Source organism: Thunnus albacares, chromosome 13 (genome assembly GCF_914725855.1).
Source record: "Thunnus albacares chromosome 13, fThuAlb1.1, whole genome shotgun sequence".
Classification (NCBI taxonomy): Eukaryota; Metazoa; Chordata; class Actinopteri; order Scombriformes; family Scombridae; genus Thunnus; species Thunnus albacares.
Window position 1 is genome coordinate 11,673,600 of NC_058118.1, and position 116,011 is coordinate 11,789,610.

A 116,011-nucleotide genomic window follows, 5' to 3' on the forward strand; every position below is an offset into this window, starting at 1 on the left:
ATGTGAATTATGCGAGTCATTTCAAAACATCATCATTCTCCAGCTATGTAATGTCATGTTGGTCCCCCAATTTCCACAGCCTACTGAAGCTGTATTTGACCAACAAAGAAGAAAGTTTAGTTTAGTACCCAGTACCCAGTGGGTTATTCTCCGGTCAGTGTGACCTACTAAAAATATATTTATATCCCCCCACCACTTTTGAGTCATCTCCCAAGGACAGCGATGCTATTTCTGTTATCATTCTTGCTCAGCCTGTATCTCTTTCTCTCCTGTCCCTTTTCTTATCTCTCTGTCTCACTAAACTAGTTGCTGGAGGTCACCCTGCCGTTCTAGTTTGAAATTATATAATACTTCGACAGAATGAAACCAGGACAGTGAGGAGATATGGTGTTACAGCAACGTGACTCGCTGAGCTCACAGGATGAGGACCATCTATACGTCTGGGCCAAATATTTCTTCAGAGGCAGACAGATAACTTTGTGAGTTATGGCAGCCATGTCTTGATGGGCGAATCAGAAGAGGAATTCTTTAATATGCAGTTATCCATTTTTGAATCACATGATAACATTGAGGTTTCAGTTGTATGTCACTTCATAGCATTTCCAAGTGGAAAAAACAGGTGCTGTATCCAAACCAATGCACAGTATTGCACTTCATTTGCACCACTCATGATGTTACATTTAAACTTTTAACTTCTTAAAACTATTGACATGTTGATTATACCAGCTCAGAGCCAGAAACATTTGTGTAAGCCTCTTCCGGTCCTATTTTGCAGATAATTTTACAGAGATAGAAATATCTTAATTTATTTGTAATGTATTTAGTGATATTGAATCTCAAAATTGAGGATATTATGTCCCCCCTGCCCTTTTTTTGTACATTCACAGTGCACTGAGTGATCTTGTTAAAATATGGACTGTGCAAAACAGTGTGGTGATAATGCTCACAGTAATGACTTAATGATAACTGTGTATACCATGACCATATGCTTTAAGACCATATGTCTTTATATGGGAATGTCTGGGAATAATTAAATGGGCGTTGTTAACATGTTGTGTAAATTATCGTCCATAAAGATTTTCTTTCATCATGGTTCTTGCTAGTTTTACAAAAAGGAACTTCAGCAGTGTGCATTCAAGTAACTAATCTGAAAAAAACAGATTAATCCCAAAAGGCTTTTTGTTTTTCATGTATCTAGTAGTTCTCAAAGTAAAAAAAAATGAACATAAATTACGCAATTAGTACTACTGTTGAAGTAGCAGTGAAAATATGTATATCAACCTGTTATCCTTAAGATTTATCCTGTATAATATAATATATAATATATAACCCTTTCCATTTTGACACCAGAGCTGATTACACCACAGAACATGCATGAAGATAATGAAGAACCAAATGGAAAGCATATTCAGAACTGCACATATGTACAACCAGCTCCCTCTAGTGGAAGATCTTGTGAACTATTTTTGTCTTCATTTATGAAAATGGCAATACTTGTTTTTTTTACATGCAAAAACAAAAATTAAGAGTGTAGGAAATTATTAATTAAATTACACTAGAATGAAAGAAGGCATGAAAGAGCTATTGGTTTGGTTAGACATTTGATTGTTAGAAAACATTAATTTAAAGCAATATGGCATTTTAATTTGTCAAGGCAACACTGTCCTTTGACGATTTGAATCTATTACTTCAGGTTGATTTATTAAAACTAACTTGTATCATAGACAGTGGGACAGATTGAGTGACAGGTACAGTAACAGCTAGCGTTGTGTTGAAGACAATGTAATAGAGTGCAGCAGGTGTATAATTGAGAGATGCCTGTCTTTGATAAATTGCCTGTCCTCACATCTCTAATGTTTCCATACAAACAGGCTTGCTGCAAGCAGTCTGTAACATCCTCACTTACAATTTACCTCTTATCTCATTTATAGTCTAAAGGGCTGCAAAAACAGGCAATTCATAGCGTTCAGGCTTGATTTATGAAAGATGCATGCACACTGATGTCTACCTGAAAGGACATTGTAATTGAAAAAGTTCTACTTGTATGTATCTTCAGCTCTGATTGCAACTTAAATTCAAGTTTTTTTCTGTTTATAAAAGATGCAAATCTTAGACTTTTACAGTTACACTTTCTTGAGTGCACCCAATGTTTTTGAAAGGATCTTATTTTTAGGTTTATATAATTTGCCTGCATAAGACATTTAAGAAAAAAACACACTGAGATTATTTCTTATGTGTTTTGACTTTTTATTTGAGGACAGTTTTTGCACTCTTTCATCAAGCTAAATTATTGAGGAAATCTCCCTCTGTGTGAGTGGCATTGCCCCGAGTCTTCTCTGCCATCTCACCCCTAGTATCTTTAAATGGAGTGTTCAGGTCCTCCGTCAGCTGTTTGCAGGTGGCTGAAACAAACAAACAAACAAACAAAAAATACAAAGGTTAAATGGACACATGGAGATGGTGCAGTCTGATATTTATGTATGTGTCAGAATGTCATACCATTTCCCTGAACTTTTGCATGGAAGCATATTTTAGGGCTGTATCTACTACAGTCCATGACATGTACTACAATATTACATGACAGTAGTTTTTTCTGTTTAAAACAATGATAAACACGAACATGGCCTGCACCTACATTTTTATCTTAAATAACTGCATTTTCAGACAACAGTACTCACTTAAATAAACAAAGAGTGCAGTGTAGTATGTGCAGTATAGAGCCATCTGGTGCTGTTTGTCATCTCGTCTCATACTGGGGCTGATTCTCATCTCTACTGTCATCCTTGGTCATGTCCTTTTAGCTCTATCTCGCACTGTGAAATAAAATAAAACACAGATAAACTTATTAGACCCAGACAGCAGTACTATATACAAATTTAGTATCTTGAGGGAGGTTATCCTATAACTATTGCCAACATATTACTAAAATATAAAACAAATATATTACTATTATGCTGTAGCTTGCTTTTCGTCAATATAAAGACATAGCTTCATCTCTCTCTGGTCTGCTCCCTTATCTCTGTTTGCATCTTGAGATTGTTTCTTTGAGCTCCTTCTGGATCTTTTTTATCATTTGGAGTCAAAGAGAATCTTGAATTGAAAAAAAACAACCCACAAATAAACCTTTCATTGATTCTGGGATAAATAATTGCATTTCCTCACAGGACAGTACTATACATTTCTGTGAACATAAAGTATCTTTGGAGCCATTTTACTTGTTCGAGTTACCCAGAGCTGTCCCTCATCTCTTCTCTCTTCATTACGTCCCCCATCTTTGTTTGCATACTTGGGTTCCTCTGGGGTCTTTTTTTGTCATTTGGGGTCTTGGAGTCACCCAAAGGAAGCACTGAAGAGCAACAACAAAAAGACAGTTTCACTTGTCATTATCTGAGATAAATAACTATTTTCTCAGACAGCGGCACTCTACACTTATGTATTCTTCAATGTCTAATAAAAAGACTTTGCTTACCTCATCACTTCCTGGGTTGTTCATCATGTTTTCTCTTCTTGAGCCTGCGTTCATTCATCTCTGCTTTCATCTGCAGAGTTTTCTTTTTCCAAGGGGCAACTTTTCTTCATCTCCTGTCTCATCAAGGTTCTGTTCCCTCATCTTCATTTGACTTGGGGGCTCTCTCTCATCTGTTTGGTCATCCTGGGGCTGTCCGCCATCTTATGTTTCCTACTGAGGCCTTTTCATCCAAAGACAGCACTGAAAAACAATCACAGAGAAAACAAACAACCAGAAAGAATCCTATGCAAAATTTATCTCCTCCTGTTCTAGGTCAACAGCATAAAAGTAAAAAAGTATAAATTCTCTAGCTGTCAAACTCAACTTTTCATATTCTATATTAAACACTGGCCAGTTCTGCTTCTCAGTGAAACAATCAGGTCAAATGCTGCCCTGAGAAGGTGACGCTTTTACATGTTGACTCCAGGTAGATTCCACCATGAGGAGGATTAATCTTACTTAATGCATTTGTACTTTTTGGCCTTTGTTTCTTCCTGGTAGTCAGGAGAGTTACAGGGAGGCCGTAATGCCACTGCTACTTCCATTAGTACTTTTTCTCTTTGTTTTCCCCAAGTTGTACCACTTCACTGGGTTCCTTGTCACTGTCACATCACATCACTTCACGTGTACATCACATCACTTCATGTCATGTCACGTCACTTCACGTCACGTCACTTCACTTCACGTCACGTCACTTCACGTCACATCACTTCACATCACATCACTTCACGTCACGTCACATCACTTCACGTCATGTCACTTCACGTCACATCACATCACTTCACGTCACGTCACTTCACGTCACTTCACGTCACATCACATCAAGTCACTTCATGTCACTTCACGTCACGTCACATCACATCACGTCACGTCACGTCATGTCACTTCACGGCACATCACTTCACATCACATCACTTCACGTCACATCACATCACTTCACGTCACATCACATCACATCACTTCACGTCACATCACATCACTTCACGTCATGTCACTTCACGTCACGTCACATCACTTCACGTCACGTCACTTCACGTCACATCAAGTCACTTCATGTCACTTCACGTCACGTCACTTCACGTCACATCACTTCACGTCACATCACGTCACTTCACGTCATGTCACATCACTTCACGTCACGTCACTTCACGTCACATCACTTCACGTCACATCACTTCACGTCACATCACTTCACATCATGTCACTTCACGTCACATCACATCAAGTCACTTCATGTCACTTCACGTCACGTCACATCACGTCACGTCACGTCATGTCACTTCACGGCACATCACTTCACATCACATCACTTCACGTCACATGACATCACTTCACGTCACATCACATCACGTCACGTCACTTCACATCACATCACTTCACGTCACGTCACGTCACTTCACATCACATCACTTCACATCACATCACATCACTTCACGTCATGTCACTTCACGTCACGTCACATCACTTCACGTCACGTCACTTCACGTCACATCACATCAAGTCACTTCATGTCACGTCACGTCACATCACGTCACGTCACTTCACGTCACATCACATCACTTCACGTCACGTCACTTCACGTCACATCACATCAAGTCACTTCATGTCACGTCACATCACATCACTTCACGTCACGTCATGTCACTTCACGGCACATCACTTCACATCACATCACTTCACGTCACATCACATCACTTCACGTCACATCACGTCACGTCACTTCACATCACATCACTTCACGTCACATCACTTCACGTCACATCACTTCACGTCACATCACGTCACGTCACTTCACATCACATCACTTCACGTCACATCACATCACTTCACGTCACATCACATCACATCACATCACGTCACGTCACGTCATGTCACTTCACGGCACATCACTTCACATCACATCACTTCACGTCACATCACATCACTTCACGTCACATCACGTCACGTCACTTCACGTCACATCACTTCACGTCACATCACTTCACGTCACATCACATCACTTCACGTCACATCACGTCACGTCACTTCACATCACATCACTTCACGTCACGTCACATCACTTCACGTCACGTCACTTCACGTCACGTCACATCACTTCACGTCACGTCACATCACTTCACGTCACGTCACTTCACTTCACGTCACGTCACTTCACGTCACATCACTTCACGTCACATCACTTCACGTCACATCACTTCACATCACGTCACTTCACGTCACATCACATCAAGTCACTTCATGTCACTTCACGTCACGTCACATCACATCACGTCACGTCACGTCACGTCACGTCACGTCATGTAACTTCACGGCACATCACTTCACATCACATCACTTCACGTCACATCACATCACATCACTTCACGTCACATCACATCACGTCACGTCACGTCACTTCACATCACATCACTTCACGTCACATCACATCACTTCACGTCATGTCACTTCACGTCACATCACTTCACGTCACTTCACGTCACATCACATCAAGTCACTTCATGTCACTTCACGTCACGTCACTTCACGGCACATCACTTCACATCACATCACTTCACGTCATGTCACTTCACGTCACATCACATCACTTTACGTCACGTCACTTCACGTCACATCACATCAAGTCACTTCATGTCACTTCACGTCACGTCATTTCACGTCACGTCACTTCACGTCACATCACATCACTTCACGTCATGTCACATCACTTCACGTCATGTCACGTCACGTCACTTCACGTCACATCACTTCACGTCACATCACTTCACTTAATGCATTTGTACTTTTTGGCCTTTGTTTCTTCCTGGTAGTCAGGAGAGTTACAGGGAGGCCGTAATGCCACTGCTACTTCCATTAGTACTTTTTCTCTTTGTTTTCCCCAGGTTGTACCACTTCACTGGGTTCCTTGTCACTGTCACATCACATCACTTCACGTATACATCGCATCACTTCACGTCATGTCACATCACTTCACGTCACGTCACTTCACGTCACATCACTTCACATCACATCACTTCACGTCACATCACATCACTTCACGTCATGTCACTTCACATCACATCACATCACTTCACGTCATGTCACGTCACTTCACGTCACATCAAGTCACTTCATGTCACTTCACGTCACGTCACATCACTTCACTTCACGTCACGTCATGTCACTTCACGGCACATCACTTCATGTCACATCACATCACGTCACGTCACTTCACATCACGTCACATCACTTCACGGCACGTCACATCACTTCACGTCACTTTACTTCACATCACATCAAATCACGTCACTTCACGTTACTTCACATTACGTCACTTCACGTCACATCACATCAAGTCACCTCATGTCACTTCACAGCACTTCACGTCACAACACGTCACAACACGTAAAGTAAAAGAAACTCAAGTTCAAATTCATTTTTAAAATTAACGTTTAAAAGCTCGCTTTCCTGGAGGGGCACCCTCCGGTTGTCCAGCAGCTCTCTTGCGTCCTGTGTTGCCACGCTGCCTGTTTCTCTCCTTAAGAATGGCCTTCAGGTTCTTCACCCACTTTGGCTGGGGGCCAGTGCTGATCAGGCGGGTGTTGGTGCCTGCCGGACGTCTCACAGGGGGACAAGATTTACCAGGCTGACTGGGTGCCTCCGTCCTCAGGGGGGAGTTTGCTGTCGGCAGCTTTCTCAGGATGATCTTATTTGCATCATCAAGCACCACACAAGTCCAGAGTTCACCCTCTGGCACTGGAGGACGCTGGCTAGAGGAAGAGCTGGGGGAGAATCTAGGAGGGCTATGCATACTTGAGTAAAGTAAATGTTGTACAAAGTACAACACTTGAGTAAATGTCCTTTGTTATTCCACCAACGTTTCTGTGTTTCAAGACCGAGGAACAGGTAAAGATTGCTTTAAAACACGAATTCTATTAGTTTATATTTGTTTTATTGTATTTTATTCAAACTTTTCCCCAATCTTGAGAGGAACAAAAACTATATTGTCAAGTCAAATAATGTCTGTACTGATTTGTTGAAAATATTATAAGATTTAGATGGCTAGTCAAAAATGTTCTGCTGAAGAAAAAATCTCCTGTAAAGGAGCCGTATAAATATGCTTATATAGCCTTAAATCATGAAAGGTTATGGATTTTTATTTCTCTTTTGAGTTGGAGATTAACCTTGGTCTAAAATATAAGCGTGAAAAGGGCTGTGTGCTTATTTTTTGCAATAGGTTACTTTATTAAGCCTTTTTAAAAACTTTTTATTATTGGCGTTCAAACCTGCTGTAAACCATGCATGGGATCTGTAGTTAAATTTGGTCAAACGTCAGTCAAATGTGATTAATATACCCAGATATTAACACACTGTATACTCGGGCTAGCAAAGCATCAGTGAATTTTAGGGATTCTGAACGTCTCGACGGTGAAATACACAGCAAAACAATATGGACTTGAAAAATAATAAATCTCACATCCTCCAAGCTGAAACAAGTTTGCTGCTTGTCAGTTGTTAGTCAGTCGATGTCAGAGTGAAAAAAGTCGTCGATAGAGGTCGTCTTTTTCAAGAAATCGTCGAGTGAAAACTTTGAAAATCACAGCGTGTACTCTTGGCTGTCTCCGAGTTTGTTTATGTTCGAATGATGATCAGCTGCAAATGTTCAATATATACACGTCATACTGTATGCACACGTCATCATATCGCTGTCCTAACCTCCATTTCACCACAATTAAAAATTGGCTTCAATCTTCCTAATTAGTCTTTAGTAACAGGTGTTTATTGATGTGTCTGTATGTTCAGGTTTTATAGGCTGCTTGCAACGTACGACATATAACTTATATCAACTAAATTGAAAGTTAATTAACACTGTAACCGTCTCTTACCGCCATTTTATCTACATTTCGGTATCTCTATCTATTTTGAGATAATATATTATTATCATTAATATTCAACTGATTAATGTCCTTAAAATAATTTTTCCACGTATTTTAGCCTTTTGATGCTATGTGCTGTTTATAGCTATTTTCTCTGAAATGGCTTCACAAAGGTATTTCAAAATGTCTATTTGCTCATAGGTGTCATGATGTGGTCACTCACCTGTAATCCTTATAGAGTGTTAATGGATGTATATTTGAAATGCAAAGAGACATTGGAAATTCCACAGAAATGTCAAATTTAGGACTTGGTGATCTATAGACATCTTAGAGAACAGTATCAGACTCGAGAGAATCACAGTTGATGTGTGGGCTCCAAACAGCTCGCACTAACAATTCGGAGGCACTCAGTGGCACATACATCTTGAGGAAATAAGAATTGAAAGAACAGCAAATATCCTCTCATTTTCATACTCAAAACCTTTCTGTTTATGGTGATAACTGAATCCTAAACAAAAACTAAATGCCTCTTTATGCTGCAAGATAGCTAGTTTCATAAAAAAACAAAATACCCATATAATGCAATAGGATGTACGTGAAGTATTTAGAGAACACTCACTTTCAAAAATACAAATATCTTATCAAAATAACATGCTAACAACCAAAATTAAGTTTATAAATGTTACAGATTTGTACAGTGAAGTACAAAGCTCACAGAAGTAAACTTAATGGAAGACCTATGGAAACCTACCATGTGCTGAGTTTATTTGCTCTCCAGGTGTGCTTGAAAGGGAACGCTGCATCTTTGTGTTTCTGTCTTTATATGTAGACATTAATGCATCAGTATTTTCAGTTTTCTCTATTTCCATCAGATGTGTAAAACAAAACACAACACCCACAAACACAAGGAATACAAATGCATGACTGGTTGACATCTTTCTTTTAATTCAATTCTTCTCGTTTCAACAGCGTCTTTGGTTTTCTAAATGCTTTGTTGCAACACTTATGACAACAGATGTCAAACTTTCTTGTTTTTCTCCCAAAATAAGCTACATTTAGCAAATACTCCCACTATATTCATTGCTAAGTGCATGACCTTTATTTCTAGCTTAAAGTCCACTTAGGTGCACATGTCAAATTATACACAAACTTCAGGTTTCTCATATTTTACATCAACAAATAAACAGGGGTAGGACAGGGACCAGTCTTACAAGAAACTGTTCATCCACAAACTGTACAATAACACAAAATCAACAATGTGTGGTTAGAAAACACAATTCAGAGGATGTCAATTTAGAATTAAAAATGTGGACTTACACGGGAATGTGAAGGGGAACACCGTAACATTTCTAAGTTCTTATGGCATCCCTGTAAGATACAAATATTGAATAGGCTGAAGTAGACAACAAGAATACCAGACAGATCTTTATACTTGTGTTGTGCTCTTCGAAACATGTTACGTCATTAAAACAAGGCATCTTGAGATCAGAGATTCAAATTCAAAGATTCAAAGATTGGAAGATCAATGCAACAGGGAGATCAATGAAAAAAATGCACATTATAAACTTAACAAAAAACAGTTTAAAAAAAGAATAATTACAAAAATGTTTAACAAACAAACAAACAAAAACATATTCCTTGTCTGTATAGATTTTTTTTATGTGAAATGGGGAGTGAAAGAGGAGCTGACAATGATATGTTTTGTACATTTCATATGAGAGCATGTTTTTTTTTAGGTTCACTGTGTACACACAGTCCCACATTTTAATTATGAGACTGACATTTCATGTGCAGCATGTGCATGGTGCTTGTGTGTGCTGCACAGATACAGATAAACAGAGTGACACACGGAGGTTACCGAGTTCTGCTGCGACGGACACACATGTTTGTTTGCCTGCGTGCGGCCACATAGCCGTGTTTGCAGTAGCACTTGAACGAGCCGGCGGTGTTCACACAGCGAGCGTTCTTGCATGGACTATTATGATGTCCCGGCTCTGCACACTCATCAATGTCTGAAAAAAAATAACACAAGCACTTATCAATGAGGGTAAAACAGGAAATAATAATGCTATAAGTAACTGACGAAATAAGGATAGTATTTTTGTAAAACTAACAAGTACAAACCTATACAGCGGGTGGGTGAGTGGTCCAGTCTAAAGCCTGGGTTACATTCACACATGGTGCCCAGGTAGGAGCGGACACAGCGGCCATTCGCACAGCTGCATTCATCTGAATCCTCCTCTGAACTGTCACCTTTTACAGTCACACAGACAGGGGAAGAAAAGAGAAAATGTGGGACAGAAGGAGATAAGAAAGTGAGGGTTGGCTGGGAGTAAATAGATCAGTGTGTCTGCCAAATGATTGTATATTGACAAAGATGGGGTTTGGTTTTACCCGGGTTATAATTAGCAAAAGCTGGCAGGAAATCCTGCTCCCCATCGGACTCAGTCTCCAGGTGCATTTCGCACAGACGAGTGAACATCTCTGAATACAAAGAAGAAACATCTTTATAGCTCAAAAGGAAGGACAAATGGCAGTCGGTAGTCATGGAGAACAGCTGGGTGTGCAGTTTGCTCACCCGAGTTTCTCGGTGGACAGGTGTTACACTCGGGTCCCCAGCCTCGACCGTAGTGACAGCAGCACTCTGAGTAGGTCACCACCATACCGTTCCTGGGCTCGCTGCAGATCAAGCCCTCGTCAACCTGCAGGAAGCACACATCCTTGTGGGCTGCAGTGCGATCTAGGTAAAAAAAAGGTGAAAAAACAGATGTGTAATGTTAACGACTGTTTAACACTTAACAGTAGAGGGGGATTTTTAAAAATGATTGAGTCAGTAGCTGTTAAATTCACAGATTTTTTTGTATTTGCATTGTAGTGCAAGTACAGGAAGTCATATTCAGACCTCTGTGATTAATACAAGGTTTACACATACATTATGAAAGCCAGAAGAAAATGTCTGCACAGAAAAATAAGATACACATATACATGCACAAAAATACATAAGATATACATATATTAGGGAAGTCATTACATCATTTCACATTGCTTGTAACACCCACAATCTACTGTAGATGATGGAGTCACTCTCTTGTTGGAGTATGTCAATATTTTATATGTATTACATGTAGTAAGTCATCGAACCCACTTTCATAACTTATAAAAATAGTTATGGATTAGAGTAAAACAGTGAGTATAGTGTAAGTGCAGAAAATGTATCATCCATCCTCTATACATGCTTATTCTTGTTCAGGGTATTGGGGGTTAAGATCCCAGCATGCATTTCATCCCTTCAGTTCTGGTCTATTTAGCCTACAATAGCAAGCCATAATACAGGATTTCTTTTATTTTTCAGCTTGCTATGTACTTACACACAGTATATTCATCCTGTAAGTAGCACACAGAGCAAAAGAAAACCCACTAACCAGATTGTTTATATATGTTTTGAGACTGGGTCATCAATTAATTAATTTACACGTTTAACTATATGAATCTACAGGCTGATGTAAAAGTTACCAACTCATATAAGAACCGATATAACACCTACAAACAAGAGCCAATATTAAGTTGCCATCATACTTTAAATCATTGCCTTATACAAGAGTACTGTTACTGTATACTGTAGTACATGTAGGTACTGTATGTGTATATCTGGCTATAAGTACTTAGCTGCTAATAACAATTATTGTGGTGATTTAAAGTAAACTAAAATATGGGCCAGTTAACTTACCTTTCTACTAGTCTCTCATGCACTGTGCTTAGTAATAAAACATGTGCTCCCCACAGTGTTTTCTGGTTGAATAAAGAATAAAGGTGGCTGCATGTGTTGCACTGATGCTCAAGTTATTCTCACAGTTTTTGGGACAGAGCAAACCGCTTTGTTAATGCTTGATTGCTTGTGGATCAACATGCTTCACTTGTCTTCTTGATTTGTGAGTATGATAGCAGCACAGTGCTGAATGTCATTTTCTGTCTATCTTCTGGCTACAGTGCTGAATATCACCACTGACAAAAGTGTGTTATCTTACCAGCTTAGTGCTGTAGCATTAATTACAGAAATTAAAAAAAATTCTTTTCAAGAAATGGCTGTAAAAATGATCAGCAGAACATAACTGTGCTGTGGATTATATTGTATATCTCACTTGCCAAATTGTCACTAATGAGCTCAAGCCATTGTTTACTGAATGAGCAGTTTTCAAATACTGGGTGTATCCTTTCTCTACCAGCCCAAATCAGTCTCTCACACTGAACATACTCTGATTTGTGTGCACAAATATTGGATATGTATTTTAGTAACTATGCAAAGTGGTATCTCTCCAAGAAAGGGAAAGTGTCTCTATAAAATGGGGAACTGAACATAAAGTCAGTAGAGGCCACAAATTGGGCCTCATACTGGGAGGAATTACAAAGAGCAACATGAGTGGCAGATGTCGAGGTAAGCCAAAACTCATTTTAATCGGTCAGGCTCAGGCGAGCTGACGCTGATTTTACCCACCGTCATAGACGCACTGTTTTAGCGCTGCACTGAAGGTGAGGGGATGGTCGCAAAAACAGTGAAAGGAGCCGGGCGTGTTCTCACACCTCCCATTCTTACAGTACGAGGGATCCTGGCACTCATTCACATCTGCAAAGGGCACCACAGACACTGGTTACAGTATGAACATCTGCTTGGGGCCAGCTCTTCTTGACAAGTGGTGGACACAATAACAAAGAAACTTGTGCAATTTAATGCAATTTGGTACAATAGTCCCGCAATAAATACAACAGCAGTCATTGTAGGAATATTGTGCTGGTTTGGATTATAATGTACAGCAGTTACTGTTATTGTGTACACCCCCTGTATGTCCCATTTGCTTTCTGTTGACGTTTCTATCCTTAAAGTTGCATGCAAGTTATTTCCTTCACCTGTAATGCTAAAAATAAATTGAACTTCAGTCATGCATAGTACTGCAGTTGGTCTCTAGTTAACATGCAACCACACTGCACTATCTGCAATAACGCTGCAGGGTAAAACAGGAAGCTTAGTTGCAGGAACACATCAACTGAGGATTTTTTTTATCTGCCAAGAAGTTTGCAGGCAGTTTGCAGAGACAATGAATGATGCCATGTCGGCCAATGTGTGCTGTGATGTGGAACACAGCATGTATGTTATATGGTTTGGACATTGAGCAGACTTGAGCTTTTTTTGTTGTTTGGCCTGTATTGTTGTTGTGGCTTCAATATGCTGCAGTAAATGGAGAATGATTGCACAGATTAACCAACATTCTCATCCTCCTCAACCTCACAGTTTCTTTTGACACCATCAAACACACCATTCATCTCTCCTGCCTCAAGTCCTCCCTCAACATCACCGATACTGCCCTCTCCTGGCCAAAGTCTTATCTCACAGAAAGAAAACAGTAAAACAGCATGAACAACTGCACCTCCTCCACCGCTCCTCTGTCCCAAAGTGTCCCTCAATGTTCAGTGCTCGGTCCTCTCTTGTTCATCCTCTACATGCTCCCCCTTGTCACTGCAACTCATTTCACCCTAACCAACCGCCTCAGTGAAATTCAATCATGGGTGCAAGCCAGCTTTCTTAAATTAAACTGCAGTACATTTGACATGGTCATCATTGGTCCCAAATCCCTCATCAAAACCACTCACAACTTCTGCCTCACCAGATTACTCCACTCTGTCTCTCTCCCCACACATCCACAACCTTGGAGTCATTTTCGACAGTAACTCTTCTGAACAGCACGCTAATTTCATTACCAATGCTGCCTTTTTCCACCCAAAAAACATAGCTCATCTCCGTCCATCAATCCTTTTCTGCTGCTGAGACTTTGATTAATGGTTTCATCACATCCAGACTCGACTACTGCAACAGCATTCTTTATGGTACACCGTTCAAAGTCCCAAATAAACACCAGTACAGCAGCACTCTACTGCTCGCCTGATAACTGACTCCTGTTATTTTGTCCTGAAGAACCTCCACTGGCTCCCTGTTACTTCTTTTAACTCACAAAGCTCTCCATGACCAGGCCCCACTCATACCTCACCAACCTTTTCCACCGTTCTTCTGTCGCCAACCTCTTTGTCTCCATCATCTAGGACCAAGCACCAAACCTGGGGTGACAGGGCTTTCTCCATATCTCCCTCTGGAACTCTATCGCCAAACACATCCGTGACTGCGCCAATGTGTGTGTGTTCAAGAAGTTACTCTAAACTAACCTTTTTAGAACTGCTTTTAATGTGATTAATGTCCTTTGCTACCTTGTGCTTTTTGTGTTTTTTTAGAGTCTTTTTAACTCATTGTGTAAAGATTCTTGGAGTATCTTGAAGAGTTCTCTATAAATCAAATGTATTATTATTATTATAAACAAAATGTTTCCTCAAATTAACAGATTAATGGCATGTATTCAAGTTAGCTTTAAGCTCATGAGTGTTTATCCACCTATCCAATTTCTAGTCATTTATCCATGTCAGGGTTGTAGTTTACCTTGCAAGGCAGCTGGATTTGCGATATCACAACATCATGACGAGATCATGCAAGAATATGTCTTGTCAGGCTTCAAGTTATGCACTTGTGTCTGAACCACCAGTGGTTTGGACCAATCAGTGTCCTATGAGGATTCTTGCATGATCTTGTGAATCTAGCTGCATTGCAGGGTAGGAGATGGTTCAGCCAATCACCTGCCAAGTATTTTTTGAAAATGCCTCCTTTTCCAAACAGTTTCCAAGGACCACGTCTCAGATGGTTCTGTGTAAACCATCTGGTGCATCAGGTTAGGTTGTAGTGGCAACAGGGAGAATGGAGCCATCCATCCATCCATCCAGAACCACAGTCTCAAACTTGGAATAACAGATTTTCCAACTATACACACTGGCAACTTGGTCATAGCATGGCCATTAACCTTCATAGCCTCTTAATATCCCGCCTCACTGCATTTGTTTCTACTAGTACTGCAGCTGCAGCCTTCCTTTCTTTAAACAGGGTGCAATTTAACTTCATGTCTCCAACGTCTGCCCACAATGAGGAAAAAGTTTGTTCCAGGTTTAAGACAGACTTCTACACCAGATGTTGTCAGCAAACCCTGACCCCATGATTGGGTCAACCTGGGCTGTCTGGTATTCAATGTGGCTCAATACCACATGGTGATCAGTTGACAGCCCGGACTGCTAATCATCCTTACAACCACAACATTGGCTTTAGGTTTTATGAAACAACTACAACAACAACTATAACAAAAACTACTCCTTTTTTACAAAATGGTGTAACCAAATGGCCAACAACACCTCACCACATGGGTTCAGAATGGTACATCTTTCCTCCATATCACACCTGTCAAGGTACCCCAGTATGTGACTGCCAACAACAGTATAAAAGTTTGCACTTATGTAGGCATGCATACATGAATATGTAAAAACTACAGTCAGTTTTCCCCTCTGCAGCATGTAGTGGCATTGAGGCGACTGTCTCATCCACCAGAAGAAACCAAGCTGTGCAGCAGCCATCTCCACTCTCATCCTGTACAATTGGTAAGGAGAGCGACCAGCCCTATCAATAAATGTAACTACAGAGCCAATGTTTTGTGCAGATGTTATATGTCATTGGTGACTTTCAACTCCATGTACCACTCTGTTGTAACAAAGTGAACAAAGAGTTAAACAAAGTGACCACTTCAAAAATCCAGGAGTCATTTGTAGATGTGAATATAGACATCTCCTTGAGAAATAATTTTTTTTTTTTCAGTGTTTGCAACTGATGCACCAGCGACACAGGCAGCAATTACAGTAAAAAACAGTTACAAAGGAAACTACTATTAGCAGAATATGCAAGATTGAAGTTAGGGGTACGAATGGGATATTTAAATGCTATTATTTCATTTCAGTATTTCTACATGTTTATTAAAGCTACAATCTAATTGTGTAACTATTTTTACTATCACATGTGCAAAATATACACGGGTACATTTGGATATGTATTTTATATCTATATTTGCCTGTTGACTATCCATAACCAAGATTCCTTAAAAGGCATGTTCACAATTTGTTTACTTTAGACAGCACAAAATCTTAGAGGAAAAAGTAGGAAATGCAGTACTCATAAGACTATGTTACTGCAATGCACAGACAATTATGCTCACCAGCCAATCAGATCCAGAAAACATGAGCACAGTGAGAAATGTGTGGATTAGCTTAAGATGACTCTAAAATATCATCCAACCATCACTGGGTGTAAAAATACATGGAGTACTTCTAAGGTTGTTCCTCTGTAACGTAGGCATACACCCTTAGTAATGTCAATTACAGACTCAAAGTGATACTGTAAGATCACAAAAACCCTCAACTACTTAAAAAGTGATTAAAAAACATGATTTGTTTGTAATATACAAACTGATTCAGCATGCTCACATATTTTTTCTAAATCTTCAATGATGATTACAGAACATTATGAACATAATGTTTGATATGTCTGCTCAATATAACAATGTCAATGCTTCATGCCTGTCTAATTAAGGTGGTCAATACCTTGAAAGTCTGATGCCTATTCTTGTCTTGGTTTGGAGTGATGACTCCTACAAAAAGGTTAGTAGATTCCTTCACCCTCTTTGTGCAACTTGGCACTGAAACCAGATTTGTCTCCCATATACTGACACCCACAAGTGCAGAAAGCCAATATCGTTGTTTCTTTTTTTAGATTTTTTTTTCCCAGAGTAAACTGCTGTTGTCCACCACTGCCTTGTTGCTCTTCATAATCTTCTCACTGCAGAAGATCTGTACTCACCAGCCTGCTCCTCAGGAGTCACACAACTGTTACGGTCGATAGCTAGGGTCCAGGGTGGGGAGCAGATGCAGTAGTAAGACCCCGGAGTGTCCACACAGTGGCCATTCTTACAGTTGGCTGGGTCCTCACACTCATTCACATCTGCACAACAAAAAGGTGAAGTGACCACTCCAGATAACTCTTCAGGCAACTGGATAAACAGAGTAAGCTCTCAAGGGTCATTGTGAGAAGATACTTGTTTACTTACCTGCTACTGTTGCTATCACACACTTCTTCTTGTTGGAGTCTGAAGTCCAGGGACGGTTACAGTTGCAGTAGAAGGACCCTTCTGTGTTGACGCACTGACCATTAGTGCACAGAGACTCGTCGTGGCATTCGTTCACATCTGAGGGAGAACATCAAACAGAAATCTGTTATGAACCACCAACAAAACTGTTCTGCCTTCAAAAACGAAAATAATGCTTTTGTGAGTATGAGATGATTTTAAGTGGCCACTTTGTGGTGTTTATCTAAGCGCTTACCAATGCACTCGAGAAGGTTGCTATCATAGTAGAAGCCCTGTTGACAGTAGCACTCGTAGCCCGGCAGCGTGTTCTCACAGCGACCCTTCTTACAGATTTCATCAGCAAACAAAGAACACTCGTCAATATCTGCGGACAAGAGAGGAAAATCTCTTCTCAGTCACAGACTCACAGCTAGATGAGGTTAGGAGGGTGGGGGGGGGGGGGTGTAATGAGAATGGTGTTCCAATCTTACAAGTGACTACAGCCACAAGCATTAGGAACTGACAACATATTTGGACAAGGATAAGCAAAAGGTATTAAACTCAGCTACTACGAATATTATCACAGAATGGACATTTTGGTGGAAATGGTAAGAATATTGTAGCTCTGATGTGTGTTACTATGGTGACCCAAGTTGCATAATATCTACCGTGGTAGGCCGGCAGGCTATAAATGAGTCCTTCTTCATAGTAGAGACCTTGCCCGCTTGGACACAGGAAGTGGAACTCGGCTGAGTGGAGAAGACAAGAAAGAGTTTAATAAACAGTACATAAGATGTAGATACAGAATATGACATGACAGTACACAGTATTATCTGGATAACTATTTAATATAGTCCAACCCCTTGTTAGTAAAATACCACCAAAAAACTGTAGATCCTGATTGGATATGAGTTTACTTCCTGTGCTGTGAATGTACCTGATTGGGAGACAGGACAGGGGTAGATCTCACAGTGATCTCCCCAACCAACTCCAATGGAGCAGCAGCACTCCTGCTTGGTGACGTTTGTGGCCAGGACACTGTCGCAGAACACGGTGTCATCCAGGTTCAGGTAGCACTCCTTCTTCTCATCTGTCAGCACTCGAACTGCTGCAGGAGCAAACATGATGAGGATTCAGTGTATGTTCCAATGACAGGACGGGACCTCAAATGAGCTATCCAAGCAGGATTTACATGTCTTTTTAATGCGTTAAAGTGTGTGACTTGGGTTCATATGGAATATAGTTTTTTAATTTATGGCAAATTATTATAATTTCTCAGCTTTCAGGCCCTCGGATTTGGTTTTGGTTTGAACTAAGCTGTTTTGGGCTCGGGACAGGAAGGGATCAAATGTTCAGGCCTGGTTAAAGCTCTGGGATGAATGTGGGTCTAGAGTAAAGCAGAAGGAATCAGCGCAGGCTTACCCTCACAGCTGTGTTTGTCCTCTGAGAGGACATAACCGTGATTGCAGACACACACATATGAGCCCGGTCTGTTCTCACAAGAGCCGTAGGGCTGGCAGAGACTTCTGTCTGCGGCACATTCGTCTATGTCTGAAAGTGAAATCACAGAGGCTGCTCTAAGTATTTGTTTCAATCCAAACACCAGCTGAGTTGCAAACAAATGGTTTTTCTTTTTTCAGCAACTTTCAATGTTTTTCAGCATAAAGTAAGAAAACATTCTGTCATTAATATATCTGTTAGAGTAGTTATAGTGTCCACTTTACGCTTAAATCCCACAAAACAATGCAAAACAATGATGCAAACGAATGATTCATAAGTGTCCAAAATATCAATTAACTGCTTACTAGAGTAAAACTATTGAGGATTTATCATGTAGGAAAGAGTGAATGAGCTAACGAGAGAGTGATTTCAAGCTCAGGTTTTATTAAATTTACTGTAAGACAAGACAACAGTAACATCATCTCTTAAAAGAGATAATACATTAAAGGTACATGTGGTTAACAATAAGGTTAAAGATAAGGGTAGAAATAAAGACACTGTAAATGAAACAAACTAGCTTTACACTCCAATTTAACTGATGGCATATGTGTTAGCATTAGTTACAAATAACTCATTACAAGCAAAATGAAAGACAGCATCCTGTTTTCTGATAAAGGTCTGACCTGAAGGGTTTGAGGAGACTTACCTTGGCATCTCCTGCCTCCGACCAGTGTGTAGCCCTTCGAGCACTCACAGTGGTACGAGCCCATATTGTTAATACAGCGGCCCCTTTGACAGTTTAATGGTCTCTCACACTCATTGATATCTGAGGGGAAGGAAATAAAAACATTGATGAAATGTGAATCATGTGGCTGAGCAAGAAAAGGTGCATAATTTTAGAAATCTATTCCTGAAATGGTCAACACCAAACTGAACTCAGTCACACTTTATTTGATTAGCTTTCCCAGACTACAATGTTCCAAAGGAGTCTGATGACTTTCAGGTGATAAGTAATTTCATATTGATTCCCTATGAACATTTAACACAATTAAAATACATGGTTTTTGTAATGTTGAATAATTCATGCCTTCACAGTGGCTGCCTTCCTGTGTGCGCTGGTATCCCGGGTAGCACTGACACTTGAAGGAGCCTTCTGTATTGATGCAGTGGCCGTAGGCACAGAGCCTGACATCTTCACACTCATCAATGTCTGTTTGGGAGAAGGAAAAACATGCAATCTGTGTGAATCTGCAAACCACCCGCCCTTTAATGATAACAAGTTCCTCATACATATGGCTATTAAATGACTCTACTGCATTATAAAAAATAAAAAATAAAAAATAACTTAATGTAAAGGTGAAATCTGTGTTACTAACCACTGCAGCCTTTGCTGTCTGCAGATGGGAGGAAGCCCTCATTGCACAGGCAGCGGTAAGTACCAGGGAGGTTCTCACAGCGCCCATTAGGACAGATGCCGGGCTTCTGACACTCATTAATGTCTGGTGAAACACAGAGACAGAAAAGAGGTAAGTTAAATTACAATGATGCAATCACATACACTCTTGCTGAAAACTGATGTTCAACTGCACAATTGTTCTTTTTAAATTTTACACAAACATAAAATACATGTACAGTGTTTACACAAAACAAATAACATATATAACTCACATTACCAACACAAACATAACTATACAAATTACAACAGACATACCATATATATATACCTGTACATGTACACCTGTATGTGTCAAGTACTATATGTAATTGTAATACAAACACAAATAACTTACAGCAATACAGCAATTCAAGTTAAATACTTCATTCTATAGCAGGAGCTAAATGAAAAAGCCAGATAATATTAAGTTATGATATCATAGAATTATCATAACTCAGTAGTTTTTGGTATTGTCAGGATCTCAAATTTATTTATGCCTGAGCTTTTTGCTCTACCTTTCATAATTATCTTCCATCTCAATGTTTGAGAAATAATGGGGAGGGTGCTCAGAACAAGCTTTCTTGGAGTATCAAATACGTAAACTTTGCCAAGCAACACAACAGTGCTCAATAACATATTTTGATCATCTTGACAACCCCAAATAATACTGAGAGGGGATAAAGGTAAAATGATTGCTTGTTGAGATAAGCAATTTGCTACCTGCTGCCAAAAGGATGCAACAACTGGACAATACCATGATAAATATCCTCTTCCTCATCACCACAAAATCTACAAATGTTGTCTTCGGTTATTCTTCATATCTTAAGCAGGTAATATCTTACAGAATTTTTCTAACTGTAAATGAATAAATAGGTAGAGCAAGATGACCAGTAAATAAACTTAAAAACTCTAACCAAGGGAGAGGAGTATCAAAGATATTTTTCCAATATGTTTGAAAATGATACAGATGAGAAGTTATATTCTCAAAGGACATGAAGAAATGATACATATCAGAGTTGATTTTACATTTCACCAACAATTTATAATTTCTAATGCAAGGACGACAAACACCCAAATTATCCTGAGACTTTTTGATCATAGTTCCCCATAATGAGGGGATTGTGGATAACAGCTGCATATAACAATGCCTTGTACATATATAGCCCCATATTTTGAAATTCTTAGGTAAGAAAACTGCACAATTGTTTTGAAAGGTTGATTTTAACAGGGCCTTTTTATTATCATTATAGTACAGACGCACAATACCGAAATTTGGCTAATCCCAATACTAACATATGTTACATTATTGCAGTACCACTACGTTACAGTCTGTGTCTTCTTTCCACCAGCGATGTCTACATATTATCATACTGTAACTGTGATGTGTTGTCAAGATACTGTTGACTAAAAACTGCTTTAGTACCTGACTTATGACTTTAAAACTACAATATTTCCAAATATCTTTACCCATTGAAAAAGTAGAGTACAAATTATTCAAAAGTAGTAAACATGTAGCGTGTAATATTTATCTTGACATAACATGTTTGCCTTTGCTTTCCTTCTACGGGAAAGAAGCAAAGCAAAGGTCTACTACTACTACTTTTTAAGAAGTTATACCCAATCATCTTGAATTTTACTAATCAATATATTTACATTTTCTGTAATCTTTTGATGCTAAGTGAATGTAGGTGAATCACTGCTCACTGTGGGAACCACATGACTGCAAATACCCTCAATTGAATGGAAATTTGCTCTCAGGAGCATCTTTTTCTGACTTTTTAGCATGATAATAACGCCCTCCAGTGGGCAGCAGCCCATCAGAACACATTGACAGAAAGAAAAATGTATCAGTGATTTATCAATGAATTAACAAGTGATGACTTTTGCTGTACAGCAGAATTTCACTCACCATAGCAGATGCCAGCACGGGCCTCGTGACCAGGCAAGCAAGGAACACACTCATAGGAGCCTGGTAGGTTCTCACACTGCTCATTGGGGCAAGTGTCGGGATTCAAACACTCGTTTATGTCTGGAATAAGTGAGAGGAAGTTTTATATGCTCATAATATTTAGATTTGGATTCACATGCAGAGCACGGGCGAAAGCATATCATAGTGACACACACATATAATAAGTGTTTTGTCAGAGGAAAGCCTGTTCAATAATATCCATGTTATAATAATCAGTCTCTTTGTACCTTCACAGGCTGGATGACGGTGTGACTTGCTCCTAAAGCCGCTGTGACATTCACATTTATAGGAACCGGGCAAGTTCACACACTGGCCTCCAGAACCACAGATGTCTTGCTTAGCACACTCATTCAAGTCTGCAGAACAGAGAGGTTAAGAGCTGATGCAGAATCTGATTCCTTACAGAATAAAACACTTTAACGTGGGAATACCTCGGTTTAACTTACCTACACACTTGAGTCTACCATGCTGCACCATGTGTTTATAACCTGAGCGACAATGGCATTTGTAGCTTCCTTCTACGTTAACGCAATAGCCTCTGCCATGGCCGCAAGGTTCTGACTCACACTCATTATCGTCTGGACAACAAGAGTGAAGAGAAGGAAAAGTACAACAACTATGTATGTTGAAAACAGAGTTAAATATTACAGACAACAGAGAGCTCAGAGGGCACAGTACTATGATTCCAGGGAGTGGTTTTCATCACCTACACTTAGATGATGTCTTTATTGACAATCATATGTGTCACGTATTAGATCAACTATTACTTACTGTAAGAACAGACCCATTCACATCTATGACAGAAACTATAAAACTACAAAAAACATTTCAATTGCTGTAAGAAAGCAGAATATTTGTGCGTGACTTCAAGAAAACTATGAACCTTAAAAACAATTAAAAATGTTATTAACTGTTATTTTTTGGATGCCGACATGACTTTTCAACATTTTTAACCACTCAAATTAAGGGGGTTAGAGAAACTTATTAGCTAATTGCAATGACTCATGACAATTATCATTTGAGCAACAGCACCTTTTATTATGTATCTACTTTCACATTTTACTTAATGAACCCAAATCTTCCAAATAAAATGCTCTTTAAATAAAATGTGTATCTTTTCAGAGCTAAACATGAATTAAAAAATAGGAAACACTTGCTTTAAAAGCATAATCAAAGCTTTAATATTGCACACAATCACATTTAAGTCATTGTAAAAACCAAAATACTAATTGTAATTATCAATTATCACCAATTAAAATTGCAATTATCCTTCTAGTGACAGTTTAAAAAATTTGAACCAGGTCAAGATCATATAAAAATGAGAAACAGCCAGCTGTGTTCTGGGACTAAGATTAGATGAATTGATAATTTTTTTCATCTATTATTCTTGTCATTCTTCTATTTTTGATTCAGAATGCAACCAACACAATAATGAGAGAATAATTAGATCCAAGCCAACGTTACTATTTTTAATGTCGATCTTAAGGCAGCACCCATACATTAACATTAACTAGCGGACAGGATGAGAGGTAGTGTTTAAAAATTATGGACAGTTACCATTTTGGGGGCCATCATTTGAGCTCTAACTAGTAGCCTCTTTTAAGCCATGTGATGCTACGACTACTCATAAAGTCTTTATCCTTTCTACCAATTCTATGTCTGTGAGGGGGAAAGTTAGCTTGAAACATAGAAATTATAAACAAATAAAACATAATCTCCAAGAACCAGAGTGTCTTGTGTTTTTTGCCAGGGGACATGCATGCATAAAAAACTTGAGAAATTGTCCCATTCCTGCACCGTCTCTACCATTGTCTCTTACCCTCACAGATGTTCCTCTGCGGGTTGAGATGGTAGCCAGGGTGACAGTGACAGATGTGACCGTTCAGGCTGTTCACACACTCTCCGTGACCACAAATGTTCCTGTTTAGCCTACATTCATCTGTCTCTGCTTCAGGGAGGGAACACACAACATTCAGCATCTTATATATACATGCATATATATATATAGATACATAGATGTATGTGTGTGTATATCATTATTATTCTTTCATATATGTATATATATAGCTGATAACATTCATGCTGTACCTCAAATCCTTGGGCTTTGGCCATGTTCACATTATTCTAGTTTTTAAACTCCCTCAGACTTTTTCACATCAAAGCCAATGACAGGTGTCAGGTGTACAGTCAGTAACTGTACTGAATTTCTTAAGGAGGATTTTGTAACTCTTTGTAAGTTCAAAATCATAAACAAAAAACGGGGGACCAGAATCAGAATAAGAAAGCAGTAAAAGCAGAAAAGATTGTAGTAGTGTAATTCTGTTCAGTGCTTATCATTGATTTCTCTGAGGGAATGTTTTTTCTTTTTATGGAAATACAGCGTGTATCACTCTGCACAAATTGCAGTTACAGCAACACTTTATTCCCATAAAACACAAAGAATGTGAACATCACCTGAAGGCTGGTTCATGCTCAATGGTTGAATGCACGCAACATGCAAAGTATCCAAAAGCATCAGTTGAACATTAAAGAAGCATGCGTCTCAATAAGCTCAAAGAAGTCTTATGCATTCTGTCATAAATTAAGTTTATTACATGGAGAAAGTCAACATGTCATTTGTGAGTGATGGACCCAAAGCTCACCACAACATCTTCTCTTACTGGGGAATGTGGAGAGCTGGATTTTTCAGCTTTGAGGTGTATGAAGCATGAACCAGCCTTTGAAGGAGTAACTCTAGAATAGATGTTTTATAGTCAGTTTGAGGTTTGCAAGGAACTCACGCAGCACTTTTGTCTGTGTTTCGAGGCGGGCATTGTCGGTCATTCTGATGATTGGTGGAGGGGTGGGTTTAACAACTGTGGATCCAACAGAGGAGAAATTAAGCGGACAAACTAAAAGAGGGATCATGACATGTTGAACATTAGCTCTGATATTTTTGAGTAAGCTGGTCTGTCAGTCATTGTTGCAGTGAGCAGCAAGAATGAAACTTTCCCCGCTTTATGACAGCTAAGGTACACAATATACAGTACCAGTAGCTAATACATTTTAACTTGTGTTCCAACATGTTCCATCACCGGAGTAATGGAGTATGAATCTGACTGATGAGGTTGGAGGTGAGTTTACCAGGCACACGAGGACTGTGGGTGCTGGTGGGAGACTGCTGCGCAGCGGTTGTTGTCTCTGGTGGCCTCTCCTGGTTGAAAGAGACTGTCAGCACTTCCAACAGCTAAAAATATCACTATTATCAAAGTATAATAACAGAAATAATGTCTTACCGGCCACTTTATTTCTGAAAGCAGAACAGATAGACAGGTATTAAAAGTGTGAATTAACATTATCCATGTGAGGACTAACAAGTAAAAATGTTAGATAGTGGTGTGAACAGTATTTGGGGACTCACCGTCTTTGTCAAGCTTGCGGGGGAAGACATATGAAGGGAAGGACAAGGTCTCTCTTATATTTTGGAGAATGTAGCCTTTCCCAGCAGGACAGATCTTACTGAAGGCAGCTGAGCACCACATGAAGAAAGAGGAGAGCATCCTATTGTTACTTTATTTCACATTTTGAGCACATTCACTATAAAAACCTCGTAATGACTAACAATGAGATGCACACGAACATTGCTAATTATAGCAATACTCAATATCTTTATTTTTCAAAGGTTAAAATATAATACAAACTGTACTGCTATGAAACCATCAACCTGAACATTAACTGAATCTACTACAAAATCATATATCTTTATATTTCCAGTTTCCAAGCTTAACACAGCGTTATCAGACAAGAGGAGTGAGCAACTCTTCTCATGCGCAATATATGCACTTGAGCTGCATAATGACCTCGAATAATCACCATAATATATGAAACTTAAAGAGTATTCTGACCAAAATTAATTAAGATGATCAGTGTGTTAATCTACATAACTTTACATGTTAAAGCAGATAGGGCGGGAAATAAACCTTAAAATATAAATATATGCAGTTAAGTCTGGTCATTTACTCTACAGGGTAAACCTGCGGTGAAATTATGAGGCTTAGATCATAAGTTCTTGAGTACCTGTGTTCATAAAATGTGTTCACATGCAGACAGATGTCAACATGACAACATCTTGTAACATATCATATCATGAACAACTTGTTATTAGGTCATTTTCTCAGCAACTAACTCCTCTCTGCCTCCGTCCACTCACCTGTGCCCACCTGAGGACATTTTTCACAGTTACGGCCCCAGGCTTTGCCCACCGTGCAGCAGCACACCTCCTGAGTGAGGGGGGTGGGCAGCGCGTGCTCACAGCCCCTGGCCTCAGACACCATCAGGAAGCACTGAGCCTGCTCAGCTGGAGACTCTGACAGAGGAGACAACAGGGTTTTATTTGGGATCTCGCTGAGACAGATGAGGGCAGCAAGATTTTTCAAATGGTGAGAATCACATTATGGAAATTTCATGTCATTCAAGTGGGTTTTCAGTGATCTCTTACTCACCGACACATCGATTCCTTTCCAGCACCAAACCGGGCTTGCATGAACATTTGAAGCTGCCCAGTGTGTTCAGACAGTCTCCGTTCTGACAGACACCCTGCATGGAGCACTCATTGATATCTTCAAGGTCAGGAAGCATGGTATAAAAATGAAAAATGTTATGTTGTTGATACACTGTAAGAGATATTATGTATTCACACGCAAGTGATATGCTTCATCACATGGGAACTGTAGTTTTAGTAAGCACATAAAAACTGACAGAAATGACCCTGAAACTGAGCTGTGAGCAATGACTTCTCCAGGCTATCAGCTACGCCTGGCCTGCGTTACCTTGACAGTGAGTGCTGTTGAATCTTTTATAGCCCTGTGGACAGGTGGAGCCATAGTCCTCCACAATGGTCTGCTTGACTGATGCATCTGAGGAAGGAGAGGACACGGCAGTGCACAGAGGGAAAGGTGAGAAAAATGTGAGCGTAAGGAGCGGAGTGAGAAGGGCCGCAGGCAGATGATGAAAACTGATGTAAAACTGTAGGATTTAGTCTCTAAAAAGTGGAGAATCCCCAACACCACCTTTTTCAGGACATTTCTGGAAACGATTAAGATTAAAAACTGTCAAGAATCTTTAGATGTTCATCCATTATCTTTGAGCACTAATATGTGTTTCATGAATCCATTGCACTGGTGATAGCTAATAATAATGCGCTGTTTATGCACAATATGTATGATTCTGTATGGGTACAGAAAATGGATTGATAGCACTGATAGCGCTGCCAGAGGTAAGGCCTCAGTATGCTTTAAACAAGCAACAGCAAGTGAAATCCCCTCTCCAACAGTGGATACAGGGAAAAATTACAATTTTTGTAACTTTACGAAACAGACAATCTCATGCTAATTTTATGCAGCCATTGTCTAAGTGTGCATGAGTGCAAAAGTAAGCAGAGTTTAATTTTGATTCTCTCCCAAGTTGTTTTTTTTCATTCTTCATACAACTACTTCCTTCAATTTTCACATCTACAATGAGTGCAACACTATGAATGCCCCAAAGGACAGAAAGACAAAAGTGTGCGCTGTTTATTGGAATTCCTATTTATTGTGCACAAAATAAAGACAGAATTCTTGGAGAGGGATCATGGAAGCTGTGGGATGCAGCCAGAATGAGGCTATGATGCAAACTTTTGTCCTCAACTTTCAGCGTCACCATTCAGAACAGGCATAAATACTTTATCCTTTAGACATGTGCCTACTGAGGCCCGTAGAGGTTCTTTTATTGCTGGAAAATGACCTTGTTGTAAAGTAGAGGAATATTTTGACATTTTTGGAAAAACACTTATTCGCTTTTCTTGACAAAAGCTAGATGAGAAAAGCACTAATGCATGGATTAGCTTAGTTTAGCATTGAAGACTGGTAGTAGGGGGAAACAGTCAGTTAGCCTGACTCTGTCAAAAGTTAGAAAACACACCTACTAATTAACTAATTAACACATTGTAAAACAACAAGTTGTGGTTTTTGGCAAGAAAGCAAATAAGCATATAAGCCAAAAACTCAAACTATGTCTTTAAAATGTGCATCAGTATTAGTCTAAATTTAAAATAACATGTTAAGCTTCACTCCATGCAGTCACGTTATAGAGTCAGTGCTGTATTTTGGACGATGACGCTGTCAGCTGCTGTTGGAACCAGCAAACATTTTGGCCAGATTTTATGCATAAACTGGACAAACTACTTCAAGATTTTCTTTTCTTCTTTCTCTGCTTTTCTTTTCCTTTTCTAATGACATTTTTTATGAGACCTTTGATGAAGTGTAGCTTGTTAAAGACTGTATTGAACAACTCTTTCATGAGGTTTTAACTCATAACAATGCATTACTCTTGTTCTTATTCTTATCCTAAATGAGCCTTGAACCTCCAAAACAGAAGAATGTTCGACTTTTGATGTAGTTTTATTTGAGAGCTCTTGGAAGACTGCATTAAAATAAACATTTTGAAAGCACAATTAAAAGAAGGGCAAGATCACGTTCACTTACTTTTGCCATTTATATTTTTTTAAAAAAGGGAGAGGGTTATAAATGGATATGAAAGTAACAAAACAGACAGCGCTCCGGGCAAGAGTCCAGTTATCTAAAGACTAACCAGACGTACAGTATCAGGTTTTGTCAAAGACTGCATTGTCTGACTCAGAACTGAGAGCTGGAATAATAGCAGAGTGGAAAAACGTGAGTAGCCAAGATTTTCTTGAAATTCAATCTTCAGCAATGTGATGACAGTCCTGCACTGGGCAGGCCCATAGGAACACGCTTAAGTAGAGGGTTATTTTCCACATTCTCCTCTTCTGTCTCACTGTCTGTGTGTAATTCCCCTAATTTCTTCCGTTTTCTCCTTCCCAACTTTTCACACACTCCCTAACCGACCTTACCACTAACTTTCATTTATACACTCACGTTTTTATAGAGGTATGAAGTGATGGGTTCAATCCAGGGCCTTGATTTCATAAGGTGGAAGGTATAAATTGCTGGGAATGCTTGACATTTTTGGCTCAATAAACAATAATTTATTCCCAGGAACACACAAGATGCAGATTGGATAATAATCTACCATGGATTACTTTAAGAAAACAATTTGTTGCACTTTCACATTTGAATATAAACACTAGAAAAGAGTAAACAAATGATGCTTCTAAAAAAAAGTGAATTAGAGCTGCTTGAAAATGTAGTAAGACAAAATTTTAAAGCAGAAGAGATTTCTTGAAGTGCGCAGTAACTCACTTGGCAGTTTGGGGCACTGATAACATTTGTTTTGCCCCCACGAATTCCCCACACTGCCACAGCAATCCTCCTGATTGGTCAGAACAGGAAGCGGGGTGCTGTTGCACTACAACAGTGACACAGAGAAATGATATCAGAGGAATTTTCAGGCTCAGCGTCCATCATTGCATCATATAATAAAACTCACAGCTTGTTTGGGTGTGGTCTCCTGGAAGCAGCGCCCCTTCGGTTTGTGTCTCGCGGGGGTCGGGCGCGTCCCCATCTTGTGAGGAGGCTTGACATCTGATTGGTCGATAGGTTGAATGACGACAGAGGTGTCTGGCGTGTGGTGAACACGTACATTAATCTGCACTGAAAACAGAGGAAATGGTTGACGTCGGGGGAATGAAATGCATCATAAAATATATTCTCCCCATCACTCAAAACCAAGTGAGACATGCTGAAGTTCTGGCGTGGCGAATGATAGATACCTTCTGATGAGTGGTGCCCTACTTGTGTCAAAGGTAGGGTGAAAACTGAGTGCGTTTGCGTCAGCTGGGTATGCCCTGACTGTTCCGTTAGTTTCAGGCCGTCTGGCTTCAAAGATACGGGGTAGACGGGCTGCTTGTTGCCTCGCGCTGCCTGAGCTTGCTGCGTCTGCTGGAGTGGAAACTGGCAGAGTCGACCAGTGAAGCCGGGTGGGCACAGGCAGTGCTTCCTTGAGCTGCATACTCCTCCATTCATACACGTCAGGGGACACACAACTGCGGGAACAGACAGGAGGAGAGTTGTCATACCGGGAGACGGGCAGAGACTCCGACAGGTCAACAGTTCATAGCTATGAATCACATCAGGAAAAGCAAAACATGCATGCAATAATAAATTTGGGGAGGTTTATTCATAAGTTTGGTGAGACTGGAATTGCTGATTGTGGATCAGTTTACTTCAGAGACAGACTGAGGTTTATATGATGACAGTGTAATGCTGGTGTATGTTAACTATTACTTGATTAAATCTATTTCGGGTCGTGGGTGAGTAACAGCGTGGGGACAACAGGCGGACCACAGAATACTGACTACAAACCTGATACATCACTTCACTGTATCACTCCGCCTAATCTAAACTATCCTAAACACTACAAACAAGCTGTACAGTGTGATATAGTTCCTATTTTACATGAAAATATAAAGAGATTTATTATATTTATTCAAATCATGTAAACTATCCAACCAAAACTGAAATAAGATAAGATTCAAAACAAAAAAAAAGCTTGGCGCATGAGCAGGGCCACGTAAAAAATTCATTTTGAACGCTACCACCATAAAAATCACATCAGCTTGACGGACTAACAGTTGGCTCCAGCCAGTCAGCTGCAGTGTATGAGCAGGGAAGCAGGTAAAGTCATTGATCTGTTTAACAGCTTTATTCTGACACATGGGAAAGATCTTGAAATCTGTGGGAAACCTGCTGGCTGCAGCGGGGTTCATGGTATTCACTGGAGTTTCATTGAGTCTCCCATTGTGTTTATTTTAAGTCCAGTTGTTTTTGAAATTCCCACAATAGGACAATCAGAGGAAAAGAGAGAGAGAATGAGCAGGGCTGTGTTGAAGACTGCAAGCAGATAATGAATCCAGAGAGAGATTTGAGAGAAACCGAACAACGAATACTACCAGTATGACTACGTTGACAGCTGATGAAGTAATAGATACAAGTTCAGCCAGGCCACATGTCTAATATTTTTTGGCCTGGGTATCATTCAGTATAATTATACTTATAATACTTTATATGTATTGTATGATATGTAACTTTGCCCAGTATATTTGGCGCTGAAATCCAGAAATCAACATTTTAAAACCACACAAGAACTTTGCTTACACAAAATAAAGCATAAATTATATCAGTGAATATCTGATTAAAGCTGAAAAGATTAGTCGATTAATTGATTGGGGGAAAATTAATCTGAGACAATTTTGATTTTGATTAATTAATTGTTCAATTTCTTTTTTATGCAAAAATGCCAAAAATTGCACTAGTTCTGGCCTCTTACAATATGTGAATATGTGAAGGTTTTCTTGTTCTATGACAGTAAATTGAATATCTTTGGGTTTTGGACTGCCAGTCAGACAAAACAAGTAATTTGATCAATTTTTTAAACTGTGTGCTATGGTCACATATCAATTTAATACTCAGCTCTGTTGTTTTCCAAATTGCATTATTACTATCAGTTTATTCAATATCCTTCCTTTTTTTACTCTAGTTACAGTCAATTTTAATCCAGTTAATACAATGATCTCTTTCACCATGGTTTCACTCTTCACTTTGTTTCTCTCCTTCTTTGTGGCAGCTTCCAATCTAATCATAACGTTCTTGTCAAACACTTACACTTACGCCTTTTACTCCCAACATTGTATTGCTGCCTTTCAGTGTGTTCATCTTACTCCTACCCAAGGCCTTTGGCTGGAAAAACATTGGTGTGTCTCTTTAAGTCCATCATCTCTCCAACATAAACTCTGTGTCATCCCCCAGTTGTTATAATGTTGAAAGCAGTCTTGAGGTTTAGTCCAAACGTATCATAAAAACACTTTTTATAGTAATGGCAGGTATTTTTTACCACCAGGAAATAACTATTGGCAATTTAACAACAAAATACGTAAGTGTTCTCTAAACAAAAGATGTGTTTTGGAAAGAAATAGCTGAAAATTTTTCTTTTTCATACTGATGCATTTATTATTCTTGAATATAATGCGTCACAGACCAGCCTTGTCGGTAAACACAAGCATGCTCTGTACCGCTAACGGTCATCTGTGACTATAAAAGTTCAAATGGTTACTTTTTGTTGCCATTTGGAGCAGCCAAAAATGTGGCATTGACCAGTTGAGGTGCAACAAAGCCTGAAATCCTTTTAGACCCACAAAAACCTAACCTGAACGTAAAATCCAGGAAGAGAGGAGAGGAGAGGAGAGGAGAGAAGAGGAAAGGAGAGGAGAGGAGAAGAAAGGAGAGGACAGGAGAGGAGAGGAGGGGAGAGGAGAGGAGGGGAGAGGAAAGGAGAGGAGAAGAAAGGAGAGGAGAGGAGAGGAGAGGAGAGGAGAGGAGAGGAGAGGAGAGGAGAGGAGAGGAGAGGAGAGGAGAGGAGAGGAGGCCTCTTTGTGCTGCTGAGCCAAGTGTACACACATGGAAGTAATTAGGTGTGGACTGCCAGGGAGTCTGGGCTGTGGCGTAATTATGGGACTAGATCACTTTAAACACAGCATGGACATCCTCACATAGTGAAAGTCAGGCAGAAAAATTAAAGGACCTCAATGAAACAGCCAACTATTTGGGTAAAAATGTTCAATCTGAAACAAGATAGATACTTCAGAAGCAGCCTTGCACGTCCTAACTCTATGTGACGGAGGTCTTAAACCACTATAACTGGGTGCAGGCAGCAACACGCAGAATCAAGCTGGTAAGCTCAGGCAATGCAGGAAGTAGTAGGTGAGCAGCACTGACTGAAGACAGCCAGCTCTACTCTGTCAGACTTCCTCTAACACAAGAGCTTCAATTTCCATGGTTCAGATTTTGTCTCAGTACTGGATTTAGACTGAGAGGAAACTGGGAAAGATGCGGGGGTTGAAAATTAGGATTGCAGACACAAAAACACAGGAAAAGAACGTCTTTCCAAACAGGATTACACAATCTAAACCCACAGAGACTTCAGAGACGAGTCAGGGAATGTCTGGGCTGAGACCCTGTCTGCCTGGGAAGGTGTCTGAATGAGCCCGGGTAGCACAGTCAGGGTCAATGACACACCAATGACACACAGGGAGGTGGGGGAATCATATTCCAGATTTTGAGTAATATTTTTTGGGTGGGGAAAGGGGTGGGGGTCATGTGAATGAAACCATTTGATGTTGTGAAAGGAGCCCAATTTGGTGTCGTGCAACAGAAAGTAAAATACACATCTGCAACTGGTATTGACAGCGTTATTACTATCTTGTGGGAGGATGTTTTGGCATAAAGTACAACTTGTACTGTGCTGTGCTGTCAAGAATCAAATTATGCTGATTTTAAATGTAGCTTTGTTACTCAAAGGCAGCCCAGACTGGAGTGATGTGAACAGTGAAAGTGGAAGTGCTGTTTCACTGCTTATCATCACAGTGCTGTTTACTATGGTGCACGATAACCTCGCTGGCTTGCAAACAGGAAGTCACACAAAAAAGAAGAGTGTTTATGCAGTCACTGAATTATGTTTGAAATGTTGTCTCTTGATGAAAAAAATAGATACTGAAATGAGGGATGGGGTTCAGTTTGGGGGGGAATTTGATGTTGGAAAGGTGCCTTGTGTGTATATTTTGTTTATAAAAGCCACAGCAGGTCAAACTGCTGAATTCCATAGCTGATATGATGTTGAACAGCCCATTTGTTAAGGAAACTAACCATCATGTTGGGGTTGGCGTATTTCCTTACTTTTCTGGCGAGCCACTGCAAAGACATCCAATAATTCAATTAACTAGGCTCAGTTTTGAGTTAGTCTGACAATGTGTAAATAGAAAAATAGTACAATTTCTCCAACGTGAACTTAAATTTTGATCATAATTGAGACAAAAAAGGGCATTTTTAGCTGCAGTGATGGTTCATCACACCTCCACACAACACCAGATTAGAGCTCTAAACAACAGGTGCTATTACAACTGCACTTCACGCTTATATTATACCAATTACTGGATTCTGTTTAAATTAGCTGTCTTGTGTCTGTTTGTCTTCAGAGCTGCAGGATGTATTTGTATGTTATAACATAACAGTGACTCTTCTCCTTCAAATCTACCTCCTTTAGTTAAATTCGAGTCATTCTGGCGATGCAAGGGCTAATGCTTTCTGCAGATCTTGTATGCGAATGGGTGTGTTCGTCCGTGTGTGCGTGTATGCGCTATTAACTGGAGGGTGTACGTCTCTCCTGGAGAAATGCTGTGGTTTGGCGACTGCACCACGTTACATACTGAAAAGAGCACCAAGCTTTAAAGTTGAGATCATAACAAGGATTTCATTTTCCAGCGGACTTTCCCTTTAAATCATCACCTTGGAGTTCATTAGCAGAATTTATGATCCGCAATCAGTCATTCGACTCTCCTCGCCAGTTAGCTTTGTGTCTCAGAGGCAGCCGCCCTCTGTTTGTACCACGCCTTTGTCTTTATGGATCTAACACATTCCTAAGACTAGAGGTGGTGTGTTATTAAAAATCAAACGCACCTAAGAGTTATTTGGTGGTCTGAATGAATGTGAGGCATGAGGCTGGCTGGCTGAATGGTGAGGGGGCGGGACTTGTGAATATAAAGCAGTTATGCTTTTATGAACCTTATTTTCCACATGGCCTTGTCAAAGAAAATGGAAGCAGTTAAGAACAATCCAAAATCCCATTTAAAGATGACTAATCTTGCATCTAGATCTGCACAAAGTCTTGATTCAATAACTTAATTGAATGTAAACTGTACTGTACTCCCATTACATATATAACCATGCCATATATAGCTTCAGTTAAGCTAAGAAAACAGTCAAAGTTGACTTTATCCTTTGCTGTCATGGTTTTGAGACCTAATTTAATATTGAAAGTCAGCTTGCAGGTACTGTATGTGCCAAGACAGTCAGAAAACATATAATTTTCCCATGCAGCGCTCACTCCAACCAGAGGAGCGAACTGAACTAAAGAAAGAAAAGAGACGGAGCGATGGGAAAAAAAGTCTTTGTCTTCAAGCTCTTCTCGTCACAGTGCTTGATGTGACATATGAGTGAGAGCTCGTTCTTCATAATGTCATGATTCACTCCACAGAAGAGAAAGACAGATCTCTGCACAGCATGAGACGATAGAGGGTGGGGGCAGGGGGTTAAAATATCATTGGAAATATCATGTATCTGGGAAAGAGGAGAGATGTAAACTCCAGAGAATAAAAAGTAGTGTGATTTTTTGTGATTACAAGATGCTTTTAAGGAAAAACATACTGTACATTCCTCAACTGCTAAGTAAGCACGCTGAGTGTAACTAACAGGACATACTCAAGAAAGAAACCATGTATGTCCATGGGGACACAGATGTACATTTTTCATATTTTCACTAAATTACAGGTAATAACTGGTGGAACAATTGTACTAGTCTGTACTTTTTTTGCAAACTGAACAGAAAATGCCTTTACACAGACACGTGGAAAGAAAGAAAGAAAGAAAGAAAGACAAAGAAAGGAAAGTCTGCCCTCCGAGTGCCCTGTGACCACCCACCCACTCACTGCTGTCTGTCTGGAGATGACGCATCGTCAGCCCCCTCCCTCCACAGCGTGCTTTCAGCCGCAGCCGCACCCTCCCAGCACAAAAACAACAAATTACGGCCCAACAAACCACAGTTCAAAAGCTCCCCAGTTCAATGAACTGGAAGCTACTGCAGACATCATCTCCAACCCTAACATTGGTTGGAGTTTACCCAGTCTGCAAGAATCAGACACCGAACTCATTGATGATGCCAACTGAGTCACTTTCTCTATGATTCAGTCACGACTCACGACCCAGTCTGAATCAACCCACTCAGAAGTTTAAAAATGGATGCTGGTCGCTTTTTGGTCAATGTGCGATCATTCCCATGGTCATGACGACTAACACAGATACAGAAATACACATTGTGTTACCTCCGTCAGTCGTGTTTCCACTGGTGGAGTTTTCTTTTTGCTGATACATTGCAGATGTGGACTGTCTTATTGCTTAACACTATACAACTCACACTCACAGTATCAATGAACAAATGACTTCAAATTAAATGTAGAAATAATCATATTTTAGTATATGTTCAAACATATTTACTCCCAAACATCATTATCTGATACAGATAACATACTGTATATCTAAGCAATTACTGCCCAATACAAAGAAACTAGACCAACATACTGTGCATGCCTACTTAAGTTCTTAAAGCACAGATAAGGATATACTAAAAGCACAATTCAGGATTGGACATTGAACACATACCAATACTTAAAGGGCCTTCTGAATTTTTATCTAAAGTTTTTATCTAGGTTATAACTAACCTGTGTACATGTACATAACAGACACAGCGTAACATGGCCTTCCCACTGGAAAAAAACAGCCTGGCACATAAAACTGCTGTACGGATTAAACAAACAAGATATAATATGTTAATTAGTGAGCTTTAGAGGTGGTGAAAGTTGGATTTTGTTAATTTTGGACGGAGTCAGGCTAGCTGTTTTCCCCTGTTTTCAGTCTTCACACTAAGCTAAGCTAAGCTAACAAGCTGTTGGCTGTAGTCTTATATATAACAGATAGATATGAGAGTAGTATTAATCTTCTGATGACACTCTCTGCCAGTTCTGGTATGGTCTACACCATAGACCATACCAGAACCGGTATGGTCTACACCATACCAGAACACCACACCTATTTTTGGTGGAAAATTAAGATAAACTTGATGTTTCTGAGCTTGTTTGTTGGATTTGGCTACAAAATAGGTCGTTTGACCGTGTACATTCCAGAACGACACACTGGAGCGTTTTCTAACCTGGCGCCCCTATTGGCAGTAATCGACAGGATGACATCATTGGTCTTTGCTTTCTAAAATCTTCGCAAAACACTGTTAAAAAATAATTATGTTTCATGATGTGAAAACGCTATGGTTAAGGTCTGGTTAGGTTTAAGCACAAAATGAAAGAAAAAATCTTTAGGGAAAGATCATGTTTTGGGTTAAAATAATCACTTGTTAAGATAAGAGAAAGATGTCATATGGGTTAAAGGCAATACTTCCTTAAAGTGAGGCGAACTTCATCATCATGGCTACAATAATAACCACAGGGTTAAGGCTAGGGGACAATCATACATTTTTCGAAAAACCGTCTCCACTCTTGGGAATGTGACACTTGTGGTTAGAAAAACGGGAAACAAACAACTGTCTCCTGTGGCAAAGTCCACTGTTGGGTCAACGCCTCCATCGACTTCTCCTCCTCTGAGTGAGGAAATTTGTCGACATACGGTATCTGGGTCATAATTACAACACCAACTAGATGGCATCTGTCACTCAAACGTAACTATGTGACGTTTTTGGGCGACTGATATTAACAACATCTCCTGTGTCATTTTTCTTGGGAGGACAGGGTACATTAGAACGGTGAGACGTGTCCAGCCTTGAAAGCTGAGACATTGAGCTACAACTTGCTAAAACCTGCAAAGATCAACAGTTTCAAGTATTAATTCTCAGTGGGTTCGGCACTTGAAGTGATCCTTTTACATTACACTTCTTTTGTATTCCTCTAACATGTTAGTTAACAGAATATGCTTATTTTTAATCTTTAACAGAGTGGTATTTTTGTACTATCTGACAGCATTTTCCGTGACCTGAGAGAACTGTGACTAAACACAGGGCCCCAAAAACGGTAAACACAGTTGCCGCTTGAGTAACTGTTTAAAAGAGAATAGGGGAATGGCTTTCATCATATGACGTGCTTCCCTTTACCATGAGCTCCAAAGCAGGAAACCGCATCCCCAAATACGCCTACCATCGACTGGCACTATGAGACCACATACCACAAGGAGTGAAAAAGTGCGACGTATGAAGTGGGTCAGTCTCCTGCAGCTGAGCCAGACATTGGGAGTAAATGACATAATCACTGCCTTTTGAAAACACAAACCTGCGTACGCATTCCTCCTCCCCCTGCAGACTTCTCTAGGCACCGTCCACCCCCACAAACTCTGAGCGACCTCGGCCTCTGCTATCCAAACAATAGTGCTGCCCTTTTCCAGAGTCGACCACTGTCACCAAAGGCGTTCATTAACTATCACAGTCATTCTAAAATAACAGTTTGCTAATCCTACAGAAACTGGACGATGACGACAAGCGGAATAATCCTAAGAAACTGAAGCAGCCGTCAGCAGGACGGACTAAGATCAAGAAGATTAGGACAGTAAGAAGGTCTGCAATTATCCAAATTTAAATCAAACTCTGCCTTGCACTGTGATTTTCAAATGTCATGGAAATATGCGGAGTGGTTTCTATAGTTCTTTGGTGGGCATAAATCCAGCATTGCCCTGTCACTCCCTGCTGGCAGAGATGTTTGTGGAAAGGGAGCCAGAGAATCAGACAGCATCTTGGCACAGATATGAATGATGTCATATAATGACTGTCTAAAAGGCTCGGCTATGGGGACAGGAGGGCAGGCAGGTAGAGGAGTGCTGACAGTGCTCTGCTGAGATTATGTCAGATACCTGCCCTGCGGGAGACTCAGCACTCAGCACTGGAACGTGTGGCAGGTAATGTTATAGGCTGCACAGTCTCGGGCCATGGCAGCAGCGCTGGCAGAGGCCGTGTTATTCTGTTTACCCTGGATAATCGCTGCAGCTACAGGGTCTTGCACGGTGTGGGTGCAGTCCCTAGCGCTCGCATTCCTCTGAGCGGCTTTAAATAACTGCTCCGTTTCTCCCCCTCGCTAAGCAAATGGGAGGAGAGTGTTAAAGATGGCAAAGAAGGCTGTTTGTTTGAGCTGGGTTCAGTACACTGCTCTTGAACACCAAACACACTTAGGCACACACACGCATGCAAATATACACACTGTTCCCTTGTGACGTTCCAAAAAGCACCTCTAATTGCTGCTTTGTTTTCCAAACATACTGTAATTTACTGCAGTGCTTTTTTATAACATGTACAGCTGAATTGGCTTCTTTTTTTTTTTTTTTTTTGCAACAAGTGATGACATGGAGCAGTCTGATTTCATGGGAAACTCCGGCTAAGATCATTTGGATTTTCAGTCTGAATGAATGTTGTGGAACAATCCTGACAAATGTAAATACAGAAAGAAGTGAATGCGGATTTAACCCTTTAAAAACCACCACCCATCTTTTTGTTGTGGTCCTCCCTAAATTACAGTACAACAAACAGACTGTTTTTGGTTTTAGACCCTTGCAAATAATTTGGAATTAAAACTTTAATAGATTTAACATACTGTTTGGTAAGGTAAGAAGACAGCATGTACTTTAAGGTTTTCAGTTGTAAACTCTGCTGTGATTTGGGATTTTTAAAATGTATTTATTGATTGATTTAGTTAGTTAATGACCAAAACCATAAGAGTCTCATCTATCAACGCATATATTACATGTTCATATTCATGCTTCTTTTCATAACACTAGCAGTCTAGTAAAAGGTTAATGAGTATGGCAGACCCCAAATAACACCATGTATTATTTTCCCACCATGCATAAATAGACAGGGAGGGGTGACAGAATGTGCATCCAAAAATATTAAAACAGCCTTGACAGAGGGGGTTGTTGATCTGCCTGCAAACACACGTGATAAATGCACCCTTCATCAAAGGCAAGAAGCTCTAACAAGCTGCAAATTAATGTGGGTGAGACTCGCTTCCACATGAGTGTTTGAGTTTGAGATGCTCGGGAGCTGTGCCCAGCTTCACCTCTGTGTTCAGTCCAACCTGTGGCAAAAATCCGGAGTGCGGCAGGTTTTTGGTTGGCTCTGTCAGACCGCCTTTTCAAAAGTTTGGCACGGGAGAAAGAGGAGTGTGTGAGGAAGAGCAGAGGGCTTTGAAAGGTAAAATAAACTCACCTCCTAAATAGAAAGAAAGCGAAACCAGCTCCGTCTACTAAATTTGACAGACTTGTCTTCATTTTCAGGCTCCCATGGACCTCTGACCCATGCCAAGAGGAAAACCAAAACAAACCGCATGGCTACTACTGTCACTTCACTCTAAATACAGAACCACATGGGAAATCCAGAAATAGCCATATCCACTCCTCATGATGCCCATTTTCGGGGAGACAAGCGCAGAGTGGGATATGATTAAGACCACCTCCTGTGCAACATGAGGCCCTGTGGTCTTAGTTATTCCAGAAAAAGACAAGAATCTAGAGCAGCCTGGACGTCTGGAGCCCTGATACCGAGGAGATGCTGCTGAGGTGCAGAGGCGAGACAAGGCTCAGAGGGGCTGTCTGGGAGCCGAGCAGCAGCTGTCAGTGAGGCTGATAGATGGGATGCCTCTGTGATAGCAATGGCAAAAAAAAACACTTGGACCAATTCTTGTAGGAAAAACCACACATCAATCAGAACAATCACAGCATGCGTACAGATCATGAGTTTTTATGTAACCACCTGATTTATAAAGGTTTTCTTTGAGGACTGCTGAAAATGTAAGTCCTCCTTTCACAGGTGGACAAAGTGTGAGACAGATGCACACACGTAAACAAGAATGCTAAGGTGTCTCGCAGCAAATAAAGCACCTTTTCTACTTCTCCCTATAATCTACAGTCCTGTATTACATTGCAAACAATACAACAGCACATTATTTGATGTTTTACCTCATGATTTTTGATTTTCAAAATAAACCCCCATTTCAATTTCGATTCTTTGCAACAAATTTCAAAAAAAGTTAGGGCAGTAAAGCATTTACCACTTTGTTATGTTGTGATTCCTTTTCACAACACTTAACAGACCTTTAGGGACAGTGATGAAGCGTTTCAGGTGTAATTTTGTCCCATTCTTCCTGTAAACAAGCCTTAAGGTGTGCAACAGTACAGGGTCTTTGTTGTGGCATGTTTGCTTTACAAAATGTGCCACACATTCTCTAGTGGGGACAGGCCAGTCCAGCACCCGCACCCTCTTCTTCCACAGCCATGCTTTTGTAATGTGTGCAGAATGTGGTTCTGCATTGTCTTGTTGAAATATGCATGGGCGTCCCTGGAAAAGATGTTGTCTCGAAGGCAGCATATGTTGCTCCAAAGTCTCTATGTGCTTTTCAGCATTAATGGCGCCATCGCAGAAGTGTAAGTTACCTTTGCCAAGGGCACTGACGCAATCCCATACCGTGACAGACCCTGGCTTTTGGACTTGTTGCTGGTAATAGTCTGGATGGTCCTTTTCTTCTTTGGTCTGGAGCAAATGGAGTCCATTTCTTCCAAAAAAGACCTGAAATACTGATTTGTCTGACCAAAATGCACGTTTCCACTGTGTGATGGTCCATCTCAGATGCTCAGAGAAGTCGACGACACTGCTGGACACAGTTAATATAAGGCTTCCTTTTGGCACAGTAAAGTTTTAACTGGCATTTGTGGATGTCACTACATATTGTAGTGCTTGACAAAGGTTTGCCAAAGTAATCCTGAGCCCATGTGGTTATATGGCTTATAGATGAATGACAGTTCTTGATGAAGTGCCGTCTGAGGAAACGGAGATCACTGTTATTCAGCTTAACCTTGCGCCCTTGCTCTTTATGCACTGAAATTCCTCCCAATTCCTTGAATCTTTTAGTTATGTTATGCACCATAGAGGATGAAATATCCGAATCCCTTCCTATCTTTTTTGGAGGAACATTGTTTTTAAACATTTCAATGATTTTCTCATGCATTTGTTGGCAAACTGGTGATCGTCGGCCCATCTTTGCTCCTAAAGGACTTGGCCTTTCTTGGATGCTGGTTTTGTACCGAATCATGATTACAATCACCTGTTGACATCACCTGTTTCAAATCACATCATCATTTCATTATTTTACCTCATATCAAACCCTAAATTGCCCCCATCCAAACTTTTTTTTGAATATGTTGCAGGCCTGAATGGCAGGAATGGATGTGTATTTACAAATAAAATGAAGTTGGCCAGACAAAACACAAAATATCTTGTTTTCAAACTGTCTGCAATGAAACAAAGTCAAAGTAAATTTAGAAATCACTGCTTTCTTTTCTTATTTGCATTTTCCATACCATCCCAACTTTTTCCAAGTTGGGTTTGTAATTACAAAGACAGCCCTTCATTTGAAAAACACAGTTTCTCCTCTCCTCTGCCAGTAAACACGTTCAGGTTCAAGAGAGATATGGACAAGAGCATGTAATGGGATCAGCATGCAAAGGTTCATTCGAGGTTTATGATGTACAAATCCATCTTGCAACCGTTGTCACAAGCAATTCCCTCTTCACCCTTTTATCTCTCCTGACTATTTCTAAATGGTGTGCTATATAATACATTTGACAGGGGGAATTCAACAGCAATGAATAGAACAAGATGCACTCATACTTTTATTCCTCACATAAACAATAACGATGCCTCCGCTTTGGCCCCTGCGGAGCCCGATGACGACTTACATGGATACGATGTGGAAACCAAAAAAAGCGAATATGTTGCTGCAGACGTCAACTTTTCTCTGCCTGCCAACACGCATGGGAGGCTTTCAAGTTTCCGTGCTTTCATCAGTTTTAGGAAGTGTATGATGAAATATAGATCTATTAATGACATGTGGATACCCTGGAAACATATGACCAGCGCATATCTGGCAAACTTTACCTTCATTCCAGGGAAATCATCCCATGCGGGTTAAATATGTCGAGTAAGTGTTCGCCTGTTCATAATAAAGAATTTTAATCTGATAAGTATGTATTATATGAATTGCAGTGTATGCTAGAGCTCAGAGAACATGTGTGATATAATGACTACATACAGGGGCTGCTGTGATGTACACTGTATATTAAATAGACCAGTGCTAATGCTAACTGCTACTTACTAAACCATAACAGATGTTGTATGATGTGTATGTGTGTATGACAATGTGTTCAGTATTACAGCTCAGCAGTTCTCTCAAACAGGACTAACAGGAGAAAAGAGCTGCCTGTCATTTAGGTGATTTGTCCTCATGTACAGCAGGTAATCCAGACTGAGACGATCTGCTTTGTCTGAACATCTGGGTGGTCGTCTGGCTGTCTTTCCCCGGCTGGGACAGCATAATCACACACTGCTCAGATTTATTGCTTGATTGAAATTTAGATAATGGATGTTTATGAACAAATGTTTTTTTAACAAAAGGAAGTTTATGCCTGTAATCAAATGACTCGACTCCAGTATAGTGCTGGATGAATTGGCAGGAAATTAATCAATGATTATTTTTGTGACTGATATATTGTTTAAAGCTGCTCTTATCAATATGTATATTAGCAACGGATCAAATGACAGCATGTAATGTGAAAGGTGCTGCTCGTAGTGACAACCCCGCAAAAAAATATCACCTCAGCTTTAGGCAGCTCGTTTTAGCTTCTTTCAGCTCATTGTTTTGGTTTGATGGCTCACAACTTTACTGTTTTTATTCACTCAATGCTCTCATCAGCATCGTTTTCAGCCATGCAGCTGTTTAAAGCAAAAAAGCTCTAAAACGCAACTGTATGCTACATGTCCAGCATGCTTACAGTCATCAGGTGGACAGAAACATGATTCCAAATGAACGCTAATGTTGCTCTCTATCTGCTCGATGTGTAAATAAGCAACTGTTTACTACCTCATTTATGAGGTAATAATATGTCAATGTCAATGTTTACAGCTTGTTGTGCTGCCCCCAAGTGGACAAAAAAATATTTAATACAGGTTTTATTTGTCAAGTAGAAACTTAAAATATCTGCTGGTTACACGTGTTAAATGTGAGACTTGCTTGCTTTTCTCTGTTTAATATTGCTGTAAATGGAGTGCTTTGGGTTTTTGGACAGCTGATCAGAAAAAGTAAGCTATGTCAAAACATCTCCTTGGAAGCACAAACCTCCTGCCAACGCTGACTCGCTCTCCAGCTGTTTAATCCAGGGATATCATTCGTCTAACTTAAATTCAAGGCTACGTTTATTTCTGATCCTGCGAGCATTACTTTAGGACTTTAAGTCAGCATTTTGACAAAATGACAACACGTCAAGTCACAAAATTACAACATGTCAAGTCAAAATCGCATAGACCAGTATACCATGTAATAGCCACATCCCAGTTTGAGTTTGTCATTCCCATGTTTTCTTTCACTTTATCGTGTCAATCTGCCAACTGAAGGTAAAAAATATTGAAATTCTCTCTCTAGTACTTTTAAAGTTATGGCCATAAAACGATATTCATCTGTTGGCAGGAATCCTGGATCCAGATCACCACTAAAACCTGACTGTTTCTTGGTCCTCAATCTGTCTGTCCACCGAATTTCAGCCAATTACTTTACTGACTGTGGAAATCTTTGTACATACCGAAGCAAACGTGCTGGAAGGTATTTCTGCACTCACTGAGAGAAACTACATATTCTTTAGGAGAAAAAGTTTGCTCAGTGCTGGCCTCTGCCTCACTGTGCTGACGTCACAACCGCACAAATATGGAAAAGTCTTCATATTGTTGCTGCTATAGCCATGGCCGTTTTAACACGGGAGAGAGAAATTTCCACTTGTCCAAACCACATTCCAGCCCTCACACAGAACAACACACATCTCCTCTGCAAGCTGAAGCCAAACCCTCTATATCTTCTGCAACAAAAACTCATGCAACTCAACGAGGATCTTCTTTCAGATACTTTGACTGTGAAATCCACGAGACAGGTGACTGTAGAGCACTTTCACTATCCAGACCAAATGTGAAGAAGCATGAGGTATTCCAGGAATTTAAAATGTCTCTCTTGAATTATTTGACACAGAAGCTCCAAAACGTGACGCATCACAAGAAAATCAGGGGGAGAAAAAGTGAGGACTGGTGTCCGGCCAACTCTCTGACTCTGCAGCACTACATGGTGACAAGGAGGATTCATAGCCTGACTTCTTCCACATGCACCCAAAAAAACAAAACAAAAAAAAAACAACAGCTGGACAGGCTACATCTGTGTGAACACCTACAATTTTTCTGCACTGAAAAACTGTGGGGAAACTGTAAGAAGCGACTAGTAGCTTGTTTGTGATTAATACATACTTACTTCTTCATCGGCTTCCTACAGCCACGGATGAATATGAGGGATTTCTTAAGAACTATTTGTCATTCAGTAATGTTGCATCTAAGTTTTATTTAAAGTTAAAGTATTTTGAGGAATATTTGATTTGAAAAAAGCTTAATTTCTTGCACATTATGCTGGCTCTATGCTGTTATCTGTCACTCCTTACTTTACACTTGTACTAGTTAATTAAGAGTATGGGATTTGTATTCATCCACATTAGATTACTTTGATGAAACAGAAACAGACAAAGTGACTGATAATTAACATCTGCCGATGCACAGAGACAAATGACTTGGACCATGTTTATCATTAATGGCACAACATCACTGTCCACCACAGATGTTAAATAAGCTCCTTCATCTGTTTTGAACTCATCTTATCATAATTTAGCATTTTAAACAATCAATCATGTAATTTTTTCTCGCTGATTATCTTATTCTCTACACAGAGCGAGCGAGACAAAAGAGCACCAGTGAAATCCAGTTCTGGGCTGGAGGCTGACGTAGACTGTGAGGCTCCATGTCTCACCACAGCTGATCTGATACAGTGCAGAAAGGCTCCACTCATGCCAACCAGACACTGGAGTCAAGGGGGAAAGTATAGATCTAAGAGTACATTTATATGCTATGTAATGAGCCATGCCTCAGTAATTAAAGCGTAATATGGGAACATTTTCCAGCGATGTAGTGGAGGGTAAACCCATCTCAACTCATCTTACCCACTTATTTATTTGCAAAGTTTTTACTCATTTGTCATGAATCTACTGATATTCATGGTGACTATCAGTAGCTGGTAACAAACTGCGGCCACGTATAAAGAAGATAAGGCCATTTCAATGAGTCTGATAAACAGTACCAGTCAAAAGTTTTTGGACACACTTTCTCATTCAAGTGAATGGGAAGGTTTTGTTTATATTGTTTATGGTTTGGCTTATGATAACCACATGCGGGGCGTCATTGTTTTTGCTGTTCAAACAAAGGTAAAGGTAACAAAGTACATTTACTCGTGTACTGTTCTCATGTAGCATTTAGTGTGTATTTGTACTCTTCTTAATTATCTAATTTTAAGACACTTTTTACTTTACACCACCATACTACAGAGAGAAAATGTTTACTGAACTACACTTATCTGACAGTGGTAGTTACTTTTTTTATTATAGATTTTACTGTAATGCCTGAACCAGCTTCAACTTTAACCAGTCTGCATTATAAGTACTTTTGCTTTTGATAGTGAAGCACAATTTGCTGCTAAAGTAAGATTTTTAAAAGCAGGATTTTTTTCCTGTTATTGCCCTCAAGTTGCCACTTTTCCTTCGCTAAATTAAACAGGCTAGTTAATCTTAATACTTTTTCCACCACTGCCTCTTGTTGTGTAATAACATTAACAGTGGGGCTTTGTTATATTATCCAAATTAACCATTTTATGGAGTTTCCTAGTGATAGTTCACCTTTTTTTGTCTAAATGAGCCATTAAAAGTAGTTATTCTTCCAGGATAATGTCTGGCAGCTTAGACATTATCATGCAGTACAATGTGGAAAAACAACTAAACCCACAGTCATAGTGAGTTGTCTGAAGGTCACCTGATTATCTTAATATTTCACTTTTTTTCCACATTATGAGACACCTCCACAAACTGTGCATTTATAAATAACCCAACAGACCTCCCCCCGACTTCTTCATGGGTTTGATAGAGGAAAACCCACGAACCCAGAGGTCAGATTATTAGTTAATCTCAGCAGCCTCATTATAAACCCCTTATAAACAAACTGCATTGTTCCAGCAGCCGGTCACTCACCGACCCTGAAGCCCTGTCCTATGAGCGTGTCGGCCCCCTGTCCGTTCTCCGCTATCAGCGTGGTGTTGTTGCCCTGCTCGCAGGTATCCTGACACTGGCCCTTCAGGCAGATCCGCTTGCAGATGAGAGGAGCGATGACCACCTTGAAGCGCTCCCGTGTGGAGGAGCGCTCCGTGCACCACACCAGCCTGTGGACGCTCAGCCAGATGACAAGCAGATGGGAGATCAGAGAGGGCATCCTGGCATCCTTCACTGCCCTCCACAGACACCCGGGGACATTAAACCAGAAGCTGAGGCGTTCAGCTCCAGCTCAAACGCGCCTGCTTTGTTAACCGAGGCAGATTTTTGACGTCTCATACGGTGGAGAAAAAATAGCGCGTCCTCCCTCCTGTTTTCTCCTTGAGGAAAAAAAAAAAAATCACTTCCCTCGCGTAGTACCCAAGTGATCCATCTGCAAAACCGAAACGTTTGGCATCTTTGGAAAGTTTCTTGCTGCCCTCGTTGCTGTTGTTTCAAAAAAAAAAAGTTCCTCTCGCTTTTGTCGCTCTTCCTTCTTCTCGCCTGTTGCTTTCTGTGAGTTGGAGAGAGTGCGTAGCTATGTGGGTTTGGGAGAGAAAGAAGGGAGGAGAGGAGAAGGGGTGAGCCAACCCTCTCTGGAGAAACCTGGCTGCAGGCCAGGCAGGCGGTGCAGCAGCAAAGCTGAAAGTGGTTTCCTTGTTGGTTATTTCTCCTAACACCCCCTCCTCTCCTCTTCTCCTCTCCTCCTCTCTCCTCTGCTCTGCTGCCCCCGCACAGACCCCACTCTGCAAATCATAGCTGCACAGCTGTGCGTGTCACTCTGGAAATAAAAAAAAAAAACAAAAAAAAAAACTCATGTAATATATTGCTGTATACACCTTTGTGTTTGGGAGTTGTGTGACAGTGCGAGCATGTGGCTGGGCTGTGGACAACAAACCCTGCTGTTAATGGCTGTGCCCTTTGACCTGCATCTTCTCTGCACAAATAGAAAATGTATTCTCTTTTTGCCTGTTTGTTCAGTCCATTGTTAAAGCTCCAGTGATTATAACATCTCAATAAAAAAAAGGTCTTCCAAAGTGTTAAGACATCTCCTGATATTACAAAGTACGTGAGTCATCACAGTCAGACAGAGGTCAGCAGTGGTAGTTAAACTTGTAATGATTCAGCTAGTTGTCAACAGATGGCCATTCACATGAAGAGATATTAGAGACAGACAGGAAAATGTAATCAGTGGAAATACGAACACTATGTGACATTTGCAGTAAAGTTATATATTCGTCTCTATGTCTGCAGATTTCACAGTCTGGTGCGTGATGATAATTAGTTTGGTCCTTTTCAACGTGTCTCAGTAATTAACAGTGATATTTTTTCTGTATTTTGCCGCTTGTACAAGTGGCAACAACTACAAAAACATCTCAATTAAAACATTATAGTTTTACACTCACAGTAAAAGTAAAGAAGTATAAGCAGTAAAACTGACATACAAATCCAAAGTATTATCTTTCACTCTGAAGAAAGGTTTATTATTAATATGTTTTATTGCTGTTGGTGATCTAAATACTCTCTCTATATATAAACTGTTGGCTGGTTTAAACTCCTGCAATCCAACACAAGCCTCCTATGTGTTTGTCATGTTATTTTGAAGAGCAGTTGGACAACAATTGCAGGAGCCAAAGTTTAGAATTAGTTTTTGTCGTTCTCACTCGTCCTTGTGTACCAGCCGAATAAGCTATTGTTAAAATATATGTTTGTTATGATATAAAAGGTCTCGATGTTTAAATGTAAGTATTGAGTTTAATCAGAAATCCGTCATTTAATTTGACTCATTCCTTTCATTACAGTACTTCATGCACCCTGGCAACCAAGTACTTCCAATTTATTTTAACTAGTTCGTGCATGGTGGAATTTAGCTTGCTATCCTGCAAACTCACTGGACTCTTACAATAAATGTGTGTATTGTTTCATCATACAAGGACTGGTGGAAAATATGAAGGCTACAGCTGCACACATGGGAGCCAGTTTGCCTCGATAACAATCATCAGATACATTTAATGGAGTAAAAGGTACAAAATGTCCTTCTGAAAAGTAGTATAACAATAAATAATGTGCGGTAACGAGTGTAATAAAGTAAAGAAAATGATTCAGTGACAGAAAATGAAAATGCTATGAGCACCTTAAGAACAATACATGAGTAAATGACTTCCATACGTGCCCTGCCTGCAGTCCTGGTTGTGCTTTTTCAACTGCAACAAATTACAGTTTGATATCTTTGCAATCAGCGCATGTGACCAAATAATACCCAAACTTACTGCTGAGCACTCTGAATAAACCATATTGAGGTTAGGTAGTAAATGTGACACCACACACAGTCGGGAGTCTCTTCACCAAAACCTTGTGTCTTTCCAGTCACATGTTGAACTAACTGCTGGTGTAGCTGCTAAAAAACGAACCGCCTCACTGTGAAGAAGAGCCGGCCAGTGTTTGGGGGTCACATAGGCAAAAGTGAGAAAGAGACAAAGACAAAGGGAGAGAGAGAGAGAGAGAGAGAGTTGAGTCACTTCCTCTCCGAAAAGTGAGAGTGTTTGCTTTCAGTCGCTGAGGAAATGACTGCATGGGCCTGCAGAGAGTTCACAGGCCGCTCTCACATTTCTCTCTGCCTGCGCTCCTCGCCATCACAGCATCATCGGCTGCCAAGACACACACACAGAATGCAAATAACATCGTAGGTCACACATAAACCATCCCCGAGTATCAGTATTAGTACAATATTATTGTTTAGGTTTTTTTTTTTACTTCCCTCCCGAAAACTGAAATGGTGGCTTTACTCACCGCACGAGACTATAATGACAAACAGAAGCGAGAAATAAACAGCTGTATTTCACAACCTAAAGATAAAAACAGATGTTGACAGACAGAAGGAACTCTGTGTATCTGAGGATGAATGTGATTTATTTGTAGTATCAATACCACAATGTAAAAATACTCCATCACAAGTGAAATTCTTGCATATATAGTTTTACTTCAAAAGTAAGAATACTAGTTCTTATTACGGTGGCAGAATGGACTCTGTCAGTGCCATATTATTATATTATTATATTATTGGATCATTATTACAGATGTGTCTGGCTGAGGCTGAGCAATCTGAACTGTTTTATATACTGTTACTACTATAGTGGTTTTCTGTATAACACATACGCATCTACATTTTTAAAATCCTAATCTGCAAAGAAACTCTAACTGTCAGATGAATGCAGTGTAGTGTGCTTTCACTCTGAAATACAGTGGAATAGAAGTATAAAGTACCTCAGAGTGGCAGGTTAAGTGAATTTTGCAGTAGTATTTCCTTTTCCATCTCTCTCTCTCTCCTTCTCTCCGTCATTAAAATAGCCGTTGTTAAGATGCTCGTCTCTCACTGACCGGTGAAGTTCCCTCGCTGCTGGTTTTAATGAATCACAGCCTCAGCTCTGTGTGAACTTCCACTGATGCATTCAGGATAACATTGTGTTTAAGTGCCTTCCACAGCACTTGCTTCAACTTGATGTCATAACCCCCATTTGTGGTCTGTTTTGTTCAAACAAGTTTGCATCCTTTCACAAGTGAGTCTTTCAGTGGCGTCGTCAGGGGAAAAAAAAAACTGGATGTAGCCGACTTTCCCTGTTCCTCTTTACTGGAGTATTTCCATTTTATGATACTTCTACTTCACTACATTTTTGAGAGAAATATTGTACTTTTTGCTCTACTACATTTATTTAACAGCTGCCTTTCAGATTTTACATGTAAAACATTTTGTAAAATATGATGCATTGTTTGAGATTAAATAATATACCAAATGATATATATGAATTGTTAAAATAAGCTTTACCTTGACAATATGTATATGCTAAATATAACACTCTGTATGGCGCCATTTTGCATAATGATGCATAATGCTGGACTTTTACTTATAATGGAGTATTTCTATACTGTGGTTGTATTTATACTCGAAGTCCCCCTCCTCTCAAAAATATGTTTTCCTTCTTGTTCCTTCCGTTGGATGTTTGAGCTTCACTGTGCAGAATGATGTTTGTGCAGAGTTTGAAACCAAAAGGCTGTTTTCACATTCAGCTACTGAAAGTGGAAAGTTTCTCTCTGCTCACCTCAAATCTGAGTTTAAGAGGTGTATGCTTTGAGCATGACTTATGACATCACAACTAGTTTGGGAGCTAATCATGCTCCACAAATTATTATTCAAAGCAGAGCAATTTCATATGTCTGGAGGGGATCTTTAAGAAGATCTCAATACTTCTTACACCAGTGGACATATACTATAGACAGCAAGAAAATCCCAGTACAGTAACACACACACACACACACACACACACATACATATCAGACCATGGTCACTTTTGGGGACATTACATAGACTTAGATTCATTTACCGAAGACTCACCCTAACCTTAACCATCACCACTGACCCAAAAATCAGCTTTTTTTTTTGGGGGGGGGGGGGGGGGGGGGGGGGGGGGGGGCATGGCTTTTGTCCTAAGTTTAAAATTTGTCCCCAAAAGTAGCCTATGACTGACCGCACACACACACACAGAAATAATTAACCTGCATACCTCATAACAGCAGTCTCCACCTTTTATCATGCTGAAAATATCAAGGACCTCCTCGTCCTTGGTCACCAGTTACTACTTCTCAGTTTGTTATTGTCTCCTCTTTCTTCTTCTCTTTTTAAATGTCATGTTAATCAACTTGATTTAAATTTAAAGTTAATCATGTGACAAGTTAAAAAGTCTCTCTGTACAGCAAAGAGGAAGCTTAAACTGTCCCATTATGACTGTGCAAAACAACACTGATGTGTTTGTCCAGCAGTAAATTTATGCAGAGGAATTTGATGTGTGAATTTATTCAGGCTCCATCAGCAGGCTTGCCATTTTTACATTTTTAGATAAACAAAAATGTGGTTTATCATATTCCAATCAGATTATCAACATGAAATAAAAGAATGTTTTGTATTTCTGTTCCTGTTTCTCTACTATCTACTAACTACTATCGCCAAAGCATCACTCAAATATCTGTTTTCTGGCTCATCTCAAGGTGATCTCAAGATGAATCTGCGGGCTCATGAGATCATCAACAAGTTAAAAAAAGAATAAACACATTTTTCTACTCCATAAAAATTTTGTTTGGACATTTACGTGCTCAGAGCTCATAGAAATATGTGACCTTTTCGTTGGGCGCACATGGAAAAAATGTTATGAACCACTGTAACACAGTATATTAACTATGGTTATTTCAGCATAACTATATATCAGTGACCCCAGTACCATTTAGATGTATTATTTTAGTTTTGTATAGCTGTGATAAAAGCTTATCCAGATCATTGGATTATGATGTTTATATGAGACATCTTGAACACTATTTGAGAATCATAAATATACAGTTTACAGTATTTCATGTGGACGTACTGTGGTGAGGATATAATGACATGAAGTCATGACACTGCTGTATTTATACACCAGGTGCATTCATGGGATCCTTCATTAAATCAAGTGTATTCAGTGTTGTTGCTCATGAACCAACACATATCTTTGAGCTGTGAAAGTACTTCATTATAACCTAAATGTGTCTGATTTTTCTTAAAGTAGGTCAGGAGGTCATTTATTCTACTCTGTGCTGGACATAAAAGAAATTGCAAAAAATGGGGAGAAAAAAAGTCTTCAACACTAGAGGAACAAATGTGTTTTTATGATATATGGTGAATGAATTCAGATAAATGGAGCTCTAGTGAAAGTTCAGTCAGGAAGACTATCTTTTGCATGCATAGGCCTGTAGTTATATTTCTCATTTTATCCTGCCATTCACATCTTTCACGCATGCTCACTCATAATTTCCCATGCTGTCATTGTCTGGGGTTGTCAATTCAGCTATCAGCTGTTCACATCAGCTGTTCACATCTGTCCAATAGCACAGCTACACACCACCGTTGTTAGCCTATCATCTTGCTGCTGTCTTTTAAAATATGTTTCTCTCTCTCTGCCTTTAGTGCATTCATGCTGCTGTTATGCACGCTCCTCCACCTCCCCATCACCACTTAGTCTTCAGAGATTTATCAGCTTCGCTTTGCCTCTTCATCAGCCTCATCAGCCTCATCAGAAGTCATCAGCCACCACCACCAGTGTCTGGACTCCATGGGAGGATTTATTATGCAGCTGTTCAGGGCTGATGCCCCTCAATTAAAAATCTCCTTGTGCCAAAGACTTTCAAGACTTAATTACCACCACATCATCTGTTATAATAAACAATTATCTTTATGTCATTCACTGCGTCTGTCCTGATTGAAATACAGAAGTTGGCAATGAAAGGTACTTTAATTTAAATAAAATCAGAAAATGAAATACCGCTATACGTTCCGTTAAATCTAACCTGTTAAGCTTCTGTAATTATAACAAAGACCACCTCAAATAGCAGTTTGTGTGTATGAACGCAGCTGTCGTTACTCAGCATTGAGAGAAGAGTAAGGTTGTTATTTGGGACCTGTCTCTGGGCGTGTCCACAGCACCTACAGTACACTATCAGTATGGCGTTCCCGTGGTTTTCCTCGTCTCCTACCATGATATAAATGAAATGAATCAACCGAAACTGAGGCAACACAGAAGCCACAATCTCAAACCGTTGATCTTGATTATTTTACTGCCGTCATAATTTAATTCTGGTCTCAAATAAGCTCTTAATCATCTGGATGTTTACGGCTTAAAGCAAACAAAACTGTAACTACATTAGACATTGAAGTAACCTCTTAATCGTAAATATTCAATGAACAAACAGAAAAAAGAAGTAGAAACAAGGCCCTTTAATATAGTAACATTTACAGTAGGATGAATGCAATGTGGGGGGGTATATTTTGAACACAGAAGCATAAAAAAGTAATTAATTTCACATTTAACACCGACTTTGAAAGAAGAATGCCATCTTAGTTGAAACCTACATGCAAAGGCCCCCCTCGTATGTGATACAAAAAACAATAAATATGATCATCTGGGGTAAGACTACCTTGGCAAGTTGTTTTCTGGGTATACAGTGACAAATATTTAACATTTTGAGCTCCTTTCCAAATGACTTACACTCGTAAATGTACATAGAATAGTTACATGGAGACCATTATAATAGTATACATAGAAAAATGGACACGAGACCTACAGTATAGCTCAGAAGGCTGAGAAGATTAATGCTCTGCTGTTTACCCTGATGCATCAGTCGTGTCACATCGGATCATTCAGGAACAACATGAGGAAGAAATTTAATAAGATTATATATATTTACATTGTATGTTAGCATACTGATGTTTTTAAAGCACATTACTTTTTTTTTTTTTTTTTCTTTTCTTTAAATGGCATTGTTGCACATGAACTTTTCCACAAATGTTAACCCTTATTAAACCGGATAAAATGGCTAAAACTACATTCTTATTTACAGAAACAGACAAGGTGGGAAAGGGATCATTGCTGCCAGCAGAAGAACAGATATGCACATGCAAGCACCGAAGTCTGTCCGCTAGTAATTGCTAGTAACTGGCTGGTAACAACGACACAAGTCCAGAAAAAAAAGGCTTTCTAGACAAACAGTAGCAGCTTGAACGAAAATAAAAATGGAATGCTAAGATGTGGTCCAGAAGATAGAGACGATAATACGACTAAGGACATACTAAAACTGGATTTAAGCTGCTGATCTGGGTGCATGTTGATGTCATCTGACTCTGTTTCGGTGAACAAATAAGTGCGTGTACTGATTCGAAAGTTGCTGACTGATGACTTCAGCTTGACAAGACGACATCTTCGCTGTGTAACTGAAAAGAAGAAGAGGAGAGAGAGAGAGAGAGAGAGAGAGAGAGAGAGGACAGGACAGAAGCGAGGATCTGCTGACTGAAGCGTAAAAACTGGTTCATGCTTCATGAAGACACACATGACAGCGTAAATGTACTCAGAAATGATATTTTAGCGTTTTGGTTCTTCATTAGTATTGTAAGAGATCCTTATATGTAAATGCATCCACTTGAGTGTGACAATCACTGGAAAAAACAATCTAATTTTTCAATTAAAGGTTAGAGGTTAAGAAACCAGGTGACTAAGTAAACTGACAAATTCTTTTTTTATTTTTTAATGACTGCCTATCGTGTAGCGCTGTTAACACCTCCAAACAGGATTAGCAGACAATATAAGACCCGTAACACACGGACGAATACTGAGGTAGAGTTGGGAGATTTATCAATATAATAACAATATCATGATAGGAGCCGGGTATTGTCAGGTTATTGTCACTGTATTTTAAACTTTCCTGGTCTTAGGGAGCATTAAAGGGCAGGTACATTATTCTGTAGCTTCACATTAGTGTTGCATATGTATTCAACTCGGAAAATTCTAATGTTGGTTGAAATACGTATGCTTTAGTGTCAAAATGCTATTTTCTCAAGCCCTTCTAAAAAGTTTTTCCCCCATGTGACCTGACGTAGGTTTCTGTACTATGACGTTACATTAAAACCGATATGCCCACCTGATCAGCAGCGACAGCACATCAGAGCAGAATCCGATGTGACTCGCAGGTGTTATTCGTCCTGAAGCTCAGGCTCTGCTCCCTCCTACCTACCTACTCTCCAGCTGTCTGTCCCTCCATTTGTAAACATCTCACACACTCAGATTCAGCGCTGCAACATCGTTTGTAGTATATCTGGACAATTTTTAATGCTCTAACTTACAGCGAGCTATGTGTGTGGTGGTAGTGGTGGTGGTGGTGGGTGGGGCGGTGGGGCCTCAGCGCTCTAAGCCACGTCACTGCTTTTTGCTAACGGCTGGGTGGGCGTTTCCATTCGAAAAACCAGGAAAAGAACGCAGGTGGAGTCGCCCTTTAAAGTGAAAGTGATCCAATTTTTTGTTTTGTATGTCTGCCTGCCTGCACAGGAAGCATGAACCAGCCCGAAATGGATCCATTTCTATCAATCTGAGCAGCTTAGTGTTGGCAAAAAGCACGTCTAATTAGTAACAATTCAATACATGTCTAATGTGTGCAACTTAAAGAGAATCGTGACCCGAATCGTAACACTTTGTCCCGACTAAAAATCCAGAAGGGAATTACCTTGAATGGCAGCAGCAGCAGCGCCTCAGTTGATGAATAAGAGTGCTCAAAGCACTTGTACATTTTTTTAAAGTGTGTTCATTTCTGCCATGAATTTCCCAAATTATTGCCGGGAAGCTGATGAACTAGAAACTCCCTGTGCCAAGAACAACCTGTGCGCTACTGCTGCTGCTTGATGAAGGTCCGGATAAGAAAATAGTCGCCGTTGAAGAATGTACAGTGTGTATTTTAAAAGTTATTTTTACATCTAAATATGTAAAACATGAAAATGCCAGAACCAGACGAAAAAAACTCCCCAGGCTCGGGCTATATGTAGCCGGACTCTTCACTTCAACGGCATGGAACAGAGATGATCCATCATGTTTACTAACTACACAAACATTTCATTTTCTTCACCTGTAGTATATATTTCTGGTAAGAACACCGACAGACAGTTACCCCTTTAACCATCCTTACACACAGTCCACAACTGAGCTGTCATCCTCCTCTGCCCCCCACTCCCCAAACCTCATCTGCGGGGACGGAGCCGCTGGATGAAGGTTGTTAATGTCATCCATGGCGTCTGGGTCCGTGTCATCACTGGCACCGATTCCCATGTGACCGCCTTCCTCCCGGTGCGTGCGGATGTGCTTCCGCAGTGCCGCGGGCTCCTTGAAGCTGCGGTTGCAGAAGGGGCAGCAGCACGGTCTCTCTCCGGTGTGGATGAGCTGGTGGTGTTTGAGGTGCTGCAGGCGGCTCAGGCGCTTCCCGCAGATGGCGCACACGTATGGTTTCTCCCCCGTGTGTGTGCGTCGGTGTTTGCGCAAACCGTCCAAGTGGCGGAAGCAGTTTCCACACTCAGAACAAGAGTACGGTTTCTCACCCGTGTGTATGCGCAGGTGGGTCTTAAGGGCGCCCGACTCACGGAAACGGCGGCCACAGACCGCGCACGGGTATGGCTTCTCTCCGGTGTGGATGCGAATGTGCTTCTTCAGGCTGGAGATCAGGCGGAAGGTCTTTCCGCACTCCAAGCAGTGGTGGGGCCGATCTCCAGAGGGCTCCCCTACTGGGTCTGAGGCAGAAGGTCCTGCCGAGTCCTCCACTCGGCCTGGTGAAACGCTGTCCCCTCTCCCGGCTCCAGAAGTCCTAACCAACGATTTTTGTCCATCAAGTCCGCCCTGTTGCAAGGCACTGGTGCATTCTCGCACGGGTCTTTGGTGACGTAGAGGGTGAGTAAAGGAACGCTGGGAACCTCCGTCCCCTCCGACTTGAACGTAGCCGAGGTCACCCACGCTGTGGGACGATCCCTCTGCATCTCTATTGTCATTTCGCATCCCAGGCTCCTTCCTGCCGGACTGACCGGAGCCTGAAGCTGGTCCTTGCTCCTCTTTAATCTCAAACCTGGATGCTCCACCTGGTCCCTGAGACGACCTCTCATCTACAGACAAACCAAAACATGCAGAGATGTCAACAAACACAGAGGTGAATACAGGTGTCCATTAATTCATGAATTAATTAATTTTGTCCGACTCACAGTCAAAGAATAAACAGCACACTTTATATTTACCTGGTCTGCTGGTATCGGAGCACATATGAGAGGTGTTGGATGCAAAGGAGTCCAGAGCGTGGTTAGTCACTGAGCCATCTGGTTGGATTGAAAGCTGGCACATTTTGTAATCATCTCTTGGCTCAAACCCATGAAGTGATTCATCCACAGATCCACCGAGACCCAAGTCAACACCTGCTCCGTTCACATTTCGAGGGTTCTGGTGGTCCCTGTCCAAGCCTGCAGTCATTGAAGCCATGGAAGACAGCGATGGGGCAAAGACTGACTGACTGATGGTCTGAGGGCCTGTGTATGAAACCTGCAGCTGGTCTATGAGCTTCTGGGCGCTACACAGGCACTCCTGCAAAGTCTTCAACTCCCTCTCGGACACTTCAAGGCGCACTTTGAGTCTTTCATTCTCCTCTTCCTTGTGCAGCAGCTCTTGCTGAGTCTCATTGAGCACCAGCACCACTTCGCCCAGGAGGGTATCGACCGCGGCGGACATGGCAGTCTGGATAGTCGGCGCGAGACGGGATTTCAGGGACGTTACCGTCACGCCTCCGTGCGAAGCTCCGTATCCAGCCTTGTCTGCTTTCCGCTCGTAACACGACTCCGGTCCGGGCCTGTCGGGGATGTTGATGATACTCTGTTTACGGTTTCCACTGTGGACTGAGCCGCTGTTCGCCGGAGATGAGTCCATGCTGCCAGTGTAGCCTGTCCTCCTGGAAGTCATGACGTTTGCAGGCTTTAATGTGATGTTTAGAAAGCAGCAGCAGCAAAAAAAAAAAAAAAAAAAAAAAAAAATTAAAAAAAAAATCAAGCGAAGCGGATCAATTACTTAATTTATGCAGCCAGTCAAGCGTCGCCAGTTACATCTGCACACATTAGCTGTTTAACTGGCGTCGCTGACAAAAACAATTGCAGTGAACTCTTGAGAGTCTTCGCAGGGCCTGGATCCGCTCGCTAACATTAGCCTGCAAGCTTTTAAAAACTCACGATCGATCGAGGACGTGTTCTTCCGGACGAGGTGATCCCTGCTGCAGGAAGGTGCTGATGCTCTTTTACTGCGTTGGTCAAGTCTGTAAGTTATTGCTTAAAGACTTTAATACCATGCATCCTCTGCAGCGACTCACCCATCTCCAGCTCTTACCTGCAGCACTGCACTGTTACTGTAATGTACACTGAGGCCTGTCGCACACTGATGATGTCAGGAGGCAGCTTGGTGAAGTGGGTTTAATTTTCCCTGGATCTTGACTTGAAGGGAGTTTCATTGGCAACACCACAAACACATTTCAAAGAAGCCGTAGAGTTGAGCAGCTTTTAAATCCTGCATTGAGAGTAGATTTTCTACTTTCTGTCTAAAAATGATCAGCTCAGATACACTACTATGTGTAAGAATGTAAAGATATATCCTGTATTCACATGTTCCACATTTTCATCTCCGGCAGGCACAATTAGGTGAAATGGACAAATCCATTCTTCTAATAATCATTGTTGTGCAATCAGTTTTCTCCAGTCTAGGGGCTGTTATTTTCTTTTCATTAAGTCAGAGATAGAAGAAGTATTCATATCCTTTAATCAAGTGAAAGAGGCTACCACACTCTAAAAATAGCCTACTCAGATGAAAATGTTACTCAAGTAAAAGTGCATAAGTATTTTTATCTACATATTGGTCCACTATGTTTATCAAAACTAAAGGTATTGGGAAAATGGCCCTGTGAGTGCTATACTATTAAATATTAGGTTATCAATACTGATGAATTGATGTAGAAGTAGCTCATGTGTATGAAGCTCATTTGAACTCTGTATATAGGCCTACTGTTAGATAGTTTATACCACTGTGTCATATTTATAAGCTGATCATAGCCTATATGTTTTGTGTGTTTAGTGAGCTGTCAAATTAATGTAGTGCAGTAAAAAGTACGGAACTTCCCTTTGAAATGTAGACATAATGGAGTAGATGTTAGTAGCATGAAATGGAAATACTAAAGTACAAGTAGCCAACTATAAAATTGTACTCAAGTGTAGTGTTTGAGTAAATGCACATATACTTCAACAACTGATTAGGCCACTTCTGTTTTGTAACCTGTAATGATTCTAGTTTTGCAGCATATTTATGTTTGTTGCATGTTTAAACTAAAATGATCACATTATCTTTCCTAAAGAGACAGGAGTTCCGTCCATGTATGAGTGTAATATGCATCATTAATCACCAAGGGTTAATACAGCCTGCAAGTTACTACTGAGGGTGAAATGTGCCCCATTGTGCAGCCGTGCAGCAGCCATTTGAGGGGGAAAGGCTGAAGTTTGCCTTGTTAAATCTAAAATTATACATCCAGGGTTCAAATTCCAAAATACCCGCAGGTCACCGACCTCTCGGTAGGTTATACAATATGAAACTAGTGTAGGAAACAACTGTTTATCCCACAGCAGTATGCTGCGAGCTGTAAATGCAAGCTATTTTAATTTTGGAAACTGACTAAACGTATCATGAACTATCTGATGCCCCGCAGACAAGCCGCTCCCAGTGCAATAATCCATCATGAAAACTAATTAATTCCACCAACACACCCAGTTATGACACTGAAAAAAGACAGACTCAGTCTGACTCTTCGCTTAAATAATATCACACCCATATCAAATGTTTCTATCCTCTGGAGGAGTCTGTTGCTTCTTATTATATTGACTGTAGGAGGCAGTGTCGGCTGCTTTAATAATGGACATGTAATAAGTCAGAGAACTGGAATGACTCCTCTAAACATTTTAAGACTGAGCACCTGACCTTGTTTTATTTAAATTTATGGGTTTGTTTATTGCTTTATTATTGTTTTTTTTCAAGATGAATTGTCAGTTGGGGATGTTTTACCACTTATTTCTGTCATTACAGTATTATTGAAAATATGTGTTGCAGTGCCTCATTCCTGCGTGCATTAAACAACAAGTGAGCTGGATATAAAGACAAAATGAGATTTAAAAACAATAAAGAAACTATTTAGGTTTCTAAACTCTATATTTAACACTTGGTTTTGCCTGCTAGTAAACATCCAGGGAGTCAGTGGGCCACACCAACTCAAATAAGGAAACCAGTAAAAGAAAAAAGCATTATGTGGCTACTTTTTACTTTTTAGACACTTTTCCATAGGCTGTAGAAAAATCACAACTAATGATTTTTCTGTAGTCACTCACATCACTTTGACCATACTGGGTGTTGTGTGACCTTGTAGTATTCATGTGGACTGCTTTCATGTCTAAAATTAGAATAATTTATTCTTTTTAGTTTCATTTCCGATTATGAAAGCAGACAAATCACAGCCAGCTGCAGCGGTTGGAGGAAAAACTGATGTGGCCTGTGGCACAGACAGGGAGTACATTATAAGATTATGTAACATACCATCTAACAGCAACCATCTGCGTGAATTTGTGTCACATCCACAGTCACATCAGAAATATTTCTTACTTGGTTACTTCACCACCGTCTGTAACTAACTCATATTTACTGTCACACCATCTTCATTCCTAAAAACTTTAAAAAAATAAATAAATAAAAAAAAGTTTGTGTCACAGTCTCTTTGGGTAAAGAAAATAATATTACGAAATGAGACAAAAATAGATACTGAATGTTTTTCAGTGATTCACATATAACATATAAACACAATACATAAACACACCCACCCACACACACACACACACACACACACATTTGTTGATGTAAATATATACGTCTCCTTCACACTTACACACCCACACTCTTTCCTGTATGTACTTTTTCCCTAAACATATTCTCTCACCCACAGACACATGCACACACAAGACAGAAAGATAAACACTAAATGATAAAAGAGATAAAGATGGTAAATAATTAATATCAGGGGGGGGAAAGTAGATATTCATGATGTTGTGTCTGTCAAGATATTGGTTCCTGCTGAATTACAAGAGGGACAGGAACAATATCTTTTCATACTGTAGCAGGAATGTGATGCATACAGTATGTTAAAAAATCTGAACTGATGTTATCAACTGAGCTAAATTTACCATTATGATTAAATTTCTTTGGTACAGCACAGTGTGAGCCAATTGCGGTCACTTTGTATAATCAGAGTAAACCGCTTTCATCATGTAAAGTTGCTTTTCCACACGTCACCTCAACAAAATGCCCCTTTCTTCCCTGGATATGGATAACTCCCAGTGGTGTTATCTCGTCATGTTTGGTGATACATAGAAATACCACTACTTATTTGTATTCATACCGTTTTTTAAAGAAAAGTACCAGTCTGTGTCAGTCCGTGTACGTGTCCAGTCAGGTTTGTTTCCGGCCTCTGGTTAACAGCTGCACAACAGTTTCAGTCCCTTTCAACTCTGGTATTACAGCAGTGTTTCAGGGTAAGTCATACAATTTATTTAGGTGGGAGGTTATGGGGGTTAACAAGATGGGATAGCCTGTCTGGAGCCATTTCCATATGTCATGGATGACAAATTCTAATGAATCTTACACAAGAATCCTGGAAACTATTCAATTCCTCTCAGCCCTAAAAAGAAAACAAGAGATCATTAACAAGTGAGACATGCTCTGAAAAACCTGAACATTCCAAAGAGATGTAACAGGAATTCACGTGGTTCACTTTATCTGAAATTACCGTAGCCAACAGTGATGTAAGTAATAGCAGACTATAGTGATACGACTAATAGCATGCACACTCACTCTGTAAAGCATTTAACAAGAAGGGAGGTGGAGCTGGTGCACAAGGGTCGTGAGTGAGGAAGAAGGGGGGGATTGTGGGAGGGCAGAAAGAAGGAGGTGATTGTTGGTAGAAGGAAAATATATAAAGGGGGGAAAGAGACAGAGAGGGAGCAAGTGGAGGGAAGACAAGGAGAGAAAGAAGAAGCTGATCCACGTTCCGATAAGGATTAAAAACTTTTGCAAGCAACAGGTAAGTTCATTTCTTTAACACATTTTCACTCCTCACACAGGCGTGTAGAACTGAGCTGTGCCAAAAAAAAGAGCACAAAGTACATTAGTATTCATGGAGGGCTCCTGCTCTGTTTTCTATTCAGTTGAACACAAACTTATCTGAGGAGATTTTTTTGAATGGGCTTCATTGTTATAGCGGTATGCATTCCCACCGCAGAGTACACTTCAGGTATGTCTGTGTGGATTTTTGTGGAAATGGCAAAAAGCAGCTTTCCTGTAACTGGATCTAGCTGACAAGGGCTCTGTATCTTGGGTGTGTAGCCATTTGGACCTGTTGCGCAATACCGCCTGGAATGCCAAATTAGTGTGAAATGTTTCCCAAGCTTGACAAATGTGGTCTATTTCACACACAGAAACAGTTTACACTTTTGATTTTGTAAGATCTGAATCTAGGCTCACAGAAGCCATTTGTTAGTACTTTCCTCTGCATCAGGGGAGAGATAACTGTCTGTCCTCATTCAGGCTCTTTTTAAAAGACACTGACTCTCTCAATGTACATACTGCTGGAAGCCCAAGGGTCTAATATTTTTCAGTCCAATGCAAAAAACACATTTTCTAAAACACTGATGGAATTTTACTTTCTATGATTTCCAGACTGCACAATGGCTGCCCTCAGGGACCTTCCTCTTCCCCTGGTGATCATTTGCCTGGTTTTCATCAGAGGTTACGCTCCCCTGCCTACAACCTCCGAAGTCACGGGGACCAATCCCATAACACCTCTCAGAGTAAGTGGGTTTACAAGCGAGGCCCGTGCGCTCCCCCCAACTGATTACTATGACGATGAAACAGACCGCCCTGCTGTACCCGAGACACCGTTTACAAATGTAAAGCGATGTGACTACAGTCCCTGTCTTGAGAATCAGACCCCCTGTACCGACCTAGCAGCCTCCACCGGCTGCTTGTGTCCAGGGTTTACTTTGCATACTGAGATTCCAGAGGCCCCTGACCTGAAAACAGTGTCCTGGAATGGGTCAGAGGTTGTCGTTCATTGGTGTGCACCTCTCTCATATGTCACAGCTTATCTTGTGACAGTAGGGGAGCAAGAGAGGAGGCGGTTTCGTGAGGACCAAAGGAGAGGAGCAGTGGGTGACATAGACCACATAGCAGAGGTGTGTGTGGTCGCAGTGAATGATGCTGGAAGAAGTAAGCCGTCCTGTACGATGTACCATCCCAGAGACCACAGTCTGCCTCTGAAAGCAGGACTCATCGGGGGAGCTCTGGGCTTCCTGCTGCTCCTCTTGCTGGCCGTCCTGCTCTGGAGGCACAAGAGGCAAAGGAAACAGGAGGCCAGCATGTCTATGCACTACATCCCTGAGACTCAGTGAACAGAAACACTGGACGCTCTTTGGTTTTGTTACAGTCCATTCACTGTGACTACATTATAACGTCTAATTTTCCACACAAACATGTTTTCTGAAAATGCTTGAGGCAACTGGATTTATCATCTCACGTAAGGCTGGTTATGTTCAATGCCTAACAAACAGAGACCATCTGAAACCCCCCCCCCCTCCCTCCCCGAGATAGCGTGTTCAAAGAAATTTCAACAGCATGATTTGGAAATCAGATGCAGAAAAATATTGCATTCATCAGCGTTGTTTTCCAAGAATGAAACCCAGATGACAAGTAATAAGCATGCAAACATGCTGCAAGACAGCTGATGTGAATTTGGTCTTTTTTTGTTTTTTTTTTGTTTTGCATTTCAAATGTTTGCTGTTTGTTTGGAGCTCTGAAATATGAATCAGCTATCAGGACTTCAAGAAACGTGCCAGTGAGTTAAAATATTTATGGAGTAACTTTTTGCTACTGCTTTCCAAATCATTTGTAACTAATGGGACATAACATGCAAAACTACCTGTATAGTTCTTTAAGTATTTATTTATTGTTTAATGTTAGAGATGTTCTGTCATACATGGCTAAAAGGAACTAATCAAAATCAGCTCATACAAAAGTTTTAATAGTATAAAATACAATGAAAATAACAATAGATTCATAACAGGCCATGTGATGCCACACAGAGGGGTGGCAGAAGGCAAGAAAGTGGTTACAGAAGTTTAAATGAAATGGTATGATTTGCAAAGTAGTAGCTGTGGCTATGTGAAAACATACTGTATATGGAAAAAATGTGTATTTTATGGTTGTGTTAAGATGCGTTAAATCTCTCCGTGAGAGTTCCTTGTTTTTTTGTGTTTAATTAAAGAGTGACTGGATCGTGTAAAGTTTCAGGGTCTTAAAGTAAAAGCTATTTTGCTGTATTATGTAGTCTACTGTATTTATGAACATAGATTGGTTGTGGCCTTTAATCCTGTACATGTTAAAGGTTTGATTCTTTGACGTGTCCTTAAATATAAGTTTAAGAGTGAAACACAAAAAGTCAGGCAGACTGGAGCTACTGTATATGTACGTATGTTCAAACATTGCTATTAAAACTGCTGCACTCATATGTCAAAACGTGTAATTATTAAAAGCTTTTAGATGGGTGTGCCTTTCCATCTATTTCATTGTCGGAAGTTATGTCAGTGTGGGTGAGCCCGAGTGTTAGGAGCTGTTTTTCCAGCTGTCATACAACAGCCTCTTCAGCGGATATGGATTTTGTGAGGCTCGTCTCATTCCAGCTGAGACTTCCAGTTATTCAGCACTGGGTTGGTGAGAAGCTTCGGGCTTTTTTTTTATTTTTTATTTTTTGCCATGATGAGAGAGAGAAGAAAGTCCAATATTTAAATCCTCCCAGTTTATCTCATGTTCAAGCAAGCCTCCATCTGCATGTCTCGCAGCCATGTTATAATTCCTTTTTGCTCTTCCTGCTGCCACAGAGTTGTTCCACCCCTCCTGGCGTCTTTTTTTTTTTTATTCCAACTACACTGCACAACTTACATTACAGAGAGCTGTATGGAAGACATCTAACATCTGTAATTTGCAGACACAACAGACAGCTCATTTCAGTCACTGAAATAGCCTCAAGATGTTGCTTTTATGACATATTCAGCCTGAGTGCAGTCGCCCTGAAACTGGTAGAGAAATCTTGACATGAATGGGCCACTGTGAGAGAAAACATGAAAACATCAGCGTACAGTATCATGTGGTGGTAACATCCTGTTTTAAACAGCCAGACCAAGATGTACTTTAACCCAATCCACGAAAGGTTTAATGAAAACCACAACCACTGACAGAGCAGTGACTGTACCAAAACAACCCAACATGCACTTATAGAGGAGTGCGTACATCAGATGCTGTGGTTCTCCTTTTCTGAATAAAAACTTATTCTTACGAAACCTTGAATGTATGTGGATGTTCATGAGGAAATAAAAATTTACGCATTACGCAAAGTGAAAAAGTTCTCAATGAGCAAGCTGGTAACAAGACATACAGATAAGAGGAAAATGAGGAAGCTGAGTGCGCTTTGCCTCTGAAGCTGCCCTTCGGGTTGAAATGTGTCTGAGCTCTTTCATGATAAGAATGCAGAGCATAGAAATGTATAACCTCAATATACTGTGAGACAGAAAAGTCGCATGACTGTAAAGAAAATTTCAAAGAGACTTCTCTCATCAGTATGACATTTTCTAATCTCAAAATGTAACCTAGCCCATTTAATTACATATAAATAACTATGATACAAACTATAACTGGAACAAAATGTTTTTAAAAAAAAGAGGAAAAATAGCTGATAATTAATGGACATACAGCACACAAGATACACAGACTATTACATGATCTGCTTGATTTTTATCTGCGTATTTTGTTCTTCTAATGAATGAGTCCCCTGATGGTTTCCAAAATTCAATTTCGAATTCCGTATTTCAACATCTTCTGGGAAGGCAGCACGTCACTCCCGACAGTTTATAGTTCTTTGGAAGACAATCTGGAGGAAGCACAGATGTGAGGTGCAGAATGCGGAAAAAGTCCTGAAAAGCGTAGGAAATTTTCTGTTCTTGTGAATTGTTTTTCATTTCCCACATCCTAAGTGAACGACTAAGCAAATTAATGGTCCTGATGAATCTCGGTTATGAGGCTGTTTTATTGGTGATGAAGCAGGCGAGGTTTGCAACAAGGTCAGCAGCGGGGACATGTGAGTAACAGGACACTTCTTACCCGGGACAAGTTGTGGTGAATCACTACTATCTCATTCAGTAAGCACTTTTCTATTTAAGAGATCACGAACGTACACTCACCAGCCACCTTATTAGGTGCATCCATGCAATCTCATGCAATCCAATACAGCAGCTCTGCCATAAAATCTACATTTCCAAAGCTTATTCACTTTTTGTTGACATAATCAGAAAGGTGATAATTCTACTTTATAGAGAGAGATGTTCTACTTGTTAACATACATGAAGGGGGCAAAATATGTACCTACACTTTACTTAATAAAGCGGCCGGTGAGTGTATATAAAACAGTAAATCAACTGATTTTGGCTTTGGGATTTCACATGAAAATACCTTCTTTGTTCCTGTAAGTATCACCGAGTTCACTGGTAATCTGTTACTGCGTGATTCACAATGATGACAGTATTTCTGCTCAAGTTGACTGTTAAACAGAAGACAAAACAGATAACGATCCCAATGAATCTCATATATCCGAGTTTTTTTTTTTGGTGAAGCAAGTGAGTGTTGCAACAAGGTCAGCAGTCGGGACATGTATGTAACAGTACACTTCACAGCCAAGTCATGTTGAATCACTACTATCTCATTCAGTAAGCATTGAGTGACTTATGATACTTTTTTTAGCAAACAGTTTGTGCACATAAATCAATGACACAGCTGAATTTAGGCTATGGAATTTTCCAGGAAAACACTTTGTTTGTGTGTGCACCTACCCCCGAGTTCACTGTTAATCTGTTGCTATGACTGCATGATTCACAACAACATGAGTGTATGTTTGTGTCAGTGTGAGTATTGTGAGGTCTATGAACTGATGAATGATGGTTTTTTTTGTATTTATGAAGTTTAGGATTCTACTTGCAGGTGTTGCATCATGGCTAATGATGATTAAATAGACAAGAGTTGGAAAATGACTCTCCTAATCAGCTTTAGTAAATATGAAAATGTCAGTCATGACATTAAGGGGTCATTAAGTAATCTAGGATTTTTATCAGAGTCAATTAGCACCCAAGACTATTTTCACAACGGAAACAAGCAAGAGTGAGTGTTTTTTTTAGAGCAGATATCCAACAGGAACATGCAGTGAACCTTACAGTTTACAAGCCTCTCTGAGGTGCCTTAAGGCTGGTGGGGCGAAAGTCACCTTATTGCCCTCTGCTGGTCACATTCAGACCTGAGAGAAGGAGGTCTGACTGCACTTAAGGGCATAAAAGGACATTAGCTAACATAACATTATAAATATATCCACAAATCTGGGTCACATTAGTCTCAATGCCAATTAGAAGCCTTTGTCAGAAACGTGAGGTTTTGAAGCAACGAGGGACAAAACAGCATCAAAGTCACCTGCACTCAAATGTTGCAGGTGCACCTGTCAGAAGTCCTGCAACATTTGTGTTGGGTGAAGTATTTAGATTCTTTACTGAAGGAAGAGTACACTAGTAGTATCAGTAAAATGTATGTCAAGTATTAAAAGTACATGTAATGACTTTGCAGAATGGCCAGTGTTCAGTGGTTGGTGTTATATTATTATTTTACTGATGTCAGCAACATTTTAAGGTTGTAGCTTACTTAAACTATTTTTTTTATAAACTTTTTAAAATCATTTAAATCTATTTTATGACATGTAATGAGTAGATTTGGTATGCAATTAAATATCTGAATCTGCAATATCTACAGTATAGCTATGAAATAAATGTAAAAAGTATAATATTCCACTCTGAAATGCGGTGACGTATACAGTAATATGAAATGGAAATATGAAGGTACGAGTATACATATGTGGATAAATGTATCACTGTATTTAATACACTAAACACAGACTTAAATGATAAAAAGGGAAATCTATTGAAGTTGAAGCTAACGTTCAGCGATATGGATAAACTGTCCACAATTTAAATAGAGTGGAAAAAAAGCTAATTAGCAGCCTAATTTGACTCTCCTTTGTTGCAGCCTTTACCAAAATTAAATTAATTCTTCATTAAGTGTTTACATTATTTTGTCTACCCCCTGTGCTGGATATGATATTACATTTAATAAAGAGTGATTATTATTATTTTTAAAAAAAACAACATCTCTCTTTACAGAGAGTATTTCATGGCAGCAGCTTGTAGCCGAGGCTTTAAGCGGCTTTACTGCAATGAAAGTAATTGCAGGTTATAATATTATGTTCATCTCATAACATCATGCTGGTACCTATTCAAAACCATCATTCATTTTCATGCAATTAATTATTCATGAAATTAATTTGCATTTGGCGCTGGGAAAAATGAATGTTATATTTTTTTCTTTCTTATTAGTAATCCACCAGCAGGGGCAATAATGGCTGCTTTCTCTGCCCGCTGCGGTCAGCTTTCACAGGGCATAAAACGCTCAATGTAGGTCAGCCATCCATCACTGCCCATTACTGGAACTAGACTGACCTCTACATGCAGGGCCGGTAAACATACTGAACACATAAACACATACTAGTTTTATTCCACTTCTTTAGTCCTCTAAGCTTTTTACAGATGTTACAGAGAAGATAAAGAAAAACAAAGCTCTCTTTGCTGAATGAGTGAGGTGCAGTTTAGTGTTAAAACCAGCTTTTCACAGAGGGACTCCGGGGTATTCAGTGGCCTCCGTTGGAGTAAACTCTGGGTCTAAGTGGGTGGTTTACCAACTGATCCCCCCTGCAGACGTCTCATCCTGTTTACTGTTATGTCTCGGAGTGTGTGTCTGTCTTGGCTCAGACCGCCAACTCTGAACATAAAAAGATTAACATCCGTCTCCTTGCGTAACTCTGATGTCACAGGAAGGATGATCAGGGTTTATGTAAATGTAGCATGTTTGATCATGTTTCTTCTGTGTTTGTGTGTGTCATGTTTTATCAACCAGACATCTTTCTGAACAGGTCCGGTGTGAGTCAGAGCTACTTTTATTTGTTTCCAGATAGACCACTAGAGGACATTATTGCAAAGAGCACTGTAGAAATCAAAGCCACCTTTGGCATGCACTCACTGATAATGGAGTGGAAATGGAAATTAATTGCTCTAACAGGGATGAAAAAGGAGCTGAGCCTCACTTCTCCATTGCGGGGGGGGGGGGGGGGGGGGGGGGGGGGGGGTAAGAGTGTTTTTATTTGAGGAAGCAGCTAAATGTTTGCTTTCTGTAACTGCCCCCCCCTCACCCCCCCGGATTTCTCTCGACAGGCAGGTCAGCGCTCTCCTCTCAACTCCCCAGGATAGCTCTGCAAGAGCGTTTCATAAAGTGTTTTTTTTTTTCCCATTTCCTTGTATGAAGGAGCTGGGGTAACCATGGCAACCTGGCATTATAGGCTACAGGACAGAGCTGAGGAGGTTGAAACTGAGCTCTGCGTGGAGAGGAGAGTTATCAATCACTTTGGCATCAAGCATTGTCACACACACACACACAAACAAAGACATGCTTCAGGAATCTTGACATTTCCCTTTCCATCTAAAACCAGAAAAATCCACCGAGTTTCCGATGGATCTGGATGCATGAAACACCGTCCCCGTACCACTGATACACACGCGACATTAAGGGGTAGATGTCAAAGATTTCAAAACCATGAATGCCAGTTTTGTCAGATTATAATTTATAATCATATTTCAGTCACACTAAAGAGCCCTCTGGAATCATCTAGGCCTAGTAGGAAGCTCCTTTAGGAGGCTAGATTAAGAAAACAGAACAAGAACAAAAATCAGAGATTAGACTTCCTAATCTGTGTTTCCTTTCTTTTTATCTTTATATGTTTGTTACAATTACACAACTAACTGAAAAACATCTGTGATCTCTGTGGATATTTACAGGCATTCAAGGAAGACATAAAAAATAACGATGTTTGACTTTTGTAACATCAAATGAGTTTGTTTACATGTGTATTAGTATGCTGGTTATAATCCCAACTATGTGTTGAACCATATCCTGGTTGGTAGAGAAATGAGCGGCTGAGATGTTGAGGAATCATGACACAACTGGACACAGATGATCAGAAACCTGGATGATGTTAGTATCATTTATAAAGGGAGGCGAGTAACCAGGTTTCTCATGTTCCATGTAAACGTCAGATCCAGAATCAGACTCAAAACCAGGAGTCTTTTATTATTAATATTATTAATATATTGACATAGTATGCTCAATAACATATTACAATAATTACAATATTACAATAATCATGATTTGCAAGTACTTGATTTAAGAATATGTTATTTCATGAGAATGCTAATTATTTGTTCACATTTGAAGGTAGACCTTTCAAATCTTAAGTGTCCAATTCAACTTTATGTTACAACTTGTATCTTATAAATGTTGATATGTACATAAATGACCGAAAGAGACAAATATCAATCCAAGCCTACTTTTGAATTAACACAATTTTCTACTTCTTCTTCTTCTTTAGGCTCGTTTTCCTTCATGTTATCTTGATGAACTTCATACATTTGTAGAATCAGCATGTATGCTTTTAATGTGTGACCCTTGATTTTGTTTTGTTTGAGTTTTTAAAAGGCTTCAGCCGACAACTCAGGTGCTGTCAGCTGAATCTCTTAACAGAGTGGAAAACCTGCAGGGACACGAAGCCGGAGCTGTATTTAACCCGCTGAGGTTAAGTCGTTTTCCCAGAGCGGCTGAACTGTTCCAGTTCCTCGCTCTCTCTCCGCCGGTCTGCAAGAAGTGGCTCATAATGCACTTTTTAAAAGAACATATTCTTTGAAGCCTCAAAGGAGTATTGTCACAGTTTAAAGCTCTCAGTGTGCGAGCTACATCGTTATGTCTGTATGTCCCCCATTTATATTCTTTACCTGCTTTTTTTTCCTCCCTTTTCATTGTCAAGGGGGGCACTGGAGCATATCCCAGCATACACTGGGTTGAAGCTAGGGAGACACCTCGGAGACAGGCTGCCATCAGTCCATCTATGAGTCTCCAATCCACACTGAGCTGCGAGCTGATGGAAAATGCACACTGGACACAGAGAAGTCCAAAAACTGAACACGATAACAACTTTGAATTGGGATTTTTTTTTTAAATACAAGATACAGAAAGGAAGTTTTATGCAATTTTTAAATACAACACACACACACATGCAATTTGCACACAGAATACCTTTAGACATGAGATGTAACAGAGGCATAAAGTGAAATCTAGGGCTGATGCATGTCCAGATGTTGAACAAAAGCAAATCTCAATTACCCCTCCCACCTCTGCTATAGTAATAATAAAAAAACCACCACAGCCGGAGCAGGAACAAGCACCGGAACAAGAGATGAATCAGGGACAGATTATTCAGGACACGGTCACGGGGGGATAGAGAGCTCGAGAGGAGAGGAAGAACTTGACCTTCTCTGAATATTCATGAAAGACAAGAGAGAGAGAGAGAAGAGAGAAATAAAGAGAGACCTGAAACCTTTGTGGATTCTAATAACTGGAGGCAGCTTTTGATTCAGTGCAAAAACAAATATATGTAGCAGGACTAACATCAGGATGCCTTGGCTGTCTGCCAGCCAGCCGGTAGGATCAATAGCCATTAACACCATCACGCATGCAGTCAGAGGACAGCAGGGATCTGTGGCTCTGCAGAGTATTTCATCATGATGGGAGGCGGGTTGGAGCTTTCGTTCCTCCTCGTGTGTTTTCACCGCTGCTGAGAGCGGCGATGCTTTCTGACTGACAATGTCATCAGTGTGCTGTGTATGTAAACACATCCAGCAGCCGGCCCTGGAGAATCTAGGTCATTTTCTGGCTGGGATGAGATGAAGAGCCGTCTGGAGACATGCCGAGCCGCAAATGTGTGCTGCGTTCATGTGTCAGAAGCCAGGCCGTAATCCACACACACACACACACACACAAACACCTCTTATCTGCTTCATGAATCAAGTGAACATGCCTCCAGTGGTGATGAAATCCTCATAGAAACACAGGTAGTGAAGCAGAGGGGAGGAGGAGGAGGAGGAGGAGGAGGGAGTGGTGAACGCTTGTAATTTCTTGCTCCAGTTCTCTTTGCTTTAGCACTGGGGACACATTGTTCATTAAAAATCCAAGCCCTTAGACTTCAGGAAACACAAAGCTCTGTGTCATGCAATATTGACATTGGCTTGCATAAACACCAGGAAACAATGCAACCATGTGGCAGGAATTACACACTAGATCTAGAACATCATGTGCTGCAGAGACTGTAGATATGTTGAGGCTGATTTTTTTTTTTTTTTTTTTGAGAGTGTGTCATTTTAAATCTGTCCTGAAAGCGCTCTGCAATCTGATTCAGACACAGTCAAAAAAGATTTCTTTTGAGGGGCATTAAGTGTCAAATCCATTTAAAAATCAATTATTGCTTTTTAAAAATATATCAGAGAACAGCAGAGTGCTAAAGTAAAGACTGTCTGGTTTGGCTGATGAAAGGAAAATCAGTTGAGAGACAGGTCAAATAACTAGACAGGAATACTTCATCACACTGATGCAAAAATCATATAAAAACTCACAAATGCCGCAGAATAAACATTATGGCAAAAATCTGACTGCTGACACATTTACATCAACCTAAGGTATATATTATCATATCAACCATCTTGAATGAGGCATTTTATTGAGCTTATATCATGTCACACCTCTTGGTAACATAGGGAATGTAGCCACGAATCTTGGCTAATGTAAGAAAAACTAAATTCGGAGCACTTTAAAGTGATGAAGTCCATTGACGGATTCCATTAGCAGCCTTTCAGAGACTTTTTTAAGCAAAAGTTATCAAACTCTTCATAATAAACTATACAGAAATGAAGGCGGGCATTTTCAGTCATAACATGGAGCACTGCTCTGTATCGCCTTCATATCCTACTTCTCCAGGTGTTCAGATTTATCTACAGCGTCACTCCATCTTCTCTCCTGACTCTCACTAATGCCTTCAGATCCAGGTGATACAGAGGGTACAGGTTTATCGGTGTGTGATGTATTTTCGGCGAAACGGCCGGGGAAAGAGGATGATAAATTCCTTGCCTTTTGCCACCCTCTGTCATGTATGCCAGCGGCTCAGCCTGTCACAGTTTTTTCTCTCCTGTTCACTCAGTTCATTCTGTGATTTTCCATTCATTAAAGGATTACAAACTCGAATGATGCAAACCGTTCCGTCAAAATCCCACAAAAAAGCTATTAATAGCTCAAAACAATGTGATAAAGCATGAAAAATAACTAAAAACAACCAGACTTGTCTGTAAAAAAAAAAAAAAAAAAAAAAACTGCATGAGGCAAGTTGCTCTCTGGCCAAGAGGGTAAGACCAGAAATTACAGTTATAAAAACAGGAATTTAACACTTAAGAGCTCAAAAAGTTAGAAATAAAAAGGCAATGCACCAAAACAAAACGGCATGTCCTTTAAGATAACCTCTTATAACAGCGGCTGAGATTCTGTTGCTATGAGCACGACGGGAACATGCATTAACATTCAAAATCAGTGGCACCACTACAGCACCTAATAAATGAGATATAATGAGAATATAATGAGGATCTAAGGCTCCAGACCAAACTCACCTGGTGATTACACACACCTTTTGTTCCTGGTAACAGCATGAACCAAACGTCTCGGACACCATATGCTGCTATTAAGGCTTTAATCGGCCAGGAGCAGGTGGGCAGATTGCGGGTGACATTACCGTCTGTCATGACGCCAGGAGGAGAGGCGACAGAGGTAGAAGTGCCAGTTTCCAGTTAACACTGGTCAGCAGCATAATGTTTACATCACTAGCAGCAGGTTTTCTGTAGCGGACATGTCTACTTATTTCACTTTTCCTGACAGTAATGAGGCCATATTAAGAATTTTACTCTAAATGTTTATGTCCAACCATGTAATATAATCTGTTAATACAGGTAAGCAAAGTAACCGTTCCCTACAGACAAGTTGATTCATCTTACACTTCACCTCTGCAGCTCATTTATTACAGTGAGATTTACAAAACAAAGATAAATGAAGCCAACTTCTCTCTCACAGCAGATTAAGGACCACACATCTTGTACTGGAGACAAAGGGTTTCACTCCGATCATCCACCATGACCGCCTAATCCAATTAGCTTAACTACTGTATGTACAGTAAATCCACACCAACCAGTCTACTATCCATCCATCGTAAACGTAGAAACGTATCACAATAAAATTAAGGCGACATTAAGATAAACCACACAAGGCTTTACGTGACTTAACTTCGACTTTTCGAAGGCCTCTGAGGATCGTCCTGAGTCTGCTGCAGTCAGTAATGACGACAACATTTCATTACTTTCAAAATCATGTTTATTAAATTTAGAAAACACCATTTTGTTAACAGTTTCTTAGCAATAGCAGGAAAGAACTGAAACTGTAAGAGAGACGTTGATGGGGCCTGGGCCAACCCCTGAGTTAAAAACCAGCTGTGTTTTTGGGGCTCGTCTGTCCCTACGCTTCTGCTCTCCCGGGGCGGGGGAAGGGGGGGGTCACCTGCATCTAACATGGCATAGACTAGAAGAGAGAGTCAGTGTGGTAGTCTCAAGGTAGAACGACTAAAGAAACGAGACATAAGAAAAAACTTTGTCGACATCAGGTAGAAAAGTTGATTTGCAAAGTCACTTTTCAAGTCAAGGTATTTCCTGCCAAAATATACCGAGTATGCAACATAAACGTGTAATTAGGTTGCCAAACCGTATCGGTATGTAGGTTTAATCACTTAGGGAGGGGGTTTCTGCACAGCTTTAGGGGAGGTGGGTTTGGGGGATACTTGGGGATGCAGTACAGATGTTGTCCAAAGAGGAAGTGCAAACAATGTCTAGAAGGTGTGTTTGTTGAGGGGGTTGGGTGGTCGGGGCGGGGGTTATGGGGGTATGAGCAAAACGGGGCTCCCCCCCTTTACTCATCAAGGTGCTGAGAGGGGCGACTCTCTGGAGGGCGAGCCCGAGATATCCTCAGGGGGGAAAACTGTGAGTGTGCACGCTCGGATGCCGCCCAGCGACTCGGGTAAGTCAAACACTTTGTGCCATTCGTCTTTCTCGGGGTCGTACTTCTGTACTATTTCCACCATGCACCGATTGTTCCACGAGTACCCGCCCACCACATAGATCTTATTCTCAAACACGGCCACACCCACGTCGCTCTGGCCGCGCAACATGGCGGCGATAGGTGTCCACAAGTCGAGGGCGGGGGAGTAGTATTCGCAGCTCAGCACGTCGTCGTAGTCGCTGGTGCCCCGGAAGTGATTTCCCCCGATCACGTAGAGGCGGTCGCCCACCGTGCACATGCAGTGGAGGCCGCGCACTGTGGTCATGGGTGCTTTCTGAGTCCATTTATCCGCATCTGGGTCAAAGCACATCAGCTCTTTCTGAAAAGTGTCATGAGTGATTCCCCCTGCAGCAAGAAAAAAAAAAAAAAAAGGGAAAAAGAGAGAGAGCGCTAATTAGCCTTGACACTGATCATTTGGAGGAGGAAAACAGCTTTGTAGACTTGTCAATCACAACGATCAGTGACTGATTAAACCGTGTCAACCTACATTTTCATGTATGTAGGCCATGTAGAGCCCAAATCCACAACACTGGAAGCGGTCACATTTGCTTCAGTAGCATTATAAAGACAGAATCAGGATAAAGTCTGTACGTCTTTGTATCCTCATTTCTCAAAGCTTGAATCAAACTCTGCAAACGATAAACAGGGTAAACCGTAATTTTACAAGCTAGAGCGACGTCAATATTCGTTCTTTTCTATAATGTGAAATAATACTGATGATGATCACTCACTACAAAGATGAACACCATTACAAAGTGCTCATGTACATACGCACAAACAGACTGTAGATGCCGGGACACAAAAAGCTGAGGGAAAGTGGGGAGGAAAAAAAAAAAAAAAAGAAAAACAGGACATGTCTACAGGGAAGGCTTAAAATAAAGAGGAACACAATCCCAGCATGCATTTGGGTGGAAGCAAGCCCATCCCTCCCCCCCCTAGGCAGAGTGACTAGGAGCAAATGCAGTGAAGATTTGCAGCGCATGCCGAATACAGGCTGAATCCCTCTTTTGCTGCTGCCCAGTGATCGTGCGCTCGGTTTATTGTTGAGGCCTAAGCTGTCTATTCAGCTGCCATGACTCAGATCTGTGATGCTGCACCTCCTTTAACTGATCACATCCAAAGATAGGCTGACTATCCATTTTCTTTATCCAAGTAGACCACGGGGCAAATCTGCTATTAAAACACTGACAAGCAAACAGTGCTGGAGTCGACGTAAAGTCCTTATAATTCCTCTCAAGAGGCCCTGCTGCTATTGGATTCAGATCAAGGGCTCTGGCCTTTCCCTGTCTGATCAGTATCCCAGGATCCTAATGTCTAATAAGTGCCATTAGTGAGACACTCAGAGAGATTGGTTAAAAGCTTTTGCCCTTCATAGACAGCACAAGAGAGACTGACTGGGTTATTGTTTGTATTTTCCGCTGCGTATGCCCACGGTTTACCATATAAACACATTCCCCCCCGTTCAGCCTGAGTCCCCTTGTAAAGCCAGTGACCTGCTTGGTTGACTGGAATCAGTGCCGGCACAAGTGGGACCCAAAGAGAAGATGGAGAGCAGACACAGAGGTGAGGCAGAAAAAAAAGCGGGGCTCAGCAGATTCTAAAAATACCTCACAATGATTAAGAGTGTCCAGACTTAAGCTCTGGTATAAATATCAACTTCTAACAATCTGTGCTCGTCTCAGAACGAAAAAAACCCCCAAAACAATAAAATCCCTCAAGGATGCACATCACTAAAGAAAAAAAAACAGGTTACAGTTAGAAGTAATCTGTTTTTCCATAGTAAAGCTAGGAACATATGGATCAACATGAACATATGGTGAGCTCTGTATTCTTAAGCAAGTTAAAATCATTTCAGTTAAAACTCACAGTGCTTTTCATTTATAGGCCCCATTCAGTTAAGAAATATTCATTAACCTGCAATTCTCCACTGAGCATGACGTCACTCCTGAAGTCAAATTGTCGGGTTTATTTTGACAGACCTTTTGACATTTCAGTCTGGAAAATGAGATATGTGAGATCTTGCAATTGAACGGACTGCATCATTTGCTAAAGCAGCAGTTATGTCAATACCTACGATATTTCAAAAATGATCAAGTGTGGAAAATGCTTGCAGACATTACAGGTCAAAACCCTTTTCAGCATAAAATAATTTAATTAAGAACCGCTGTCATGAGCCCATTTTAAATGGCCTTGGCAAATCAGCTTAATTGCAAAAATGTTGACGTGCAACTTCCACCTTTCCACCCAAAGTGAGCTTACTCCCAGGCTGTATCACTCCCAACACTGATGAAATTCTCTGCAAATAACCCGTAACTTATAACTCAAAAAAAAAATATATCACAACGAAGCTGAATTTAAAATTTAAAATTTTACAAAAAATAATTTCAAAATAAGAACAAAAACATTGGTCTATGAAGCTTCAGTGATTGCAACAGCTAAACCTAAATTACTCAGAGACCACTCTGCTCTTTTCGTAGAGGACCCTGTAAATAACTGAAAAAATAGTTTGAATCGTAAGACCACAGGATCTTCACACAGATCTTAATCTCTCAGATAAGACTGCAGTCCGGAGGCGGTGTGGCCGGCTCTGCGCTGGTTCAGTAGTCATGTCTGAACTCTGCCACACCACTTGAGCTGTGATGGTCTGTGGGCTGAGTGCATTTGTCAGGTTCATCCGGCTGACAGAATACCTTCAGACAGCTCAGCAGCGCAGCCGGAGAATGTGACCTGATCTGCTGTGACAGACGGACACAGAACTGCACTTCAGCATGGGTCACCTTGCACGGCAGGACTGTAAATGCCCCCCCCCCCCCTCCTCCTCCCCTCAAGACCAGGGGTGCTACAGGGGCCTTGGTGAAACAAAATCCCTCTAATTTGGTCATGCTCGTTTACCTGCATCTTTTGTATTAAAAGCACGACAATCTCCCGGCTCGTCCAACAGTGTAATGTGCACCCATTATGATCTGCTTGGCTATCGGTTGTGTTATGACCCGTATTCACAGAACTGCTTAACCAGCTCTATCCTGTTACACAAAAAAAACGCTCGTTTCTGCACACACGTAGTTTCAGCCGCTGCAGGTGCAAAGCATGACATCGTGTCACAGTTCGGCCAGCTGGTACAATGGTGATATCTGCCAGGCTGTTGGCCGGCTATTGAGTGCATCACTGCAACATGAAACCCAACAAAAAAGGAAACCATTAGAATATCATAAGGGTGAGCAATAAATACTGTGCGCTGCAGAGTGCAGCCTGAGGCAAAAATGACTGAAAAGCAGCTGGCTACCAGCAGATAAGCTCAGCCCGTGACTACTCTGTTATTCATCATTTCAGTTTATTTATTTTAAAAAGTGTAAATGTGGCTTTCATCGACGCTCCACTATAATATTAGGCTTGCCAAATCATGTGCAGCAGTTCTTGTTTTTGCCAAGTGCAATATTAACTAATTAGAAACATGTTTTAAATTTTTTTTGTTAATATAAACAATGATAATAATTATGTATGCAGGGTTTTTTTTTTCCTGTGTTGCCTGTTTCCAGCAGAGTTGGCTCATATGAAGTGAAATTAAAAGGGCTACATGCACTGTTAACTTTTTCACATGCATGCACACAGTGACAATTCTTCCTGCAGCACTCCAATTATATTTTTTAAAAAAAAGGGACAAATCTTTAGCATGAGATCAAAAAAAAAACAAAACAAGCAAATGCTTTTTTAAAAACAGTTGTGCAAATGACTGTAAGGAGCTGAAAACATAAAAAAACATGAAAGATAACTGAAACGGTAGGTAGTGTGTTTTGCAGGAATAATGAGATTTGTGGATTAGAAAATTAAATTCACTGGTTGTGTGCACAGTCATTAAAATCAGAGAGTGCATCAAATAAAATGGGGTGTAGGCAGGTCAGCATCTTAGATTGAAATTAAGCTCAATACTTTGCTTAATAGGTTTTCAATATTTTATTTTTAGTTGCCAGAAGCCTTCTGACTGGTAAGTACAGCATGTGACTAATGCAAAGACGTTAATGTATGTTCATTCACCAAGGCTAAAGAGACATCCCAAATACCAATATACCATCTCTTTAAATAGTCCATAGACACTCATGTGCATGGGTTGACATTCTGACATTGTTACTTGTGATAGCTCCACTAGTCCACAGATTTTTATTTAAACCAGTTTCACTAGTTACATTTTTTAAAATGAATGAAATGATCTGTATAAAGCACAATAACCGCTGACACTTTGTAAATGTGTTTAGAGATAATTTGGTCGTCATGTAACTGTTATTCAGTGATGCTATTCAGTGTATGGATGACAATAAACTCCCTCTTTCCCTTTAGTTCTTTTACTTCCCTACTACTGAGATGCCAAAAAATATACAGAAAAAAACCTACGCTGCTGGAAACCTTTTATGAACAATGTTTATGCTCATGTGTTGTGTTGTACAACGATGACGGTACCCACGGCCAGGAGGGATTAACACAGGCTCTTCTGTGTTACACCTCCTACACAGGCTTCAGTCCTCTACTTTGCTCCATCTCTCCCAATTTCCCATCCACCCCCCCCCCCCCCCCCCCTCCCCCACCCCCTTCCTTTGTAGCATCGCTCTGGATTTGTCACACTAAGAAACTAGGGCTCATCTCCATAACGCGGGATTTGTTTTCAATCCTATGAAGTGAAGAAGTACTGAAATGACACTTAAAGAGCAAGTACTGACGGTCCAAAGGTCCAACCTCAGTGTCCACCCTATGCCCTAAACACTGACCCCCCCACAGACTTGAACTAAATTCACCTGCGTGCTCAGCATAGTTGAGTCGGTGTGCGAGGGCTCTGAATGATGATTGATTTGTAGAAGTGCTAAAAAGCACTCTTACTGAATCTCTGACAAGTATCTAACAAATCAAACTGGCACATCTGCGCCACACTTTATCTCACCAAATGCAGCAGGAGCTTATTTTAGCAACATCAAGTCGAATTTTATGATGCAGCAAGTTATACAAATACGTGCATTTGTATCTTGACATTTTTTCAGTTTCAATATTTCCACTGAACGTGATCAAAACACAGCAACACTGTTCTCTCAATGACTCATGGCATTACGCGCTGATAAATGCAGCGGAGCTTGGCGGAAAGGTATCAGACGAGGTAACTTCTGAATACATTTTATAGCCTTGAATGTTATTAGGTATAATCAGCTGTTTGCCGCCATGAAATGCGTGAGAAGAAAGGAAATATCTAATTGGAAATCACAACGCAATTATGACTGCCAGACATGAAATCTATTTTTAAACTGCCTATACGTTCGTACGCTGTTACAGAGGCTCTCAAAAACATAACCCTCTTTATTTGGGCCAATTAAAAATGAACTTACTTACCTGAAATATACATATAACCGCCATACACTGTCCCAGCATGGCCATAATGTGGCTCATTCATTTTTGCAACATATGTCCATTCATTTGTCCTTGGGTTGTAGCACTCCACAGTAGCTTGAAGAAAAAGATGAGGGGAGAAAAAAAAGAACATATTAGTAGAAAGTAGGTCAAGACACAACTAAGGAGGACAAACAGCAGCAAATGAGGCCTTGGAGGGTCTCGGCGTGGGAGCTAAAACACTGATTTAAATACCGAGTACACATCCCCACAACCCCACCAGCACTGACTGCACAGGAAACAGCGAAACCATCCTCAGGGGCTTGAAGATAAAGCATCTTACGATCTTACAATCTCCCGAAGTCTGGAATAGAGACACTGGGATACAAGAAGGATGCTTAAAAGGTGAGTAATTGGTGGCTTGGCGACCCCTTAACAAGCAGCCAGAGTCCATCAATTTGTGGGCTCCGTGTCTGCTTGGGAAAGGGTTGTGATTGGGCGGAAGCCTAGGCTTCGAGAACTTTACCTCGATGAAGATGAAATCCTCGATATTTAGAGATTACAGCAAGAGTTTGTGCTTTGCGCTTTTTAGCATCTGTATCAGACACTGTGGTGGAGGAGCACAAGTGTAGATTTTACCACAGCATCACGGGGACATAGATAAGTTGCGTTCTTGTTATCTTCTAATACGAGGAAAGTCATATAAGAGGATAAGGAGGACTGCATTTTTTGGTTGCATGTCACAAACAAGGGTGGAGATAAAGCACAAAATATGTAACCAATGGAAAAAAAAAGTTGTTGGTGATAAACAGTGACTAAAGACAATAAGGAGTCTCAGCTGAACTCCAGGGATGAAACTGTGAAGCTTTTAAAAAGGCTTTGGTTAAATCAATGACTTGAAAATAAATGATGAAAAATAATCATACTGGTTCCAAAATACAGCAGTAATATCTGAGGACCACAAATGACTCTGAGCCATCCCTGGGCAAGGCTGCAGAAAAATCTCAGCGGGAAAAATGAGTGAATATCTCACTCTGCTTGCTCAACAACTACCATCAAAGTGACCTTGAGCAGTGCACGTAATCCTGCAGCCGCTCAGTGAAATAAGTACAAACATATCAGAAAACAACAGCTGTACTGAGCAGATCTAAACTGCAGAGCAGGGTTAGAAACTGAAATGCGAATGATCTCTAAATGCTGCTGATTTACCTACAGAGACCAGAGACCAATATCCATCCATTGAACAAGTACACAGATTTAAACTGAACAACAGCTTATTTACTATCTGTAGTCACCTATAAAGGCTTCATTCATACAGAATGAACATCTCTCCGTGCAGGTTGGCGGTCAAACTGGTAGCTGTTGACATCCTGTAATAGTTGCTATGCAGCATACAGTATTTCTCTGACATGGTTTTCTTAAAAGTGGTCCCCAACATGGCATCAGAACCCAGGAATCGGACCGAAAAAGAGACTGTAAATGATCAGTGGAGTCTGACTGGTCCCAATAATCTCAGAGGATTAAAAGGATAGGAAAAAAGAACATCTTTATTACCAAATTCAGTTCACTTAAGATATTTCTTTGTTTGAAAAGGCTGCAAATGACCTAGAGATCCTTTCTGACACGAACATTTTGCTTCTGTACAGCAGGTCATAAAAAGAGCCTCTTCGAGCCTAAAAGACCATTAAAACTGAACGCTTTCTGTTTTTTTTTCTCTCATTGGCGTGACTGTGAGTTATACAATGTTGAAATGAATCTCTGATACTACTGTAAAATAGAATGATTTGTCTGACAAACCTGTGTTGCACACAAACTACCCCACCCGAAAATATATATTTTTTGTTGTGTTATTTTAAAAACAGGAGCAGCACAGTAGTAGGCGTATTGGGCGTTAAGATGGTAAGCTGCCTACTGTAAATACCCGTTTCACTTTGTTAAGCTTTTCTTTTACAATCCGTCCATTTCAGACAAACAACAAAACCACACCCTGTGACACTGCCAAGATTCAACAAATGTACTGCAGGGGCCGGGCACATCTAGAAAAACATCAGGGCTGAACCACATGCAGTGAAAGGGCAGTGAAACGTAAAGCAGAAAAAGGCAGTTGTGTGGACAGGCAGTGAACTGGGGCCGTGTTCTTTGGTCTAATTATAACCCAGAAGAGAAGACTGCTCGCACAGTGGCTGCCCTCTGTCCGCTGCAGTTACAGAGCTTAATTTAAGTATTGGGTGGCACCTCGCTGTGGTCCACAGTTACGGCTGCTGAGATTCCAGATTGGTTACTCAGCATCAACAATAAAACTACAGTGAACTGATATATGTTGTGTTATGTAAGGTTGAATTGTGAATCAAAATAAAATAAAATAAAAAAAAAATGTTTTGACTACAAACAGCAGATTACTGAGTCAAGATGCATTGATATGACCTCTTTACAATTACAGAGAATACAAGTGACAAATCATCTTGCATCTTAATCCTCTCTGGCATTACAGTTCATGTCCCGGCTTCAGCTGCGTCTCAGGATTTACAGTTCAGCGTTATCTGATACAGCGTTGCAACAAACACATCCATTGTACACTTTAATCTTTAGATATTTGTTGAGACTGTATCAGAAACGTTTTGCTTCCAGTCTACAGTAAGTTCTTAAGAGTACAGGTTGTGGTTTTGTTGTATTGAATTGCAATATATTGCAAAGTGAAAGAACATTGAAAGGCCTCACGATATTACCAACCCATCAAAATGTTGCCAAAATACAGCTTATAAAAAATGAATCAATCGTAGTGATGGAACAGAAAGTCTGTGACACAGTGACAACTAACACTGAACATTCAGCTTTACAGAGGAAATACTGCATATGTTGAAATGTCATTAGATTGTAGAGGTGTTCGTGATAATATGCACATCGTCTAAATTTGATTAAATTACACACATTATGTAAAGCGACATGTTGACACAGCAAATAATGTGTAGGCACAACACTTGATTACCAACATTAGTATATCTTATTAAACTGCACATTCTTTCTCCTACTACTCCTTGATATTTAAGTGTATAAACTCATACAATATTAATTAAAGGCTTCTGCTGTTGCAAGAGAGATAAAACAAACAAGCAGGGAAATAAACTCACCGAGCTCCCCGGCAGCATTCCTTCCACCGACAGCATAGAGGTGTCCCTTGAGTGCACTGAGGTGGAAGAAGGTACGTTTCTCATTAAGGCATGCCACCTGGATCCATTTGTTGTAGCGAGGGTCGTACCGGAACACGGTGTCCACTGCTGTCTTGCCTTTGGTGTCATAGTTGCTTTGGCCTCCCACAACGTAGAGGAAGTTGCCGATGACTGCAATGCCGTGCTGGTAGCGAGGTGCATCCATAGGTGCCAGCGCCTTCCACTCATGAGCCTTCTCATCAAACAGACGCAGCTCCTTACTAACAACTAGCTGCTGCCGCAGAACACCACCCAGCGTGACCAGGTGGGCACTGTCTGAGCGGATGGCTGTCCGTTCTGACTGCATAACTGGCTGCATGTAGGGCATCATTTGGTAGTTGCTAGCTTCCAGGAGGAGGTTGACACAGGTGTTGTCGGTGCGCATAAAGTCCACTGTCTGCACGTGATTGATGAGCTCCTGGGGGTTCATGAGGGGAAAGCGAATGTTCTTCATGAGTTTTGGGGCATAGTCCATACGACCGTCTTCGTAGCGTAGCCAGCGGCACGCAGCCTTGAACAGGTCCAACTCAGTGCAGTGTTTCAAGCTGTTGCTGGACAGTACAAAAGCCAACCTTTCAAATGGTAGCTTGACAAACTCTCCCGTGCCCAGCAGTGAGGGGAAGTTCTTCAGGATGAAGTTGTTGACATATTTGTCCACCTCTGTGAGGTTATATGTGTTGGCAATGCGCCCCACCTCTACACAATTGTCGAGTGAAACCTGCAAGGAAGCAGAAATAAAAATCTTGGAAAGCTGAAACTAAGATTGAAAACACATCTGAGGACATGAAAAACTGGAGTTTCCAAACTTATATGCACAAACTTGGACAAAATGATTTTGAATTACAAAATATCACTGATTTAACACTGAGCGATGCTGCAGTCAGAGACAAATTAACATCCAGTCTACACCTGTAACACAGAACATAAGCCGTTTACAAGAGGATTTGCTGCTTTTCTCTGTTTTATCACTTAATGTAATACCTTTTGTTTTTCAGACTGCTGGCAAGAGAAATAAGAAATAAGCAATAAGCAATGCTAAGACTTCAATATGGGCTCCAGCAATTTGTGATGAGCATAGGCAATTATTTACAAAAAAAAAAATCAATAATGAAAGTAATCATTAGTTGCAGCCCTAATGTGCACTCTAATTATTAACACAAAGTATTTTTTGTTAGGTTTTATATACATATATACACATACACACACACACACACACACACACACACACACACACACACACACAAGATAAAGTTAAATATATATTCAAAACTTAAAACAAGCACATACCTTCTGAACATGCCAAAATCAATATACATCATTATGGGCAGTTCTTTCTATTTTGTACACATTTTCTATATAAAAAGGACATTTTTATACACACTGACTGCTGCTTTTTTCAATTGGTGCATTTCAAACTATTTACCTGCTGCCCTTTTCACAAATCAAATATTAAGTTAGTTGAATAATACACCAAAAACTGTTGTTTTTACTTAGTAGCAAAGTTGTCAAGACCAACTGTTAATTCTGCCTGGCAACTGGTCCTAAAACTGTCCAACTTAACCTCACCCTCTTCTTCACTGCCTGACACTTGTCTTTGTTGCTGTCAGTCACTGATAACTGCTCAGTTTCTACGTCTTGATCGGACAAGAATTAAATTAAGATTTGATGAGAAATTATAATAAAATATTTCATCTCATTATTGCAGACACAAAAAGAACACAGATACACCGACACACAAACAATAACCCACACAAAATCCTTTGTGAAATATACTTTTATGCATGTGCCTCCTCCTCTAACCCACAGACACTCTTACAGGACTTCTAGAGAAGTTTAAATTCAAAATATTTTGGTAAAAAATATTTAATTAAACCTCAGCATTTATTCAAAATTATGTTTGGCTGAAATCACAAGATACCAGGATTTCAGCGACTTAACACATGTTCATTAGTGTCTCTGTTATGAGATAAAATTGAAAACAACAGCTAATTTACAACTCGTGAAGTAGTTTGTGATGATGTGTGATGTGCAGTTGTGGCTTGTGTGTCTGCTTCCTTACCCCAGATATGAGAAAGACCTTGCAGAAGTCCAGTACAGGAAGGATTTGTAAGAAGCTGGCTGCTTCAAGTGTGTCTTGCAGGTTCTCCATGTTGAGTGACAACTTGGCTGTGTAGATGAAGTCGATGATCTTCTTTAGGCCTATTCGGTTAACTCCATGAAGCTTGATACACATTAAATCCTGTTCTTTCATTCCACCTGCATCAGGAGAGAGAAGAGAATAAGAAAGAAAAGGAGATGCTTACACATGGTGCAACTTATACATAATCCTATTTGACTGACAGGTCTGTGAACAGCTGCATCTATTTGATTTTTCAGAATAATGCTTATATAACAGATAAGCTGAAATTTTAAAAAAACAAAAACAAAAATGCATCACTTCATTTTGATGCATATGCCATTTTGCGTAAATGGAAATGAAATGTATTCAGTGTCAAAGGACTACTGTTTACAGACAGGATTGAAGGTCTTAGGGAGAAACCTTTGCTCAGCATTTAAGCTCACACAGCTCCCTCGTCACTACTAAGCTACCCCTCACTCTACACTAAGTACAGTTTCTCCCTCATGCTACTTCAACAAGCTCTTCTATTCTCATTGCAGAACCTTCTTCATCTTAATCATATACTTTAAATGCCAAAACTCCAAACTTACTTCCATTACTGTCACAAAATGAGACCCAAAATTACCCTGACGGCTGCTCCTTTGGTTGCTCATTTATGTAATGCGTGTATGTAATATAAATGACTTAAGCCCTAAATTAATGATAAAAAGCTCTAGTCATGAGAAATTAAAACTTCATTTAAAGAGGCGACATATTAATACAAAACTAAGAGGGTGAACATGGTAAACGTTACACCTGCTAAACATTAGCACGTTCGCATTGTCAGTGTGAGAATGCTGACATTAGCATTTAGCCTGCTAGCATAGCTGTAGATTCTGGTCTTGTTACAGTTAATCTGCTCCTCCTTAAAATACCCTTCACACAATATTTAGAAGTACTCAAGGTTCCTTCTTCCTCTGCATACAGTGCACCAAGGACAAGATACAGGCTAATAATTCACATTTACATTCATTACAAGTATAAATGACCACGAACATGGATGCATAACAATGACATGGTCAGGTTAGTAGTATAACATTGAAACCTTCATGAATTATAGATCCACACACAATACAGGGGGGATGTAGGCACAAGGTCATTCTGAGTGAATTCTCAGGTGGCAAAAATAACAGTGACATAACTGGGACCATGTTATAGCGTGGAGATGCTCATGAATAAAAAATGTTTTACAATAGGGTACGGTGCAGGAAGAAGGAAGATAAAAAGCAATCAAATGAATGAATCATAGCGACAGGAAGCACATGAAATACACATCAGCCTAACTGGAACCAGTAAAATTGTTGTTCTGGTCAGCGTGAGGCTATGTTGACCCACCTGTGAACATGGCTTTGAAATAGTCGGAGGAGGAGGCCATCATGGCACGGTGTACGGGGAAAGCTTCGTCGCCATCCCCAGCCACCAGCGTGACGTCACATAACAAACCCTCTATCCTCAGCTGGTCGAATCCCTACAAGAGGAGAAAAGTGAGAGATGCATGTGAGAGATGATGTCAGTGAGTTACGTCAAGAAGACCTAAAGTATGCGGTGGTTTTACTGCAGAGAAGTGGACCTCGGTTTAGACTGCATAATTACTCTAACTCTCATCAATAAGGACACAGACGAAAACATAAACAAATCTATCTCAGCCAGCGTTTTTTCTTCCATGTTTCAGAGTAGATCAATCAAAATACCTCTCAGCCACAGCCTGTCAGACATGAGCTCATGGACCCAAAAGGGTATGTGACGGCCCTCTGGTCTAACTTAAGCCGTCCTGCTGATCGTGGTCTGCTTGTTTTCTTGACTGTCTTTGCATGTTAACTGCCAACTCTGGCTCACAATTATGTATTTGAAGCTACAGCTACATGATATTGTCTCTGTGTAGGCATACATAGGCAGCATGGAGGAATTAACTACACTACACACAGATAAATTCACTGCTGGGTTTGGTCTGGGAAACTGTTAATATTTAAAACAAATAATCCCATCCTTATCCTTAAAAAATACACTTATTGGTGACTTGAAAGGCTGTACTGATTATTTACATGTAGTCCACTGTAGTGACTCTTCGGAGAGTCATATTTTGCACATGTTCACCGTTTAATCTGCTGCATACCTGAGGCTGTCCACACATGTGTGCTCTCAAACATCGTCACACCGTATTCTTCACACATGGTTTCACTTACCTACACACCTGACCTCACTGACTACCACTTCTACTGCTTTTTGCATTTTACTTCATTTTTGGAAAAAAAAAGAAGAAGAAAAAAGTTAAGTTAAATTCATGACAGGTAGCACTAACGGGGTGAAAAGCAGAAAACATAAAGTACACATTGATAACATACTACTGCAACTCAACAACCTCAGTAATCATCAGTGGTGAGTTTTTATGGGGGGGTTGCTTCCAAATGCATCAGCTAATTGAGACTAGCTGAGTCTACTAACTACTGTAACTGTGTGATACAGGGTGTGAGATAAGATAGCCGAGAAAAAATCATTATTTCGCCCTGACACCAATACATTAATGAGCGGCAAAAGCAGCCAGCAGCCATTCATTTTCAATGAGAGCTGGTGATGAAGGGCAGCCATTGCTGTGGCAACAGCGAACAGCACAATGCCAGCAGCCAATACAATAACTTCACGTTGAGCTTGGCGCAGATCGGTGGTGACATGCTTGAAAAGTCAGCAAATGCTGATTGGAAATTCATGCAGTAATACAGTATCTTACTTTGTACTTAAACTTGAAATCCATAAATCCATTTACGTTATTGATTTCTGATGCTGAGTCACACTGTTTTGCTGTGTATTTATCTTATTGCAGAATTTTTAATTGATAATTGATTGAATAGTTTCTCTTCCTGCTTGTCCTTGGTGCCATCATCTTTATGATGTTTATTCAGTTCTCTGCTACATGAGAGCTCTTTTCTTTGTCTTTCTTTTTTGTAAGCATGGTAAGCATTAGGAAGATGAGCTATGAAGTGAGGCCACACTTCTATGAGAGGGTAGTTTAAGTTCTATGTCAACATGATACCATGTGCTTCAACTGCATACAATAAAGTAGGTCAACTTCAAGAATTCATTCAGGTATATTAAAGCTTTTCTGTACATTCTTGATCAGCAATAGATCATAATATTCATGTTGTGCTCACTCAAAAACCACACAGATATTAAATTGTATCCAACAATTCATACCAAAGGGCTCTTTAATGTAGTTATAGGTCAAGCTGCCAAATACCACTGTGACAGATGATAAGGAGCTCAAAAAGACAAACTGACGGTCTTATAAATGCTTCTGAGAGCCTGGCAGGAGAGTGTGTGAGTATATAACTATACTATGATCTAAGTTATATTCAAAAAGTATTTTTCAAAATTTAAGTGTAATATAAGGTCGTCTTATAATCAGGGTTAGAAACCAATTATTTCATAACATCTGAGGTTTAATATTTACCAACATTGTTTGAATGCCTTCGCTAATTTGTGTGGTAAGGAAAAAAATCAATACCGCGGCAGCTCTATGTGGACAATTTCTAAGAAGGGGTGAAACTGCAAGTTCAGTAACAGTAAACATTCCTGTTTCTAGTCTTGGGGTAAGCACAGATTAACTCGGAAAGGGCTTCATTTCATTTCAAAATTGATGCTAAAGAAATCTGAATCACTGTCTCACCAGCCTGCAAGCAGCAACATTTTACAGTCAGAGCTACAGTACACAGTCTACATGTCTTACAGGATCTCTAAAGGAAAAGGAAGGAAAAATGTGAACATCATTCGAGTGTACGTTCACATATTTGTAAGACATTAACGTTACGTGTGCGAACTCTCACCTGAAGAACCACTGAGCTGTGTGTGTTGCTTGTGAAAAACCGCGTGTTTCCAGTCTTTGATGCCTGCAGGTGAGCAGAGATGCCCATATCACCATAGCCCAGAGCAACTTTCATGTGAGCGTCGTCGTCCTCCACGAGGGATCTATTAGGAAAAAGGAAAGAAAGTTTTTACTTCAGAAAAGGGTAACAAAAAAAAAAAAAAAAAACACGTGTTTCCGTCTAATTTTAGGGAAAGTAGGACAGAGAAGTTTTCAAAGTGACACTACTTAAGGACACGTTGGGTGGTGGTAGCCTAATTGTTACAGAAAAATGTGACTGGAAGGTTCTGAAACGGCGGACCAGGTGGGAAAATTGTGGCGAGGGAAGTGAACAAGGTTGGTGGCTCCACCCTCCTCAAAGTACCTCAGCCTGCTCTACTCTGGCCACTCAGTGGTCTTAAATGTGACGAGATGCTTCCACATTTGATTTTGTGTACCATTGTAAAGCTTAATCTACCCTGAGAAAAAAGCTCATGATCAATTAACTTTAGCTAGACATCTTTCTCCATAACATTAGTTCTGACTCTCATCAATCATATTTTCATTAAGAATTCAAATGTCTAGGTAATAAATAGTGAAATACCCAAGTCAAACACTGAATTAATCTACGGTACAGTCAAACAGTGCTTTATATAAGCAGTTATGTGGTGACATGTGTATACATATTATACAAATGCCTTAACAGAAGTATAAACAACTTATTATTGTGTTGTGAAATCACACTGTGAAAATAATCTTTTATTTACAGCGAAATGATGATCAAACTGAATTCCTTAGTTGTATAAATAGGCGAGCTACAAGCAACACACACATGCTCAGTATTCAATCCGCTGTCTGCCACAACACCAGTAATAGCTAAGAACGTCAGTGTGTCCATTCAACTGTTTAGTCCAAAGCAAGATATGTCAACAACTGGTCAGCGTGTACTGAAATCTGCCATGGATATTTATGGTCCTCTGAAGATGACCATTACCAGTGATTCCAGTAACCCCCTGACCTTTCTTCTGGTCAAAAACTATTTGCTGGATTGACATATTATTTGTTGTGGATATTCATTGTACTCAGTGAACGATTCATGGTACTTTAATGACACCCTGCCCATTAATTTAGTGCCACAATTGACTGTTTCCGCATGTACAAGAGATATCAAAATCTAACACATTCATGCTCCTTGGCTGATGAATCCTTTCTATTTTGAAGATTTGCTGAGCATCGTCATACCCCCCAAAAAGATTTTGATTTTTGATTTTCCATCCAACACTTCTGTACTGTGAGTTGTAATGAATAATGTGGCTTCTAGGGGCCATAAGCATGACTTCAGGACACAGGACATAAAAAGGTGCATCACAGAAAAACATCACTGAACAAAAGCATTTTTAAAAATGAGTAAAAAAGGTGAAAAATTTTTTTGTTTAACCTATGTGATTTTGAAAAATTCCTACACTTAGCAACTTCAGACATACCTGAAGAAGGTCGTTGACACTGAAACGTTGTATATATTAAAGTATTTTTATTGAGCAAGTGAACACAGTGTGTGGGTGTCCCTTCTGTTTTTTTTTTTTTTAACTACACTTAGGAACTGCAAGTAACCTTTGTGTAGAGGCTTGCTGGTAAACAGGCCATTATGTGATCTTTTAACATGTAGTGACACTGTGTTGTGGTTCAGGCAGGACACCGATGGGTGTGAAAGCTTTCTCCTTCAGTGAACCGCACAGTTATGTGATGCATCGTCTCTCTCTGAGTTAAATGAGGGCATGAAATGAAACAACTGGGCTGCACAGCATTAAAAAAGATTAGACTTTTAGAAACACAGTACTGTGACCATGAAATATGTAACCACAAAACATGTACAGACATTATATTTCTCTTTTTTTAAGCACTTGGGGAGAAAAACTATTTAGGAGACCAAACACTGCTAATGATGAATGAGGTAAATGAAAGACTTTTTTGAAATATGTAATTGATTTTAGGGCTGTAGTTGGTCGATATGCTCTCGTCCGACTAAATTCTCATTGGTCGAATAATCTCCGTGTTATTTTATTCAAAACACCCCCGTTGTTTTCACAACTTTGAACTCGCCCAACCTAATGGAGACCACTGGGTTTAACTACACTCAACGTTTATTGAACGTACTGAATCTGTGTTTCTCCATAATGACACAACGAGAACCCCCACCAGGCCAAAAAAAATATTTTTTAATATTTGAAATTGATAGCGTTTGGGAGTCTCTGTGCAGCGCTGTTCCGGTATGTGAGTCAACCTCTGTCGTTGCCTGGGAAACTATTAGTAGCGTAGCTCCGTTAAAGAGTATGTTTGCGTAGCAAGTGGGAAAGAGCGAGGGGCAGAGAAGTGATGGTGGATGCGAGCGGAGCAGAGGGAAGGGTTAACGGTAAATTGTCAGTCTGGCAGTAAATGTACAGTACAGAATACAGTGTGTCAGTTAATAAATGCTAAAAAGTCACGTCTGTTGTTTCCCCAAATGCTGGAAAAGTGAAGGGGGTTAGCTCCATAGTTAGCAACAATGGGTTAGCCTAACCTGAAGACACAAAACAGAAATACAGAACAGAGAAATGTGTGGCTGCCGAGTTTACTGTGCACTCTATCCCGTTACACCCCCCGCGACTAATCAATTAGTTGAAGATTATGTACGATTTTAGTCGACCAAGATTTTCTTTGGTTGACTACAGCCCTAATTGATTTATAATCCAAGGATTCTACACGATAACAGAACCCTGTCTGGATTCTTTAACAGCCTTAAATTAAGGAGCATTTTGTTATTTTAGCGTTTTTCATAATCTGTAGAGTCCAGTTCTTTATGATATCCTTGTCCTACAAGTCTAACAACAATGTGTAAAAAAAATTATACTAAAACTAGACCTCAACTTGTGATGTAACTTGATGTAAAATTCTTAACTGATCCACACAGAATGAACGTGGAAAGATGGTAAGTGTGACTCAGAGACCCAAAGGAAATACTCTTGGGATACGAGGACATTTTGTGCTGACAAAACTGACATTAGAGAGTGAGGCTCATTTGGGTAAATTGTACAGTTTTTGGATAAACAAGAATCAGCTGAGCATTTGTCATCTGCTATCAAACAGCAAAACTGTCTCTAAAAGGTTATAAAATAAACAGTGTGGATGGCACTGCTTACACTTGGATGTCAAACTCCTGTGTACTTCCTTTTGAACATGATTATATTAAAAAGAAAAACGGTGGTGTGAAGAGTGTCATTTGAAAAAAAACAGCTATGAAACAACCCCTTCTCTTTAAGGAAAGTAAGAATAGTTAAGTAAGCTGATGAAGTTAATGTAACACCAAAAGAAATGACTTGTGACTGATAATAATGGGAGTGTAAAAAAAAAACCCCGAAAAAAACCCCCCACAATGCCCTATAAAGATCTGCATTTCACGCACTGAATGAAAACGGGGCTTAAAATATTACAGCTATTCTCTGTGCAATAAATAGAGATGACAGAATAGTCAATGAATGTGGCATCTGAGAGTTTAAAGATGTTCATTTTCAGATGAAGATTGGCCTGGTTTTGATAAAATATTCTTTTACAAAAATGTCTGGCTCAGCATAGCAGTAAATTTGTGTCTTCAAACAGGCCTATGAGCAGGCAGCGCTTGTCAGATGTAGAAGACTAATGGTTTTTGGGTGGACTATTTATATAATGAAGCAATTCTAAGGCTTTGTGTAAATGAAGACTTGATTTTTTTTTGGGGGGGGGGGGGGGGGGGGGGGGGGGGGTTTACCATTTGCAAAAAGTGTCCCGAGTGCTTTGAGGGGATATTATTCAGCATTTTGGAATAAAGCAAAGCTTCTACAGGCTATTAAAATGTTTGGCACGCTACTGTCAGAGCAATACAGATCTTCCTCATGTTTGAAATGAACTCGTTCATTAATGTGGCAGATTTAGGCCGACAGCCTGATATTCAAAACTTATTTCACTTTAACTGAAAACAATCCTCTCTTCCAATGACAGTGACACAGAAATAGAACAAAGGACAAGATGTGCACATTTAATATTCTTTTCAGCTGCAGGATTAAGGACATACATACCAACAATAACCAACTCAAAATGTCTTTAATGTTTAGAAGCTCACAAAAACAACAACAACAACAAAATTAAATCAAGACTCACTATTTGAATGTAAAGCTTTAATTTGCATTTCCATATTAGGGTCTATAGCTGCTGGTGTTGTGCTTTTGTTTGTGAGGGAAAAGAGCAAATGAGGTATAAACATCCAAAACTTTTGCTTTACTTTTGTTTATGAACAGAGAATGGAGGTGAAATGCCTACTACCATTTTGTCTTGGGTCTTGTGATGTATAAATTATAATAATATATAAAACAGTCCTCCTTTTAATAATTATCTTTAAAGCAACTGTTGCTCAGTGACTGATTACAGACTGATTGGAAATGCTGGGAGTTGTTCTCTATGCAGAGGTATGAAAACATACAAACAGTAAGAACATCATACTGGAAATACAAAAAAAAAAACTACATTTATTTGAAAAGTTGTGAGTCATAATTATCACATAAGGTCACTCGGAAGTGCATGATTATCATCTCACATGTAATCTAGTTAGAAAACTCATTGAGGTTCAGCAACAGAGAGCAATTTGACATATTTAGTCTTACTGAAAGAAAAAGTTACATTATCTGGGGAACGGTGGGATGAAAACTTTCCTTTTTTTCACCTCAAAGAAATTTCACTTCAGGGCTCTGATACTCCGAGCCGACCTCAAAGCTGACAAAGGCTGACTGATCAAACGCTTTGTGTCACCTCACGTCGTCACATCTTTGCACTCGAACGCACCGCGGAGACTTCAGCCGGCTACAGTCGACTGCCCTCTTTCTTCAAGACTTTAGCGATTAGACCAAAAGACATTTGGGGTACATGATGGATAAACATTAAGAGAAGGTCAGATCGAATCTAATTGTCATTCCTTTCACATGCTGTACAAGAGGTAGGAAGAACAATGAGGATTCATCAACGACAAAGACAAAATACACAAAAACATGGAGGTTTCTGCTACCACAAGAGGTAAGGGAAACTAGGTGCAACTCTATGATCTAAGCTACACATGTTTAAGGTCTACTACAAACTGATTTTGATAATTAATACTTAGATAGTACTATTTTTAAAATGAAGGATGGGATCAGTAATAAGGAACATTTTACAGGGAGACGATGATGAACAACTAGTAGGAATCTGTGAACATCATCACCGCTAAACGCTGAGAGATGGTTTAAACAGTGGTCACAATCACACTGACACACAGCACAGGCGATGTACTGGTACATTTACCCCATCAGGTGGTAAGTCGGACAGGCAGCGAGGAGAGAGTGGGTTGTCCAAACCACAAAGGAGTGTTGGTGGCTGCCGGAACGAAACAAAGAAGACAACAGCTACAGCATCCCACATACTGTAAAAAGTTCTGCTCTTCCCAAAGACACCAGAGAACAGAGACTGAAGCTCTGGCTACATCTGTAACCAGTGAGTGTTTGAAGATTATTATGAATAAAGCATTAATGCTGCTCAGCACTGACCAATGCAAAAAAAACAAAAAAAAACCCCATCTATTTAAAACTGGAGAATATTTCACAAACTATTAGCCTGCCAAATGCCTGCTACTGATGCCAATCATGTGTTTATTTAAAGTCTGTTGTGTTTGTATCATGTTTCTGTTCTGACATAATGTTTAAAAAGATTCACACATTTCACCGTTTAATTTGACATATGACACTATCACAGTTCAACACAACAAAATAGTGACTGATGATGGGTCTTATGTTTCAAAGACTTATGTGTTCACGTTTCAAAATGATTGTGACACTAATCTTCATAAAAATTATACACAAGAGTTTGAAATTAGAGCTGCAACAAACATTTTCATTATTGATTAATCTGTTGATTATTTTCTCGATTAATCGTTTAGTAAATAAAAATGTCCGAAAATGGTGAGAAATGTTGATAACTGTTTCCAAAAGCTCAAGGTGATGTCCTAAAATATCTTGTTTTGTCCCGACCAACAGTCCACCACCCAAAGATATTCAGTTTATTGTTATAGAAACCAGGAAATATTCAGATTAAAGAAGCAGGAATGAGAGAATTTGGACACTTTCTTCTTAAAAAATGACTCAAAATGAGTAAACGATTATCAAAATAGTTTTTAATTGATCTAATAGTTGGTAACTAATCGATTAATTGTTGCAGCTCTAGTTTGGTCTTTTAAAATGTCAGAAATTTGAAATTAAAAAGTTTTGCCTGTCACATTCATTGTAGTTTCTCAGTAGTGTATGAAATATCAAAGCTGTGCATTTCAAGATGAGCTGACAAACAGGAGAACAAACCGACAGTGCTACATTGTTCAAACTTTTAACAAAATGAAGATTAACTAAATATATAAAACCTCACATCAGACAATGTATTATGATACATACTCATAATCTCCTAGAGAATAATCAGTATGTCAGAAGCCTAAAATGAGGGGCAATTAAAATGACCATAACAAGCTTCCAGTTTAATCAATTTTTTTCCAAGTTATAAATTATAGATGAAGATAAAAGCTCTTTATCTTTGGGTTTAATAATAAAAAAAAGACTAATCCTTGATCTTATGATTATACGTAATATCTCAGATTCCCAGTGTAATATTTACAATCTGGAAGCATCTCTGATCCCCAATCACATTAGCAGTTGGCTGCCAAATTCATAGCAACAATTAAATTACAGAAGAAGCATTGCTTATATGTATAGTTATGGTGTAGAAGACTGTTTTTGTTTTAAGGTTCTAACTTGAACAAATGTGAGGGTACGCTAGCATAAATATGCACATATACTATGAAAAAACAAGACCTGTTGCTCTCACAGCCTGGGAAAATACATTTTTAACAACAATGAAAAGGACAAATAACAGGAATGCTATGATATGGATGAGCAGCAAAGTTTAGTTTAGGTTTTGAGCACAGCTAGGAGAAAGAAGGGGGTCGAAGGAAAAAGTATGAAGCAGAGGGGAAAGTCAGAGGAACAAGAGTGTCAGTCTATCCAGTCCCTTTATGTCAGTGGAAAGCTTAAAAAACATCTTTCCACCAGTGACAGTTCAGGAAGCTAAAGTCAACTTGGCCTTTTTTTTCTCCCCTGGGATGACAGTGGAAGGGTCTTAAAAGATTTATGAGTATAGCTTTGCTGTCTTGTCATGCTTAGCCATGCATTGATAGAAATCTCATTAATCTCATCTATTTCAGGTTCTGCATGTCTGACAGACAATGTCATGGTTTGTAAAGCAAAACACCTAAGACTACCTCTACAAACATAACTCCGTCCCATTGACAAAAAGATCACAAGACTCCTACGGTCTGGCTGGTATACTCAGCATAACACACACTGGCAGCTGAATCCAAACCACTCACACACACACACACACACAAAATAAACTTCAACACCATGAAAAAAAAACTTCTTATCAAGCAGTAGTGCTCAAGTATCGTCTATAGGAATGCAGAAACCCCAAAATAGTGTAAATGGCTGTGCAAATGAAGGACGTCTGGTAATACCATCACTGCCTGGTATGAAATCACGATCCAGATTCTCCTCATCTGTGGTTCTGTGATGGTGGAATTAGCTACGCAGCTCCATATGGTCTGTTGACTCCCTCGGTGCTTTCAAGAAACGCCTTCTGTGAACACTTCAACACTTGAGCCCCTTTAACCTTGTAGCACTTTGTCGATTGTTACACTACTTTCTTCTTATTTATGGTATTTCATATGCACTTGTCTACTTTAAACTGTTTCTTACTTTATTATAAAAATTTAAAAAATACTTCTGTCACTGTCCTGTAATGCTTGATTGTCTTTCCTCGCTTGTAAGTCACTTTGGATAAAAGCCTCTGCCAAATGACAAAATATAAATGTTAATGTCATACATTTCATTTTCATAAAACAGTGTTAAATTGATTGATTCAATTCTATTGCAATTTATTGGTATTGATGTATTTGATTTCAATAAATTGAACAGTAGTAAATTTAGTATTGTTTAAAATTACATTAAGTTTTTCATTAGTACATTTTAGAAACACCTTCCAACATAATGCAACACATGACATCAGTACCACAAACCAAGACCACAGCCTCAAAAATCACTATAGCAACGTTGCAACAACAACAACAACACAGTAGTGTCTCAGTTAGTCTGACTCATAGGATGTAGACTGCGGGTATAAGCCTGCCATTAGCCGACTATTTCAGTCGGCATTCTCCTCCCCTTCTGCTATCTGCATGTTACTGTCGCTACGTGAAACAACAACAACAACAACAACAACAACCTCCAAGTTAGCAACCTACACGCTGAAAATAGCGAGTTATGTTTGTCTTTTTTATCAGTAAAAGTCGTATAAAATAGTCAACGTACGTCAATGCCACGGCTAAATCAAGTCTCCCCCGCCCCTGACACTATTTTGCAAGGACGCTGTATACTGAGCTAAGCGCCACCTAAGACGACTCTGATTGATTTAAAGACATACAAACAAGCCAGGGCATTTTTTCCCCCCTATATCAGAACTGATAGTGGGTGCAGAGATGTGAGATTATATCTCAATGGCCTTACATATAGAAGCCCTGTTTGTAAATGTACATGTAAAGTATCGCCTGGATTTCTAATATTGCAAAATATCTTGTTATTCTCAATTAGTAGCATTATAAACACTTACATGGCCTTATGACTATTCAATGGGTTATAACATACTAGTATATGTACATTTTGTTCAAGCTTCTCTACCTTTCCTGCAGCAACAGCATATTTCCTCCTTCAACTTAACTGAAAAATCCACAACTGAGAGGGGGAAAAAAATGTAATTTCTCTGTTTCAGAGAACTGTGTGAAGCCCTTGTTTCCCTTTCACCACACACAGCAGGGCAAAGAAAAGGCAGCACTTGTACAGTCTTAAAATTCTTCTCTCATACGTCTCTATCTCCATCAAACAGACTTTAATGCATAAAAATGTGACAATGTAGCCGGTGGATGGATCGCAATATGAAAATGTGAAAATGTTCATCATTGTAATGAATACGGCCATTTTTAATCCATCAAAATTGCACAAATGAGCCACAATCTATTCAGTGGAGATATTCTTTTTCATCCATTCATAGAGTTACAGTAAAAAAAAAAGGAAGCTATCACTTTTAGACTATTTCAAACATCTGTGTCCCATGTGTCTCACAAATGTTGTTTGCTTTGCCCATTCTGATGAAAATTGGCACTTTCCTTAATTAATGTTCTGCCTTCACCGACTGAACGGATAGCTGTAATTCACTATTCACAGACTAAACAGTTTCTCTTTTATAATGCTGGAAATCACACGTGAAATTCAGATTTAAAAAATCGAAACTGTAGGTTTTAATTGAACTGTTGTGGGGAAACTCAAAATACTGATTACAGGATGTGTAAAAGCGCAACAAAGAAAAATGTCCTAGAGTTTCAACAATTAGTCGATTAATTGAGTAGTCAAATGACAGCAAATTAATCACCATCTATTTTTATAATCAATTAATAATCAATTGCTTTGTGTCATTTTTTAAGAAAATTCCAGCATCTCATATGTGAATATTTTCTGATTTCTTTTGTCCCCCATGATAGTTAACTGAGTTGTGGACTGTTGGACTGGACAGAAAAATACATTTTAGGTTGCAACAACTATTCTATTAATTAAGAAAATAATATTTTGATAATGAAAATAATCCTTAGTTGCAGCTCAAAAATATCCACAAAATGATATATGCAAAATGTGAAAATAACCGTACAGGGTGTCACTAATTGTACGCTGACAGATATGTGAGTGTGTGTTGTTCTGTGTAGTGATGATGCTGCTTGACTGAGTTGCACTCGACTACAGTCCCCCTCACATTTTCCTCAGGTGAAACTGCAAAAGAAACTGTTCAGCATTAGCCCCGCTGCTATTTCCAAACTATTTCAGGCTCACTCTGTCTAGAACAAACTAGTCATAATCTCCAGATAATCACTCCAATCACTGCTAATAATCTTCAAAGATAATTGGTAGAATATCTACTTTGTGGCCATGGTGCGCTATAATCAGTCTGTAATTGCACTTCATAATCAAAGAGCACTTCAAGGTCAAGGCTTTTACATCAAAAAGAGCTGCAGGATTTATGAGTGTCTAAAATTAATACGGTTTCAACCTGCACCACAAGTAGTTCAGCCAAAAAAAGCTTCATAACGTGTTTTGCGTGTGGGTGGAGCAGACAATCTGTCAACATGTACCAAATGCTAAATCAACCTGAAGGATACTGTGAGAAGAAACACGACCCAGCTGAGTATGTCTACACCAAAAAGGACAAAATACAGCCGGAATAATACTTTAAGAACACTTTTTAGAAATAGCAATAAAATAGGCTGAACTGAACTGTCACTGCAGATCTGGGAAATTATTCAGCATTTGTAGGCTAAGCAGGGGTCGCGTGACTGAAGCCTGGACAAAGAGGCAAGAGATGTGTCAAAGCAAGAGGGAATAAGAGATGTCAGCATCATTTTTGCCTGGACTCAAATGAGCAGAGAGGCATAAAAAAAAAAAAAAAAAAAATCTCTCATCATCTAACCAGGGATGAATGAGTAATTGCAGATCCTTTCACAATCCTGTAAGTCAGCCCTTCTGAACTTTATTTATATTTTTAATTAATCAGATTCTCATGCGCTACACCTTCCATCACGTGTGGCGGTTACAGCTGCTGAATTTACAATATGCAGCTACGGCGAGTAAGCAGAACAAAAGGTCCTGGGGAGGGAGCTCTGACGGGAGTGAGTGACAGAAAAACCTCTTTGAAAAAGCAAAGCAACAAGGCGAGTAAAGTGGCTCCTGATCCTCTGATAGGGTTGGGATTAAGAATTTTCTACTAGATAGGAGTTTTGGGAACCTTCGCTGTAGACTGGATACAGATATGTTTTCCGACTCAGTCTTTAAATCTGCAATAACAGATTTTTTTTTTTTTTTTCCACCATGTGTCCCCTCAAGGCTCGACAGTAACCTTTGTCCACGTTTGTCTGCGTTTGTCTTTATTTTTCTGGATTCTGAAGAGTCTTTTCTGACCCCGATGTGATCCGTCTGATGGGGGAATTCAATCAATTCTCAAACAAAAACTGGTCAAATGTGTTGTGTTACTCCACCCGACTTTATCTCAGTTCAGCTTTGAGTATACGTGTGTGGGAGTATGTGTGATGAGAACAGACATGACTGTTTCACCTGATGCTCTTCCAGCCAGACTGCCTGCGCCTCCCCTCTGGCCTTTCAATGAAAATAAAAGCTCCCTGGATGGCTGTTGCATTTTATTCAAAATGGACACAAGTCAGCAAGAACTTAATGTACATTCCAAAGAGCAGGTAAATTAAAAGCTCCTCCACATCTCTTTTTTTTTCCTTCTCCAGAAGCAGAGTGCATGAGCATTTGTATTGTGTGTGTGTGTGTGTGTGTGTGTGTGTATGAATATGAATATCAAAACCATGACACGACAATACTGGCCTCATTTAAAAAACAGTGGCAGATGTTGCACTCAGGAATAGGGCATTCAATATCTTGTGGGTCTCAGGCAAACAATTAAGCAAGTTAATGATCGTATGTTGTTTCACATCACTGTGATCATCTTGCCGGGCCTTTAGAGAGCATATTAATCATTCACTGGTAATCTCCTTTAAGTGCAGTCTGCTGCAGCTGATTCTCCACCTTCCACACACACACACACACACATACACACACACACACAAAATAAGGCACAAATAAACAATACATCAATATGTTCTGACAGTAGCCCTAAAACACATATCCTGTATATTTAATATGTGCTGTTATTTATGCATAATGTGTGAATTTATGATCTAACTGTATTTGCAGTAATTTCAACATCTCTCTGCTGCAATATCATCTCTGTCTGTGTTCAATTAACACATAAAGCACCGGGTGATACATCTGACACATCACTGTTGAGAATAACTTCACTGTTTTTATGTATTTTTAACCCATGCAAACGTGTATTTTTTTTTAAAGTGGAAGTTGACACTGAAAGTGAAAGTATGATGTACGTTTGATATCAGCTGTCAATCATCTGTGATTATTTTAGAACAAATAAATGTACAGTAGGTTGGTAATGAAGTTTCAAAGAAGCAATGTAAACTAATGGGCCGTTTGCCTCAGAGACTGCAAAAATCATCTCGTACTGTAGCAGTAGCACATGGGATTCAGCGACAGCCGAAGGATTTGACAGCCACATGAGAAATGTGAAGCATCTACATTTGCAAAAAAAAAAAAAAAATCTGTGCAACAGACTTTCAAAGCTTTCATTTTACCTACTCTGTGCAATCTGTATGGAGTTGATTTTGGTCACACTGGCTCGAACTACAGTCTCAACACTTACTACACTAAAAATATTTCTAAAGACTGGGTGGCTTTGAGTAAAACCATTATACAAGCAGCCAACATGTTTAGAGAAGGCTGTGTTTTGAAAACCGCATTTCATTCAAACAAAAACAACATAAAACAGTGACAGATAGGTTGCATTTAGACTTGGATATGTTGTGCTAAACAAACATATGAAGGTCAATAGATGTGATTTCTAATTTATATTTTCTTCGAAGGATTATTTCTCTTCGTTTTTTTTTTTTTCCTTAATGTTGACGACGAGTGACAGGGAACATGGGGTGAGAGAAAAGGGGGATGACATGTGCTAAAGGTCCCTAACTGGAATCAAACAAGCGTTGCCGCAGTTGAGGCTGCTGGCTCACCATGACGCCTCCAAGAGATGATTACTAAAGACAGCAGTCACACATGTTAAGTGCTTAGTACTGAACGACTGTAAGATGAGGGATGACATTCATTCATTTCAAGGACTTTTTGTGGACTGAGAGATAAACCCCAATGAATTCTTACTGAACTGAAGATTATTCCACGGGCCATACTGGCAGTGAACGTAACCATTCCTTGCTAGCATGAAATCTGCACCACATGCAGTTCACCAGTCTATATATAGATTAGGGCGGTTTCAAAACAGGCATGCATACATGTGCAAACACATATTAATTCTTTATACATCATGATATTCCAAAACTCTCTCTCCTGCGTACTCAGTCATTCTGCTGCTGTGGACACACATATAAAGATTAACCTATCAGCATGCAAAGTTAAAAATGCCTCTAAAGCCAAAGGGACATAGGCTCCACTCAAAGGACCTATAAACAGTGACTTTTCCCTGACCACAGAGCAACCTATAATTGGGGGCCCAATATCAGCCTGCCTGAAAACACAGCTTACAATATACACGTTTCAAAATAGCAAGTGGTCTGGTGGGGTAGAGCCACACTAGGCGGAGTAAGGTGGAGCCTCCAGACTTGAATCTGCTTCACTCGTCAGTGTGTGCACTATCTCCTAAAAAGACACGCAAGCGCCTCAGCCACTTAAGCACACTTGATGCACTCTCGTCCTTGTGCTTTCAATGGGAGAGTTGTCACAGTCATCAGAGAGACATGTTGACATACCGGTGTCATCCTCCTCTTGCCTTTGAGCAATGTTAAATGTTGAAAATAAAGTAAATACCCTGCCTACACAATGAAAACTGTCTCTGACTTGGTATTTCCAGGACTCACTATATAGTGACTTCTGATAAATTTACACAGAATGTTTTCTTTGAAGAAAGGTTGAGGAGGGTAGTTTTAGTTTTATAATATACCTATACCATAATATCTGTACAAGATTAAAAATCCTAAAAAGAGGAAATAATGAAATAGAAGTGAGAACATCACACAACAGCACACAGCTGGTCTATGACTATTAGTATACAAGTAGAAATTCAAAATTATACTATATAAATCCTTGCTGTCTTGCTACAGATGTAGTACAGGGACTCTGAATAAGTGATAAAAACATGACAGAACTACAACAAAGCATTAATAATACTTAACAACAAATAACTATTGGAAATATTTACAAGTGAGAAATACATTTTTTGCATTGGTGGTCCCACTTTTTAGTTAGCTTGCCTTGTGCTGCTTTATTTTAAAAGGAGCTTTATCACACAGATATACACAGAAATCTCAGTTCACTCTTTGCAACTTATTCCACTGGATTATGCACTAAACCATATATTTTTGTTCAATCTAAAGTTAACTCATTTTACAGCTCATATGCCACAGTGTAAGCAATGAAACTAAAACAGGTAAAAAGTGAAGAGGTGGCCAGTTTGATCTTCAGTATAAATCTGGGTGGGGATGTAAAAAGCTAGTGTTTACACCTCAATCGCCAAACCACTGAGGCGCCCTTGAGCAAGGTCCTTAACCCCAAACTGCTCCAGTGGAGCAGCTCAGTGGCCAACATAAGACTGTTGCTGTACTGGGCTGCTTCCAGGTGTGATTATGTGGTACTATGTGTGTGTTTGAAGCAGGATGTTCCAGCTAAACTACCATGGTCAAATAAAGACTGAAAACACAATTACCAAGTCAATAGTGTCAATACTGAAGCACTCGTGTCCTTTTGTAAAGACCTTGCAAAGTGACACCATTTAGTCAACACTTCTGTAATGTTTAACGCTTTAGGAAGGTAAGGGCTATAAAAAAAATGTACAGATATATCTTGTGCATTTAGAATTAGCCATGTTGCAGTTGTCACCCGTCTCACTTATGACATTTAAAGGGAAAGATGCAAAAACAGAGGTGAGGAGCACAGATTTCTCTTCCTGTGATGCAGTAATTTTCAAAAATAAATGTTTCTTTAAACTAACAAATTTAAGCTCTTAAGCTCATAAGTAAAGCTGCATGATAACTGGAGACTGCATAAATCCAATTTTGTAAAAATCCTTCCAAGTATAAGCCTATGTTAGCCTATGAAATTACCAGCTAGCCTAGCTTGCCTTTAAAACTGTGATTTCTTTTTCCAAGATTTTGGTTCTCGCTCTCTGTAGGCCAGAGCCATGTTACTGTTCAAAAGTCGAACAAGACACTTGTCCATTGCAGGAGAGCTCAGGAAAAAGGGCAGAGGAGAGAGGATGGCGAGAGGCTGTGTGAAGCACTTCCATTCTACCCTTCCCCCCTCCTGAACAGTAGCAGATGACAATAGCTTCTAAACCAGGGCACGCCAGACATCCTGACAAAGGCAGGCTCCTCCCAAGCTGCTGAGTCCCCGTTACCAAATAAACATAGCCACAGGCAGAGGGCAAGAGTTGGGGATGTGGTGCTTGCCATGTCCAGACAAGCGGCAAAATGAGTCCTTCTGCCCAAGAGCACAGCATTCTGCCAGCGAACCATAAAACGCATGCTGGACAAGGCAAATCTCCTGACACGGTACAACACTCAATTGCAGTCTGACTAATTAGTGCTGCAACAAAAAATAATGCTGTCAAATATTTACAATGATTTACAAATCTCCAAAACTGAAAAGCAAAACAAATCCATTTCCATATGTATTACCACAATGGCATAATGTGAAAGCTATTTTGCTCTTACTCACATGTAGGCAGGCGAAAGCGGTGAGGACCTGGATGTCTTAAGAACTGGCACTGGGAATTTCCAGCTGACAGGAGAACCGCTTTTCCATTTTAACGGCATGTTGTTGTCACCAGAATGGTGCCAGAGCAATACCAACAGCAAAGACCATTTCCATGAAAAGGTTTCCAATGCAGTCTTCCATCCCACTCTGCCCACACCATTTAAGGGGGGAGGGAGAGCAGCAGCGGCAGCAACAGCAGCAACAGAAATACACTGGTACAGGCAGTGCGGGCTACAGTCAGGGTTGTGACTTTAGCGGCAGCACTGAGAAGCCAATAGATTGCATCCACCACGACTACTTGCCCTGCTGCATTCACGGTTGTCTCGTGGTAGGAGGGGGAAGAAGCCCTGCCTTCCCATCACCCTTTCAGGGTTTGCAAATAGACCAGTAGCTAAGCAACAGTGCCACCTTGTTAAAGCAGTTGTGATTACAGTTCTGGGCTTTCTATGGAAAGAAGTGGAGGGATGATAAAGGGGAAGGAGAAAGAGAACAAACTGTTATGATATTAATACAATTCATTTTCTTTGGACCAAATAAATCTGCTATCCTCTAGGGACCAATGTGTGATTTTGAGGAAGCCAAAAATTCAATTTAAGTCAGTGGTAATGCTGAACTAAGATAAACCAGATAAAACTGGAAGTGTTTTACTATCCACAGATGCCAAATTATGACTTAAGGGATGAAGTGTGGGTTTTAAGGTTATCAATATGTCTCGAAAACAACAGCAGCACCATAGACTGTTGGAAAACTTGTTGTTGTCAAATCCAACAGATTCAAAATATGTATTATCTTATCACCATATGTGTTGTCATCATGACATTACAAATTTTGGGACTCGCTACGAAGGCAAATTAACTGATAATCTGGAAAACATGCTCACAAATTCCTCTACACAAGATATAGGCCACTAGGGGTGTCGCTAATTATTCAAAATTTGAACATTCATTCAAATATGGGAAAAAATTGAATATTCGAACTGTAATGACACGTTCGAATTCAAAATTTACAGTTTATAAGCGTAACAGACCATCTGAAGTAGTTTGCCTTGTGGTCCAGAAGAGGGCACTCCAAAAAAGCCATTCAGGAGACGAAAGCTCTCTCTGCAGACGGTAACTCATTGCTTTGGTGGAGAGACAAAGGAGATACAACTCTCAAAGCTGGCTCATAAATAACTGTGTATACCAGGAACCTCTGTACGCTCTGAGCGGTTGTTCTTGTCAGCGGGTAATATTGTAAATAAAAAGAGAGTCGCGCTTGATCCCGATCAAGTTGATAGACTTGTGTTTCTGGCTAGTAATATTTAAGTCGGGCCGTTTGGCTTGCCTATCACTTCTATGTTTTACCTCACTTGCTACATTTTTAGTTCAAAGCTATCTTAAATCTCTCCTGTTGTCTGTGATTTGACATGATACGTTAATACAGCTGTTGAAAAAAAGTTAACATTCAATTGCTGGAAGAATGTGATGTTAGGCTAGTGTCAAGTTATAAAATTAATGAAAATATAGTTGTTGTCATTCATTGTTAAAGTTAAACTGCATGTATTACACATTACATAGTACTGAATGGGGGAGGGCGCGCATTCAAATTCATTCGATTGAATTGCATGTCATTTCAAATTCGTTCAAACTTGATCTGTGGAATAAGTGACAGCCCTACATGCCATACATTATTTCTGGACACTTTGTACACTGGCTAAATAAAACAGACAGGGCGATAAATGAGCATTATTCTGGAGCATTCAGGGCTGGAGCCGGCCATAATGCGGTCAATGTAAAGCAATAAAAGGTGGACCAACACAGTTCAGCAAACACCTTGTATACTTAATGACTATTGCAAACTGCTAGGAAGTGCCAATACCAATTTCCCAAACTTCACACTCTTAAGCTGTACAATACATGTTTATACGACTAAATTTAGCAGCTTTTTAAATCTCAGAGCCAGGGTGGGAAATGAACTTTTTAAAAATGTGAACGTCTTCCAGCCACTGACAGATAAATGTTCAAAGTCACCAGCCACTCAATAGTAAATCATTATTTTGCGTCTTAAATCTACCAGCCACTTTCATATTTTACCAGCATTTGGCTGGCGGCTGGGGATGATTTCCCACCCTTGAGACAGCTGGGACTAATAGGCATAAATTTAGACCAGATACCTCTTTTTACAGACAGGAGCGTCACTGATTAGTCACTAACCCACAAAACATGTCCACATCTAGATTTGGACCAAGTTGTACTAAACATGGAATTAGCTCCGTCTCTTGCGGTTAACTAACATTTCCTGCAGCTGTTTCACAGTAGAAACCTTCCAGCCATCCAGAGGTATAGTCGATTCTCATTTTAAAAACCTTTTTCAAAAGCTTGTCTCGTGGATAATGTTATATTTTGTTATCTGGCCTACACACAATAGCAAAGAAAATAAATGCTGATGTTACCTCCGCCTACCTACAATCTCTCTAGTACATTCATGTAAAGGAAAGTATCAACAAATCATTACTGATTCTGCAGTAATGATTTGTTTAAAAAAAAAAAATGGAAAAGGGTTTTAGCAGATGAGAGGATGCAACACTACCTAATGTGGGAACTGGAAAAGGAGTGAAAAATATCACATCTTACTGGAAACAGAAGTTGTCATGCAAATTTATCAAATCAGTTAGACATGTTGGATTATTGTGCAAGAGATTAAGAAATAGCAACTTCTGATGCAATTATTAATTTTACTGAAAATGCAAGTTCATCTATTATAAAAGTGAAGCTTTAAACCATATAAAAGCCCCAACTAGTAACTAATAAACAACACTCTTTCTGCTGCAACTGTCAGAGTTCACATCGTGGTTCCAGCACATGAAACCGATTATTACATTAAAAATCAGATCATCTACACTTAACAAGATGTATACAGGGGCAGATTCAGTCGTATCCTGTGTCCTGGTGATTAATTCACACAAAATATCGGTATCAGTATGAATAAAATGAGAAGCACTGGCACCCACAATAACACACATTGATACACACAAGTGCATATGCCAAGCAAAATATCAAAAACTGCTTTGAGAAAGAACACAGGTTCACAGGAGTTCAGAGTACAAGTCTTCTTTTTCCAAGTTATTTTATCTACTAATCAGGCCAGCAAAATAATTGGTTCACCCCAAACTCCGCTATCTGAACTGAACACCCGCTCAGTGTTCAGGAAAGCCACTCTGATCAAGCCAGACCCCTCTCACCCCCCTCCACCAATCCTTCCAGTTACTGCCATCAGGTCGACGCTACAGAGGCCCACTGGCCTGGAAAAACATCTACAAAAAATCTTTTATTCCCTCTGCAATCATCACCCTAAACAAACTAAAACAGGCACTGCACTCTGTCCTGTTTAATTTTGTTCTCTGTTAATTGTAGTTTTAACTGTATGTGTGTGTTTTAAATGTGCTTTAAATGTGTATTGTTGAGCCTTGTCAGGAAAATTTCTGTTACTTTGTGAGAGACAATATTATTATTATTAATATTATTATTATTAGGGCTGTAGTCAACCAAAGAAAATCTTGGTCGACTAAAATCTTACATATTCTTCAACTAATCGATTAGTCACGCGCGGGGGGGGCGGGGATGTAACGGGATAGAGTGCACAGTTAACTCGGCAGCCACACATTTCTCCGTTCTGTATTTCTCCGTTTTGTGTCTTCAGGTTATGCTAACCCATTGTTGCTAACTATGGAGCTAACCCCCTTTATTTCCGCCGCAGGAAATAATGGATTACTCCTGGAAAGCTATTGATGTAGCACTTTTCTCCTTATGAAAATAACACAGAGATTATTCGACCAATGAGAATTTAGTCGGACGAGAGCATATCGACCAACTAATCGACCAGCAGACTACAGCCCTAATTATTATCATTATCATTATTATTATTATTATTATCCCAACCAATTCACCATTGTTTTATTTACAGATTTTTTATGATTTCCACCTTTTTCTTCAAATCTCAACTACACTGCATGTAGTGAACATGTACAGTGTTTGTGGCCTTCACAAGCGTTGTGAATGGAAACCACTTCTTTTACGCTCAAGTCACTGTGGGAACTATGCGTGACTCGTTAAGTCGAGTCTGTAGGCAATAACTTTCAAATCTGCGGAGTTCGTTAACAAAGCTCCTGAGGAAGCCTGATTCCTTTACATCGTAGCCATGACACTTTACCCGTCTTCTACCGCCGGCAGGTCCATCCACATAACAACCTTGTCTTCACACTTTCTGGCCTCGGCCATTCTCCCTCCCAGCTTATACTGTAAATGGCGGAATGACCTTGCCGCCACAGCAAGGGCGGCAGTCATTCTCTCTCTTCTTTCAAAGCCTGAAAGCTCAGCGATACACCTGTTATCCTCACTTCCACTGCTTCACTCTCTTCCAAAAATCGCTACCCCCCTCCCATCTGGATTACAAAAAGAAAAAAAGGAAGCTATTTCACACTGGCTTTTACACTTTCACCACTCTATATAGTGCACAGAAATATTTGTGACTTTGGAAAGCCACTGTAACCTAAACCTTTGTTCATGTAATGTTTGTTAATTAATAAATTATTGATGATGAAAAATTATTAATAAATGTAAAGATGTCTATTTCTAATAATGTCTGTAGTAGCTGTGCAATAATCACATCCCAAACCTTTATAGTGAATGCAGTAGACACTACTGAGTACCCAATGGAGAAATAACTGATGCTTTCCTTTTCTTTCACTATTTAAAATAGCTAACAGGTTATTTTGAGAAGTGTCTGTTATTGACAGCTTGGGTTGTGGATAGACAGCCTGCACTCTGCCTCCACCTGCATTAATTACAGTACTTCATACTAAAAATTGTGCTCATCCAAATCTGCCCATTCATTTGGTGTTGTGTCTCATCCACCTCCGCACAGTCACAACCACAGTTGTTGATTCTCCTTTTAATCATGACCAGAACTGTGGTCATGATTAAAAGGAGAATCTTTTGCCAACAGATTGGTCCACACAGACAGAAACTAACAGGCAAGCTGCTTTCTCCAGTATTTCAAAGTGCAGGTCTAATTCCAAGATGTGTCTGTACGGTATGAAGCCAACTGGTACTGTCTATGGTAAGAAATAAAAAAGATGAATTCAGTAAAAGTCTGTAAATATGTAATTTCAGCTTTTATCTACACTCATTACATTTTCCAGCAGGCTAGGCTTCAACAGGCTGGCATCTGTGTCTTCAACTACATAGCTGGATGCAAGGCATAATGTCTATCTCAATACCCCTTTGGTTGTCGTCGCTCATGCAGATCTGGACCACAACTGTATTATACAAAATGCTGCTGAACCAGGTTTTTGATTTTCAGGTTAAAAAAAACTAAGTCACTGCAGTCTACACTAGTGTCTGTTTACACTAGAAATGTATCCCACATAACATAAGATGTTCCTAATGTGAAATACTCACACATGATAACAAAGTCCAGAAAAACTTTGCCAAATTTGTCACCCCATCTGTAATTCTCTCTCATACTGGCAGTCATAGGTTGAGTATTAGCTAAAGCTATCCAGCGGTGAGGCTACAAAAGCTCAGAACTTATACATATATCCCTTTAATGCCTTGATTGGGTCAAAAGGCGTTGAGTTGTCTAAACACAAGCAGCTGCACAATAATTTTACCTAAATAATAGTTTATAACTGTCAGAATTATTATTTAAAATCTGAAACTGTCTGATCAAAGAATAAGTACAGAAGTGCAGAAATCTGAGCAAGCATTTGACGCCAGCTCTTGATTTCTGGTCAGTACCAACATAGTATTGTGGTTTTACACCCAGCCTAGTCCTTCCACTAGAAATTTTCAACCAACAAGCATCTTGGCTGGTAAAACAGCTAGCTGGTACAACATGCTAAGTACTGTCTTAACCAGACAGACGAAAGAAAGTAGATGCTGAAATATGAGGATATGGACAAAACTGGCTACTCCAGAGCAGTTAAAAAGATTCTCTAAAATTTCTTAAAGTACTAAACACTTGAGCAAAAATAAAGTAACAAAAAATACAAAACTCCCAAAAAGGTGCACAGTGCAATGAATTTGAGATAGTTAAGATTTGGTGCTCAGACACAGACAAGCAAAGATGACTGAGGAATTAAATTTGGTAGCCATATGTGTTTATGCTATTCACGGACTTTGTGTTATTTGCTCATATATTGCTCTGCTGGAACTTGAAAACAAAGTACATTGTCCACATTTTTTGTTTTGCAAAGTGTTTGTTGCTATAGAGCTCCCACATTAGGTCACGTCAAGTCACGTTAGGTCATTTGACTGGTAAAGACAGGGTCAGCTCAGAAGAGATTTGCTTGTTGGCCAGCAACAACACTGGACCCAGTGGAAAACACCTATTTCAGTCCTCATACACCAGGGGCTGCAACAATACTGCTTGAGTGACAGACAATCTATACAGGCACTTCAGGCATGGAAGGCTGCCACAAGTGCATTAATGTATCAGAAACACTGTGAAACCTTTCGAGTCGTGACACTCTGATGAGACGTTTGGCACGTACTTCTATAGCAGTGTTTCCCCATTCTGGTCCTTGAATACCTAAACCCTACCGCTTTTCTTTCTTACAATCTAATCAGGGATTACCTGATTAACACATCTGAATCCAAGTGGATGCTTTTTCCTAGATGGTATGACAGATATATAGCGAGACTGAAGTCCTTAACAGGCCAGGACTAATACCAGAACTGATGACTGTGTTCTCAAGTCAACTGACAGTGTTAACAGCTCCTCACTTCTAGTCAAGGTTTGTGAGCTAAAAAAATGAATTGTATCCAATTAAAGTGACACATCCATACACATATTCACAGTGGCGCCTGAAATAATGGAATATGACATATTGCACATTACCTGTCATGCAATCCGATGGGCATCGTCTCCCCTCTGTGCACAGGGTGCTCCATACCCTCGCCAAAACCACACCTCTGAAACAGGAACAGGGTGTTTTCAACATTTGTAATAAGTCTTTCTTCCAAACATTAAATCTCAGCCAAGAAATAAAAAAATAAAATAAACAAAGCTGTTATACAGAGACTAGTTTTGTTTCAAAACTTTTTAGTCAGTTTTATTATACATCAGCACCTTTTTTCTCTAAATTTTACAGTCTACACTCCATTTTGGATACATGTAAGTTGGTTGCCTTATGACGACTAGATCCTCTTTTATAAATTAATCATGCATGTAAAACAAACTTGTTATTGTACTACAGATCACACGTAACAATGCCCTCCAGTTACACAGCTTTTAAATACACATTGAAATATTTATTTGATGCATGCAACAAAATGGAAATAGCAATTATAATTTAACCTGAATAAGTTTCAAAATTGTCTCAAAGCTTCATAATGACCTTAGACTTCAGTAATTATCTAAAGTTCATCCTGAAAAGAAACCTTTTAGTGTTTGACAACACAGTTTATGACTCAAGATTTCTTCTTAACAAGCAGTGACCATGTTACAAAGAAATGTTAATATATTTACATTCATGTTAATTTTATAAGTAAAAGAAGATCCTACATAAGTTGATGTCAATGTAAATGGGCGTTTCTTGACCCTCATCCCCTTCTGAAATATGCCAGCTGCATCACATCTCTAACTTGTTGCTTTACACAGAACTGGGCTAATTGAAGCTAAAAATATCTGTCGTGTGTGTTGCTTGACAGAACAATCCTCTTCGTATGTTGAAATTCAGCTCACATTATGAACAAAAAAGGCGTACAAACATCAATCTCTGTTTTTTTTTTTTTTAAAGAGTAGCAACTGGCACACACGCCCATTTAAGTTTCACTACTAGTTACTTCTTGACTCCTGCTGTTATAATAACACGTTAAAGTGACTTGACTGAAGTGACATAAAGCTGATGGGAGTTGACAGTTTGCCTCTGCATAGCGATGTACGGTGAGACCTCAGACACGAAGTCGAGAGAGGTTACTCATATTAAAGCTATGTAAGTGTGACACATGTAGGGAGAAAACAGCGAGGTAGCTGACTCGCTTGCTAGCAGAAGCTTAAGGGTATCACCGTTTACCGTGTCAGCGTTTATTAGCCGGGATAAACAGTGTACTGTCACAAGATGCAACGCTGTCTTATCGGAGCTTTGCTCATTTTCTGGCCATGTTGTCTGAACACTGTCGTAACATCTCCAGCGGGAACAAGCTAAGGCTAACTAGCTAAGCTAACCCATTAACGTTAACATTGGCTAGCTTGAAATACAAAAGGACTATCAACTCTGTGGCTACCAAGTTGGTTGCCGTTAACCACCGCCCGCTAGCTACGTTAGCTTAACTAACAGCAGCGTAAACGACCGGAGTCTTAACGTGAGTTAGTTGGGTTAGTTATTACTTAGTCTGGTTGGTTGGTTGGCTTGTCTCGACCAATAAATGACTGTGACTGACTGTCAACCTGCTATTTGTTGTGTACAATATACTATATATGATATTTCAATCATTGTATGTATCTTAAATACACTCTGTAAACTTTTAAATAACAGATTCCATACCTTCAACAACGAGATAACGTTAACTAGCGTCCTTGTTTTCCTTCCCAAGCCCTCAAATCCACTTATCCCCCTGGATCCTCCTTCTTTATTTTATCCAATACACTTGTCGCTTAGTGGGAGAGCTGGAGCATCCAAACTTTTCATTGGTGGAAGAGTATGGCAATCTTTTCTCATTGGCTCAAAACTTCCGTTACTAAATAAAGTGGTTCTAAAGAGGAGTCCTCCCATGGAGCATTTGTAGCCCGTAACAAATGTCTGTATTGCTTAACCATTAATTATAGAGAGTAAGAGTGCTGGACAAGAATGAACTGAACTTACAGGGAACGAAACTCGTTTTAAAATCACTGCAACAAGGACGCACACAGCGTTTTTGGTACAACCCCAGTGTTATGCATGTGGTAATTCTCACAATAGCAGGTGCACTCAGTTTTTGGGTGAAATATTTGGGTGATTAGATGAGGTAATTGGAGGCTATACTTGTTCAAACATGAAGATGCAGTGGGTGTGACCTCTGGCTACACTGCACAGCTGTAAGCAAGGAAATTTGTTATATCTCTTTTTGCATAAGACCGGTAACGCTCTTTCCTTTCTTCTTGCTATTAACAGAGCAAGAGCAGACAAATTGTTTGCACACTAAATAGTATACTATAATGAGAGAAAAAAATGTACATATATATGGATATATATGTTAAAGTTACGGTTAGTGTTAGGGTAAGTCTCCGGGAAATGAATGTAAGTCTATGTAATGTGACCTAGGTAAATGTATGTGTGTGTGTGCGGTGAGATGTGAGAATTAAAGTGCGAGAAAGCCGCGGCCTATATACTGCCATAAAGCTGGGGGACAGGAGACGTGTTTGTGTGTGTGTGTATGTGTTTATGTGTGTGTGTGTGTGTGTGTGTGTGTGTGTGTGTTTGTGTGTGTGTGTGTGTGTGTGTCTGTGTGTCTGTGTGTGTGTGCGCGCGCGCGCGCGCGTCTCTGTGTGTGTGAATTTTATTCAAGTCAATACGCTGTCTTGGCATGACAGATAATTTTAATATTATTCACAATATTATTATACTATTATTGTAGGATTTTTTTTGTTTTGTTTTGTGTCATTTTTGTTATTCGCGATGGTTTGGTAAAATTTACTATGTATTTCTCTGCATAAACAATCTATAATTATAATCTGGTCAAATTTGACCCATAACACAACAGATAATTTTTAATAGGCATATTAAAAAAAAGAAAATGATCAAAAAGTGTTTTATTGTATTCAGTAGGTCATTGTAGAGGATGTAATGAAGCCTGGTTTTGAACAGAAAAACTTGAAAGTATGATTCACACATTTAAACTTGAAAACAGGTCAAATTTGACTGAAACAAAATAGGAGGGTTAAAGGGCTACCTTTCAGATTGTCTTGTAACATATGGCAAACATTAACAAACAGTTTTGTTTTGGGTTACAGAAATAATGTTTATTATAATATTCATATATTTTATAGTGGCAAATTTGTCCATTTAAATGTTATTTAATACTGAAGAAGTTTCAAGATCCTCAGACCTTTGACGCCCATTAAATCCCAGCATATTGTTATTGTTATTAATTTATAAGTTCACTTTTTTATACATACAAGATAGATCAAGAGACAACCCTATGCATTACCAATGAGAACAA

At 39.9% G+C, this 116,011-nt stretch overlaps 4 protein-coding genes and 2 long non-coding RNA genes across 11 annotated transcripts; 2 read left to right on the top strand and 4 right to left on the bottom strand.

The window, feature by feature from the left end:
* Nucleotides 1-2,962: 2,962 nt before the first annotated feature.
* On the bottom strand, nucleotides 2,963-4,182 carry LOC122995554. 2 transcript variants are annotated; one of them, XR_006406811.1, is made up of 3 exons: nucleotides 3,470-4,182; nucleotides 3,229-3,346; nucleotides 2,963-3,090 (listed from the first exon to the last, which is right to left on the bottom strand). It is a non-coding gene; the product is annotated as an uncharacterized LOC122995554 (long non-coding RNA). The 2 variants fall into 2 exon arrangements; XR_006406812.1 differs by having other exon boundaries at nucleotides 3,216-3,346.
* Nucleotides 4,183-9,282: 5,100 nt separating this feature from the next.
* On the bottom strand, nucleotides 9,283-47,816 carry ltbp3 (latent transforming growth factor beta binding protein 3). 3 transcript variants are annotated; one of them, XM_044370124.1, is made up of 29 exons: nucleotides 46,978-47,810; nucleotides 29,946-30,218; nucleotides 29,663-29,826; nucleotides 29,476-29,581; nucleotides 27,046-27,132; nucleotides 26,719-26,835; nucleotides 26,427-26,582; nucleotides 25,638-25,745; nucleotides 25,513-25,526; nucleotides 25,361-25,430; nucleotides 25,018-25,092; nucleotides 24,057-24,185; nucleotides 22,684-22,815; nucleotides 22,465-22,593; nucleotides 22,178-22,297; nucleotides 20,210-20,332; nucleotides 19,921-20,043; nucleotides 19,540-19,659; nucleotides 18,816-18,944; nucleotides 18,331-18,501; nucleotides 18,062-18,142; nucleotides 17,650-17,778; nucleotides 17,376-17,513; nucleotides 17,129-17,269; nucleotides 12,854-12,982; nucleotides 10,940-11,101; nucleotides 10,756-10,845; nucleotides 10,486-10,614; nucleotides 9,283-10,373 (listed from the first exon to the last, which is right to left on the bottom strand). In XM_044370124.1, the coding sequence occupies exons 1-29, from the start codon at nucleotides 47,213-47,215 to the stop codon at nucleotides 10,216-10,218; spliced, it is 3,741 nt and encodes a 1,246-aa protein (XP_044226059.1). In that variant the 5' UTR covers nucleotides 47,216-47,810; the 3' UTR covers nucleotides 9,283-10,215. The 3 variants fall into 3 exon arrangements, with proteins under 3 accessions (XP_044226059.1, XP_044226061.1, XP_044226060.1); XM_044370126.1 differs by lacking the exon at nucleotides 17,129-17,269 and having other exon boundaries at nucleotides 46,978-47,816; XM_044370125.1 differs by lacking the exon at nucleotides 12,854-12,982 and having other exon boundaries at nucleotides 46,978-47,811.
* A 5,999-nt stretch (nucleotides 47,817-53,815) lies between these two features.
* Nucleotides 53,816-58,829, bottom strand: si:ch1073-224n8.1 (zinc finger protein 16-like). Of its 2 annotated transcripts, none has more exons than XM_044371183.1 (3): nucleotides 58,628-58,829; nucleotides 57,653-58,353; nucleotides 53,816-57,523 (listed from the first exon to the last, which is right to left on the bottom strand). In XM_044371183.1, the coding sequence occupies exons 2-3, from the start codon at nucleotides 58,329-58,331 to the stop codon at nucleotides 56,559-56,561; spliced, it is 1,644 nt and encodes a 547-aa protein (XP_044227118.1). In that variant the 5' UTR covers nucleotides 58,332-58,353; nucleotides 58,628-58,829; the 3' UTR covers nucleotides 53,816-56,558. The 2 variants fall into 2 exon arrangements, with proteins under 2 accessions (XP_044227118.1, XP_044227116.1); XM_044371181.1 differs by having other exon boundaries at nucleotides 57,653-58,376.
* A 2,459-nt stretch (nucleotides 58,830-61,288) lies between these two features.
* LOC122995396 (LRRN4 C-terminal-like protein) lies at nucleotides 61,289-65,040 on the top strand. The gene is made up of 2 exons (XM_044370608.1): nucleotides 61,289-62,559; nucleotides 63,195-65,040. Exon 2 carries the CDS (start codon nucleotides 63,203-63,205, stop codon nucleotides 63,923-63,925), a length of 723 nt encoding a protein of 240 aa, XP_044226543.1. The 5' UTR covers nucleotides 61,289-62,559; nucleotides 63,195-63,202; the 3' UTR covers nucleotides 63,926-65,040.
* A 9,905-nt stretch (nucleotides 65,041-74,945) lies between these two features.
* On the bottom strand, nucleotides 74,946-114,541 carry klhl13 (kelch-like family member 13). 2 transcript variants are annotated; one of them, XM_044370591.1, is made up of 8 exons: nucleotides 114,358-114,541; nucleotides 112,710-112,783; nucleotides 90,248-90,389; nucleotides 87,765-87,897; nucleotides 86,331-86,527; nucleotides 84,194-84,989; nucleotides 81,069-81,182; nucleotides 74,946-76,046 (listed from the first exon to the last, which is right to left on the bottom strand). In XM_044370591.1, exons 2-8 carry the CDS (start codon nucleotides 112,760-112,762, stop codon nucleotides 75,559-75,561), a joined length of 1,923 nt encoding a protein of 640 aa, XP_044226526.1. In that variant the 5' UTR covers nucleotides 112,763-112,783; nucleotides 114,358-114,541; the 3' UTR covers nucleotides 74,946-75,558. The 2 variants fall into 2 exon arrangements, with proteins under 2 accessions (XP_044226526.1, XP_044226525.1); XM_044370590.1 differs by lacking the exons at nucleotides 112,710-112,783; nucleotides 114,358-114,541 and adding an exon at nucleotides 105,792-106,044.
* LOC122995380 lies at nucleotides 95,684-97,719 on the top strand. The gene is made up of 2 exons (XR_006406788.1): nucleotides 95,684-95,793; nucleotides 97,544-97,719. It is a non-coding gene; the product is annotated as an uncharacterized LOC122995380 (long non-coding RNA).
* Nucleotides 114,542-116,011: the final 1,470 nt, after the last annotated feature.

Coding starts and splice junctions, on each gene's coding strand:
- ltbp3 (XM_044370124.1), bottom strand. CDS start 47,215: ATGCCCTCTCTGATCTCCCATCTGCTTGTCATCTGGCTGAGCGTCCAC. Junction 29,582..29,662: donor AGACCACACCCAAACAAGCT/GTGAGTTTTATT, acceptor TCACTGTTGTAG/TGCAACAGCACCCCGCTTCC. Junction 22,816..24,056: donor GCAGAGGAACATCTGTGAGG/GTAAGAGACAAT, acceptor CTTGTTGTCCAG/ACGATAATGAGTGTGAGTCA.
- si:ch1073-224n8.1 (XM_044371181.1), bottom strand. CDS start 58,364: ATGACTTCCAGGAGGACAGGCTACACTGGCAGCATGGACTCATCTCCG. Junction 57,524..57,652: donor CTCCGATACCAGCAGACCAG/GTAAATATAAAG, acceptor GTTTGTCTGTAG/ATGAGAGGTCGTCTCAGGGA.
- LOC122995396 (XM_044370608.1), top strand. CDS start 63,203: ATGGCTGCCCTCAGGGACCTTCCTCTTCCCCTGGTGATCATTTGCCTG.
- klhl13 (XM_044370590.1), bottom strand. CDS start 105,889: ATGCCGTTAAAATGGAAAAGCGGTTCTCCTGTCAGCTGGAAATTCCCA. Junction 87,898..90,247: donor ACAGCTCAGTGGTTCTTCAG/GTGAGAGTTCGC, acceptor CTCCTCTTGTAG/GGATTCGACCAGCTGAGGAT. Junction 76,047..81,068: donor CGGTTATATGTATATTTCAG/GTAAGTAAGTTC, acceptor TTCTTGCTGCAG/GGGGAATCACTCATGACACT.